The following is a 144,179-nucleotide window of genomic DNA, read 5'->3' as shown; positions in this document are numbered from 1 at the left end:
ACTCTCTCTCTCTTCCTACAGTTTCTAAAATCTCTGATTTCTAATTCCTGCTTTGTGCTTAGGGAAGTACCTGGGGGGAAGGTTAGAATAATCTGCATTTTGGTGAGGCTTAGATCCAGGCTAACTGGGCTCTTCCAAAGGATCCAGAAGTTTTGGGAAATGTGGCTCCTTTTATGAAGAGGGAATTGCCCTGGCTTGTACCAGCTTAATTCCTATTGTGTGTTGCAGGACATCACAGGCCCTTCCACATTGCTTCTTCTTCCTCTACAGCCACATTTGCCTTTACACCTCTTGCCCTTCCGCCTCACTGAACTGTTTTTAGTTCCTCCAAATCATAGGTCTTGAATCCACCACTCCCTCTGCCATAAAACGTCATGCTCCCCACACTGCCCACTGGTATTCCTCACTCTAAAACACTCACCCAAAATATCACTTTTTGATAATCCCCAGTCTGGCATTGGGCACTCCTATGTGGAGAGCTCTCTGGATGTGCCCTGTTGTAACAGTGTGTGTACTGTGCTTCACTTGGTTGCCTTGTCAGCCTCCCCTGCTAGTCTTGAGGGTTGTATCTCCAGGGCTCAGCACAGTATCTGCCACAAGGTAGCCACTCAGTAAATGCTTGCTAAATGAATTATGATCTGTTTCCCCAGCCTTCTTAGTGGAGGAAGCCCACCTAACTTAATGATAATGACAGCATCAAATCTTTCTGTAGTTTAGAGACAAATTGATGGCCATTACTTTTTGGTACAGATATGTCATATGCCTGTTAAAGTGGATTCTCAATCAGCCAGTGCTGGTAGAGGCATTAACTATGGACAATAACAGAAATAGAGCAAGTCTGGGCTGGAGAGAAACATAAAGATCATTAGTTCAGCCCTTTGCTTTTACAGATGAATAAACTGGGGTGCAGAGATTAAACATCTTGGTGAAGATCATTCAGACTCTACTGTGATTTTTTTTTACTCAAAACCCAGTGCTTTTTCCACTCTTTTGTACCATGTGACAGAAACAGATGCACACACACACACACTAGCTGCTGAGCATACACTGTGAGTACAGCAGAGGGTATGCCTTTTCAGACACCCAAAGTCACATTCCTTGCCCTCAAAGGCTTCACTGTCTAGTTGGAGAGGCAAGGCTTGCACAAATCTAGATAGGAGCAATGTAGGAATCTGAGAGGAGACACAAGGGGTCAGAAGACCTGGAGTGGCCCAGCCGGGAGTCTGTGAGAGACAGCACAAAGGGAATGATGTTGTGGAGCAGCAAGAGAGGGAACTGTCACTTCTGGGGGGATAGGACTGAGTATATGATGGCTGAGAAAAGAAGGCCATTTCAGAAAGGGCAGGAAGGCAGGATGAGCTGGGATGATGTATGGTTTTATCCTGTGATTTTACTGTGAACCACTTCAAATAGTGTTTTGGAAAATGGTGGAGCAGCTAGATATATTGAGAGAGAGAGAGTTAGAGATGAAAATGGAGAAGGAAATGCAGGAAGGGATAGAGATTGCAATGGAGAGTAAGATAGAGTTGAAGATGGAGATGGAGATAGATATACAGACAGAGATGGAAATAGGGAGAGAGAGAGAGACAGAAATAGGAATAAGAGAGAGAGAAATAGGAACAAGGATGGGGATTATTTCACAATTCAGTTACAGCAAGGATTCTTCAAGCGCATGAGGAAAGGAGGTGTAAGTTTCTACTATGTCTTGCATGTGAGATGTCTTTTTCAGTAGTAGCTGCACTTGTACTGACAAGAAGACCTCCTGTTGAATATACCACATGCAGTAAGTGCAGAGGACTCTTTAAGACTAATTACTGTGAAGGAACTTGCCTTTCTCCACTATGTAAAGTATCCAGGGCCTGCATTTCCACTGCTTTGGAAGATCTGATGAACAGAAGAAAATCTATCTTGCTGCACAGTGTAGACTCTCAGTGTTTGCAGCATAGCTTTTGATGGCAGGTTTGAAAGAGGAAGGGGTGAGGCTTAGCTACAGGCTTCAAATATGTAACCTAACTGTAGTATGCAACATGATAGAGCAGGTCTTCTCAAACTTTTATGTACTTGCTAATCACTTGGGGATTTTAGTAAAATGCAGATTCTGATTCATTTGGTCTAGCATGGGGCCTGAGGTTTTGCATTCATTACAAACTTCCAAGGAATGTTGACCCTAGACATACAAGCAAGATCCTAAAGCATGTCTTTTTATTGACAGGCAATAGTCGTACATATCATGGAGTACAAAGTAATATTTTGATACAAGTATACAATTTGTAATGATCAAATCAGCGTAATTAGTATATCTGTCACCTCAAACATTCATCATTTCTGTGTGTTGGGAACATTCAAAATCCTCTTCTCTAGCTATTTACAGATACACAATAAATTTTGTTAGTTATAGTCACTATACAGTGCTATAGAGCGCTAGAATGTATTCCTTCTATCTAGCTATAATTTTGTATCCATTAACCAACCTCTTCTTATTCTCCTCTCCCACCCTTCTCAGGCCCTAGCAACCACAGTTCTACTCTCTACTTCTATGGATTCAATGTTTTTAGCTCCCACATATGAGTGAGAACAGCCAATTAATTCCCCGTTGTCTAGACTAGTGAGCTGCATCCCTGGCTATATACCTGGGGAGCTTTTAAAAAAAACATCTATGCCAGGTCTCATCTTAGTCTTTCTGTCTTATTTGCTGTGAAATGGTTAAAAAAAATCAAAGATCAAAGTGTGTGCACCATTCTTTATTCTCCCACTTAATATTTACTCCTTCAAATATCATGTAATTTAAAAAAATCATCAGTGTCCTGCATATTGTGGACTTGCAATGCACAGTTGAAAAATGAGTGAAAATGGTATACAGATGTTAAGTGCATACACAATTGCACAGTTGGCATTCAAAGTCATTGTGTCAGGTATAATGCCATATTCAAGTAAAATTGTTTACTTATGATAAAATCGAATTGCCTCAACTATGCATTTTGAAGCAATTAATTCTAGCTTTCTGCTCACTTACAATAAGGTGGTTACTATGGTTTGAATGTGTCCCTTCAAAATGTAGGTGCTGCCAATGTGATAGTATTAAGATGCAGGGCCTTCAAAGAGGTAATTAGGCCATGAGGGCTCCTCCCTGGTGATTGGGGGTAGGTGCCCTTACAAAGGGGCTTGATGGAGGGAGTAGCTTGCTCTCTTGCCCTTCTGCCTTCTGCCCTTTGAGAGTGTAGAGAGAAGGCCCTCGCCAGACAGCAAATGCCAGCACCTTGATCTCAGCCTTCCCCTCCAGAACTATGAAACATACATGTCTATTCTTTATAAATTACCCAGTCTCAGATATTCCATTATAGCAGCACCAAACAAACTAGACAGGGGCTTTCCCACGTCAAATAGTTTATACTGGCGGGTCTTAGAGATAACTGAAGTGGCTTGTTCCTGTTCCCACCAACTATCAGTGTTTCTTTTGGGGGCCTGATTTAGTCTCTGAGGACCAAGTGAAGCTTCATAACGTTAGGACAAGGACTAAAATTAGCATATTGGAGATTTTTCAGGGACACAGCATGCTGATCTGTGTGTCTCTAAAAGGGCACACACATCTGTTTCCAAGACAACAAAAGAACATCCACTCTGGTGAAGATATCGACATCAGCCTATCCAGGAAAGAGAGCATGTGGGTGCCGGGGCATCATCTGAGAGTTGGTTGGGCTCCAAATCTGTTTTGTTGCTGGCAGCCTTGATGATCCAAAGAGGGATAAAGGAAGTTTGGCCTAATTATGTGATGCTTTAGTCCCTTATTGGAAACATCTTTAAGGAAACAGTCAAATTGTGGAAAATGAGCGTCACTTCTCCCTCTCTGAAGGCACCAGGGTGAGCACAGGCCACCATGGGTATTTTATAGGACGTTTAGGAAACAATAAAACCTTCCACAATTTGTCCTTGTCCAGCCCACTCCCTGGCCTTCTCTCGCAGCCTTCTCTTTATATAGATTAACTTACTTGGAGATTGGCACCAAGGTGCTGGCAGAATGGGTGTGGGATGTTCTTTTAGATAGGAAAAAATAAGCCCAAAAACAAAGTTGGAGGTTTTTTTTCTTCTTCTTCTCACTTACACAACTCAACACAACACTTCTGACACCAAATGTGTGGGGGTTTTTCCCCACACACCAAGCAGTACCTCAGTGAACACCAGCTGGATGTACTATAATTCATTCCAGCCCTGGCACTGTCTACCTGGAGATAGCATCAGGTCACACAGGTTGAGTGCTCAGTCCCACAAGACTGTCCCACTTCACATGCCAATCATAAGCCCCGGGTGGTTGGCCTGTGCTTCTGACCAGCCAGCCATACATTGGGATTCCCACAACTCCCTCCTCAGGTTCCAATAATTTGCTAGAGCAGTTCACAGAAACCCGGGGAAACATTCTACTGTTTGCCCATGTATTAGAAAGGAGACTAGAGAGGACACAGGTGAACAGCCAGATGAAGAGATGCATAGGCTGAGGTATGTGGGGTGAGGCACCGAGCTTCCGTGTCCTCTCGGGGAGCCCCACTCCAGGAACCTCCGCATGCTTAGCTATCCAGAAGCTCTCCTACCCCGTCTTTCTGGGTTTTTATGGTGGCTTCATTATGTAAGCAGGATTGATTACATCATTGGCCATTGAGGATCAAGGCAAACTTCAGTCTTCTATCCTCCCCAAAGGTTGGGGGGTGGGGGACAATAGTCCCAACCCTCTAACCTTGCCTCAGTCTTTCTGGTGACCAGCCCCCATCCTGAAGCTATCTGGGAAATCCCAGCCACCAGTCTTTCATTAGCATACAAAAGATTTTCTTATTACTCTGCTGATTTCAATGGTTTTAGAAGCCATATGCCAGGAAACTTACCAAATAAATATATAGATTTCACTATATCACAAGTGTGTGCCAGGCAGCCTGAAGGATGTTTGAGATCATAGTGCCTACCTAGACATGAGAACGGACTGAACACATTTAGAAATATCTCCATTTTTAAATAAGAAAAAGACACTTAAGAAGAAGGAAACATTAGTGGAATCATTTGGGTGACAGAGAAAATCTCCTGATGGCATTTTCAGGATTTTTAGAGTGGAAAGAAGAAAATGAAATTGCTGCAGCTAAGCTGGAAATGTTCTGGGGACAGTGTGATTCTGAATCACTGTACTTCTCCCTAAGCCCCAAGGGCTGATTATAAACAGAGCCATATTCATACCTGAGACCAGGCCTTCACTCGGGATATGATGTCAAAAGCAGCCAGGGAGTTCAACTTTAGGAAAAAAGTGGAAGGAAATGACTGCTTGTGTGCATAGGACTGGATTTATGTATTCACTAGGTAAATGTGTCCCCTTTGGCAAAATATGCCACGAGCTGAAAAATGTATCACTAGCCACCATCTTCTCTGAGAGAAAGCTGTGGTAAACAAATTTCATGAAAGAACAAGATTTTCAGAGACTAAAAAATGTTGGCATTTAAGTTTCATCCAAACTGCAGCTGTGACCAAAAATAATCAAGCAGAACTGTGGTTAATTGTGCAGCAACCTACACCCTCCATACTCTGCTAAATCCCTAGGTGATTGTTTTGGGGTTTTCTTTTTTTCTTTCTTTCTCATCACTGCTGATTCGAAGACAGGTACAATTTTAGCTTAGTACGAGTTTTCCAAAGACAAGACAAAGCAACATAGTTTGGCTATGTCGTCTAAATGTTGTAATCACAATTTTCCTATGAGAGCAACATTTTGGATATGAAGTGTACTTTACAATGTAATAGGCTTTAACTACCAAGATATACACCTTTCTAAGTAAGTCCTATTAAAACAATTTAGTAGCGTGTCAACAAGTACAAACAGAATTGTGCGGTTTGTTTTCATGCAGTGAGCTAGTTTAGCTGGGGTCTGTCAAGTGCTATTGAAGCTCACTTTGAACTAACAGGATTACATGATTGGAATTGTATTCATGGAAGGTCTTTATTCTTAGTGCTGACAGATGAAACGCATGATAAGTTATGGGGGTTACACTAAAGAAGTATTGAGTATTTTTGTGCATGTGCAAAACGTGTAGGTTCACATACATTTCCATGCTTAACAGACGTATTGATATTTTAGTGGCAAAGCACATACATTTTAAAAAGAGGAGAAAATAGAAACATGTTCTCTCTTAAGTCAGCCTGGTTAGTTGCAGATGAAACTAAATTCGCATATTTTGACTCTTTAACGTTCTATTGAATGGAGTTTTGCTAAATCAGAATTTACAACAGGCATGCCCAATTCAATTGTGGGCAAAAAAAAAAAAAAAAAAAAAATCAGCACTGACAGCCTTCTTAGAGGCAAATTATTCAATGAATCCAAATAGCCTGAAATATTCTACAGATTGTAAGATAGGGCTAGCTTCCTATACATGTTTGCTCCGAAACAAAACTGTGGAACACTCCCTAACTGTGGAGAAGAGACTTAACATTCCATCCCTAAGCAGGCACAGAGTGATAGTGGGGTGCTGAATCATCCTTTCCTCACACTCACATATTCTGGATGATTTGGAGCATATGAAACCCAACAGAAATGAAAAAGAAAAATGTAAACTTACTTGAGGGTACAAAACACAATATTTATATGTAATATACACCCACCTGTGTATTTGTGTGTAAGTAGATACTGTATGTCTTTTTATGGGCCTGTTTTCATATGTCAGTATAATATTGATGATATAAAATAAATACAGCAGGTCCTCAGATAACATCATTTTGCTATGATGTTGAGAAAAAAACATCTATGCCAGCCAGGGCCACTGTCTGTGTGGAGCTGGCACATTCTCTCCATGTCTGCATGGGCTTCCTCCTGGTGCTCCGATTTCCTCTCACATCCTAAAGATGTGCATGTTAGCTGAAATGGCAGGTTTAAAGTGTCCCAGTCTGACTGAGCATGGGTGTGTGTGAGTGTGCCCTGAGATGGGATGGCATCCTCTCCAGGGTTGGTTCCCATCTTGCACCCTGACCTGCCAGGGTAGACTCTGGCCACCTGCAACCCTGAGCTGGAATAACTGGGTTGGAGAGTGAATGAATGAATGAATGAATGAAAATTTGTAAAGTAGATGGTAATCATACAAATGCACTTAGGGAGCCTGCCCTATTTGTAATTGCTTGTTTTTGAACTGTGTGATGGTAGGAGGTGCTCCTGACAACTTTCACTTCACAAACATTTATTCCTTGATGCAACCCAGCACCTCTACAGCAGCCAGCACTCACTGATTTACCAAAAATTGAGTAAATAATTTTTAACCCGACGTTTTTATGACTTGTTTTGATTAATCATTCTTAAATGTGTGTATAGCTCACGTTTATTTCAGTATTTAGTATTAGAAGGTTTTGAGTCTTTAATTAGAAGTTCGGTGATGTTTTTGTGACCAGAAATATCCCACAGGAACTTAACTCTTGTTTATATCAATTAGCTTATGGTAAAACTACTTTTTTAATATGTGGTTTTACTTAAAGTTGCAGTTTCCAAGAAAATATTGACAACAGCACATGAAGACCAACTGTATATGTAGTACGTCTATATTTGTATTTATATGTGAATACATATGTATGCCTGTGTGCATAGGACTGGATTTACATATTAGGCCACTTTCAATGGGCCTATTTTAATATGCCCATTTATATTAATTTAATATGTAATATTGAAGTCATGACCATAAAGAACCCATTTAAGGTCCTTCCTGCAGCTCTGCGTCTGTTTATAATGGCATAAGGAAGAGAACAGCTATGGGAGAGTTTAGGAATAAAGCATTGTGTACAGGGCTTTACACGTCACATAAACAGAAGCATTGAGCCAGATAGACAGATGAAGAGACACATCTCAGATACGTATCTGTGGAAAAAATGTACTAAAAATAAATGTCTGACACAAATGTCACCGAGTCATTCAAAACTGAACTACACAAGCCACTGGGACATTATCAGCTAACATAACAGACATCTAACACCAATCAAAGTGGCCTGCACAGGAAGGGGCTTCCCTCAGAGACCTTCACAAAAATAAAAGAAGAAGAAAAAAAAAGTACGAGCCACAAGTCATCAAAAGACAGTGCTACATAGCCAGGTATTGTGGCGTGTGCCTGTAGTCACGGCTACTTAGCAGGCTGAAGCCAGAGGATCGCTTGAGCCCAGGAGTTAAAGGCTGAAGTGCACTATGATCACACCTGCGACTAGTCACTGTACTCCAGCCTGGACTACAGAGCAAGACCCTGTCTAGAAAGAGAGGGGAGGAGAGAGAGGCAGAGAGGGAGAGAGAAAGAGAAAGAAAAGAATGCAAGTTTTGTGCAAATGGTTGCAGGACCAACAGATGGCGGTTCACTTTCATAATAGAAGCCAAATGCCTACAACTTTTCAAAGATACTGCTATACAATAGCTCCTGGAGGCAGTTTCCAAAATGAAAAGTGAGGGCTAATAGTGTACTCTTAAAACTTCTCAACCAGCTTAGAGTCTTCACTGAAGAAATGTTGTATGAAGAAGTATGGGTTGCACTGAAAGTATTTCTTGTGAACATAGCTGCTTACTATCCCAAGGGAATAAAACAGATTTTGGAAGCTAGATTATTGGCCCCACATGCCCTGTTCTCAGCTACCACCACCTCAGCATAGACAACATTTACTGAGCGCCTGGATGTGCCAGTGATATGCTGAGTGCTCACAGGCATCATCAGATCTTATCCTCCCAGCAATCCTGGGAAGAAGGTTCTAGTATTGGGTTAACTGACTTGTGCAAGGTTACATTGCTAGTTCAGTGCAGGATTCAGTAGACCCATGTTTGTAATTCTCTAAAAACCTAGTCCATACAAGCTGGACTGGACACTACCTCATCTAACAGTCCATACACCAGGCTGTAGATGAAGATGTCAGCATCACCTGGGGAGGGGCCTGTTATGCAAAAAGCATGGCAACCTCTCTGTCCAAGAGACCACTATAACTATGTGGGAACTCACAGCTGAGTGACTTTTGCTGAATTTACATTTAAAGATATGCCACCTGGCACTTTAAAGATGCTCTATATAAATACTAACATTACATATGCATATAGCAAAAAAATTCTAGGCATAGCTGACACCAAGCTCAGTAATGAATTGCTGATTTCCCTGTCAATAGATTGAGGTACAATGAATTTATATAGTGATTGGCAGCACAGGAAGCTTTCATTTCAAATCTCACGTTTATTAACTCACTTTTTTCTTCACAAGAACATTGTGATATAGGAGAAACAGTTATTCTAGTTCCCCTACAGAGAATAGGAAAATGCAGATTAAAGAGATGATGCAATTCACGAAAACAACAATGCTAAGTACCACACTGACCTGGGGCAAAAGCCCAGGGTGGTATTGCTTTCTCTGCTGAATCTCAAGTCTGCTCAATTCATACTACCCCACTGAGAAACAGGAAAATTACACTCAAATTTCCCGACATGGTATAAGAAGAAACTTAAAAATTATCTGGAAGTCAGTGCTGATCACACTGCGTCATTGATTCATTAGACCAGTCAGTGTTTGCACCTGTTCTCTCTTTACTGCTTGCCAGTGAGGGTGCTGGTGATTGTCTATGTGCTGTTTCTTTGCTTCTGGGCACATTCATAATTTTCAGACAGAGCTTTACCTTAATGACATGAGTGGCAAAGGTCTGTTTTCCTTTTCTTTTACTGAATCCTATGAGCTACCAAAAAATTCCTAAATTTGGCCTGGGCATGATGGCTCATACCTGTAATCCCAGCACTTTGGGAGGCTGAGGCATGGGGGTCGCTGGAGGCCAGGAATTTGAGACCAGCCTGAGCAACAGAGCAAGATCCCATCTTTAAAAAATAAATTAGCCGGGCGTAGTGACATGTGTCTGTCATCCCTGCTACTTAGGAGGCTGAAGTGGGAGGATCACTTGAGCCCAGGAATTGGAGGCTGCAGTGAGCTATGATCATACCGCTGCACCCCCAGCCTGGGCAACAGAGCAACACTCTGCCTCTAAAAAAAAGCTAGTAAAGTTCTGTTAGTACAGGCAACATAAATCCTGTCCTCAAAGAGCTCCTATCAGTGGAAAATAGCCTGATTCCTAATCCATTCATAGCTGATCTTATTGGGACCTTAAAACCAGAGTTAACCCATCCTTGCTTGTGAATCTTTTTTTTTTTTTTTTAACTTAAATCATTTGAAATTCATTGAGAATTTTTTTTTATTATACTTTAGGTTTTAGGGTACATGTGCACAATGTGCAGGTTTGTTACATATGTATCCATGTGCCGTGTTGGTTTGCTGCACCCATTAACTCGTCATTTAGCATTAGGTATATCTCCTAATGCTGTCCCTCCCCCCTCCCCCCAACCCACAACAGTCCCCGGAGTGTGATGTTCCCCTTCCTGTGTCCATGAGTTCTCATTGTTCAATTCCCACCTATGAGTGAGAACATGCGGTGTTTGGTTTTTTGTCCTTGCGATAGTTTACTGAGAATGATGTTTTCTTAATGCATAAAGAGTGTTCTAGAATGAGGCAACCACCAGGTTCTTCACATACCCTGCCCCTGTTTTCAATCCTGGTTTATTATCAGGGGATGTTCTAGGTCAGACCTGATTCAGCTACATCTGATATTCTGTTCATGTCCCATTCTAGATTTGACAACCTTTGTGATGTTCATCTCAGCAATTTTGCACCTTTTGTGCCCTGCACATTTTCTGATATACTGTTGAGAGTAACATTTCCAATTGTTTCCATTTAAGACTCTTTGCTTTGGTATCTGGTCTCCAGGACACCTGTGTGATCCTTCCTTCAGCCCAGATGTACCAGTCACTCCTTTGTGCTTTACAACAACCACATCTTTCCCCTGCCTGGATATATCTTGGATGATCAGAAGTCTATGTGTCCTTCAAAAATGGCCTGCTTAAAAAAGGAATGTTTCTCTGATTTCCCAAGTCAGTGGTGATCTCATCCTACTCTTAGTATTCATAAGCTTATTTTCTGAATCATTTTTTGCCATACGTAATATACTGTTCTACCTTTACTGGGAAATTATAACTCCTGGTGGTCAGGAAATATTTCTTACACTTGGAATTCCCTGCTGTCTTTAAAGTACTTTGCATGTAGAAGCTTCATTCAAGTAATGTGGAGTGAATGAGTGCTTCTCATATATAGAAATATGAGAGACAAACAGGAGAAAAAACCCAAAATCTATTATTTTCAAGAGATATTCCCACCTGGTCTTTGTGTGGTTTTCTGTTTATAGGGAACTAGTACCTTAAGGGTTAAGATCAGCTTTACCAACAACAGCAGCTGTTCCTGGAGGAGCTCAAGGACATTATGAGATTAGCAGGAATAGGACTTTGAAGTCTGTGCTAGTCTCTGGAATTCCCCAGACCCCCTCCTCACCCCGCCTGCCCGCTCCGCTCCCCTTCTTCAAAACCCCACCCGTCTCCAATTTCCCGAGAGTGTTAAAAATGTAACTATGGAATGATGTAGCTAGATAATGTTGAGTGTTTTTGCATCATATATAAACAGAAAAGCCTTGGGGGCATTACTTAGTCCGTTTCAAGTGTAGACTGCTTTCCCTTGGCACTCGCCATTGCCCAGTGAGATGTACAGACTTTACATGTGGCTTGTGCCCAGCCTGTCTCTAAAGAAAGCAAGGTCCAAAGGAAGATTCAAGGACTGGCTTGGTGCTATAATTGGCTCACTGATGTTTCTCTTATTTAAGGAAATGATCCTTTTTGTCTCTGCTTTGCTTCAGAGTTAGATAGACACTCATAAAGCTGTTCCTATCAGTGAGTGGAAGTATTTTTGAGGAGCTCTCAATCCAGCTACAATAAAGCTAGGGTTAAATCAAATCATTTTTCAGTGACAGCAACCAAGATGATATAAATTTTGAAACATACAAGAGCCTAGCACTCCTCGTACCTGAGCTTATGGTGCCAAGAACTTAAGAATGTTGATGGACTTACTCTCCATGCATACTTATCACTCCCAGTTCTCCTTGGCTAGGAAAGGGTATGATAAAAATAGTTCTGTCTTCTTAGCAGATAAACATGCCCATACACCTGGCAAGGTATAATTGAGAGAAGATAAGTTTGCAAGGAAAATGCGAGATAATGAGAAATTTTCTTAAATCAAGGCTGAATCACTCTTTACATAGAAAAACTTCAAATAGAACTTTAACCTGAAGCTATTCGCATGTAAGCATGCTTAATGTGTGATGGAATCTGCACATAAAAAGAAACTTGACTCTGCAGGAAATAATAGAGACTCTTCAAATATGCAATGAAAATAAAAATCACAAAAAGCAGAGAAAATCGACTGCTGGTGCTCATTCCCTAGTACTCACGCATTCTTCTCAAACCCAGAGAAAATGCCAACTCTTTCATAGCAAGACCTGTAGAGAACAGAGCTGATGCCTCTAGTGTTTCCTTCATTTGTTGAATGTTCTTTTGATTGACTTGCTCCTTTCTGCCTAGGCAGAGCTTAGTGGTTCTCTAGGAGCCACTTAGAGACCCAGAGCCATTGCAAAGCTTTGCCTAAACAATTGCCCAATACTTACTATCTTTGTGATTCAGTGAGGTGCTTTTAAAATAATTATTTAACATGGATTACTAATATTTCATATGTCTTGCCCATGCAACAATAATATACTTCTTAGTAGTAAAAACATATCTTATATTTCTCTTGTATGCCACATAGTAAACAGCCACCCAGAGGGCATATATGTACACAGAAGGCATGCTTGTCATATCCACAAATAAACGAATGGAAAATTAATCAAGGATTAAAGGCCCTTGCCGTCATTCATTTCAGAATCAATGCAATGCCTCATTAGTATATTCAGCACAAATCTAATGAGACTTACATTGTTCCTGGCACTGTGCTCGGCTCTGGGAATTCAGTGGTGAGCAAAATGACGATAATCCCTGGCCTTGGGGATTTATAGTGATATAAAATCTTATCTTCCATGTTGGTGTGATTATAAATCTTCTACAAGGGTCCCACAAAATTAGTGTTGTCTTCACCTAAAATGAAGAAGAAAGAAGGGATGATGATCATTTTTCCACCCTGAACTGCAGGGTTCTTCCTCTTTTAGTTTAATTCAGTGGTGCTAGATCACCATTTATACCACTTTTTAACCAGTTTTGTAATTACAGTTGACCCTTGAACAATCAATGCGGGGCTTAGGTCTGCCAACTCCCTGGAGCAGTCAAAAATCCATGTATAAATTGACTTTCCCAAAACTTAATTACCAATATCCTATTGTGACCAGAAACGTTAGTGATAACACAAATAGTTGATTAGCACATATTTTGTATGTTATCTGTATTCTATAGTGTATTCTTATAATAAAGTAAGCTGGAGAAAAGAAAATGTTATTTAAAAAATTATAGAGGAGAGACTATATATATACCATTCAGTAAGTGGAAGTGGATCATCATTGATATAGTTTGGATATTTGTCCCCACCCAAATCTCATGTTGAATTGTAATTCCCAATGTTGGCGGTTGGGCCTGGTGGGAGGTGATTGGATCGTGAGGCCGGATTTCTCAGGAATGGCTTGGGCCATCTCATTGGTGATAAGTGAGCTCTCACTCTGAATTCCCAGGGGACCTGGTCATTTAAAACTGTGTGGCTCCTCCCCCGACTGCCTTTCTCTCTTGCTCCTGCTTTTGTCACATTAACATGCCTGCTTCTGCTTCATCTTCTGTCAGAATGGTTAAGCTTATTGAGGTTTCTTCAGAAGCTGAGCAGATGTTGGCACCATGCTTCCTGTAGAAACTGCAGAACCATATGCCAATTATACCTGTTTTCTTTATCAGTTACTCAGTCTCACATATTCCTTTATAGCAATGCAAGAATGGCCTAATACAATCATAAACATCTTCGTCCTCATCATCTTCTCACTGGGTAGGCTAAGGAGGAGGAGGAAGAAGATGAGAGGTTTGTCTAACTGTCTCATGGTGGCAGGAGCAGAACAATAAGTGGACCCATTCAGTTCAAACCCGTGTTGTTCAAAGGCCAACCGTATATGATACATCTTTACTCTTTCCCTCCATACCTTTCTTGATCTCTTACTGAAGAAGATGAAGTGAATTTTCTTGAATGGTTTCTACATCTTGCAATTGAATGGATCCGAACCTAGCTGCACATCTAAATAAACTGGGATGCTTTTAAATACATTACAGATGTCTTGGCCTTCCCCATAGGCATTCTGATTAAGTGGCCTGGGCCAGCTTTGGACATTTATATGTACATTTTTAACTTCCCAGGGATTTTGATGTGAAACCAGGGTTGAGGACTATTGTCATAATTTCTCTCTCCATAATTATATTCTTAAATCTCTCTGAATAGAAAGCCAGTAACAACAAGAAAATAATATGTATGTGTGTATTCTTGCTATAAACACTTACAAATATCTTAAATAAGACCACAAGAAGTCCAAGAAAATCAATATCTTGTTTTAAGCGAGCATTGCACCTTATTTTAAATGTTGCAGTTACATTCACTTCCTTCAAAGAAGGTGAATTATAAGTTCATCATTAATATTTAGAAAACACGTGGGAAGAGCAAAGGTCTTAGAATTACGCAAACAAAACCTTGCAAATCATTAATATGTTCTCGAAGCTCTCTATTAAAAAGCATCTCTACACCTTAGCTTTTTCATCTGTAAGCTAGGGATGCTAAAATGAAAACTCAAATACAGTTCATCCTCATTATTCACGGATTCAGTAGTCGTGAATTCATCTACTTGCCAAAATGTATTTATAATTTCAAAATCAATGTTTGTAGCACTTGTGCAGTCATTTCTGGATATGCACAAAGTGGTGAAAAATGTGAGTTGCCTCATGCATTCATTACCAGCTGAGGTTGAGCAAGGTGATGCTCTGCCTTTTTATTTCAGCTCTAATACTGTAAACACATGTCCTTTTCACAGTTTATTTAATGCCACCTTTTCACATTTTGCTGCTTTAAATGGCTCCCAACCATAGTGCTGACATACTGTCTAATGTTCCTAAACACAAGAAGGCCGTGATGTGCATTATGGAGAAAATATGTGTGTTAGATAAGCTTTGTTCACAGTTGAGTTATAGTGCTGTTGGCTGTGTGTTTAACACTAATGAACCAACAGTATATACTAAATAAGGTGCCTTTAAATAGAAACACATATCAAACAAGGCTATGTATTGATCTGTTGACAAAAATATGACCAGAGGCTCACAGGAATCTAACCCTGTAGCTCCCCTAAGAACAATGATTCAGTATTTGCTAATGCAGTGTTTGTGGTGACTTTATAGAACATACCTACCATGAATAATGAATATTTACTGTGTAAAGTGTCCAGCGTGGTACCTGGCATATAATTCTTAGCTAGAAAATGTGGTTTCTGTGCCCTTCTAATACAATATTAGGATTTTCACCTTAAAATTATTTTAAAAATAAGTTCAAATAGCAATAAACACACTTACTTTATATGTATTTAACAATGTATTGTTTCTTTGTCTGTAAGGATAACTCCAGAATTGAGCCTCTGGAATGGCCAGGCTTCTAGGAAGCCTTCAAACTCATAAATAGTTCTGTTAGGTTTTTTTTTGTTTTTGTTGTTTGCTTGCTTTTAAAGCTAGAAACTTTTTAGTGGTAAAGCGTTATCTTAGCATCAAATGCAGTTGATATAAGCTGCATGCACATGAGACCCCTTTGCCCTGTGGAAGGGAAGAGCCCCTTGATGAGAAATACTAAGCTTGCCTTTTGCAAATGGCTACAAAACATGCACAAGAGAGGATGGTGATCAGCATGGTGGCATCAGTTAGAAGCAGAGAGAGGAGTGGAAACCAGTATACACTTGGATAGTGGAAAATAGTGAGTGACAAAAGTGACAGAAAGAGAACAGCTACATACTATTAAGAGGCAGAGAATGCCCTGTGTAATGTGTATAATCCCTGAAAGCATCAGGCTGTGTTGTTGAAATTGTATCAAATGCCAGATTCACCTGAAATATGCTACTCTGTATAATGGGATGTATGCAATCTCTGCAGTGGATCAGAGCACTGAAGAAATTGTACAATTTGATTCGTTTTCCTTTAGTGAAAAGCAAAAAGCAGAAATTAAAAAGTTATGCTAACATTTATAGAAAAAAGTGATTGAGCACAGACAGATGATAATGAGTGAACTGAGTAGTAAGTTTTTAAGTCCTACTGTTAAAATTAAGAAGAGAAAGCTGTTAAATATTTGTAGGTTCTGAGTGCCTTAATACTTAAGCGTTCTGTATAAAGAAACAATATGATTCTCCATGTGTATATGCTTTATGTATTTGAGCAGAATTTCATGATTTTCTTCAACTCATTTCTACTCATTTTTAGCTTTTTCCTACGTTTTTAATGTTATTAATTTTGTCATGAACAGATTTTTCTTCCATTTTAACTTTGAACTAGGGATTACAGGTATATAATGAAGTTACTAATTTTTGCATTTCCTAATTTTCTTATTACATGTATTTTACAATTTAATTCAGAAAGAAAGAGAATATATCTAAAAATTATAGTGCATGTTCTCCTTTTTCTCAACATGTATACCTTTTTTAATCATAGGATCAAAACTTTTTTATCTAAATGTAGGCTAGGATTCATACAAAAATTTACTCCATTTAGTGACACAGGGCTTCATTTTTTTTTTTTTTTTTTTTTGTGAAGGAGTCTCGCTCTGTCACCCAGGCTGGAGTGCAGTGGCGGATCTCGGCTCACTGCAAGCTCCACCTCCCAGGTTCACACCATTCTTCTGCCTCAGCCTCCCGAGTAGCTGGGACTACAGGCATCTGCCACCACACCTGGCTAATTTTTTGTATTTGTAGTAGAGACAGGGTTTCACCGTGTTAGCCAGGATGGTCTCGATCTCCTGACCTTGTGATCCACCCACCTCGGCCTCCCAAAGTGCCGGGATTACAGGCGTGAGCCACCGCACTCGGCAGGGCTTCATTTCTTTACCCTTACTTTAATGTAATATTTGTAATGTCTTATTATAAGAATAATAGTGGCAGTTGGTTTGAGATATTTTTATGATGCAAATGAAGTTTTATTCTTTATATATCATGTTATTGACTTATAAAAATAGTAAGATGTTAAATTTTATCCAAAATTTTCAATACCTCTTAATAATTTCTTACATTTTATCCTTTGAACAACAGAATTAACTGATCATATTAGTAAATAGACTAAACTATTCTTGCTTTCCTGGGATTAGAGGTAGAAAACTATATGATTATAATATAATATTTTTCTCAACCCCTGCATGCCATCAAGTATTATGGTAAGGGATTTTTCAGCAGGAAAAAGAAACATTACTACAAAAGATATATAGATGGACTATAAGATGCTTCTCAATTTCAAAAATATTAAAATGTGAAAAAATATGTAGCTTAGACTTAAAGAAGTGATATAAGACCCCTGAATTTAAGTTTCAAGCATTTATTTTGAATTTTAGCAACAATATTCATAAACAATACTGGACAAAGCTACTTGTGCCCAATTTTGGTGTTGAACTGTGCAATCCTTCCCCCCTCAACTAACATCTAAACATTCGGTCTGTCATTTTCTAGTGTCTGTTATAATATCTTACATAGCAATTGTTCATCACATTAGTTAGTCACAATAATCCACATAAGAGTAACAATTTGTATTAAAAGAAGAGCTTACATTATATTAAGCAAATCATATTTAACAAGGCATAGGAGACTGTCATTTAACTTCCCTAGGTCCACAAACACACACACATATATGCACACAAACACACATACCCCCACACGCAACAGTTTAGAAAATACAAAAGAAGAAAAGATATCCTTTTAAATAACAACAAAAATAGTAAAGAATATGCTTAACAAGAAAGCTTCATGATTTTTACGAAGAAAACTTTAGTATTCTATTGAGGACTAAAAAGGGCATACTTTATCAGTATTGTAAATAGGTCGGTTTTCAAATTAGTGAATTTATGGAATCCAAATTAAAATACCAATGTAATATTTTAAATTAGAGAAACAAAATCTAAAGTTGTCATGAAAAAACTAACACATATGAATAGTCAGAGCATTTCCAAAAAATACAAATAATGTGATACATCACTCAATTAGTATAAAAATGTATTTCTACATTAAACAATTTGATTTTAGCACATTATATACAAATGGGTCAATAAAATAGGATAGAGTCCATTTAATAGATCCAAGTCTATTGAGAATATTTAGTATATGATAAATATTATATTAAAATCAATGAAGGAACAGGAATTGATCAATACAATTGTATTAGGAAAACTAGCCAGTCATCTGCAAAAAAAGTAAAAAATAAAATACCTATGTCTGTGACTAAATACAGATAGATATATGAATCAAATGTTAAAAACATTAAAATCTTATAAGAATAGATAGGATCATAATTTTTACAATGTTTTTATTTTTGTAATTTACAAACTTGGAGCGGAGTTCTTTGTAAACAGGAAAATGATGACTGATAAATTTGTTTATAAAAATCAAAAGTTTTCATGTGTCAAAAATATTTCTAAAAGAACAAATTACAGATTTATATTTGCAGCCCATGACAAAGGGATGATTCTCCTTTACATATACAACGTTCTTAAAATTCATGAAAGGAAAGAACAAAGGTCATGAATACACAGGTTACTGAAAAAATATGAATGGCTTCTAAATAGATGAAAGATGTTTAACCTCACAATTTAAAATGTGCAAGTTAAAATAAATTTTTATACCCACAAATTAGAAAAGTTTGATTGTACATATTGGTAAGAGTATTTGAAAACAGATAACCTCATTGTAATTTGATGTCCCTTTTTGAAGAGTAATTTAAGTGATACATATTAAGTTTGATCATTACCAAAAGGGATTGTCATTGTCAATCTTGCTATAACCAATCATTGTTTAATCTCATAGGACTCCATTTTTTTTTGTATTATAGACTCCACTTACCTGAACATGTTGTGTGGCCACCAAGACAAAGTAAGAATATTAACACTTAAAAAGGAGGAAATAGTTGCTGAATGGGCAATCAAAAGTGTCTGCCTTAGATATGTACTACTGTTATCCCCAGTCAACAAATTAAAAAAAAAAAAAAACCCTGAGAAATACATGAAGTCACTTTGTATGTGGTCATACTTCTTGGAAGGGACCGTAAGATATTTCTTGAAAAGTTACAGTAAATGCCTGGGAATAATCTGAATGTGTATGAATAGAGGAGGCCTAATTTAATAAATTACAGACCTCCACACAATTGATAACTTGCGGTTACTTTTTTAAACATGCAGATCTATATATAACTATATACAAAAACCTATAGTATGTATCTAAGGTTAAAAAATAAGAGTAGCAAGGTACAGGAAAGCATATATGGAATGTGGACAAACAGACAGACCCAGGCAGATGCAAAGGCTTGTATGGGATCTATTTGCCTATTTCTGGATAAACAAGTAACTATTAACAGAAATTGCTCCAGGAAGTGACTAGGGTCTTGGGAAATCTTACTTTCTGATGGACAGTCTTTTATAATATTTGATTTTTTACTATATGCATACATTACTTTATCAATTAAAACATCTAGTTTATTTTAAAACTTTTTGATATTAGAAGTGATATTTTTCTGAATCTAGAGTGATTCATAAATTTGCTGAAGATCTTGAAAAGTTGATTTTTCATTTTATTTCTTTACACTTGTTTGGACAGCATAAGGGAGCACGTGTTTTCAAATGAAAATTTGAAATGAAATGAAAATAATTTGAAAAGCAAGCAAAGTCTGCTGCTTTCATTTCTTAATAAAGTTAGGTTTTGGATAAAGAAACACAGTCGCATTTGCCTAATGTCTTCTTTGAGCAAAATGGAGCAGGTCAGTTTTGAACTCTCTGACACAGTTATCAGTTTGTTTCCATATTCACTTAATTTTCCAAGAAAAGCAACTAAAGGAAAAGTGGAACTTCTTTCTTGGGCAACTTTAGATACCACTTTGTTTCTTGCACATTTGTTTAAGGAAGATTTACCTGACAGGCCTCTTCCCTTCCTGCTCAGTGACAGCTCCAATATGCAATTCCCTGGGGAAACTGTTCCCTAAGAAATGTATACAAAAATTGCACTTGACTCTATTTGGTTTTGAGGTAGCCTGTTGTAAATGCCTCCTTTTACATACTTTCACATCCTTCTTTTTTACGACTTGAACAAAAACAAAACAAAAGTTGGTGATGATGCAAATAACTGATGATGTAATCTCTGCCTATGTCAGAGTTAAGATTTCTGTAATGTATTTTAGAATGAAGATTTCTAAAATACATTTTGGCTTTGACACCTTGGCACTGCCCTGCTAAATCTACAATCCTTAAGATTTTCTGGGTGAGGGGTGAAGCTATGGAAACTGCATGAAGAGCTGGCTTCTCCCATTCTCTCCTGAAGGGAGGAACTCAGAGAGAAAAACAGTATTAGTGAAAAGCTCATTCCAGGAAGTGAACAGAGGAACTGAAGCTTTGGCTCTGTGGGAAAATGGAGACTTTGAAGGTAAGAATGTTTGTGCGTCCAAGAAGAATAATGACCAGCTTGTGTCCTGAGAAGGTGATGCTAGAGTCCTTTTGTGCAAAGCAAAACCGTGTTGCCTAGTTACTGAGAGATTTTTGCTCTAAATGTCAAAAGTGCAGTCAGGAGTAGAATTAGAACCCATGTCTCTAAAAGGAAGCAAATGTTTTAAAAAGCAATGCTAACACAAGTATTTGAGTTATTCAAACACTCTTATTGTCCCAATTGGAGAATCAGCCTAGATATCTTGCACAGATCACTGTTGAAACTGCTCAGTTGCTTCTTCATTTCATTTCTGGCATTCCTAACAGCAGCAATTAATGGAGGCTCCTTCCCAGCCAGTTGTTACAGTCTTCAGATGTGGTCTGCAAATCCCAGCTATGCATCTGACTTGCCTGACTGGAAGCAAAAATGGAGTGAGTGAAGCTGTATGTTAGAGTGTATCAGCGGGTGTCTGCGGTGTCTGGGAAAGCAAACATGGAGGGCAGTAGGTTGCAGTAGTTCCAATAGGCTCTGCATACAGAGATGCAATGTTGGAGCAGGTTTACTGCCACCATCACTGCCCCATCCCCTCACCCCCCACCTCAACAAACACACACATTGGCAGTCAGAATACTGGGCATGTGGCTGTGTTGTTTCCTCATAGTCTTTGAGTGACACCTCCAAGAGCAGGGCTAGAAGCGGCAGAATGACAATGGCAAATCCATTTCTGTGATTTTTGCCATCTTCTTTGAGTGCACCACTGAAACTTCAAAATAACCATGTCTCTATGCTACTCCATAAGCATTCGTCTCAGTTTTATCTTCTAGTGACAGTGTTGTACAATCAGGAAGGCCAGAAAATCCTGTTATTAGTTCACAAATTTTTGTGTATCTTTCTTAGAATTTATATTCCTCTGTCTCTGAAGGGAGCCCTAAATGTGTCCAAATACATTCCAACAATAACCTGCCTCATTAGGCATTCTCCACTTATACATATTTACATCATTTGTTAGGAGTTTATTTCTTCTAAACTTACACTTTAAAGAATACATGACTTCGGTTCAACTCAATGCATATATTTTGGATACCACTCTTTGCAAACTTTGAGTTGAGTAGAGCACAAAAGACTGTTTTAAGCAGATGGCATTTCACCTAGATTGAGGGAGTAGGTTGTGGGAGAGAAAAAGGAGATAGAAGTAAGCAGTCACTATTCACACGTGTATGAGCACGCACACACACACATACACATACACACACACACACACACACCATGAATCATATGGAGTAGTAAAAGTTAGAGAAATGGCAAATCAAGGATGTGTATTTTGGGCATAACAAATAGTTTAGCCAGGATGAAATAGGCTATCCTACATGTTGGCAAGAAGTAGGCTCAAAAGGTAAATTGAAACCATATGCCAGAAGGCATCGAAGATCAGAGTAAAGTACTCATAATTAAATTTCAAAGCAATTTTAATGATCAACATGAGATAATATATTTTAAAACATTTATAAGGCATCTAACAGTGTATGTTACAGTGCAGGTACCCAATAAACGTCAACTCCCTTAATTCAGTGGGCAGTGGGAGTCCTTAAAGATTACACAGATGCTAACAAATTCCAGGAGGAATGTTCCAAGAACATTGCTCACTGTGAAAAAGGCTAAGTGTGTTCAGTAATGGAAAATTACTTTGTTCCAGCTAGTAAGATGCTTGAAATGTGTAATTCCTTTTGGCCAGTAAACTGTTTATCCTGACTCAATTCAGTGTCACTAGAACCAAATTACCTTATTTCCTGATCTTGAATTAATCTTGGATTGATCTCTGAAGTAACAAAATTAGGATTTTGCTTTGTTTTGTTTCTGCAATAGTAATAGGGTTGGGAGCTTTGAAAAGAGGCATTTACTTGTAAACTATTGCTAGTCCTAATGGTGCCCAGAAATGAAAAAAATATACAACTTAGCATCATAGAATATTAGAACTAGAGGGGAGTATAGGGAATACAGTGATCATAGTTCTTCACCAGAATTCTGGAAACGACACCCCTCAAAAGATCCCAATGTTTTGTGAATTCGAGGCACCTGTGAATGTAATTCGAAAACGGAGTTGCTGGAAATTCCAAGATATGCTAAGAGTTTGGATAGGAGAAGAGAAAGAAAGCTAGAAAATGTCACTCTGTTTCAGAAAATCCAGGCACATGGATGTGGTGATTAAATTCATCTAACCCAGCTCTTTTGTTTGGAGATGCAGAAGTTCAGCCCTAGAAATGTAAAGTGGTTGCTCGTGGACACTCAAACTACTAGGAGCGCTTGTGGGATCAGAACCTGAATCTTCTGACTTTTGGATCTATTCTTGTTTTACTACCAGACTTCATCGAACTTTTTCATTTTGAAAAAGTTATTCTTTATTCTCGTTATTCTTCTTATGAATAAAAAATCCAGAAATCAGTGTTAGAACAAATCTGAAGATAAACGGCATTGAATATATTAACAGAGCCTCAAAGCAAAACAATTTTCATCCCATGGTATTATATCTACTGCAGATACCATTATTTATTTATAGCTCTTTCTGCTCAACTATCATACATTTATATATACACATACACATCAAATGATGACACTTGTCTTCTTTTTTAAGGTGCCTATCTTATGCTTTACAAATACAGGCACAACAGAGGAATTTGCTCTGATTGGATTATTTTGGAAGATTCCTCACCTGTATAATAACTGAGCTCTGTTTATAGAATATTTAATGAGCTCTTACCACATGTGCCAGGAAACATTCTAGGTAATGATGATTCCACTTAAGAAATCTTCTTAACTTAAAAAGACCATAAAATAATTATTTAGACCAGAAACCACACTGCACTGTGAACTGAACCATTTGTCATGTATCACAGCTCTACAGTATTCAAAAAGCATGCAAATGTCACTATAATGTGTATCACAGAACTGACCATCCCTCCTCACTGGAGTGTGACGTAGGTGGATCACTGAGCATGCCTGTGAGGGGAACTTCTCCAGAAGGAATGAGACCCTCCCTTGGTCCTACTTTCTGCCTTCCTTTTCCTTCCTGCCCCGTGTGTACCTCTCCTGTCCTCTTCACTTGAAACATGCCAATCTGCGGTGATGAACCACTTCCCAAGATTAGGACTGAGCATCTGATTGCAAAGTTTTCAAGCTTTCTCTTTGCAGTTGTTCAAAGCTCATCTTGAGAATTGAGTTCCCCCAATCAACTCTGCATGCAGTTCATAGTCTCTGCATTAATGAGGCAGGTAGGCAAATGCTGGGCAGCCCCAGTGAATAACCTCAGCAAGCATGGCTGCTACAAAACTCCCACTGCAGTTTTCGTGGGAGGACTGTATTTACCTTCCCCGCTTTAATGGAGGTGGGGACGTGGGTAACAATTCCAAGGCTCAGTATTACCGAGAAGGTCCTCTTTTATATTTCAGAAGCTCGTTATTCTTCCTATTTTAATGTCTTCCTCTGTCAAACATACCTATAGTGGTAGCATGTACCTGTTGAGTTGCTGGGGTTTCTTATTTGACTTCTTTCTTTAAGTCATGGTAGGAATAATTCTTGCTTGATACTATCAGCCCTTGAGTAGGAAGAAAGCAGGGACAAAGAAAATCCATTCTCTTTTTTTTTTCTTTGCAGCTTTAGATCATTTCCTCTACATTTAATTGTTCTAAACAATTGCTTTCCATTTACCTTTTCATTCTTCTTGCCTTTTCTTCCCTTTCCTATCTTTATTTATGCTTTTGTCTTTTGTTTTCTGCATTTCCCTTCCAGTCTTTCTTTATCCTGTAAGCTCTTCAGGAAGCCAGAACAGCAACTAATCAAATAATAAGGTCATGGTTAGAGAAAGGGCATGGGCAGACTTGGGCTGGACAAAATACATTCAGTCCCTATTTAAGAAATGTTTATCCAGGTGCGGTGGCTCACACCTGTAATCCCAGCACTTTGGGAGGCTGAAGTGGGCAGATAACCTGAGGTCAGGAGTGTGAGACCATCCTGGCCAACATGATGAAATCCCGTCTCTACTAAAAATACAAAAATTAGCTGGGCATGGTGACATGTGCCTGTAATCCTAGCTACTCAGGAGGCTGAGGCAGGAGAATCGCTTGAACCCGGGAGGTGGAGGTTGCAGTGAGCCAAGATCATGCCACTGCACTCCAGCCCGGGCGACAGAGCAAGACTCTGTTTCCAAAAAAAAAACAATAAATAATAGTTTACTCATAGTGACTGGCCTAAAATAACTAGTGAGCATTAGATCACCAGTAACACTCCCATTTTTGCAGATGAAGAAACAACCTCAGGAGACTGCATTTGGCAATAATACAGACAAGAGTATTAGGAATAAACTAGGAGTTCCAGGTTTTTTGTGTTGTTAGACACGTGTCCCAATTCTTCGACTGCAAAACATTGCTATCCTAAAGTTAGATGCTTGCCAATAATATATGGATATCCCCAGCAGCATAAGAGTTCAGATATCCTGAACATTTCTGGTGAAATTTTTAGCCAGCTGTTAAAGGAAATTTTGTATGACATATCAACCTACAAAAATGTTTTGCGTACAAACTTCTATTCAGATTTCCTGCTCAGATAGTGTTTACATCTTCACTGTGCTGTAAGAGGCTGTGAAAAGAAACAAGAAATTAAACTGCCTTCCTGTTTCAGGAAGCTGGGCCCAGACACGTCTCTATATGTAATGGCAAGGCTAGTGCCCTAAGAAAACCCCTATTTTGCCCCTGTTGAGTAATTGTGCTAGGAATTATATTTAGGACCAGCCTGGCTGAGGGCAAAATTGTGACATTGAAGGGATAATCTCCTGCTTAGTCACCAACTCCTTGATTTTTATTTAGGAGGAGAATTGGGGAGACTGCAACTAAGAGAATGCTTTCAAACAAAGCAAGCCTTACTGGTTTGATGGCATCTTTCTGAAACAAGAGCTGGGTAGGGGTAGCAAGACAGACAATAACCATGAGTATATATACCACTAAGTGGGTACACTACAGTGCCAAATTTCTGTATTCTTACAGTATTTTTTTCTTAGAGTTATCAAAGTACAGCTAAATTGCTCTCACTAGGATCCACATATAAGAATTCCCTCCTTGTTTTGTTCTTTCTCCCTATTTTTTTACATCTAGGGAATGTATGTTCCTCACATAAACAGCAAATGAAGCTACTCAATGTAAATGTGTTTTAAGTGTTTGAAAGAAAAGTGCTTTCCAAATTATCATCCCATGGCCTTCACATGGCTCTTACATGACCCTCAATAAGTTACCATGTAGGATGTCCAACTACCCTGAGGCCACCATGCTGGGAGAGTTCCCAAGCCACATGGAGAGGCCACTCATAGTTAATCCAATCAATAGTCCTGACTGGACTCAGCCTTGGAGTCACACGAGCCCACACATCCAGCATAAGAGTCCAGAAGCCTCCAGAAGATTCCAGCACTGAGCCATCCCATCACCTTCAGCCTCCACATCCTCCCTACTGAAGCACCAGGAACTGCAGAGCACAACCAAGCCCCTTCTGCCATGGCCTTTCCAAATTCCTGACCTACAGAATCCGTGGGCATAAGAAAACAGTTATTTTACACCATTAAATTCTGGAATGGTTTGTTATAAAGCAAGAATAACTGGAACCATCACCATCGTCAACAAGTTTTGATTTTCTGAAACACTAAGTAATTGTACATAACACTAGGGGTAAGTACAAACACCATTCAAACACAAAGTCACGTAGATTTCTGTAGAGCTACACGTTCTCAAGCATGTGAGGTCTGAGGCTTCCTAGAGGGCTGCCTGAAGAGGGCAGCCGACTTGGGCTGGAGAGAATACATTCTGATAAGAGGTACTGAGAACACACTATCCCCTCTGCGGTATTCCCAACAAATAATCCTTCTGACAGTGTTTTAGTCTGATCGGGCTGCTCTAACAAAATATCATGAACTGAGTAGCTTATAAACAATAGAAATTTATTTCTCACAGTTGTGGAGGCTGAGAAGTGCAGGAACAAGGAAGACTTGATGTCCGGTGACAGCGCACTTCCTGGCTGATAGACGACCATCTTCTTGCTGTGTCCTCACATGGCAGGAGGGCTGAGGGAGCCCAGCACTGTCTCTTTTATAACAGCACTCACCTCCCAAAGGCCTCACCTCCAAATACCAGCCCATTAAGGATCAGATTTCGACATATGAATCTGTGGGGTTGTAAACATTCAGTCTATAATATTTAGGGTGAACCCTGTGAGAACCCAGCTAGCTTCGTAAACGGGGGCACTGACGCAGGTTCCCAGGATCCTAGAGCTGCACTGGGGCAGATGCCAAGAACAGGAAAGTTTTTGCTTCTCTATTTATTCCTATATCTTTATTCTCCGTTCATTCTCTGAATGAATATATACTATTATTACATGAAAATATTTGAATTCTTTAAAGTTTTCTGAAACAAATACAATTAGTTAAAATTTTCTTGAAAATTGCCTTGGAAAAATGAATGCCTTAGAGTACAACTGTGGGGTATTTCTTTATCTCTAAGATTACTTAAAAGTATCACTTAGACTGAACTTCACTGACTTTATTTCCCCTTTCACGTACCTGGTGGCCTGGAATTAACTCTGTTAAAATAATAATCTAAAATAATGCACACTGTCAATGGCTTTCAAATAACTTGGGTCAGCTTGTTCTTTCTTGTACTATAAACAGCCAGTAGATCTAACACTGGAAAACATTAAGACAAAAAACAGTCTGACCTATTCCAGCCTGGTCATGGCCATCTAATTTCCATTCCACTGTTTATAATGTATACACTATTCCAACATCTTGGGTATAAAGAGCTGCGTAATATATGGGCTCTATTCTGCCCCTAGCTGCTTACCCTGGTTTCATACATCCCAGAAATTACAAAATCAATGAGACAAATGCCACCCTAGCTTCCATTCCCACTTCTCTGCTGCATGTTTCACTTCAAGAAGCCAAAGGCATGCCTGAACCTACAGAGTGAGACCCTTTGAAGACTGGAAAGGAAGAGTCCCTTCCAACACCTTGATATCATAGTTCCCTGACCTAGCGAATGGTCCTCTTCCTACCCGTGTCTGGACCCTCTCTGCCTCTTCAGCCTCATCACTCCCCATCCTCCCCCTTGTACCTGGGGTTCTAAGCATTCTGAATGTGGATGCCTGCAGTTCCCACCCAGGTTGACTGTTGCCTCCGGGCCATCGTCACTGCTCTTGGGGCAGTATCCATCTTCCAGCCCCACCTCCACCCTCAGCCCTTGTGTACTGGCAGGAAATAAATTACCGCAGTGCAATTCTCATGTTAAGGTCCATCTTTTTGTTTCCTTTCCTTTTTTAGTTATAAACAAAATCAAACTTATAGAAAAGTTGAAAAATATTATAATGGACGCCCATATAGATTCACTAATGGTTATCTTGCTACATTTGGCATTGTCTCTATTTTTCTACCTCTCTTTTTTTTCCCATTTGGCTAATGATTTGAAGGGAAGTTGGGCAGAGCCATCAGGCCATTTCATCCCTATATGGGCAAGTAGGTCCTCAGAATAAGGACATTTTTATAGTGCCACTTCTTGAAGGCCTTCCTGGCATCCTTTTCCTCCACATAAATGAATTCCTTAACACTTATTTTAAAATTCCCTCTCCGCATTTTTCGCATATACATCTTTATCTCAGCACTTGTAACCCTTGCACGGAGTTGTTTATAAGTCTGTAACTTCTTCATCAGCTGTAAACTCCTAGAGGCAGGGCTTCTTTTATTTTTCTCTGGATCATCAATGTTTGGCATAATGCCTGGCATATGGTGTGTGTTTAACTGTTAGCTAAATGAATGGCTGAATGATGATAGCCCTCCCTTGCTTTCCCATCCCAAAACTCCAAAGCCCCTGCTCCCCTTGGCCATCTGTTATGGCTGCCTTGACAATCCATAGAGACTTCCTTTATTATTCTCCATGGCTACTATTCAAAACTCTTATCCTTCTCTTACCCCAGCCTTTTCCATTTCACTTTCAAAAGATGACCCCACCAATCTCCTTATGCATAAATATAAATTCCTCTGTCCATCTCCTTCTCCTCCATACCTGTATCTGCCCTTTCCTTCTCAACACTTTCAGAGAAAGAAATGTTCTTCTTCCTCAGCTGAGCTATACTTCCACCTGTGCTCGATCACATCCCTTCTTATGTGGTCTACAACAAACCACCTTGAAGTCTGACCTGGACTTGAAGCTGAAGTCTAACACTTAGCAGCTGTTACCAACCCATCTTCTTCCAGACGAAGGGAATTGTATTGTTCTAGGAAATTGTGAGGTTTTGATAACTTTTGTAAAACAACTACTGACATCCAGTCCCTGTCCTTGTTCAGTTCCCCAGAGCACATCAAGTTCTTTCTGTCATTCCTCACCTATGGACACACTGTCCTCTGCCTTTGTTCTTCTCCAACTGGAGAAATTCTGTGCGTCCTTCAAGACCTTGTTCAAATGGCATACTGGCTGTGAAGCATTTCTGGAGCATCACTCCCTCCTCTTGGCCACCCTGGCGCAAAATAGAATTAGTGAGTCCCTTCTCTGTGCTCCCTTAACTTCCCATAAATACTCTTAGGAAATATTCATTGTGTTCCATTGTGAACACTGGTTGAGGGTCTGTCCTACACACCACACTATGAATAGCAATGTGTTCTTCATGGCTGTCTTACACACACAGATGCTAACTTCACCACAGAGAACATGGTACCTTATCTGAGAAGTAATTAACCCTTAAGAAATTTCTTAAGTAAGAGGGTATGGTTTCATGATTTCGGTGTGTCTGTCCTTGCCTGCTTAGTGCTGTACCTGATCACAGAACCAAGGTCAGGAGTCTTGGCTAATGCATAGCGGGAAGCAAGCAAAACATGGGGTAGAATGCACGTGGGGAAGGCATTGCCTTAATGATTTCTTCCCAGCAGTGTAGACTCTCAATGAGGCTTAGTAGGTTTTCTGTTCCTGTGATGAGCACAAGAAAAATCTTCAAGGGATTAAAGTAGTTAAGGGATTGAGTTTGAGGAACAAAAGGAATTTCCAGTGCCTTTTTCCCATACAAACACTTCCACACTTATAAACCCTCTCACCTCCCTCTTTCCTGACTCCTCATTTTTAAAGGGCTGCTATTAAATTCCCAAGTCCAGTGGGAATTTTACTAGTGGATATCTGGTCTTTTCTACTACTCTGTCAATTTCTAAGCATTAGGCAATCTTTTTGTTGCAAGAAATATTATGCAGTAATGCTTTGTAGGGATTTTGGTTTCCATTTAATTACTTTCTATAAGTATATTTCCTAAACCAAGTTTATATTCTTAAGAAAAAAAGTGATATTTTGAGATGATAGCTTTGGATTTAGATATTTTGGTAATAGAATACAGAAAAAAAATGTGTTTTTATTCCATTTTCAAAGAAATCGGTGGTGGGTTTTTTCATTCTAATTTAAACATTTCCCTGCAGTGTTGATAACTCAAAGCAAATCTCATTACACATAGCACATAAGAACCAGAAAATGATGCTGAATTGAGTTGGAAAAGGAAACTGAGTAGTTTCAGCTAGATATGATAGTTGTTTAAAATTTTTTAAAATACCTACCATTTTGTTTATCACTATGCTGGGCAACATAGGGTTTCCAAGAGAGCTGTCAAAAGTGATCCAGATCCTTAAAAGTATATACAAAATGTGGACATAATGTAAAATATAAAGTGATGCAATCTAGTATTTGTTCCTATCGGCAAGTATATAAAAGGTATAGGAAAGACCTATAAGAATCAACATAATGAGAAAAGCCTAAGGGCTAGGAGGAGAAACTTAAGGAGGAAAACAGGTAGGATTCAAATAGTTGGACAAACATCAGACAAAGGAAAAGCGATCATGACCACTGGGAATAAATCAGCCTGGCTGGAGCACTGGATAATGGAACGTATTCGGGGACTACAAATGGAAAGCTTCAGTTGATAAAGAATCTGGACAATGGATTCAAGTAGTCAGTGAGCAGGAAAAAAAATCATGTTTTTTAATAACACAAAGGATGGATTGAAATGGGAAAAGTTTGAAGGCAGGAATAGCAGTTTGAAGGCTATCATGATATTTTAAGTTTGAAAACCTGGTGGTGGTAGCAATAAAACGGAATCAAAGAGATGTGAAAGAAGCAGCGATAAGGCTTGGAAACAAGATCAATATAAGGGCAAGCAAGAGAGAAATATTGTGAATGGCAGGGAGTAGAATAGGAAGTAAGGACATTCTGCTTTGTGGACTTGCGTGGGTGAGGATGTTTATAAAAATAACAAATACTACTATTTATTGAGCATTTACAGCATGCCAAATAGTCTGCTAATAATATTACAAACATTTTATATTGTGAGCATTGTGTACCAAACATTGTTCTAAAACTATTACCTCTATGAATTCATGGAAGACTTCTAACATCCCTCTATGTTATTATTATCACATATAATTCTTAAATTTCCCTTTGTGATATATTTATCTCCATTTTACACATGGGGGATCCAAGACACAGAGATGTTAAGCGACTTGCCAAAGGGCTCACGCAGAGCCAGTATTCAAAACCAGGAAGCCTGGCGTCAGAGCCTGAACTCATACCACCGTGCTTTCCTGCTAAGCATTTTGTGTCTGACGTTGTCATACCACTGCAAAACCCAACCACAGTGAGAAATGGCTTTCCTGATCATCCCCATATTACATATCAGAAACAGATTCATAGAAAGTGAGGTATTTGCCAGAATATCCAATATTCTGTTGACTATAGACCACAAAAGCTTATAAGGGAAGAAAAAGCCAAAGTTATACATAAAAGTCAATAACATGGTAACTTAAACTCTAAATAGTGTAAATAGGAAGGTAGGATTACATCCTCAATTTTAAGAAAAATATTATATATGCCAATAGTATTTTAATTAACTTGAAATAATTATATTACTGGTATAATTTATTCTATCACTAGGTTGTATTAAAATTTTTATCAGCAATCTTGAGTATGTGTATTAATGATATCAATAAAAACATTTGGACTAGGCTTTCTTTTCCTAATTGCATTCGGCTTCTCTTTCTGGTTCAATAATGGTAATTATATAGCATCAATATGAAAATTTCACTCAACTTGAGGTGCTCTTTTTTATTTTTCTAGTCCAGGCAATGTATTAATAATTAGCGTAATAATTCAGTGTAACATAATAAATATAACCTAATAATATTTAATCATATTAATAATGTAAGTGGCAAAACTTAAATGATATTTGGAAATGTTCCTAAAATTTTTACAAATTGGTTGGGTTACCCAAAAGGCAAGGAATTTTTTCAAATGGGATTTTTATTGCAAGCCAACCCCTTTAGCTTCTGGTGCCTACGGCAGAAAGATCCTTCATTTCCCTAGTTGCTGTCTAAAACACAGGAGGACCACTTTGGTGGGTTTCATCAGGTCACGAATGACATATGCCCCTAGCTTGGTGACTCTTCTCACCCCGAGAAAATCCCCCAAAGGCCAGCTATCCACTTGAGCCACGTCCCTACAATTACTCCTTGCAAAGGGAAAAAAGAACTAAATTATTTGCAAGAGTAAAATCTGTACCCAATCATAAGAAGCCTGAGGCTAAAAATCTGTTGTATACTTTTCTTCTTTCTGAAATAATATTAAGCTCAGGCATATATAATTATACAGGAACCACCAGGCTGTGAAGGATGAGAAAATATAACACAATTATCTCTTCACAAACCTCAGCTGAAATCTGACAGAATCAACATGAGCTGAAACACTCCTCCCCCTCCTCCTTCCCCTCTCCAACTTAACCCCTGCCTTCAAATGGCTGTCTCCCAGAATCCACGTCTGGGAATGCTGCCTACATGCTGCCTGTCACAGAATGACCGGGCGGGTCCAGAAGACATTCAGTGGAAGATGTCACGTTCCATCCAGGGATAAGGTTTGCAGGGGAACCTTGTTTTGATGCAGTGGGCACACTGTAAGCTTCATAATCAGCTGAAAAACAACCCAGTCTATGGGGCAAGACCAGCCCTGCTCAGGAACTTGCAGCAGGAAGGAAAAGGAGGGAGCTGTCACGTGGCAGGGCAGGGGGGGAGAATTAGCCCCAGAATAACTGGAAGAAAGATTATGAAGAGAGACCAGGGAATTAAGTCTGCAAACTAGCCTGATGCCTGCAGAAGTGCCCTCCTACCCCCAGGAAAGCTTACAGGCATATCACTGTAGAAAGGGCTCTGCAGGAGGAGTAACGCTATGCTTCCATTCCTTAGGCTATGTCCTCAGGCTGTGCCCTCTGTGCAGTGCTTTCGCAAGCTAGTATTTCTATGTCTTGACACCTCTGCTTCTTATGTCATTGTCTCCTATCTAATTCAATCTTTGCATCCAATCTTTTTGGCGGGTTTGTCTCATGTTGTCCCCAGACACTCTCTGTCGATCTCTCTTCACGCTCTGCAGCCCATGGGACAGCCGTGTCTCAACACAAAACCAGCACTGGCTCCTGGGACCACATCTCAGATCAAGTGCCCCAGACCCCCTTGGGTCTGAGCCCAATTAAAATGAAATAGAGAGAATATGCTGTTGGCAACAGAATGTTTCCAAATAAGAACTGAGTGTCTACCTCAGAAATCAGTTTTAGGGTAATTTTCACATCTGAAATGTCAAGCCTGGCTTTCTTTCACAGAAAGGTGAGTGTCAAGGCAGGTTGGAAGGAAAGACGATGTAGCCTGTGGGAAAAGCGACTGATTCCTCAGACACCATTATTGTCATCAGAAGTCACTGGGGCCATTTTAAACCCTTGTAATTCAACCTGACTAAAGCATGGTCTTTGAGAAAGCTTGATCCGTGTTGAAAACATTGTCAATAAACTATTCTTTGATTAAGAGGATAACTTGAAATTTCCACCCACGGGGTCACATTTGCCTCCTTTAGTGACATTCTGACTGCCTCTGCTTTCTCTTATTCTATGTGCAGCCATTGTGCTTGGAAGGGTGAGGGTTCTGCGTATCACCACTCAGGATCACTCATTAGACCTTGCCTTTTAAACCGAAAGGCTAAATTACATCTTCAGAAGCAGTGCTGTGTAGCCAAAAGCAAGCTTTGGGGAAAGGGCTGGCAGCTGGAGGAGGATGGCGCTTTTGTAGTCTCAGAAAGAATTGTGTACATGAGGATTAAGGTGCAGCTAATTATAGGAACAGACTATGGAACTGACACCATTTTGCAGCTGCCCCTTTATTGAGGATTCACTGCGCATCCGAATCCCTTCCCCAGCAGAAGTGGGAATTCCTGTTAGTTGAGGGGTTAGCCAATAATTAGCACCTGCCAAATTCTAGGTCTCTTAGAAGACTCAGTGATCTAAGTGAAAACGAATGGTGAGCCTCCGCATGAGCAAATAAAACAGGCTAAGTTACATAACAGCATATCAGCATTGTAAGACACAGAGGTGTTCGATCCAGGAGTGACCTTGGTGTCATAAAGCCACATAAAAATGTTTCTGAGATTATTGGCCGTTTGGCATTATCAACACTATTATTTTCTGGTTGGTATACATCATTTAGGATGACTTAACTCTCCAACTTTCTGATTCTTTTCCTTGGCCCTCGTGGGGTGAAATTTTGTCTCCCTCGAATTTGTATGTTGAAGCCCTATTCCCTAGGACCTCAGAATGTGACCATATTAGGAGAGAGAGCCTTTAAAGAGGTAATTAAGTTAAAATGAGGCAATTAGGGTGGGCCCTAATTCAATCAGACTGGAGTCCTTGCAAGAAGAGGAAACTTGGACCCACAGAGAGACCAGCAGGGCACACACAGAGAAAAGGCCATGTGAGGGGCACGGCAGGAAAGTAGTCATCTGCAAGACAAGGAGAGGGACCTCAGGGAAAACTAGCCTGCTGACACCTTGATCTGGGACTTCCAGCCTCCAGAATTGTGAGAAAATACATTTCTGTTGTTTAAACCACCCAGTCTGTGGTATTTTGCTATGGTAGACTTGGCACACTAATATACTCCCCTCCCTAAGAGGCATTGATATCAATTAGTATTGTTTTTTTCTGTATATAAGAAAAAAATCGCTAAATGACGAGTTAATGGGTGCAGGAAATCAACATGGCACATGGATACATATGTAACAAACCTGCACATTGTGCACATGTACCCTAAAACCCTAAAGTATAATTAAAAAAAAAAAAAAGAAAAGAAAAAAATCAGAATAAATGACAGCTTGCAGAAAACCAGCATTTATTTTGTATGGCAATTCCATGATCATCAGAGCTCAGCTTCCTTCTGTCTTTCTGTTTCACCATCCCGGCACTGGCTTCTGTGGTGGTTCTGGGCTTATTTGCCCTCAGAGGCATCCCTACCCCTTTCCCTGATGTGCCCTGTACTGCAGGGAAGCTGGCCCCTGTAGCTTGTATTGCCCTGATTCTTGAGATTATTGGCTTCCTGCTGAGTTTTGCCAGTGGGAGGCATTGGCCAGAGTTTGGTGGACAGGGGGAAGGGAGAAGCCTTTCTGCCTTGGGCTGCCCCTGGCAGTGGCTGTGTCTGTTTGGGGCTCTGGCTCCTACAGGCTAGGCCCACTGTGTTTCAGCTTCTGTTGGGTGACTCTGCAGTCGGCTCCAGCAAGACTGTCTCTCTCCTTTGCCTCCCATCTGGCATTGGTAGTGGCTAATCTCTTGCTAATCTCTAGGTTTTCTCACCATTTTGTTTGGCTTCTCAGCTCCTCCAGGATCTGTGTAACCACTTCCCCCCTTTAAATTCAATCAACGTTAAATGTGAAGTATGATTTTGCTTTCCTGGTTAGACCCTGCCTGATGCAACTTCTATACTGGAGATCGCCTCATTATCCAAGCTAGCTGCTAAAACTGCACCCATCATGTCTAGTTCTAGGACAGAAGGAGAGAGAAAGTAAAGTAGAATAAAAAGGTCTTGCTTCTTGGCTAACTCAGCTCCTTTAAGCAATCTTTTGGAAAAATCGCACACATTTCTGCTTATACCTCATTGGTCAACAGTTAGTGCCATGACTACCCCTAGAAGCAAAGGAGGCAAGTTTTCCATATAAGCAAAAGATGGGAAGTTACAATTTCTGCAATTTTAAGAATTCTGACATTAAATTGTTCCTCCAGTCAAACTCAAATTAATGGCTCTCACTTGCAACAATTGAGATACCCTGCTAATCCCAAATAGTTTACCAGCAGGAAACAGTGTGAACCCGAGAGCCAATGCAGGCTAGGGTACTGTTCAAGTTACCTATTGCTGCAAAACAAACAACCCCAACACATAGATCTTGAAACAGGTATTCATTATCTCTCATGGTTCTGTGGGTAGGCTGGACTCAGAGAGTTCTCTCCTGAATGTTTCATGGGGTCATAGATGGTGGTTGGGGCTTCAGTCTCCTAAAGCAGCAGTCTCCAACCTTTTTGGCACCAGGAACCAGTTTTGAGGAAGACAGTTTTTTCATGTGGGGTGGGTGGGTGGTTCCAGGATGAAACTGTTCCACCTCAGATCATCAGGCATTAGATTCTCATAAGGAGAGTACAACCTAGATCCCTTGGAGGCACAGTTCACAATAGGGTTTGCACTCCTCTGAGAATCTAATGCTGCTGATCTGACAGGAGGCAGAGCTCAGGTGATAATGCTCACTCACCCACCACTCACCTCCTCCTTTGTGGCCAGGTTCCTAACAGGCCACAGACTGGTACCAGTCTGCGACCTGGGGGTTGGGGACCCCTGTTGTAAAGGTTGAGCTGAGGTGGATGTCCAGGAAAGCTTCACTTCTTGACTAAGAGTAGGTGCTGGTTATAGGCTGGGAGCTCAGCTGGGGCTGTTGACTGTATTGCCTGTATATGGCCTCTCCATGTGGCTAGAGTTTCCCATAGCATTGGGGCTGGGTTCCAAGAGGCATCCCAAGAGACCCAGGGAGAAGCTGCTAAGATCCCTCATGACCTAGCCTTTCAATTTTCCAATGTCACTTTTGCCACATTCTATTAGTCAAGCAGATTCAAGGAGAACAGAATTAGCCTCCATCTTGTAATGGAAGAGTGGCAAAAAGCACATTACAGAGAAGCATGTGGAATGGGAGACAGTGTTACAAGTATCTTTGAAAAAGGCAATTTGCCATAGTTACTGCTTATCAAGAGATCTGAAGTCCATTCCTGTTTGACCTTGGTTTAGATGCTTTCCCTCTCTGAGCCCCAGGCTCTCCTATTGTTAAATGATGGAATTGAATGAGACACTTTTTACAGTCATTCACATTTAAAAATTCAGTGTTTGGCTCATTGTGAACACCAGTATCTGTATCTACCTAGCCATAGGTCTTGAAAACCAAAAAGTCATATGAAAGGAAAAGCTTAAATTGCTAGCAATTCTCATGATGCCGCTTTTAGACAGAGAATGTAAGAAATTAGATGATTAAAGACTTTTCACAAAAGCACACCCATGTCTGAAAGTTGTAGAGCAGCAAAAAAGCATTATAATTCAACTAAATTAAAAACTTCAATAGAAAAAAAGGGAGTGTGAAAATGGGAAGTATCCTTTCTCAACAAGAACCACCCTGTGAACGTTAATTTTCTCCTGCAAATCTCAGAGCATTTGACACATTCACTAGCCTAAGGTTTTACTATTTTCTTTTTATTGGAGAGGCACCACTGGCAGAGAGAACATAATTTTATCATAGAAAATTAGAGTTGAAGGGGACCTCAAGGTCATCTCATCCAATGCAGTGACTCTGGGCAGAAGAGTACAAATTATATACACCCACTGAGATAGTCATCTAGAGATTAAATTATTTCCCCAGCATCAAACAATGAGTCAGCAGCTGAGCTGTGGCAAAAAGGTAAAGTTCTTGACTTTTCAGCCACAGACAAGCAGAAGTCCCCAGTCACTGACAGTCAAAAAATGCTTTATGGTTTTCAATTGTTTTCATAGCTTCCCTTCCTCCCATCCTTCCTTTCTTTCACAATATTTTGTTATGGATATATTATATATCAGAAAATGCTGTCCAGGTTATTTTGTTTGATCCTTACACCAACACTAGGATACTTCTAAAGACTATTGCTTGCATTTCACAGCTGAGGAAAATGGAGCCCATTCGAGTTGAGAGACTTCCCAAAGGGCACATAGCTAGTAAGCAGCAAAGTGCCATGGATGGGAGTGGCGAAGTACTGATTTCTTATCCTAACCTTTTTGTTTTTTTTTAGCACACTTTCTATTTCCCTTTAGCCATAATATTTGTTCTAATGGCTAAGATTTATTTAGTCCTTTCTGTGTGTTGGGCTCTGTGTGAGGTACTTTATAATATTTTCTATGTATGTATTTATGTTATTTAATATTTATATATTGTATTTGTATCATATTTTATTTGATTTTCACATAGTGTTATTGTGGGGTGTTTGCTATTATTGGCCCCATTTTCAGATGGATAAACTGAGGTAGAGAGAGGCTAAATTAAGATGTTAAAATGGGAATAAAAGCCAGGATATCTGACTCCAAATCATAAGATATTTTCTATCCTTACGAATGCTGGTCCTCTGAGAAGGTGACATTTCATACTTACATTTAGACTCTTCAAAATTTGATATTAAAATATGTCCGATGTTGTACACCGTGTATTCATGCACATAGAATTAATATTTGCTGCTGCTGCAAATAAGTGCCTAGACTAACATTTATACTACAGATATGTATTTTGTTTTGCTATAAATTCAGTTGACATGAGATTAAAACATTGGATTGAGAATCAGAAGACCCAGACCTGGGACTGAGCTCTGCCGCTTAGGGCTGTTTGACTGTGAGGGAGTTAATTGCCCTCTTTGGTCAATTAGGCAATTGCCTTATGGATAAAATAAAAGGATTGGACAAAGTAGTGATAATTACTCTGAAATCCAACAACATGATATGGTTTTCTAGACATATTTTCTGGCTGAGAAATTAAAAAAAGTACTTCTTTGGCCTTGGTTCTTTTATTCTTCCAAGTGGGTCTCTTCCATTTTCACCAGGAGAAAAGAAAACGCCTGGTTTCCCAGGAGCTTCACTCTGGCCTCTTGGCAGCCCTGGATCCCTTGTCCTGCTGATTTTTAGCCTTGCAGAGAGGGAACACCCTTTTGTTTGTTTGTTTGTTTGTTTTGTTTTGTTTTGTTTTGTTTTGTTTTGCTTTACAATTTCGCTGTTCCCCAAAGTGCTTCACAGTGTATATTTTATTTTTTAACTTGATAAAAATTGAAATAAATTTCTCCATGGGAAATTTTGCAGTGTTGAGACATCTGAAGGAAAAATAAGCACAATGCCCATCAGTAATGTGGCTGTAACATTCTGCAGACATGAAAGCATTTTTGCAATCTTTGGCTGTTTGGTCCCCATGCCAATCCTGGTTTCCACAGAAGGGAAAACTAGAGATCCGGTTGCTTTAGGTGATTTGCCTGAGTGGCCACCCAGATTGTCTCATGTCTCCGAGCTGTTAAATGACAAAAGTGGGCCTCAAAGCATCACAGAATTTGGATTTCCATGCCAAGGGTTAAGGGTCATAGAATTGCCCCACTTACCTGCATGAGGACCCCAAGAAGCCCCATTACAAAGTGGCTCCCACATAAATCTGATTAGAGTGTAAATAGGCCCCTGTGCTATCCGGGGTAAGATTAGGGAAACCAGTTTACTCTTATCAGGACAAAATGACAAAAATTTTCCTTTGTTGCCCTTTTCATTGCCTGCCTGTAGCAGCTCCTAGCATATCACATGTTCCTAATCTTCATATTATTCTTCCTACTGTTTTTTTATAATTCAGAGGCCCTCACTGAAATCCATCCCCATATCCCACAGCCTGTCTTCCTAGGTATACTTTATGCTTAACTGGCTTGATACACTTCACTCACCAGATTTCTCATCTTTGGGGTCACTTTGTTTATGAATGCTGCTCTGAGCCAAATAACAGGATGGAAACTTGATTAATGAATTTATTGTTATACAAGAACATAGGTACTAACTGGTTAGCATATTGCCCTTTTCTGGTAATATACATGCATTGAAAAGACTTTTTACCCTTACCCCTCAAAAAATGAGGTTGATGACATAAATGTGGAGACATGGACACATCAGAAAATCAGATCATTATTGACAACATAGAGCTTTGTCTATTGCTCAAATGACTCAATCTAAACAATTACTAGATGGTGTAATACAAAAAATATATGTGTAAACCATATATCTGAAAAGGGATTAGTATCCAAAATATATAAGGAACTTATACAACTCAATAGCAAAAAATAAATAACCTGTTTTTAAAATGGGCAAAGGACTTGAATAGACATTTCACCAAAGAAGACATACAAATGACCAACAGGTCTATAGAAAGATTCTCAACATCACTAATAATTGGGGAAATGCTAACCAAAATCACAATGAGGTATCACCTCACATGTTAGGACAAGCCATTATCAAAACAACAGACAATAACAAGTATTTAGAGGATTTAGGGAAATTGAAACTCCTCTGAACTGTTGGGAATGTAAAATATTGTTGCCACTATGGAAAACAGTATAGAGATTACTCAGCAAACTAAAAGTAGAACTACTGTATGATCCAGCAATCCCACTTCTGGGTATTTATGCAAAGGAATTGAAATCGGTATGTCAAAGAGATATTTGCACTCCAATGTCCACTGCAGCATGAGTCACAATAGCCAAGACGTAGAAACACTGTAAATGCATATGAAAATATGAATAGATGGATTTATGAATGGGTAGAGAAAATAGTATATACATGCATTGAGATATTATTCAGCCTACAAGGAAGGAAATCCTGTCATATCCTGCCATATGGATGAACCTTGAGAAGATTAAGCTACGTGAAATAAGCCAGTCACGGAAGGACAAATACTGTATGATTCCATTCATCTGAGGTATCTAAAGTAGCCAAACGCATAGAAGCAGAAAGTAGAATGGTGGTTTCCAGGGACTGGGAGGAGGAGAAAATGGAGAGTTGCTGTTTAATGAGTAAAGAGTCTCAGTGATGCAAGATGAAAAATTTCTAGAGCTGTACTGTACAACATTGTATTTAGAGATAGCAATACTGTACTATACACTTTAACATGTTAAGAGGATAGATCTCATGTGCTATTTAGCACAATAAAAAATAGAATGAATGAATAAATGGATAAACGAATGTCTGCTTCAGACCAACCTTTATTAGTCAATCACTATATGACATTGGACATAATAATTAACCTCTCCAGTCCTCAAATAGCAATATATTCTTTACAATGGTGATATGAGGTTGAATTGAAATGATGATTAATTGTAAAACATTGTGAAATAAACAGTAGATGTATTGTTGTTATCATAAATTGTATAACTGCTTCTCCACCTGAAGAAGAGATCATCATGGGGATATAGTTGATGTTGGCAAAATTTCTCAAGTGTAATCAGTAATAAAAATATTTGATCATAAAAATTACTCTCTAAGAAAAAGCTTTTAGGTTCGATGGTCTAGTTGTTTCAAATAATATTCAATTTTTATAAAAGCCAAGTTTTAGCTCCGTAACATTAATCTTCCAAAATGTCACTGAGTAAGGCATGATTTAGGGGATGTATGTAAACCCCTAAAGGGTAAATTTAGCCCCGAGATCTTTTCTCAACCAGTTACTATGTGAGGAGACAATGGTGCACAGCCTGATCCAAACAGTGCCACGGTTTTTTTTTTTTTTTTTTTTTTTTTGAGACAAAGTCTCACTCTTTTGCCCATGCCAAACTGCAGTGGCTCTATCTCGGCTCACTGCAAGCTCCGCCTCCCGGGTTCACGCCATTCTCCTGCCTCAGTCTCCCGAGTAGCTGGGACTACAGGCACCCGCCACTGTACCTGGCTAATTTTTTGTATTTTTAGTAGAGACGGGGTTTCACCATGTTAGCCAGGATGGTCTCGATCTCCTGACCTCGTGATCCGCCCGCCTCGGCCTCCCAAAGTGCTGGGATTACAGGTGTGAGCCACCGCGCCCGGCCAACAGTGCCACTTTTGTGTCAGTTATCTTTGCAATGCTCATATCATTCTGACGTATATCTTCAAATCACAAATGAAAATATGTAAAGAATTGGTAACCTCAGTGACCAGCTTCCCTCTTTATTGCCCCATTTACAGGGCTTGGTTTACCCACCCTGCATACCAAATCTTGGATGATGCTTTTCCAGGATGGCTTTGCCATCTTATCCCAAATGAGTAAAAGACCAATTAAACTACTGCAAATCATTTGGTACCATTGCTCTAAGAATAGCACAGCTCTGCCAAGTAATAATATTCTAGTTAAACTGACTACTCATTTTTTTGAAATGAGTTCATTTACCCGCAGTACGTAAAACCCTCCTCACAAATGTCCACTGATAGAGCTGAAGATGGAAACCCTGGATACCACACAAACACCATTTGAGAGAAGAGGGACAGATTTCCCCAGCAAAACTGCATGCTCATCACTGATGCTAAGCACATAAGTGCTGTTGATTGGTTTCCTGAATACAGTGAGCACGTTCAGGTTTAATTCTCATGGCTGCATTGAGACTCTAAAGAGCAGACCATGAGTAGAAATGATTAGTCTGTGCACATATTTTTTATATTTTTTATAGATTTGGGGGTACATATGAAGGTTTGCTACATAGATAAATTGCATAGTTGTGAGGTTTGGGCTTAGAGTGTATCCATCACTTGAAGAGTGAACATTATACCCAGATGGTAATTTTTCAGTCCTCGCCTCTCACCCACCCTTCCCTTCTTGGAGCCCCCAGTGTCCATTATTTCCCTCGGTATGTCCATGTGTACCCACCCATTGCTTAGCTCCCACTTCCATTTGAGAGCATGCAGTATTTGATTTTCTGTTTCTGAGTTATTTCACTTAGAATAATGGCCTCCAGCTCCATCAGTGTTGCTGCAAAGGACTGGATTTCATTCTTTTTTATGTCTGCACATATTTTTATGTCAAGATTTTTACTGAAAAGTGCTAATGTCCAAGTTCTGGAGATAGAAAAGCTAGTAGTTTATGAAAAATCTCAACATCCTTAAATTTGCATCATATTATAAACTCTGTACTTGGAAAACTCAATGCTTTTATGTTTTGTATCTACTGTTTTAACTGAATGTGATATATTTGGTTATATATCTTGTCTGCATTTTTTTAGAAAAAAATCAGCCTTGCACACTTTACTTAATTTGTATTGATATTTACCCTGTTTTCACAAGCAGACATCATATATAACACACACAAAAGAGTTATTTAAGTATTACTAGTATTGGTATGGCTTTACCAGCACATGAATGATTCATATTCCCTGGGAATCCAGGCATTGAGGCCATGGCTGAGTGAAATATTGACTGCACAATGGGAAGGCATTGTGTCTTCACTGAGTTCAGGCCTTATAATGTATAACTAGTGTTACTTTTTTTTTCTATCAACATGCATTTAGTGACCCTCCTCAAGTTTAATACCTAGTGATAGCAAAATCCAAGAGCTGCTGAAGATAGATAATAAAGAAGCAGGATTCTTTAAAGGGATGGATTATGTTTTATATCAATTGATACGGAGTCATCTTCAAGATGGCAGACACAAAGGTCTTCACGTCTCAGCAGATTTGGCAGAAAGAACGGCATTATAAGCCCCATTTGCCTCTCCCTGAAAGATGCTGATGCCTTCCTAAGGCTATATCAAACACTGCCTACACTAAAATGGGTGTTCGTGTTTGCGTTATCTTCATGCGGATTATGCAGTTTTATGGAATATGCCCCAGTCTGCTTAATGATGACAATAATAAAAAAAATTAACAACAATAATAAAAAAATTAACAACAATAATAACACCTGCTAACATTCATTAAGTACTTACTACATGCTTGATACTATCTTTAAAACTGGAAAATTATACCTATATATTAATTATGTAAATCAAGATATATATATTCTTCAAGATTATATTTAGTTATCGCTGTATCAGGTATCCTCATTTTATCTTTTAAAAAGGTTGAGATAGGAACTATACTCATTTACAATTCATATTAAAGCACAGAGACATGATATAGAATGTAAGCTCCATAATAGCAGGAAGGTTTGAGTATTTAGTTCACTGTTGTGTTTCCTGGAGTTTATAATAATGCGCAGTACATACCAGGAGCTCAATGACATTTGCTGAATAAATGAATGAATGAACATAGGTTACTCTAAGGTTACTGTGCTAGCAGTTGCCCTGTAATAATTTAAAGTTAAATACTTAGAAAATTGTAAGAACTTTTAAAATGGTAATTCTCTTTTTTAAAAATGTGTGTGAATTGGAAGATTTATCACAATTAGCATCAGTTTCAGTTATTCAATCTTTATTAATTTTGATAGAAAAAAATGAAAGGTACTCCATTCATTCATTCATGAATTGATTTGGAAATATTCACTGGCTGTATTCTATATGCCAGGCTCAATGCCAAATACCAGAGACATGGGGAAACTTACCATGGAAACCAAGGCAGGGAACATAAATGACAAAGTGAAGTAATGATTATATCACAAAAGAAAAAAGAAGAGAAGGAAGAGGAGGAAAGAGTGGACTAAATTTCAACATTAAATATAGTATTGAAAAACTCAGAACATATTCTAGTCCTCTTCAAATGTTTCCACTGAAGAATCCCTAAGAGTAGATGAGATCAAACCTGTCTTTCCAAGGGGTCTGTTTCTCTTGAAGAGCCCACTGTGAGCATTAAGTATCTTTGAAGAGTCATATTTTATCCTGAAATTCATGAAACTTTTGTGCAATACCATCCAATAGATTTTCCCAGAATCCCTAGAAAACAGTGCCTGAGGCAAATGCTTTCACACTGACACTTTGCTGAGTAGCACAATCCCAGAGAGGCAGGAGGGAGAGAGAAGGGGGATGAGGCAGATTAGGTGGAATGCAGATATGAGGGACATCACCAAGTTAGCTTTCCCTTTGTAGCAAACAGAGTTGATGGCCTGGTCTGCTGGATGTCTCCTCAAAGGCCATATGGAGACTCTGTCATTGAAGGGGTGAGGAAGGAGATGGGAGGGAATTTGTGCACTGGGTCCATTTCATATTTATCAAACTTTGCCCAGTGGGGAGTTAACACTTCTGCATTCTGGGTTAGGGCCACATGACCCCTTCAAGACACCACAGAGCAAGCCACATCACCCATATGGGAGGGACTTCTTTGAGTCTAGAATGGTAGGAGCATCCTGAGATCCCTAGTGGGAGTCTCAAACCAACACAGCTATGGTAGAACATGTGAACAAGGATCCTGGAGACAGGTTGAATCCCAGGTATCTAGAGCTGACCATATGAGGAATCTAATACAACCTGTGAGCAAGATTGACCCCAGAAACTTGTGCCATATTCCTGTTATGGCTTTGTAACACCTCCAGATTCAGTACCCCTGGGAGAACTCAAAACCAGAGGGAAACATTGCCTGATTAAAAGATGCATATCTGAGATTTAAAATAGGGGATAGATGTGATTTCTGACACAGAGAGTCCACTGGAGAGCAGGTGGGTGTGGATTTGCAGAGAGGAATAGAAATTAAAATATTGCAGACATTCAGCTACTATCAGGTGGGGAAAAAAATGAGTAGTACTCTCAGCTACTATCCAGGTGGAAAAAAATGGATGATGCATTCCTGTGCAGTGGCAACATATATTAAGAGGACTTCAAGTCATTTATTTACTTATACTCTACCTGTTCCCAGTAAGATGTCATATTATAGAATCATTTGCAATGGTTCACAAGTAAAATAAGAACTAAGTCATGAATTAAGGCAAAAAGAAAAAAAACTTTAAATATTTAGATGTCTCAGAAGAATTACTTATAACCCTCTGAAACTTTCTTTAAGTGCTTCCATGACAGTTTCAGTCCTACATGTGAAGACTTACCTATCTAACCAACTTCAATTTTTTTTTTTTTTTTTTTGAGACGGAGTCTCGCTCTGTTGCCCAGGCTGGAGTGCAGTGGCGCAATCTCAGCTCACTGCAAGCTCCGCCTCCTGGGTTCACGCCATTCTCCTGCCTCAGCCTCTCCGAGTAGCTATTTTGACAAACCTCAAAAAATGTTCAGAGGAAAAATACATATGATTACATGGTATGAGTTTCTGCAAGAAAAGCCATTTCAAAGAGATTTAGAAAATTCTCCATCATCGTGCAAATGCACAATACCTAAGTTGCTAACACTATGGATAAACAAAAGATAGCACACAAATTTACTCTTACCAAACTTGATGAGAGCCTCGGGATAGTTCCAGTGTCATTTTCTCCTTCTTCCTGGTCACCCACCCTCCCAGGCCCTCCAACACTCCAATCATGCATATTTCTTAGCACATGATCTCATCAGCACTTCAACGTGTGTCAAATTCCTTGAATGAACACACAAGAGATAGAATTATCAAAATTGTAGATGAGTTAAAATTGTAGATAACTTAAACCAGTCATGGTGGCTCACACCTGTAGTCCCAGCACTTTGGGGGACTGAGGAGGAAGGATCACTTGAGGATGGGAGTTCAAGACCAGTCTGGGCAACATAGCAAGACCCCATCTCTACAAAAAATGAAAAAATCAGCTAAGAGGGGTGGCTTGTACCTGTAGTCCTAGCTACTCAGGAGGCTGAGGCAGGAAGATCGCTTGAGCCCAGGATTTTGAGGCTTTAGGGAGCTATGATTGTACCACTGTATTTCAGCCTGGGTGACAGAGCAAGACCCTGTATCCAAAAAAAAAAAAAAAAAGTATTATTAATTATGACATACAGAATTCCCAAAAAGAACATGGAAAACTTTGACTATATCTAGAAATATGAAGGTTTTGTAGAGATAAAATGAAAGCTCCTGGACTTTCTTCTTTCCATGAATAATTTTGAGCCTCTGTGATAATGCCTCCCACCGTACCAGGCACTGTGGATACAGTGGTGGGCAAGACAGATGCTTCCATGCCCTAGAAGCACTTAGAATGTGACAAGGAAGGCAGATCTTTAAGCCAGCAAAATTAAAATGTGTGGCCAAGTGTTATGATAGTAGAAATAGTGTTGGGGTCCCTAACTTATCTGGGTAATGTCTTCCATGCCCCCAAGAAGCAACATTTAGGCTGGAATCTAAAAAAAGAAAGAGAGGAGATTTGGAATTAGCTAAGTGAAGCAGAGAGATAGATATTCAAGGAGGTGGAAAACGTAGCAAAATCAAGATCATGAAAGGCCCCCTTAAGCCATATTAAACGATTAGATCTTATTATAAAAGCAACGGAAGCCCACTGAGCAGTTCAAGCGGGAAAGTAACATGATCAAATATGAGCTCTAGAAGTATCAATCTGGAAGCATGTGGAGAATAAGCGTGTTCAGGAGGGATCCCTGCAACAGAGGCTGACAGCCGGTAACAGAGAGAAAAGTAGCAGAGAGATTTGTGGAGTAGAAGCAACCAGATGTGATAAGTTTTTGGATTTGAGATGTGAAGGATGGGGAAGACGTTGATGATACTTACATTGAGATTTCTGACTTGAGTATCTCATTATAGGATGGTACTGTTTAGGGAGAAGAAAATATTGGAGGAACAGCAGTTTAAAAAGAGAAAATAAGGGCTAAAATTTAGGACATGTAGAATTTTGATAGCTCATGTTCCTGTGCGCTATCCAACTACAGATGACCAAGATACAGTTGAACGTAAGAACTTGGAGCTCACAAATGAGGTCCAAACTAACTTAATGAGGTATATATTTGAGAATCAACATATACATAGTAACTAAAACCATGGGAATAAATGAGACAAGAGAATTAGAGATAGAATATTAGAAATGAGTTTGAATTTACACTAAGTTCATAGAGTCCACAGTGTGACAGTGTGATGATAGTATGTGTTAACCCAGAATGTATTTGGCTCTAAAATAAGGTAGGGACAGTCATGTTCTCCTTGAAGCTGATCAGGTCATGCTGAGCATCATACTGACTGTTGGGTACCATACTAGAAGCAGCTTCAGAAGAGAGTCCTGGTGATGAGGAGGCTGAAAACCAAGATAAAACCTAGAAACTATTGAATCAAGCATGAATGTTCAGTCTAAATACAAGAAAATTCTTCAAATATTAAAAGGACAATCATAATAGAAGCTGGAATAAAATTATTATGTCTTCATTCATTCAACAATTATTATTGAAGGCATTGTCATGGGAGTATTTAAGCATAGGCTAGGGGAAGAGCTGTTAAGGGTTTTGTAGAGTATGAGAAGATCAGATAAATGAGTAGGTTAACAAACCTTTAAGGTACTTTCCAACCTTGAGACTGATTCGCATTGACTAGAGATGGGAGGGACATTGATGAGGCAACATAATTTCAGCAGACTACTTGGACGAGGACTTATTTTCAAGTTTTGAGTCTACCATTTCATAGTGTAACCTGGCAACTTCACCAAACTGTACTTCAGTTTCTTCACTGACAGAGGAGGGATTGACAAAATCTTTGGTAAGGTCCCTAATGAGAGTTTCTACACACATTACCAATATATCTCAGTTATGTAAATTTTTCACATGCATATTTTGGTTGGATGAAAGGACTGTTTAAAAAATGAAGGCTTCCAGGGAGGCAAAGGAAATGACTCATAGGCCATCATGCAAGTTGGCAAAGACAGTGTAAACCAATTTTGAATCATGGATAAACAATTTTGAATCATTACAAATATAATGGATTTAATATTCCTCAAAGATCCACCCAGGAAAAGGAGGGTCTGGGACGCAGTGGCAGAAATATGGATCATACAGTAATGCCCTTCTCATACCTGGAAACAGATATGAGCTTAGACTTTACATGGCATAATTTATCAGTAATATCTGTTCACATTCACTATGCTCAACAATACGCTCATATTCAGGTTCTTAAAATATATCCTTCTTGTTTCAGTCACCCCTTTGAATTTCATTTTTATATGGATAACTGGAATATCTCTAGGTTTGATAACCTGTTCAGAAAATGCTGAAATCTTAGAAGATGCTGTAAGAAGGCAGTCTTAGACAGCATGTAACTGAATTCAGTAGTAAAAGCTGATTGGCTTTTTCATAAATAAACACATATAAAATTATACCAATGAGATGGCAATATACAGATAACTTTGTCATGCTTAGCCAATTGGCTATGTCTTAGAATAGGAATCCTGGGCTTATAAATCAGCTTCTATCTCAGTGAGATGATAGGAAAAAAGAAAATAAGCACATCTCTGCATTGCTTTCTTCAGGTCTTGCCTTGGACACTGGGTAAAATGAGGAAGGGCCTCTACTTCCTTCAGAGCCTTTAACAAAGAGCCCAGACAACCTAAAGGCTCTAACAAGGAGAGAGACTGGTCTTCAGGAATCCTAATTTTCTCCAGCCATGCCACCACCTTCAGATGCCCTGCCAACACACTGAGAGATGAGGACTTTCTGTTTCAGAGCAAAGTTCTTACTCCATTCCCTCCCCTTCTCCTGGGCATGTGTCTCCGCAGAGGACTGACTTCCATGACAGTCTGATGAAATGAGCTTGCCAGGGCACACAGCTTTTTGGTATGCATAAATTTGCTCATCATCATCTCTTTCCTATTCACAGCTCCTCAGGGGTTTCCTGGACAGCAAGAGATTTGCTACGGGTGGGGAAAGCAGGGATTTAGAGCAAAATGTTTCCTGGGCAGGCCAGTTCTGCTGTTAAAAACCCCCTCCATGGCCAGCCGCCTTCCTTTCTCTATGCAGGGGAGTGTTCCTGTCACAGGGACAGAGGCTCTGGCTGCTCCAGCAATTACACCTTGCGCTGCCCATCTGCAGACATGGTGTTTAGCCCATTGATGAAGTTACAGGCAATAGGAAACAAGTTGCATCTACTGAAAAAGTCAAAAGCCTCAAAACATAAGTGATTCCCTCTTAAGGCCTTAGGTCATTGTACCCAGAGGCTAGCTCCTAATTAAATTATTCTGAGATTTTTCCTGGTCTATTTCAGGTAAAGGAATAAAGACGGGAAAGGAATAGCATTTGACTTAGTCTTTAATGATAGATGGAAAAAAAACACAAATATTAAGAGATAATTATAGTTGTAAAATACACAATTAGCATCCACTTCCTTTCTTGATTTCAGACTTTGTCCACTATTCTCCACAAAGAACTCATTTTCCCAATAATGCATTTAGAAATGAGAGGTCCAAAAATTGTCTGTTTCCCTTCAAATGTGCACAGATGTTCTCATTTGAAAAATGATTTCAAAATCATTTTTTTCTTGATTCCTACTCTAAGAGACCAAATAATAACAAAGCATCACCACCTTGTACCTTCAGAATCTGCTAAACAACTTCTGGCACTACAAGGTGGTTCCCAGTGTCAAAAATGTATACAGAGTCCCCAACTTACATGCAAGCTTGTGCTAAACTCCCTTTGGTAAGCTATTGTTTTAGTTTTTAGTTTTTAGAAATTGGAATAGTCTTTTATAGAAACCATGCTATTTTTTAACACTTCCTTTTGTAGCAATTTTAAACCTTAAAAAGGTATAAAAATATATAGAGAGTCCCATGATACCCTTTGCCCAACTCACCCTCATGTTAAGATTGTATATAACGATAGGATAATTTAGTTTCATGTCGCCTTAGTCTCCTTTCATCTGGGACTATTCCTCATGACCATCATACTTTTGAAGAGTACTGGCTAGTTATTTTTTTAGAATATGCCTGTTTGGGGTTGTCTGTGTTGTCTCATGATTAAAATGTGTTTATGTATTTTTGCCAAGGATACCAAAGAAGCAATATTCAGTTCATCTCAAAGCATCCCATCAAGAAGTACTTGATATCAATGTTTTAATATTGATGATGTTGACTTTGATCACTTGGTTAAAGCAGAGTCTTCCATGTTGCTCCACTGTAAAGTTACTATTTTTCCCTTTGAAACCATGATTTTTCAAAGCTAGAGTTTCAGGGTGATACCTGAAGGCCTGTGTAACCCAGGATAGTAATCGCTTTGCCCCTCTGGGCTTGAAAAGAAGGGAGGGCCAGGAAGCCAAATCATGCTGTTTCTCCTTTGGATCTACATTTACTAGAGGTGATAGGCAGTATAAATACTTCCTCCATCTTTGTCACTGTAGTCAAAGAGGACTACAGAGACTCAAAGGACAATTGTTAGTCTCATGATGAAATGAGAATAATATGGGTTAGATTGTCCAAGGTTTGAATCATAGGTCTGCAGTGTTGGACAAGTCTTTAACCTTCTCTTTAACAAAATAGTGATAATAGTTTCTATCTTGCATGATTGATTTGAATATTAGAGATTATAAATATAAGGTTTCCATGTAAGGCCAGATCAGTAGTGGGTACTTAATTAAAAGTATTAGCCATGTCTTTTGGGTGATGGGATAGATGTCTCTGTTCTGGTGTAACACAGGTCATATTCATGAACTCTTTGCTAGCCTAGTTCATTCGTTTATTCAAAAAAACCCTATATTGAGTGCCCACCATATGCCAGGTGCTGGTTTTATAGTCCCAGCCCTCATGGAAAGTATACCTTCATGGAAGAAAAGACAGTAAAAAAAAAAATGGAAAATACACAAAATGTGAAATGCTTTATAAAAGAAAAATGGGAGAGGGAACATATTTAGATGGAGTCATAGAAGAAAACTTCATTCAAGAGGCAACATTTACAATGAAGCACAAAGGATGGCAAAAACTGCTCTATGCAAAGAGCAAGAGGAAAAGCATTTCTAGCAAGAAGAATAGTGAAGACAAAGACCCTGACATGGGAAAAGAGCCTAGGATGTTTGAGAAAATGGAAGAGAGCCAGAGTGGCCAGAGCACAATGAATAATTTAAGAGCTACGGGTACTTAATAGCCAAAACTATTTAGGAGGCTTATATGCATATTTGTTCCTTAGCTAATGACCATCTAGACTTCTGCCCAGTTTTAGACATTTCTGTAAGTCATTGGTGGTAGAAATGTACTTTCCTCCTGACTCCAGCCCATACCTTAATTCCGCTTGTAGTTGAAAGTGTTATTTATTCCACAGAGGTTTCCTTCCTCTACTGTGAACATACCAGAATATTAAATGTGCACCCACTTACTTTCTTTGGTTTCCTGCATCTCCCATACCAGCTCTGTTCTGCCAACCTGGTAACAGTCTTGCTAAGGTCCACTTGCTGATTGCACAATTTGCTCTGCTTAAAAAAATCCCTAAGCATGCTGCCAACATAGCATCCCTTCAGCCCAGAGAGTGAAGCTGTAAAAACAAGGTTGTCTAGTACCTTAAATATTGTCATGTTACATTAAAAACATATTATACCTGATCCTCCAATGCTCAAAGCAAAGCAGACTCATGTAAACCTGCTGGAGAATTCTTGGCTGGCTAGACTGGCTGAAGTTTTCTTGGGGTCTGTTTGCAGACGTGGCTGACGGTGTCTCCTGGATGGGCTTATCGCAACAGGTGCCAGTGACCTTCGCTTTTCTAGTTGTGTAGCAATGACCCTGGGGCCTCATTCTAGTATCTAGCAGCTCTGCTTCAAAAGCATCATATGAAAAGTTCAGAATCTATAATGATAGGCTGAAAAGACAATGTTTACAAAAGACTGACTTTCTGTTAATATGATTAGGAAAGGCTCCGATTTTAATGGGAAATCTTGCAAAAAGGAGTAGAGAGTATCCCTCTCCCAGCCTCAAATATTTTCAGCTTTAGAGCAGAATTAGTGTTATGAGTTGAATTGTACCCCTATTCCTCCAAAACTTACAGGCTTTAGTTCTAACTCTCAGTACTTCAGAGTGTGACCGTATTTGGAGATAAGGTCCCTACAGAGGTAATCAAGTTAAAATGAGGTCGTTACGATGGTCCCTAATCCAGTATGACTGTTGTCCGTATAAAAGAAGGAAATGTATACACAGAGACACACACAGGAAAAGGCAATGTGAAGAGACATAGGGAGGAAACCACCATCTACAAGCCCAAGGGAGAGCCCTGGAACAGACTCTTCCCTCAAAGCTCTCAGAGGGAACCAAGCTTGCCAACACCGTGATTTTGGACTTCTGGCCCCTAGAACTGTGAAACAATAAGTTTCTGTAGTTTGTTACACCAGCCCTAGCAAACTAACATAATTGTTTATAACCTTAGGTGGAAGGAACAATTAGGTGGCTAAATATATGAAAGTGAAAAGGATCACCTATCCCCCTCCATTCCCCTATCATACTATCACTGTGACAGTCCCTAAGCCCTAAGACAGTGATTCTCAGTCCTGCCTGCATATTATTAGAATCACCTGGAAAGTTTTGAAAAATTTCAAATGCTTGGGGACCCCAGATCAATTAAACTCAAATTTCTGTGGGCCAGATGCCGTGGTTCACACTTGTAATCCCAACACTTTGGGAGGGCAAGGAGGAAGAATTGCTTGAGGTCAGGAGTTGGAGACCAACCTGGGCAACATAGTGAGACCCCATCTCTACAAAAACATTAAAAACTTAGCTGGGTGTGGTGGCTCATTCATACCTGTTGTCCCAGCTGCTTGGGAGGCTGAGTTAGGAGGATCGATCACTTGAGCCCAAGAGTTCGATGTTACAGTGAGCTGTGGTCGCACCACGACACTCCAGCCTGGCAACAGAGCAAAACCCTTACTCTAGAAAAAACAAAAAAATCTGAGAGCAGAGACTAGCACTTGATTTTCTCAGAGCTCTCCAAGAGATTCTAACGTACAGATAGATTTGGAAACCCTTGCATTAGTTTAAAGGAGTGGTCCTCAAAGTGTGGCTCCCAAACTAGCTGCATTAGAGTCAACTGGAAACTTGTTAGAAATGCAAAATCTTTGGCCCCACAAACAGAGCTACTGAAACAGAAACTCTTGGGGCAGAGTCTAAGAATCAATGTTTTAACAAGCCCTCAAAACAATGCTGAGAAATGCTCACATTTGAAAAACAATCTAATGCATCAATAGTTTACATGTTAGAAGGTCAAGAGAATCTGAAAAATTATGGGACCTTCCCACACACATACACAAAGTATATGTGCAAAAAGTATATATTTAATATAGAAATTCATTGGTCTACCTCAGTCAGGTCCATGACATCTCAATGTCTTTAAGGACCCCAATTTGAGAACTTAAGACTCCTTGCCTTCACCTCCAACCCACCAAACCATACATTTAGAAAAAAAGCTTATTCTTTCTTATTACAAAATAAACCTCCAAAGGAAAAGTCTTTCTTCCTGTGCCCCTCTTCAACTAATTCAGGGCCTGCTTGGGAGAAACATATGCCTCCTGCTTGTGGCCATCAATCTGCATGCTGAGGTTTACAGGCCTGTGGCTTAGCTGTGTATTCATTCACCTGATACAAATAGCAATATTTTTCCTAGGCTCACATGAATACAAACAACCCAGCTGTGAAAAGATCAAGGCATGTGTCTGTTGTGACCAGTCAACTGCAAGTTATTTTTTGCAGCATGGCACGGGAAGAATACGGCAGCTTTTCTCAAATCAGATCATTTTTCTATGATAGTGACAAAGATGAAAAGTCATGGCAGGGAAGGTTGGTAATTAAAATACATCTGTGTCCAATTAGAGTATGTGTTACAGTTATTGAGATGGTAGTGATATATGCTGGTACCAGGGAGAGGATCCGAAGCCCTGAACACCATAGGCTTGGGAGCAGGGCATTGCCTTAGGCAAAAATTAAAGTCAATATGGATGGAGATTATTTATTTATTGAACGGCAACACTGTGCCTGGCATATGCCCCCAGGGCTTAAGACCTAAGTTACATAGACAGGCAGATTGCCTAGCCACTAGGTGGTCCATGCTTGTTGGTGGGCACACTTAATGAAGTTCCTCATCTGTGCCCAAATATAAATCAAACTTCTGTGGACTCAAGCTGATTTATAATATCAATGCCAAAACTGAATTCTCGTTTTTCAAAGGCAGAAAAGAAAAAAGATAATGTGTCCCTGTTCACCTTTAAGAATCTTGCTAGAATAGCCGTGCAAATTAATATTCTTTTCAATGAAGCTCTGTATTGTTTCCTAATAGGTTATAGGGACAGTTTGAGCATCTTCCTTCCTTTGCAAAGTGCCAGTAATCATCTCAGCCAACACCAGCTGGAAGAGATTTGGTGCTCCTAGCTTAGCTTTGTTAATCTGAATTATGGAAGCCCTGATAACTTCTACATAGGAAAGAGGGAAGTGTGACACACACACACAGACACACACACGAACACATGCACACACACACACAAATTTATAGGCTAGGTCTTGTTAAATGAAGTTCTTAATTTATATTATCATCTGATGTCTGCCCTTTGACTATCAAAATATCCAAAGAAATAGAAGAATAATATTTGTTATTTGTTATCTAACAAAACACAAAATGTATTTTAGTCCCCAAAACTAGTATAGGAAGGGAAAATGAAGAGTCACGTGACTGAAAGTACAATTGGTGTGATATTTGAATGCCTGGATGTGACAGCAAGTTGATTTATATTGGATTTTATATATTCTGGAGCATGTAATGAGTTATTGATTTGTGATAAACCAAGCTGACATTTTTGTAACCAGTAAACCATCAGTATATCCAGTAAGCATGGGTTTCACTAATGTATTGTTATAACCTGGTCATTGGTAGTTTTAGTACACATTTAAAACAGTTTTTGCAAGAAGGAACATAAACATATTTGCAGATGTGCATGTATGTTTATGCTATTTAATTCTCTCCTTTATCTACTAGGAAATCTATTGTTTCCTTAGCACAAACAAAGGTCTTCCCTTCACTCACCCTTAACGCACTTCCTTGACCTAAATTGATGATGGATTACCAGGGTGATCTGAACTCCACTTTTCCAAGATTTTGTTAGGGACTGAAAAACTTGTTTTCAATTCAAAATTTCATTAGATGACTCAGTCTTCAAATCCATTTATAGTATCTACTCCAAGTGTAGTTGGACATTCAGCATTCTCTACCTCTCCCCACAAGCCAAAGTTGTCTCACACTGCAATTCTGTAAGTCTCCTGAGCAATGGGGTTTCTTGCTAAGTTCACGCAGAACAAGGGACGTCCAAGAGTATCTTTCAGTGTGAACAACACACTTTAGACATTGTCTTCAGGGACTGCAAGTCTCAGCAGTTATTTTTAGAAATAGGGGCTGTGGGGAAGGAGAGACAGGGTCTCTCCGTGGTGGTATCTCCACTTGGCAAAAGCCCCTAGTGACTTGTCTTGCTGCCAAAGATGAAAAGAAAGGATGCAGGGAGTGGTAAGGACCTGACATCTGCTGTGCAGCTTCTTGGCAGCCAAGTACTATGACAGGCCCTTCACCCAAATCCTGCCATGGGGACGGGGGCGTGGGGATTGTTACTTTAATTTTGTAGGTGAGAAACTGAGGCTCCAACAATTCAGTCCTTTCCCCTAAATCACACAGGCAGTGATAGAGCTGAGCATTTGGAATTCTGCATTAGGGACTGGCTGTACAGTTCATAGATGTAGGTATAATACTGGTGATAGTAATATCTGTCTCATAGATTTGAAGTTATGTCTCATAGTTATGAAGATTAACATTTATAAATATCTAACTGAATATTTGACACAATAAGGACTCAATACATGGGAACTTCTATTATTGTCATCATTCTTGTGGTTGTTGTCGTCTTCATTATAATCATCATCATCTTTTAAGTCCTACCTAGGCCTCCACTGCAATGGGATCAGATGGTTGGCACTTCATAGGGGTCCAATAAATTTTTACGAAATTGTTGAATAAGGGAAAAAATGTATTTACTGCTCCTCACCTTCCTTCTTGGCACCAGATTTTAAAGAACTTAGTAGAACAAGTCAGTTGCATTTCCCTTCAGTAGGAAGGGTAAGGGCAATGCACATCTGGCAACTTGCAGGAAACAAGGGAGCAGGATGGAGGGCCTTGAATATCTCTCCTCACTGCCAGAGCAGAGAACCGCAGGAAGGATATGTCTGTTCATAGGTATTCATATCTTGATAGGAATTCTGGCGTTTAATAGTTATCCTGCTCTCCCAAACCGCAAGCCCTGCCTTGATTTCCTCTCTGAACTCCCACAAGAACTTCTCAGGACACTGGAAGTATCCACAATAATGGTTTGTTGCCCTAATTTACCTCTTGACTCCTCTCCTCTCCCACTAAGAAAAGCTGTAGCAATTTTGCCTATTGGTTGAATATTGACTAATACTTATTGAATTCTAAGATTCATCCTATTTTTACTTCTAAATTCTAATTATTTTTAGGTAATAATTTAATAAACTGGATTTGTTAGAAATCAAACTCCAAAACCCTTTTAGCCCATTGTTTGATATTTTTAATTGTCCTTTAGTCTCTTTCAAAATCTCTCTTTCTATATAGGGAAGGTCTGGTGAATTTGAAGTTAATTCTAATTAATCTAATTCCATCACTGATTAAAGCTTTCTGATGTTTCCATCTCAACCTGCGCCCCCACCTCCCCCGCCTTAGGAGAAGGGCTTATAGCATCCTCAGCACGTACACCACCATCTCATGTCTGACACAGTTCTTTTGAAGGTTGGAAAATACTGATAGCCATGAAACTTAGATTCAATACCAACCCAATGCTTCCCTAACTTGCTAAGGCCAAAAGATTGCCAGCTGCTCTGGGTCACAGTTTTCCCATTAGTAAAATAGAAGACTTGGCCATAGATGATCTTTTAGAATCCATTCAATTTTTTTATTCTGTCAAAAGTCCCCTAATCTTTAACATATGCTTGTAGCATAATTCACTTTTTCATTTCTCCTCAAAATGGTTATTTCCCATTATTAAAATATGAGTTTAGGGAGATCCCTTTGAGATTACATATTTTTTCATTATCCAAAAATAACACTTAAATATTTCTCATGGTGAAGTGAGGAATGGTCAATAAACAATGAAATGCAAGCTGTTTTAGATGTTCTGCCACTCTGTGGAAGTAAGTAACCAATAAAAGAGATGAGAAAAAAAGGGCCAGTATAAGCTTAGGTATTATTTAACAGACAAAATGATCAAATTTTCCAGTGGCGAGAGCAAAATTTTATAAATGCTTTATGCTGCTACTGCAAAACCTCTGGCAATAAAAATAAAACTCTCTGAAGACTTCATCAAGGCATGGCTTCCAGGCTACTAAAATCTTCCTACCAGGGAAATCTTCTCAAGAGGTAAATGAAAAATGTGTTGATATAGATGGGACCTAAAAATGTGAATCCACTAAATGAGAAACATTTATAAACTTGATTATTCCCTTCCTGCCTGGAAATCACCTGTTACTTTTTCCCTTCTTCCATCTTTTCCTCTGATGTAGCTAATTCACATATATGAAGTAGAAATACATGGCACACAGGTATCTAGTCTGTCTTGCTAAACCCAGGAACTAATTAATGATAATACTCTTTTCCCATGAGTTCTGCTGCAGCCACAGCATCTTTGTCAATGCAACATTCCATGCAGTCACTATCAGAGTTGCCCCAATATACTATACTTGCTACTTACTTGCCTCCCATGAACTAGAGACAAACTAGATCCCTAGACAGTATGATTTTCCAGCCACTGTCATAACCTACCACCACCACTCCAAGGAGTAGCTATAACATTCTCCATTGTATGATTCAATAAAGTTAAATTTAAAATGGCTGTGAGAGCAGAGGCAGGCAAAGGGAAGTGACTGATTTTAAAAGAAGGAGAATATGAAAGAAGAATAATCCCTAAGTTGCTTTTTTATATTAATTATCTGTACAATTTATTGAGCACCTACTCTATACCCAGTCTAGTAAGGACAAGAAGAGTGAGCCTATGCCAGCTTTTTAAAGGCCTTTATTTTACTTTTCCTTTTATTCAATACTATTCAATGGGAACCTATATTTTACCTCAAATTAACCTTCACACAATCATAGGATTTAGGTCAAAGAGCAAGACAACTAATTTATTACAAGCCTACTGTGTGCCAAGCACTGTGCAAAGTACTTTGCCCTTGCTATTTCATTTGTCTTTTACAATCCTATGAAGACTGGTATTATCCCTATTTTATATATGAGGAAATTAAAACTCATCAAATTAAAGTGACTTTTCTGAGGTCAAACAGCTATTAAGGAGTGAAGTTTGGCTTTACTTGTCTCTGTGCAGTGCGTTTTCACCACATCAAATCACCTCTAAAAAAGACCTTAGACATTTGTCATTCTGTTTAATTAACAGATAGCAAAGCAAATCTTGAAAACATAAGCTACCAGCAACAGACAGAGGATAGTGGCTGTCCCTCCATGTCGTGCCTAGGCATATACCTAAACTGTCCTCCTGCATTTCACATCAATTCCATTGCAAAGGAAGGGGAATATTTGTGGGAGAAAAGAAAACAAAAGAAAAGCAAGCAAATTCAAGACATTTCACTTTCCCCATGAAGACCAAGACAGGACAAGGATGGCGCTTCTCGCTACTGCTTTTTGACACATACTGGAAATATTAGCTAATACAATGAAAACAATAATATGAAATAAAACTGCCTTTGCAGATGACATGATCATTAATGCAGAAAATCTGAAAGAATTGATGAAAAAGCACCTCCTAAAACCAATAAGCAATTATAACAAGGTTGCAGGATGCAAGATTAATATGCAAAAGCCAATTGCCTTCCTATATATCAGCAATAAGAAAGTGGAATTTGAAATTTAAAACACAATACAATTTACATTAGCATCCTGCAAAATGAAATACTTAGATATAAATATGTGCAACATAGGTACAAGATTTATTTGAGGAAAACTACACAACTTTATTGAAATAAATCAAAAAGGAACTAAATAAATGAAAGGATATTCAATGCTCATGGATAGGAAGACAATATTGTTAAGATGTCAGTTCTTGCCAAATTGATCTATAGTTTCAATGCAATCCCAATCAAAATCCTACCAAGCTATTTTGTAAACATCAACAAACTGATTCTTGGGAGGCCAAGGTGGGAGGATCACTTGAGGCCAGGAGTTTGAGACCAGCCTAGACAATGTAGGGAGACCTTGTCTCTACAAAATATTTTTTAAAAAACAAAAATTCGCCACGCATGATGGCACACACCTGTAGTGCTAGTTACTCAGGAGGTTGAGGTGGGAGGACTGCTTGAGCCTAGGAGTTCAAGGTTACAGTGACCTATGATGAAACCACTGCACTCTAGCCTGGGTGATAAAGTAAGATCCTTTCTCTAGTGAATAAATAAATAATAAGTAAATAAATAATTTTAAAAAATTGATTTCAAAGTTTATATTGAAAGGCAAAAGACTCAGAATAGCCTATTGAAGGAGAAAGTATAGACTAGGTGCAGTGGCGTGCACCTGTAGTCCTTGTTATTCGGGAGGCTGAGACAGGAGAATCGCTTGAGCCCAGGGGTTCGAGGCCAGCCTGGGCAACATAGCAAGCTCATATATCGTTTTTTAAAGTATAGTATTGGCAAAAGAACAGACAAATAGGTCAATGTAATGGAATGGAGAGCCCAGATGGTTGACAAAGAAGCAAATGTAATACAATGGAGAAGAGATAGCTATTTCAACAAATTTTACTATAACAACTGGATACCCACATGGAAAAAACATTAATCTATAGAGACCTTATACCCTTATACCCAAAAAGTCACAGACCTAAATGTAAAACTGTAAAATTTCTATTAGATAATATAGGAAAAATTCTAGATGACCTTGGGTTTGGGTGACATTTTAGATACAGCACCAAAGGCAAAGTCTATGAAAGAAGGAAGTGATAAGCTGGAATTCATTAAAATCAAAAACTTTTGCTCTGTGAACAGCACAGTCAAGGGAATGAAAAGATAAACCAAGTATTGGGAAAATATATTCCCAAATGACATATCTGACAAAGGACTGTTGTCCAAAATATATAAAGAACACTTAAAATTCAATAATAAGAAAACAAACAACCCAATTAAAAAATAGGCCAAATATTTCATCTGTATGTGAAATCTAAAAATGTTGAACTCATAGAAGTAGAGAGTAGAATGGTGGTTACCAGGAGCCGAGGGGAGGGGGATTGGGGAGATGTTGGCCAGAGGATACAAAATTTCAGTTAGATAGGAGGAATAAGTTCACGATATTTATTGTACAACATGGTGACTATAGTTAATAACAATGAATTCTATTCTTGCAAATTGCTAAAAAAGTAGATTTTAAATTTTCTCACCACCAAAAAATGGTAATTACATGAGATAACCCATATATTAGTAAGCTCAATTTAACCATCTGCAATGTATACAGACTTTAAAACATGTTGTACAGAATAAATATTCACAATTTGTATTCATCCACTTATAAATAAATAAAGTTAAAATTAAAAAGACTTTTGGTCCAGAAAGAAGGTGAAAGTAGAAATATGTAATGTAGCATAGCAAAAATTTCCTCATATGGTATTACAGAAGCTGCTTTAGTGATAATATATCCCCTTCCATGGCTAATGGTATGAAATGCAGGAAGCCTTGCTCTGGCATCCCCTCACCTGGTTCTTCAGGCACAGTACTGCTTTTAACAGTGAAGTTCAGACACACCTCTCTGAAGAATGATGGAAACCTAGGGAAGCTGTACCCTTTCACCCATCCTTATTGTGAGCACATCCTCTGAACTGCTAGTTTGCTGGTTCTACAGTAGACAGAAAAAGTGGCCCACTGCAGTCAAAACTAGTCAAAAGTGTTTCCTATACTCAACATTTTTCTTCTTTTTAGCCAAATTTTTATTCAGAAATTTATATTAGCTTTAATTTTTCTTGCCTATAGAAACACATTTTCCCAATGATTTTTACCTACAGCCAGACACTGATGGTCATACTTGGCTAATGGATGCCTCTGACACAGCATTAAGGTCTCTTCCCCATTCCTTGCCCCTCAAAAAAAAAGGGCCAAAACCTTCAGAAACACCTCACCAAAGAAGATATACAAATGGCAAATAAACATATGAAAAGATGCTCTACATCATATGTCATCAAAGAAATGCAAATTAAGCAGCAGGATACTGCCACACACCTATTAGAATGACCAAAATTCAGAACACTGACAACAAGAAATGCTGGAAAGGACGTGAAGCAACAGGAACTTTCATGCATTGCTGATGGGAATGCAAAATGGTACAGCCACTTTGGAAAACAGTTTGGTGTTTTCTTACAAAACTAAACATATGCTTACCATACAATCCAACAATCGCACATTTTAGTATTTACCGAGAGGAGCTGAAAACTTATGTCCACGCAGAAACTTGTGTATGGATATTTATACAGCTTTGTTCATAATGGCCAAAACCTGGAAGCAACCAGAATGTCCTTCAGTAGGTGAATGGATAAAGTATAATACATGCGGACCATGGAATATTATTCAATATTTGAATGAAATGAGCTATCAATCTATGAAAAGACATATGGGGAAATTCAATATATATTAAGTGAAAGAAGCCAATATAAACAGGCTATGTACTGTATGACTCCAACTATGACATTCTGGAAAAGGCAAAACCAGGGACACAGTGAAAAGATCAGGGGTTGAGAGGGGAAAAAAGGAGGGATGAGTAATCAGAACATAGAAGATTTTTTTAGGGCAGTGAAACTGCTCTGTATAATACCGTAATAGTGGATACATGTCATTATGCATTCATCCAGACTCCTAGAATGTACAGCACAAATAGTGAATTATAATGTAAATGCAGTGTGTGTTTATAGAAAAAAATAGATGGAAAGATTTTGTACATAGCTGTATGTGAAAATGAATTTATTTATTAAGAGCAAAAATATGCTTATTTCAAATTTCCACGTACAACTTTTTCAAAAAGACACGATCCATTGAAATAACCCTCCAAAAGAATTTCTATAATCTATAGCAGGTGTACATGTTGTTAATCAAGTGCTTAATGTTTACTCAAGCTAGCCCATTAATTTTAGATCACTGCAATATATGGCATGGGTGAAATTATATTTTTATAGGCTATACATTCATTTTATTGTACTTTGGGGCCTTTTGTAAAATCAATAAAAACATTTTCATGCTTTTTTTCTAAGACATGAAATACAAGTTTGCTATTTAAATGTAAAGGTGCACATTTGCATAGTTAAATTTATGACATAGGCTCTAACTGTGATTTATGCCACAGTATCAATAATAACGTATTTTGGTCCAATATGCAAACTTTCATGTGCATCACTATTCCTGTGGAAAAAAAAATGAAAGGAACCCACTACGCAGCAACCCAATTTGTGACAATTTCCAGAAACTCCTGCAGAGAAAAATGATGACTGTGAAAAACAGTTCCTATTCTTTGAATTTGCACTTACATAAAGGAGAGTAGAAAATTAATATTATTATATAGATAATTCTGGCAAAAGAAACCACAGAAAAACCCTGCAATATCCAAATCAATAATGGAGATTAAAAAGTATAGTTAGGTCCAATACTAAACAATGGCCCAGTTCTCTCTCTTTTTCAGGGCAAGGGGAGATGGGGAGGTTTAACTGTGTGTGTATTTACCATCTGATGTTGGAATATTTTGAAAAGTTTTACAACGCTTCAGATTTTCTTAATAAAGATTAAGTTGTCTGCTAATAAAATTAATTATTCTTAATGAAAGGAAAACCTTTTCATAGTACATGGGGGTGTGTAAAAGAAAGAAAATTATCTGTTGCAAAAACCCAGGGATTTTTAATGTTTTGATATATAGCTTTACACAGACACACATACATATGCGCTCATATACGCAGTCCTCATTTTGCTTTTGTTTTTCAAAAATGGAAGCACATGAAATAAGCTCTTCTATAGCATATTTTTATCTCTCAGTATATAGTGGATGTCTTTCTTTCTTTTTCTTTCTTTCTCTCTCTCTCTCTTTCTTTCTTTCTTTTTTAAATTTTTTGTAGAGACAAGGTCTTAGTAAGTTGCCCAGGCTGGCCTCAAACTCTTCAGCTCAAGCAATCCTCCCTCCTCAGCCTCCCAAAGTACTGGGATTACAGTCGTGAGCCACCATGTCCAGCCTACAGTGGATGTCTTTCTATGCATTAAGTGTTAATATATACCACCACTTTATATTTTTAAAATATTTTGTATAGTTTTAATGTATGCCATCACTGTAAATAGTGAGTTTTTGCTGCCAATCTCAGAATATACATGATAATTCAAATTTTGGGGCCAGGAACAGCAGCTCACGCCTGTAATCCCAGCACTTTGGGAGGCCCAAATGGGCAGATCACTTGAGCCCAGGAGTTTGAAACCAGCCTGGGCAACATGGCCAAACCCCATCTCTACAAAAAATTACCTGGATGTGGTGGCATGTGCCTGTAGTCCCAGCTACCCAGGAGGCTCATGTGGGAGGACTGATTGAGCCCAGGAGCTCAAGGCTGCAGTGAGCCATGGAGCCATGATCATGCCACTGCACTCCAGCCTGGGCAACAGAGCCAGACCCTGTCTCAAAAAAAAAAAATATTGTCTTACTGCATTGGTTAACACCTTCAAAATAATGGTAAATAACAGTAGCAATTGATGATTGATATCCAGGGCTCTTATTTTCTTTAAAAAAAAAGGATTCTTGTATTTTACCAGTAAGAACTGTTGGATTTTGAAATGAGAGGTTTACATTTTGAACATGGCAAAAAATTGTCCTATTCTAGTTTTGTATAAGAGCTATAATCAAGATGTACTTAAAGTTTTTTTTTAAAAAAGATTCTATAACAGTAAAAATACATTCACTTTTCTCGTAAGCATCTTTGTGTTACCACTCAAGCCATCCATTCAATAAATATATATTTAGCTAAACATTGTCCTAAGCACTCAGGATAAATATAAGGCCCACACTTTCTAGCACACCTGAAGGCAATTACTTTTACTCTGAAGCACCTATGGGACACAGCACAACAATGGGTCAGGAGAGCAATGGTACCAAACGGAGAGAGGGGGACACTAGAGGGGCTTATTGTAATGGAGAAGGAAGGGAGGCAGATCAAAGCACCCCCAAGTGATTCTGATATGGCCACCAAATTGGGCACTGGACTTGTAAAATAATTGAATAAATGTAATACATGACTTAATAATTTTCATAATTTTTGTTAGTGGGATCTAGAACTCATTCTTCCCTGATTTTTTACCCAATCTCTCTCATTTCCTCCTTCAACCAGAGAAGCACCTCTTAATCACAACAGGCCTTTCCAACCAGTGTTTTTCCCAATTCTTCTGAAGTACAGGAATACGTAAGACCAGTTCCCCAGGATATTTCCGGGTTCTTGATGCGCATTGACTTATGCTATCAAGAGGTAAGAGAGGAAGTGCAGGGCCAAAGTCTGTGCTGCACTATGAAGCATTTTGGCTTTCTATCAAGCCCTCAAGGCTTAAGGCCATTACCAGGGAGCCAGAACCTTCAGTGGATAGCCACACTCCTATGGCTTCCAATCAAGGGCAGCCTGCTCCTTCTCCAGAATGAAGACTGCTTCAGTCCCAGAGCCCTTGTCCTAATCTACCTCAGTTACAGGGCACATGTGAGAGACTGTTTGGGCAAAGGATGTTGTATTTTTCTGCCTCTTTGCAACTTAAGGAATATGAGAGGAAGAAAAGTGGTAGAGGGAACTCAGGAGGCCAGATCAGAAATTCAGTCTCTGCTGAAAACTGCCCCAGATCTCACTGCTAAAGTGGGATCTTGAGAGCTCCCTGGCACATTAAATATTCATCAAAAGCCAAACACTATTTTTTCAACATTTGACTGAATAAAAGTATAAATTTGTCCCATCTCTACTCTTGGATTGCTCAGTTATACACAGCACTAAATTACAGTTTTAATGAAGTCAGTTTAAAAGATGAGGAAAAAATCCTTTGTAGTTTATTCCTGCCTTTCATTTTCTCTTAATTTCATCATAAACTGAAGAGATTCATAAATGTTTATGGAGAGTAATAAAGTGATATTTTTAATACAAAGGTTGCTTATGTAATTAAGCATACATTCTATGACATTCTATGTAAGTTGAAATGGTTTGCCTGAAATTAACAAATACTTATATCTATTTTATTTCTCTCTGCATTAATGACAAATCATAAACAAAAAGAAAAGAAAAGTAAGTTCCTGGCAATGTAAGTACCTACAGTTCGCAAATTGAAACTGCAGATGCTGCTAAAGACTTTATCTTTTTCTTGGAAATGTTCCATTAAATTTAATTAGATTTTTCATTTGCTTTCCTTTTCACTCTGTCTCTCGACCTCTCTCTCTCTCTCTCTTTCTATTTTTCTCTCTCCCTCTCCTCTAGATATTAGGAGAACACTATATAAGTTGTTTTAAAATGACCCACATAATATGAATGAAGAAACAAATCACCGTAAGAAAAGAAAGTGCCCATTTTGTAATCCTATAACTATTACATGATAAATTGTCTTGAACGTACTGCTACCTCAAAGCACCCTAACCATTAAATAATACCATGATGCTCATGATATCCATACTCACTTTTCATAAGCTTTCCTTTTCAAAATAAAATGGAAAACTCTGCTTAAAGAATTAAAATTATATCCTATATATTTCAGAGGTTTTTTTGTAAAGAGAATTGGAAGTGATCTAATCTTTTATTGTTATAGCATTTTATCATCTGGCTGTCAAGATGTGATTCTTTTTCCTCTGAAATGATCCACTCTCTTATGTTTCACGTTAGCATTTCAAATCAAGTAAAATGACGTGTTCATGTTGTCCAAGAAAATTGAGAGAAGCTACTGAACTGTGTTTCCCTAAGTTCATTTACACTTTAGCAGCAAATCTTGATGATCAGAGCCTAAGGATGCCTAAGTTTACATGCAGTGGTAATGGTTAAGTAAATTGATTTCGGTAATTTTTCAACCTCATCTACACCACACTAAGACCAAACTTCTCTTAAAATTTCTGAAATAATGATTTTTATATAGTTTCATTAAAAGTTTTAAAAGTGTCTGTCAGCATTTTCTGTAAAAGTGTCAGGCTGAAAAGATATCACTAAACAGTCAGCTCAAAAAAAATAGTAGATAAAATATGATGAATTGCCACGTCTGCATTTCCTATGCTTGCAAGCCACCAGTAAGACTGCATAATTTCCAAGTTGGAGGACAGAGCCTAGGAATGTGAAGGATGAAGGGTTTCTTGTGCACGTTCTCCTGAGCACGTATGCCTTCAGAAGGTAGATAGGCTAACCTGCATCACTGGATAAAAACTGGATTTCCTCTTACTTTTTTGTATGTATGTGGCTCATGTAGATTTTGGTATTTTTCTGGAAAATATGTTCTCCCTGTCTACTGAAGTAACTGTGTAATAATTTCCAATTTTCTGCTGGGCATCACCTCATGGACGCCATGCCCGCCCTTTAAACTCCATTTACCCAAAACCATACTCAATTATCCCCCCATTAATCTTTTCCACCTCATGTTTCTTTTATCAAAATTCAACTTTTCTTAAATTTGGCCAGACTAAGAAACTTGGAAAAATCTCCCACATCCCCTTCCCTGACATTCAAACATCTACCAACTCTGCTGTGTGTTCTGGTGTATGTTCCCACTTTTCTATTGATTCTACCTCCATTAAAGTCATCTTCTGTCCTGACCCCTACACTAGCATTCTTACATCTGAAACCTCTTGCTTCTCCAAGCTATATATCCTCTGGCTTGAGACAGCTTGAGAGCTGTCTCTCACTCAAAAGCATTACAATCATCTTTTCCTAAAAAATCTGTCTTCTAAACACATGAGGAAAACATTCAAACTCTAGCACGTGCCAATTAAGGAACTCGGTACAATGATCTCATCCTGTCTTTTCCGTCACATTTCCTGTTACTTGCCTCCAAGAATACTAATCGTGGCCCCAGTATACCATGCCCTATCACCCTCCCTTGATTCTGCTGCCCTCTCTGCCCAAAGTACCTCTGTTAGAGTTTCTACCTGTAGACATTTATCTTCCAGTGTGACTCAGCTTATAGGCCCCACGTCATGAAGCTTTTATAACCTGCAGTATTATGCATTTCCTCTTGTCCTATACATCCAAAGTACATTTTCTCTACATCTGGGTTTAGTATTTACAGGATTCTGCTACATGTGATGTTAACTCTTTGCACATCTGTCTCTTCAGTCAGGTTGCGTGCTCTCTCACTTATTATTCCATCCATCAAAAGTCTCCTGGGTTCCTATCTCAGCCTCTAATTCTAGACAGTAAGGATACAAAGACCTAGTTCCCTGTCTCAGGGAGCTCTGTCTAGTAAGTAATAAAACATGTTCATAAAGTTACATGGTGAGATAAGTGTAATAAGGAAGTCCAAAGGGCAGAGAATAGGGAGACAGTGTGATAAGCACCAGACTTAGATTCAGAAGACGCAGGTTCAAGGTCTGGCTCTGCTATGTAACTGGGTTATCTTTATAATAAGCAAATTTCCCAGTTGCAGCTTTCTCATTTGCAAAAGGAGCACCCCTACCACATAGTGGCCTATAAGGACCAAAATAAAATTAAATAGTAAATTTCCATTTGTACCACCAGATCTACTCTTAATCCTTTTTTCCCTACTCCCTGGAGATTGACCATTAAGGGCTGCATCAATGGGCCTTCTTGTCCTTTGTCTTCAAGTGAGGTTGAACCAATGAAGAGCACCTGCAGGGGATCAGAAAGAGGGAAGAGAGTGGGTGGTGATATTTATTTCCCCATCCCTTTCCTACATGTCACCCCAGGATGAGAGAGTCCCTTGACTGAAGGACACAGCTGCTGCAAGTGGGTCCTCTCTACAGTCTTCATATCTCCAGGTTCTGCTGGAGCAATTACCTCCCTCATCTGGCTCCTTAGGACCTAGAGGTAGTAAAGGCTCCAGAGTAACTGGCCCCTATGGTCTCCCTGTACTCTACCCACACCTTAATAAACAGTCCCTTTATTAAAGGCTCCTTAAATTACCAAAGTCAAGTGTGCCATCTGTTCCCTACCACGACTCTAAATGATAAAACTGCTTTTGAAATTTTAAGTTGCTGTCTAAATGCAAGGTATTTCTCGTTTATCTCTGTGTAGCGCTTTACACAAAGCAGATTGCTGCTATTAATAATAAATGGTGAAATGAATATATGCAAGAATGAATGAGTGAATGATCCTGCCTCCTTCCACTTTAGTTACAGTCTTATTCTGGGGATATATCCTTGTCACCTTGATTAGATTTTGTAATGCCCTGGTTTGATTTGGGAGGTCCCCTTTTCCCTTGGAACTCACTGTCTCTTAGACTATCTGCAGAAATGTCAGCCCTTGTATATTTCTAGTGGTTTAACTTGAAAGGGCCAACTTTGTTTCCAATTTCTAGAAATATCCCCCTTCTCTAGGCTGCACATTTACTTGATATCAAAAATATGTTACTTATTTGTTTATTCATATTTTTTCTTCTTCAACATAAAAACTGGCAAAAAAAAAGTCAAAAGCAAGCAAATTGATTGTTCCTTTACTACATGAGAACCAAGATCATATTTAAGGAGTCAGTAGCCCAGACTGGGGTAGTTTTCTCAAAGCACAATAAATAAACATCAGGCAAATAAGTTCCTCTACTGCCCCCTTTTACAAGCAAAAGCCTAGCCAATGACTGGGCAATTGGATAGCCTAACCAAAAGATCTAAACAAAATAAATCACAGAATCCAGTAGCTTGATATTTATGAGGAACTAAAATACTGGCTGATGGATTAGCTTTTTATATTAAATTATTTCCATCAATTATAAATTATCCTTGTCTCCTGAATGCTCACCTATCTCAATGATATAAGAGACAAGCATTTCTTCTTATTTTAATATGACAGTTACTGAGGTTGATGGCTTACAAATGAGAAACCGACCCCTGGAAACTGTCTTCAGAAAACAAATTTTTGAGTAAACATATTTAATAGTATGCCTTGGAACTGAGTGGGTATTATTCATTAGCAAATAATTGCATAACGGGAATTCTTAATTAAAATTTGTGAGAGAAATGAATCTGTTTATTTTATAATTATGACCCAGAAATTCAGAACATATCGTGGTAGTTTATGAACATAATTCCAAAGATTTTATTATAGCAAAAGAATTCATAAAGCCTTAAACAGAAACTCTTGGAGGAAAAATACACACACACGCACACACACAAACACACACACAATGTGTGCAATGATACAGTGGCAATAAGATTTGAAAAGCCAGCCATCGAATACAACTATAACCAAAATATTCAAATTTAATGGGTGTGTGATATTGTTAAAAACGTCTAACCAGTCCTTCTGGACCTTTTTGGATTTTCCAGAAAAGCTCTCAGCCAAAGAGGTTTTCATTTTAGCTGTGTAAGTGAAACACAAAGGCAGACGACACAAATTCTGTGAGGCTCCTGTTTTAAGCTTTCCTTAAAAATATCAATTTGAAGTGATCTTTTCAGCATATATCACAATTCAAGCTTCTAGAAGACAGCCACCAAGGAACATACCCTAGCAATTGTCAAATGAATCAGATAATGTTTAAATCTAACTTGGTTGCTGGGGCCAACCTACTAATAAGAAAGTTTGTTGTAAAAATGTATAGGCCTGAACTATTTACTCGCTGACTGGCAATTGATTAGGTTCGAAGGCCAGAGTAGATGGGAACCAGAACTTGAGCAGTACACTTTGTGGAACCAAACAAAAGTTAAACAAACTAAGTTTCTCTTGAGCCTCCTTCTAGGACATAAATGAACCCCCCGTAACTGGGACTGGTGGAGGGAGCACTTCTTGCCACTTCACCACAGCTTAAGAGGGCATTTTGGACTTTAGACAACCCCTATTATTAAAGCCAAACTCTAACAGTGTTTGCTTTTGATTTTTATCCCAGAACATCAGCTGCTTCGTGTCCCTCAAAACACACACCACCCTTCACTCCCTTGCATATTAGCAGTGTAATTTTAATAACTTCAATATATTCAACGTTAATAAAATGTCCATAATAGTAAACATCCTATCTGAGAAGGCAAACAGGAAAGAAAAGATTGTTTTCATTTAGTGCCTCTTATTTGGAAAGATGGAAATTACCCAGAATTCTATTCTCTTTTCCTTAACCAGTAGGTGGCACTAGTGGTTTCTGGCAATGAATCAGCTCTCTGTACCTATAATGTAGGGGGTTTTGTGTGTAAAACATTCAATGATTAAGATTTGGGGGAAGATGAGGAGGATGTGAACATATGGCCCTAAACATTAATTGAAACATTTATGGCTTAACCAAAGAGGTTTATTTTAATATAAACCTGCATGGTGTGAAATAGGTCTTATTATTATTTACAAGTGATTCAGAGCAGTTATATGAATAATAGAATGTATATAATATACAGAGGTTTAAACTATGCTATGAATCCTGTCGCAGATGTCCTTACACTGGATTTTATGTGACAAGCAAAAATTATTAAAAATTTTGACATTGAAGCACACATTTACTTGTAGTCTAGCTTTGAATATCTAATTGTGGGGTTTTTTTATTTATTTATTTATTTATTTATTTATTTATTTATTTATTTCATGTGTTATCCAAGACATAGTTTTTAAAACTTGTGCTTATATCATTTTTCATAGAATGGTATACTAGCAAAAAAAATAAGGATTGAGGGGCAAACAAACCTGGATTAGAATCTAGGCTACCACCTACTAGGGCAGAAAACCCTAATAAGGTAGTTATTTTAACCAAGCCTAGGTTTCTTTGTTCATAAAATGATGTCTGTCTCAAAGAGCTGTGGTGAGAATTAATACTATTGTACCTGGCCATGATCTGGGATGAAACAGGTATCCAGTCAGTTCCTTCTCCCTTTGTCGGTTTCAGTTTTAAGGCTGGCAGAAGCAAATAATAATAATAAGATTAGGTGGGGAGGTTTGTTTTTAAAAAACAAGTTTTAAGTATATATTTTTAAAAGTAAACTTTTAATTTCTACCACTTTTAATTAGTTTCATTATCTTTCTCCTTGGTTAAGACATTCTAACATTTAATAGGTATTATTCAGCTCCAATTCTTCAAGGTCAGAGGCTTGGCTACTGTAAATTTGTAGAGAGAAGTCTGTCAGGAATTTGGAGTCTCAGCTTCCTTTTTGTTGGGATGTAAGCTGGCATTCCAGTATCCTAAGTATTCCTTTTCAAAGTACAGATAAGCACAATTTAGTGACTGACTGAGTTGCCAGCTTTTTGTATGACCCACCCTTCAAAAAGTTCGTTTTGCTTCTGTTTGTTCAAAAGATCTTTGATAAAATGATAGTCTTCATATCTCTTGTCTGTTTGCAAAAGAGCTAGTTGTTATTAAAGGCTGTTTGCTGTTCCTCTTTCTTATGGAAATAACAATATTTTTTTAAAGCCTGATTCTTATTTGGCTTGGGCACTCAGTGTCCTTCCACACAGTGACACCTACAGAGCCATTAGGAAAATTAGATAAGTAACTGATATATTAGTTCCATAAATGCACAGTGTATTCCCTTTCCTCAGAGTGTAGAGCAAAAATTATTCATGCTGAGGTAGAATAATCAAAATGACTTTAAAAAGCACATTTTTATCATTCTAAACATAAGCATTGCTGTGGTGGTATACTATCATAGTACATAATAATAGAAATGAATTATGTCAGTAAAATCTTGAGGCTTAAGATTTACTGTGATAAATATTTTTCATTAAAGTGAAATATCTTGGCAGAGTCACTTTCATATGCAGACTGTTGACACAAGGAGGCTAGCTGTGCCTATGCAGATGCCGAGATTTGGGTCTATATTATTAATTATTTATCATGTCATGGAGAGCTTAGATTAGTTTTGAAAGCAATCCCTTGCCACAAAAGCACTTTCTATAATGTGTGAACGCAAGGAATACTATATGTGCATTCCAAATTAAAGTAATCACAGAAGCCACAGCAACCTTTGAAATTTCAATACCTCTTTTTATTTTGAAACATGAAATTCTACATCCTAAATTTTATTATTCATTAAAATTCATACAAAATGTTATCTCATATCAACTGGATAGTGAGTGGTGTGTGTATCAGAATTAATGGACATATACACATAGATAAGAAAATGAAGGAGATGGAATGGAACAAAAATTTATTGCAAATCTATTGTGTAGCACGGACTTTTGCCCTTAATCTCACATTTAATGTGAGGTTGGATTAAGTTTCGAATTCAATTCTGCAGGATTCCAAGATTCTGCTGCCTTCAGAGAATCTATAAAAATATTGTTTAATATTTATTCAATGCTTGCTTTGTTCCAGGTCAGATGCTAAACACTTTACATGCATTACCACATTCCGTTTTTATAAAATCAATTTGAATATTATTATCATCATCCCTGTTTTCCAGATGAGAAGACTGAAGCATATGTGGCTAAATAAATTATCTCAAGTCACAAGTCTAGTGAGAGAAGGATTTCAATCCAGACTAATATTCCAAAGACTTCATTATCATCTGTTGCTATTAACTATGACCTCACTATTAACTACTATTACAACTAAGTAAGGGGTAGAATTCAACTCCTACTTGCTTACTACTCTGTGACATCAGGCAATTCACTTAAACTCTCTAAGCTTCAGTTTTCTCATCTATAAAAATGATAAATAATAATAATAGTACTTACCTTGTAGCATTGTTGCAAGTTAATATTTGTAAAATGCTTAGAACAGAGTTTGGGTGCATATTAAGTACTGATGTTTTGTTTAATAACTAACAGTTAAGAAGTTGTACTTTCTGATGACTGATGAACTTTTATTAACAATTACACACACAGATTTTCTATAATTTTCAGATGACCGTTACGCTTCAGACTAGACTGTAAACAAAATGACTGCTTTCCACTGATGGGAAATGTATGTAGATAATGTTTAAGCATAATCACTAACCATGTAAAGCATTGAGCCCTTTACAGTTTCTTCTGGTGAAAACACTCAATTATCTCCATTCATCTATACCTTCCTTCTTTTACTCATTTAACAAACATTCTCATGCCAGTACTTTGCTGAGTCCTGGGGACACAGGATGAATAAATGGAGAAGCATCCAATCTAGAGCTGACTGTATTCTCTGGTTTAGCACATAAGGGAGTGCAAGAAAGTCGTAGGTTCCATTGTTAGATCTGCTTAACAAGTATTTATTGGGCGTCCATTAAATGCCAAGCACTGTAGTAGGCACTGGGACTGTCTAGGTAAATAGAGATTTCTGCTGTTAAGGAGTGTGAGTGGGGAAGACATGCTAAATCAGTAATTTCCCTTCAATTTACTTAATTACATAGTGAACTGGTTAGGGGAGCACAGAAGAGAAGCACTTATGCCCATTGTAGGGGCTAGTGGGATGAGGCAAGTTTTGACATTTAAACAAATTGTTGGCTAGAAGTCAAGAAAAGCAGAAATTAAACTACATACCAATATGGGGATGGAGTACCCAGAAAGCAGAGACACCATGAAACAGTGTGGCACAGTGGTGAACCGCAAGTTTCTGGGTAATGCTAGCATCTAAAGCATAAGGTAGGGAGAGGGGGGAGTCGGGCTGGAGAAGTAGCAAAGTTAAAAGGTTAAAAGTGTGGAAAACCAACTGATGAGACCAAAAGCTAATAAACCACAACAATGGTAGCTGCATAAAGAGTTAGCAGTTTTCCTTAGACTTCTTTCCACTAAAATCCAAATAAAAGGAGTGTTGTTTTCCTATCAAGATTCTTGGAACCAGGGAAATGATAAATGCTTAAAAGTAATATTTTGGTCTTGACCAAAAGGTAAAGGATACCATTCTTACTATGCCACAGTGAAGAGCCTACTTCCCTACCTCTCATCCCCAGCAGGCCAAATATAGGGATTGACTCTGAGGTCTTCACTGATAATGCAGACTGAAAACATGTCTAATCCATGGCTTGAAATGACCTACCAGCATATCCTTCTGCAATCTAAAAGTTTCTTTTTTCCTGGATTTAGGAACTCAGTCTAGGGCAAATGGCACTCTTCAGGTGGCACTCTGGAAAGCTGGCGATTGTAGAATTTTAGCAAGGAATTTAGGAATCTCCAGAATTGAATTTTTTTTCCACTTTGCTGCTACTGCAGATGCAGGACAACTCAAGAGCTTTCTGTCTCCAAGTGGGTGGCGATTTGACTCCTCATCAAGCCAATGGCCACCCCCTTGCAATCTTTATGCAATGCACAGTATCCTCTGCCTGCAGCGGGGGCTTGCTCCCTTGATGGAGAAAATACAGAATAACTGCACGCCAGGAAACAGGCACAGCTTTCTGGGTCAGAAGTTGGCTGGGGAAGGGCCCTGACTGCCAAGTAACTTGCAATGATGTCAGAGCCCAGCACAACCAGAAAACACCAACTAGCCAGCCAACAAAAGACCTAATAACAACAGGAAAAATATCACAGAGCTGTATTGCCAAAGGTGTTCTTTCCGCCCCCTACTCTTTTCTTCTAATTGGAAGAACAGCAGGAAAGAATCTATATTTTAAAAGACTCCTCATCCTTCTCTCCCCTTCTTTCCTTGGGTTACACAGTGTTAACTAGGGAGGAAATAGTTGTCCGGATGAGTCCTGCAGCAGTTGCTTGGGGTGTCTTTTTTGAGTTCCTTTTCAAGGCTGTCCTTGGAAGTTTCAGAAACAACGAGGACCAGGGTATTTTTCCTAAATGTAAACATGTAACTGTGTTTGGGAGAAAGCAGGAACCATTGAGGAAAGGAAGCCCTTTCTGCGCCCCTCTCTTCTCTCTTTCACGGTAATTAACCATACTCAAATGAAAATTAAAAGTTTGGCGGAAAAAGCTCTCTTCTTTCTTTTTCTTTAAACAGGGGCATCATGGTTCATTCTAGCCATTTAGAGCCCTCAGTGATCCATAATTCAACTGGAAATTAATAAAACACAGCCCGTTCTTGGAAATGAAGTTTGAATTAAAATCCTCTTGTTTTGGAATATGTGACTTTTTTTTTCTTTTCATTTGTGACAGTCAATTTTAAATGATGTCACTTCAAGGACATTTTCATTTCTCCCACAACATATTACACGAAACACTTGCCTGTAAAACCGGCTCATTAGCCTGCAAAATTATACTGTACAGAATGGCTTTCATTCAAAGTAGAAATGGGATTTTTAGTAGGCAATTTCTGTATTTTATAAAGATAAAGCAATGTTTGATTGCTTTCTTCCCAGCTGTTTTGCTTAGTGGTTATAAAGAGAAATGGGGGGCGGGGGGTAATGTGGGGGCGGGTTTGTAAAGATGTGCTTAAAACATAAATCTTACACTGGAAAACTAAGGCAGAACTTCACGGAACAACTGCGTCCGCAGCTCTTCTGGGCTGCAGTGATTTGTCCTCTGGGTGTCTGGAGGAAAGCTCTGAAAGAAGTGAGCGAGAGGGAAAAAGAGGGAAAGAGGGAGGGAATCGAAAAGGTTGCTTCGCAGGCTGCAGCACCCACCGCGAGCTGGATGACTGAGGCACTGGGAGTTGCTAGAAGGAGAAGCTCCTCAGAGGTGGGGAGAGGGAGGGTGCGCAGTAGAGCGCCGGAGAGGAGGGACGCGGAGGCCACCGAGGGGTCAGCAGGGCCGCGGCGCCAGGGTGGGGGCCTCCAGGCGGCGCTGGCCACGGTTCACCCGCGAGGGCGAGCGCGCCCGGCCGGCCGCGCCTCCTGCCGTCCGTGCCCGGGGGTGGGACCCGCGCCGGGAGCTGCCGAGTGCGTGGAGGGAGCCAGGCTCCGGCTCGCCTGATGGATTGACTTGGAGATGGATCGAATTACACCATTTGCCGTCCATCGGTTTGTTTTGCTTCTGCTCTGTCCCGCTGCTGCTGCTGCTGCTGCTGCTGCTACAAGGGGTGGTGGCGACTTTCAGGATTCTATCAAGGAAGCCAAGACCTAGGGAGACAGAGGGATATCTATTTTTACAATATTTTTCTTTATTTTCTTTCATCCTTGCGCGTGGCAAGCTTTTTTTTTTTTCTTTTTCTTTTTTTCTTACCAGCCTCCCCCCAATGAGGTAAGACCGTTTTCAACAATTTGCTAATGCTCTTGTGGCGCTCGGTGGGGGTCGGAACCTGAGATCCCGTATCGCTGTGTGTGTGTGTGTGTGTGTGTGTGTGTGTGTGTGTTGCCACTGGACAGTTGATTTATTTTCCAAGCTGCTCTCTCTGCCTGCCGTGCAAGGGACGCGCAAAGGGCTGGAGAGGTTTGGCGGACGCGTCAAAACTGGCAAAGCTGGCGGCTTAGGGGGAGGGGCAAGTGGACTTGGAGGCCCTCCTCCACTGTGCACCCCCTTGGAAAAAAAGCGGAGGGGGCACCAAGTAAAAGTTTCTTGCCAGGCAGAGCCAGCTCGGCGTCCCTCGCACATAGCTGGGGGGAGCAGGGGTTGCTTCTGTGCCGGGCACAGCGTCTCCAGGAGCCAGCCTGAGAGAGCTGAGCCAAGGCCGAAGGAGCCGCCTGCGGGCTTAGCCGCCCCCTCCCGCCCGTTGGCCCCAGAGCGGACGCTGGGACGCCCGGGGTCTGGCAGCTCTGGGCCCGGCTAGGAGCTGGCGGGCGAGCATTCGTCTGCGTCCTGGAGAAGGGGCGCAGCGCCGCAGTTGAGGCCGGAGCAGCCCCTCGCGGGCGTAGGATACCTGTCAGCCCCCGGATTGCACGGCTCCCGGATAGTGCCTGCCGGCGAGGGGCGGGAGCTCGGGTGACTTGGCCATCCCCATCCCCGGCCCCCCGGGCCCGGGCACCGGCTCAGGCCCGGAGGGCGGCCACTTCCCACCGTCCCTCTTCTCTTACTGGCAGAGCGCGCTGCGGGCGGACTCCCGGGCCCGGAGCAGCCCACCGCCCACCCGGCGCCCGGTGTCTCCTCCCGGCCGCTCTACCCAGCAACTTTCCGTGCTTTGTTCCCCGGCTGGAAATGCTCTACGGAAGCGTCTTGGACAGGGTCTCCGCCAGGCGGCAAGAGCTCGGTGCTGAGATGTGTTACGTTCTCATCTCCACATCAATTATGGATGGAAACAAATAAGGAAGAGTCAATTTTGCATGAGCCCCTTCTCTGGCAGCGAGAGGCGTCCTGCAGCCGGGAGGGAGCCGCCGCTCGCGCCGGCAGTCGCTGGCAGGGACATGATGAGGAGGAAGGTAGGGAAACTTTTATTTCCCGTCTTGACAGCGGCGGTGTTTTCCCTGGTCTGCAGAAACTGATACAGCAGCCGCCTGCCTTGGGTAATTTAGGAGGGCTCGAAGCTGCTTCTGTCATGCGTAATTCTTGGATTGAAATGAAAGGTCATAAAGGACTTGGAAGTGTGGACGAGAACTGGGTTTGAAAAATTTGTGCTCCATCCACTCTTGGGACCATTGCTGTCAGGTGATTTTTTAAATCCTGAACTTGTTAAAAGGCGAAATGTCAGGAAGCTGGCAGGGCTGGGGGTGTGGAAGGGGATTGAAGTCCCGGTATGAATCGCAGCGTTTGAAGAACTTAGGGCAGTACTCCCTGTTCTGGGGGGACCATTGGGTAACTGATGTTCCAACATCCGGAGCCCTCAGCGCCGTCAGCTGGATGATCTCAAACGGAAGGCGCCGCACATCGTTACTATAGATATATAGACTTCGTCAACAGTCATTGGACCTTGTGTCTGCCACTACAGCAGGGGCTTTCCTTTAAAAATAACTGTAGTGTTTCCTGTTACTTGGGGTGAAAGGGCAATGAGTAGGACGATTTTTCCCCAAAACTTCTGGCCACTAAGAATTTTAAGTCTGTAGTAAAAATTATGGGTGCTTTTTAAGTTTGCCCTTCCCCCTACTTGATATTTGGGGCCATTAAGTGGATTATTTTGTTTATTCCAAAGCTGAAGTCCCAGGGAAAGGTCTAACAGTTTTCTAAACTGGTTTGATTTCTGTCCCTTAGAATAGGAAAAATACTTGTTTGAAGAAAATGTTCAAGGTTTCTTCCTTGTAGTATTAAGAAATCTCATCTCAGACCGCTCAAGGGAAGGATTTTACTCTCTTTTGGTGGCTTAAAACAATAGGTTTTGATACTGGCTTACTCATGCTGTTAAAAAATAAATCCTCTTACCCTCTTAGGTGTCTAACTCAGGAAATTAAGTTGTGTATAGTCCTGTTTAATGTAGTGAGTGACAGGCATATTCTGTCAAGCTGGCAGATATTACACAAACATTTACTCTGGCTTAGATAAATAGAAAATGCCAGATAAGCTCCGAGATTTGGGTCTATATTACCATGAACCTAAACATCTAGAGATAAATAAACCATAGCTCAGCCATAGCTGAGTTTTGTTTTTTATAGTTACTGTCTGTGCTTTGTTTGGTTTAGGTCTCTTAGAATGTACTTCCAGAAAGACAGTTAAATAGATAACCCTAAAGCTTCCAAAATGTGTTGTTGAGCAGACTGTTTTTTTTTCACTGGCACATTTTGTTAGATTAACAACTAGCAACTATTTCTTACTGCATCCTACAGAATATTCCTACCTGGCCTTATTCCTAGTAGGGATGCTATATCGATAACTTCCCTTTTCTTTTTTTTTTTTTTTTTAGAATATTTCTGTGACTCAGGAGAGTATGCCAGAAATATTGTGACTTCTTCATCACCAACAGCTGGTTAACTTGAGTTTGATTTAGATTTGTGGGCATTTTGCCATCTTCCTCTTCTTTGTCTCTTTTTTTCTTTTGGTGCCCTCTAATAGCACCATCTGGTCATGTCTCCCCTGGTTTGATGGGTTGATGGAATTGAAAGATGGCTGTGATGTAAATGCGTTAGTCCTTAGAGTGAGGGCAACTTAGAAATCCAGAAGACTTCGGTTCTCTTGCTTGCTGCATGCACAGAAAGGCTCTGTCGAGTAACTGTGATTGGGGTAAGCCGGCCCCTACATCAATGTCGTGGTTTCTATCGCTTGAAAGGCCACAAGCGAGTAAACAGGAATCAGAGCCGTGATTCACAAAGATGGCCATAATTGCTAAAGACTTATTGAAACTGGAGAAGTTCTTCACTTCTTGCTGCTCCATCATAATAAACCTTAGTAATTAGCTTAGTCATTGTTCTTGCATGTGAGTTTCACTAAGATACAAAGAGTGAAAAATGCATCTGAAATAGGGTCATTTTTCACCCTTTTGATGCATTTTATGCAGAGTTAAGAGCCTGGCTGAATGCCTAACCATTAGTAGTGTAACCATAGGAGGTGAACTCTTTCCTTGGCATATTGCACGATAAAATATTGTCTTTTATTTTAATTAATAGACTTTAAGCCTACATATTCTAGATGCCTTTCTAGAGGAAGCAAGAAGCAGTTGGGGTATGCCAACTAGGCAGTATTTATTGAATATTTATCATTTGCAAGGAGCTGTGCTAGCCAGTGTTCCAACACCAAGTGAGCCAGATATGTTTCTCTGTATTTTCAATAGAGCAAAAATAAAAGGAAATAAAGGATGGGAAAACAAACCTTTTGACAAGAAATGTAGATATGCTCCTTTCTTTAGAAGTGTATTATTTTATTCTAGAGATTTTAAAGCAAGATTATCCATACCAGATATTTGCAGTGGTGCAGCCTACCTGCCTTTAACACTAGTGAATGATTCAATGTACTGTTAAGTGTAATTCACGCATTGAATCTGTCCTTAGAGTGAGAGATCTCACTTTCTGTGGCTCATGTGAATGGAGACTTAGTGTTAATATCTACCAAAGCTAGTGTCTTGGGTTGCTGCTGATTTTGTGAACAGCTGCCAACTTCCAATTGGGAAAAAAAAGAAAAGTGTTCTGATTTATTCCCATGACACACAGAGAGAATAAAAATCACATAACTATTTTAAACATACCATAACACTTTCTAGTTGAGGTGGCTATTGTCAGGTGGAGTTTTCCTCCTCACACCCTGACAACACTGGCAGTGCCACTGATAATTGAAGCTGCTTGCATTTCTCCCAACAGGAAAACTACTAGACGTTCTTACTTTGAAAAACAACCATTTATGTAACCAAGGGAGATCAAATCAGTGGTCCACACAGATACCACATGAGGTGTACTTATTTCTCAAACTTTCCTTTTCTATTAAGCTTTTGTTAACTCACCCAGATTAGCATTTTAACAACCCTGAAGTGAACTTCTGCCATTCTCTCTGCTTGGACACAGTATGTAGATCATCCATCATCCTGTCCTTGACTACAACAGGCTGCTGGCTCTATCACCATTTGGAGCTACATGGAATCCATCCGACTGTGAACAGCACAGCTGGCTACAGCAATTTTTTCTTCCACACCACTGGCAGTATTGTCTGGCTGTGGTAACTAAAGTTAACACCCAGAACGGGAAGTTTCCATTGTTTGGCAACCTGTCCCAGGCCCCTCATCCAGTTCTGGGGTCACACCTGCTGAAAGGCCTTGCCACCTTGCAATCGTGTGTTCCATTTAAAAGGAGGCTTGCCCCAACTATACCACCACAGGAAAAATTCTTGAAGCTTGTAAGATCAAACCACCAGAATCACAGAATTAGAAGGAGCCATTCAGCCACCACTCATCTTACACCTTCAGAACTTAAGCCTACTTTAAAAGGGGAAGAAAGGAATGAAGTCGCCTTCATCCTGTGATCCCAAATGACTGAAGACAGAAAAAGACCTTTTTTGGTGAACTGAGCATGTTATTGCTACATCCCTTTTCACAAAGAACACGCGATGTACCTAAATATGGGGTCCGTGTCTACTAGTGCCCAATACCTTCTGTCGCATTTTTTTGTTTTGTTTTCTTCTTTTTACTCAATAAGATATCTGTTATAGTAGCCATTGCTTGTTAAAGCAAGAATAACATGAATTAGCTGGCTACATCTGTAGGTTATGTTGCCAAGCTTTTTTTGTTTGGATGTTTAAACTTTCATAATTAGGAATCCAGTTTTTGGAAATTGATGTGTCAAGGGGAGACTGCCTCATGTTTGGGTGTGAGTTAGCATGTAGTCTTTCTTCTCTCCATAACATTTACTAGTGAAATCAGCCACAAAACATCTGAAGGATGATGGTGATGATGATGGAGGCAGAGGAAGAAGAGGAAAAAACAGCAGCAACCACAATACTTAACACTTAATATTAGCTTACTAAATTCTAGGCACAACCCTAAGGTCTTTATGTTGATTATATCTTGTAACCCTCAGACAGCTCTGTAAGGTGAATTCTGTTATTATCGCTGCTTTATTGGTAAACAGTGAGGTGCTGAGAAGCTGTCATTTTCCTGAGGTTACACAATGGAAAGGTGGTAGGGGCAGGATTTGAACTCAGGCTTCCCGACATCTCAGCCCACTTTTTCACCACTGCACCGGATTGCTTCCAAGAACACAGACCACCCTGCAGTTTTCTGACTTCCTAATATTTCTGACATTTGCTTTTCAATGAAAAAGTCATGTTTGGGGGGAAAATTGCATACTGAGTGAAATGATATGTACAGGGTGGATATGCTCTTAAATCACCATCTTTTTTCTAATCTAAATCACATTGTTATACTTTACTTTCATTTTTTATTTCCGTTGGCCGTATAATTATTACACGCCCTTCTTTTCAAGCATCCTAGAACGGTATCTTCTCCCACCATTTTTCTCCATGTTAGGCTTTCCTGTCCAAGATTACAGTGGCATAGGACAAATGGCAATATTCATCACTCTCCACCAAAAAGTGCTTCTGCGTCCGGGTGCGATTGACATTCATTTCCCCGATCTTGGCAGGTGAAGATCCATTACGTATCTTTGTCCCATTTCCCAGGAGTATTTATGGGCCCCATCAGCAAAGACAGTGAGAGCTGCAGCTGTTCAAGCATTAGTGGCACCAGTATGGAAAGTGTATTACTGAAGTTAAAGTCTCTATTAGATTGTACTATACATTTTTCTTAGTTATGACAGAGGGAAAATCTTTCAATCAGATACATTGTTGAGAAATTCTCTCTCATGCATCAGCATTTTTTTTGTTCTTTTTTTTATTCAGGATCTCTATGAGAGGAAACAAAAAGGGAAATACGCATGACCACTACACATAATACTGAAATGTAAGGTTCTCAACATATATTTACAGGAAGGAATATGGGTTTTTAAAGCCCAATATGTTGGTGCATATATAATAAGGCCTCAGGAAGATCTGTAGTTACTTAGCCTATTATTGGAGTCTGTACTTAAAAATAACGTCAGGAGTTTCTACTCAGCTGAGGAACTGGCACATAAGAACCAGAGCAGACGAAGCTCTTTGAGAAAATAACACTTCCACACCCCAGGAGCAGGCTGTCAGCAAAGCAGGGACCGAGATTCCCCTCTCCATTGGCCTACGCCTCACTTGTTAGTATAAGGGTCTTTGCAAGCTTTTTTTGGTCTACAGAGTTGTCTTTATTTATCAGTAAGTCTTCAGGCCTCCTCTGGGTAATTGGTGGATCAAATAAAGATATTTTTAAAAGCTACAGAGGGAGAAGAGGAGGCAGAAGAAGGAATAAAGAATGTTGCAGTTGTTCTTGCCATTGCTGGCACTAACATTTGTTCATTCAGCTAACTCTTACCCTGGGTCTACTCTGTACAAGTGGGTACAGGGCAGGAGAGGGCTCAAAGAGGAGCATCACACAATTCCAGAGGTCAGGGATCTTACTGAGTGCTGTAGGAAAAACAAGGTGTACAAATAGCTGAAACGCTGTGTCTTTTAGGTTCCAGAAAAGATATACACAGACTTAGGGAAATTGAGAAGAGTGAGAGGTTATTTCTGGCTAGGGTGGTCAGGGAAGGCTCTGTGGAGTCACTGATATTTGAGCTGGTTCTTGAACTAGGTAGGATTTGGACAGGTGGACAGTGAGGGGTGGTGGGGGAGGTGTTGAGAGGGAGGGAATTCCAGGCATAGAGAACAGCTTAGGCAAAAGCCCAGGGGTGGGGTGGGGGTGAGGGTCTAGATCAGTTGTCCATATTTATGCCCTTACCTACGACAGACTTGTAATTCAGGTGTGAAGAGGCAGTTTGCCATGCCATCCACAAATATTTATTGAGCATCTCTGGTCTACTATACTTAGCCATTCAGCAGATGGCCCTACAGCTTAAGCCATCAGAATGAATAGGATCAATCTTGTGGCAATTCACTAGATTGCTCCGTGATCAGGACTAAAACCCGCACATCAGCTGCCAACTGGTTCAGTGATACACATGAACGTTGCAAGGAGTAAGATGATTTGCCTCAAATTACCCAGCACCGAGTTCCTCTCATAGAGTTGTTTAGCAGAACCAAACTGGAAGGCTGTGGCTTCACTGGCTTCATCTTTTTTCTTAAGCTTGAAAAGGCTGTAGACGTAGATTCTAAAATAAAGAATACGTCGCATATGTATATGAGGATTTTTGGAGGGGAGAGAAGAGAATGTGAAGATAGGAAGTGGAAGAGAGGATAGACATACTGAAACCATGCTCTTATGAGTTGGACTCTAGGTGCTGCTTACACTGCAGGTTCTTTGAGGATATATTGCATGCTCATCACTGTAAGTTAGCAGAGGGAGTGACACGTAGTAGATACGCAGCAAGTGTTTTAGTAAATGCACTAATTGAGTTTAACTTTTATTACATTGCGGATATAGCTTATCATGGCTGGTAAACTGAAAGAAATGAGGTTGGAGCTATGACAACCTTTTCCTAATAGAGAAAAGGGAAATGACTTGGAATGTTTTTAATACTTCCTTTTGGAAAATCTCATTTTAAGGTTCCCAGGGGGAATCAGCACCCCTTTCGGGGCCTGAGTCTTCCAGATAAACTTATCTGCCACTAACAGTCCCCAATCCCCCACTTTCCCACCTCCCTCACCTTCCCCCTTCGACCTGCCATACTCAACCCCCTAACCCAAGATAACCTGTTTAGACATTAGAGTTTCCAAGCCATCATTAACCCTTTGATTAACATAAAGTATAATCAATCCATGGTTAAGTTTAATAGTGGAGGTAATAAGCTTCATGAGAGGAAAGACCAGAAGTTCTGTGTAGTATAAGTATGCTTATTAAAACACATAATAAAGGAAAAATAAAAGGAAAACAGTTACATTAGGGAATGATCAAGTCAATTGCTTTGCCAAGAATTGCTCCAGTGGTTCAATTTTCCATGGTATATTTAAGTCTATTACAAGTTAATAGTTATGTGACAGATAGTCTTAGAGACGAATCTTAAGTCTGAAGAATCACTGCCAATTAAAGATCAATGAGAAATTATAAAATAGGTCAATAGGGAAAAAGGATTAAGCATATACAAATTCAATATTGGGAACTTTTCAGGAATATTCGAGTGACATAAAGCAGAGAACCTGTTTAATTTAGTAATTGGTCTGGCTCCCACCCAGTTGCTTGTCGAAGTGAAGGGCAAGCTGCCTCCCCCTGCACAGAGCACACTTGCCTACAGACGGGATCTAAAATAAACTGGCCTGGTTCAACTAGACTAATAATAACAGCTAGCACTTACTGTGTGCTTACCATGTGCCATGGCACAGTGCCTAGCACTTCAAATATGTTATCTAATTTAATCCTCACTCTACCTCTGGGAGTATAGGACTAATAGCTAACTAAGAGCCAACATATATTGAGTGCTTACTATGTGCCTGATACACTTTTAAGAACATGTATTAAATCATTTGATCAGCATTCTTTGACATGAGTAATATTATTAAGAATATTCTCATTTTGTACAGGAGGAAACTGAGTCATGGATGATGAAGTCATTTTCCTAGGGTCAAACAGCTGGTGACTAGTGGAACCAGGGAACTTGGACCCATGATAGGCAGTGTGAGTAAGAACATGAACTCTTGGAGTCAACTTGGTGGGGGCTGTGTCTTGGAGTGTGACTGATAAGCTGTGTAATCTTGAACAAATTACTTCACCTCTCTGAGACTCATTTTCACCTTATAAAAGGTGGATGATGATGGTAGTACCCACCTCCTAGGGGTGTTGTGAGACACAGATGAATTAATATTTGAACAGCACTTATAATAGTGCTTGGCATGTAGTGAGTGCTATAAATATATCAGTGTCTGTTAAATAAAAATAAATGCAGGCTGGCTCCAAAGCCTATGCTTTTAGCCCTTGTACTATGCTGTCTTTTCACATGTGATTTTATCCTATTTCTTTAACTGATATATGAACCTTGAGGCCAGTTCCACAACAGCTACCCTGCACTCCCACTCAGTATACTTGCCACACATTCAGCCAAACTGCAAAGGGGAATTTAGAAGGAGAGGTTCAGTGGGCTGGAGATTTACCCTAGACCTTGGCACCTTTTTGAAGATCCCTAACCCCGATGTCAGCTGTTTCAGAATTGTGGTGTCAAAAATCTGGCTTCTACTGTCAGTACTGTTGAAGGACAAAACATCGATAATTAGCACATGTTCTATGCTGGTGGCCCCGGGGCTATTAAAAATCTGAATAATGTCATAAAAAGTTAAGCACACTCCAGGCCATCTCTGTCATCACCCACATCTTCAGTCTCCACCAGTGGTCTTCAAACTTTAAATTTCATCACAATCATGTAGGGTTAAAATGCAGATTCCCAGAGCTCCAACATCAATGGGTCTGTTTTGCTGCGTCTTGAATGAAGCCCGGTAGTCTGTGTTTTTAAGGAACACTTCAGGTAGCTTGTGCCCATTGTCCCTTCACCACATTTTGAGAAATGGTGCTCTAATGTAGCCAGAGCTCCTCAAACATCAATGTGCCTACAGATTGCCTGGCGTCTTGCTAAAATGCAGATTCCCATCCAAGCAAGGTGCTAGATCTCAGGGCTACTGTTGGCAGGCCACTCAGTAGGAGATCTAAGACCTCTTGCCTGTGGCGCAAAGAGAATGATTATGAGCCAAAGACATCCCAGCTAGCTCATGAAAGACTAAAGAAAGTAATAAAATCTGCTCAGAGCTAAAGTGGCCTCCCCCTCAACCCCCCCAAGTTTGCAAAGGATCTTTATAGTGAGCAGAAATTATGAAAGAAAAAGGACACTCACTTATTTCTGCTGACTGGCCTATATCATTTCATAAATGAAGTCCTGGGCCAGTATTCCTAGCAACAGTTTTTGATTTAATGATAAACTGAGATAAGGGTAATCAAACTTCATGCTTCAGGGCATAAGGTGATTGCCTGCCGCGGTCAGGATGGAATTTTTTCCCTTGTGCTTTGCACAATTGACTAGATGCATTAGAGAGAGTGCTCAAGCCGTGCTTGGAAGAGCTGGAGGCCCAGCAGAAAGCTCCGCTGGCTGAGATCTTATGGGAAATGGTTTGGGTTGCAATGAGCAACCCCCATCATCATTTGGCTTTATCATTTTTGTTTCATATTAAGATTCTGTGTACCGTATGTGTGTATTTCTATAAGTCACACAATGAAGCTGGGAGCATACTGCATTTGGAAGCAGATGCCCTGTACTCCAGCCCTGGCCAACAGAATGAGCTTCTGAGTTACCTAAGGAAAGCACTCCCCACTTGGAGACTCAGTTTCCTCACCTGTGGATCCCTTACTCACTCTGCACAATTAGAATAAGCATTAAATAAGACAGTATGGATAAAAGTGCTTCATAAAAACCAGATAGGTGCTGCTCTAGTGAAAAGTATTATTATGATACAATGAAATATACTTTGTGGAATCACTTTATTATTATCAGCCATATATAAATTCATACTCTGTGTGGTGACATCATAAACATAATGACAGCAAACATTTATTGAGTTCTTAATCTGTGCCAAGCACTGAAGTTTTGTTTACATTCTCTCATCTAATGCTCATATCAGCCTTTTGGGGCACATACTTTTACCTCCCATTTTATAGATGAGGACACAGATGCTCAAGGAGCATCACTTAGTTTCCGATCGCTGTTGTAACGAATTTCCACAAACGCATTGGCCTAAAGCCACACAGATGTATTATTTTAGTTCTGGAGGTCAGAAGTCTGAAACGGGTTTCCCTGAGCTAAAATCCAGATAGCGGCTCCAGGAGAGAATGTGTCCTTGCCTTTTCCAGCTTCTTAAGCTGTCTTCATTTCTTCACACATGACCCTTTTCCTCCATCTTCAAAGCCAGCAATCCTATGACTGAGACTTCTTCCATAGTCACTTCTCCCTCTCCGACTCTTCTGCCTCTCTCTTCCATCTTCAAAGGACCCTTGTGGTTAGCTTGGGACCACTCAGATAATCCAGGATAATCTCCCTATTTTAATATCCATTACTTAATTATAATGCAGAGTCCCTCTCGCCATGTAAGGCAGCATATTTACCCATTCCAGGGATTACGGCATGGACATCTTTGAGGGGTGTGGACATTATTCTGCCTCCCACAGTGAAGTACCTTGCTAGGAGTGTGCAGCCAGAGTCAGAATTCACACCCAAGGCTGTCACTTCAAAGTCCACCATCTCAATTACTCACTATAAACCCTTCAATTTAATCAGTGAAGGAAACAATAAAATCATAGAATGTGAGTGGTAAGAAAAGCCCTGTTGCTTTTAGAATAATCCATTGGGGACTTTTAAATATAATCATCATAGTAGTAAAAACACAAACGTTGACCTCCTGATCTTCAAGTCCTGTTTTATACTAAGCATACTACACAGAGTCGTTCATTTATTTCTTCTCAGGGTGTATATTATTTATCCGATTAACTAGATTTACAGAGATCCCTGAATCCATTTGTCTTTCACTGGATAACTGAAGGAACAAGGAGCATTTTGGGGGCCAAGGGACCACTTTGGAGGTCTATAGGAATGTGTTTTAATGGAACTACTAGTTCAGCAAAGGGTAGTTGAAGAAGGATGGCAGGGGCAGTTGGGCCATCATTTTCTGGCTCTGGCACTGCCCCTTGGCAGATTGGATGGGGTTTGTCAGGTAAGACCACCCCACTCCATCCACTGATAGCCAAGTTCATTTCCAGCCTGTGAGGACTGATACCCACAGAGGCCAATCAGAAAATCAGGAGCCTGTATTCTGCTAGATTTCCAAAGAACTATGGAAAGCTATCAGAGATCCCTCCCTCACTCTCTTACCCATCTCTCCCACTCTTCTCTTCACCACACACTTAGCTAATCTCTAAGGTTTAATGTAATTTTAAAGTTCAAAATGTGTGCTCATTACTGAAAAGGCTGCCAGAGCAATTTGAAAAAGGAGTAGGAACACAGAGCTGAGAGTCTGGAAGAACACAGCCTAGCTGAACTGTTAGACAACCAGATTATCTGTGGAGAAGGACTGGCCTTGCTAGCCTTAGTTTTCTCCTTAGAACAAAGAGAGGTGGTGATGGGCGAGAGAGAGTCTATATGACCTCCAGAGTTCTTTCTAGTAGTAAGATCCCTTAATGCTATGTTTATCTTCCTATTTTAATTACCTAAGCAGTACAATCAAATACCATGCTGATTTTAGAAAATACGAATCTGCTTCATGAACGTGCATGTAGCTACCTGTAAAAAGAGACAGACACATAGATAGTCCAACTTCTCAAATTTATTATTGCCATTTACATTTTTCAACACTTTGCCCTTTTCTTTTGGGATCACTTAAACTTCATTGCTGCTAATATGGTTTTGAGACTCAATTTTCAGAAATACATAGATAATATTTTCAGTTAGCAGTAATTGCACCTCATTCAGCTCTCAGGGGTTGATGCCTTACCATTGCACAATTTCCCAGTAATTTTCAGTTACATCCCCAAAGGGCCACCCCCGCCCCCCGCCCCTGGTTGAACACATAGAACTGAGAGGGCAAATGAGTTTCAAAGTAGAGAGCCAAACCTGACTTACTGGTAGTGGCTGTTGCAGCTTGTGCTTCAGAAATTTGTAGGCCTGCATCCAAGGTCAAAGAGAAAGAGAATGCCTTCACAGATTGGCAAAGTGTTCTATGAAAAAGGGAGCGTGTATGGTAGCCCTCATTGAGCATGGTCTTTGTACAGGTTGATAAGTGTCTAATGCAGATGTCATCTGAAGTGATGTCCCAGCTAGCTGCAAGAACAGAGCTTGAATTATCTCTGATCCATGGGAAGGCAGATAAGTAACTTCCAATGCATAAAAAAATTTGGTAATTATTACTTTACCCAGTTCTTGCCATTTGATTTATTTTGTTGCCTTTTTCCGCAATTATTCCTGCTGTCTTTAACACTCCATCAAAGATTCAAAATATATGATAAATGATTATGCTACCATAGATATTGCCTTCACTACACGTGTATGTATATGTAAGTATGTACATATGTCCATGCTATACATAGGTGTATGTAAATGTAGACATATATAAAAATATAATACACCACACATAGACATGTGCCCCTATAGAGATTTTAAATGATAGCCTTCAACATCAGACAGACATAGGTTGGAAACCCATCCTGTTTGCTTAACAGATTTGAGAAATTGGGTATATCACTAGACCTCTGAGTCTAGTTTCCTTTTCTGTAAAATGGAGAAAATATTCTTAAAGAGTTGTGAAATCAGTTAAATATAATGCATGGAAATTGACCATCACAGTTCCTAGAACACAATAAGGTGCTCAGTCATGTTGGGTTTTCCATCGTTAGTATGCTTTGGACTACAAGTAAGAGGAAACCTCATTTAAAATTGCTTAAACAATTAGGATTTTATTAAGTCACACAATAAGAAGTCCTGAAATGTGGTTGCTCCAAGGTTGGTTAATTCTTTGGCTAAACAAAGTAATCAAAGACTCAGGTGTTTTCCATGTTTCTTCTCTGCCATTCTCAACCTGTTAACCTTCTCCTTTGCTAGCTCCTTTCATGTTCCTAGTAGGACTGGTACATTCCAGGTGAGAATCCAACAGATCAAGAGACAAACTCTCCCAGGAAACCTTTCCCAGTAACAGATTTCCCCGGGCTCTCATTGGATAACATCATGTCACCTGCTCATGTATGAAGCCTAAAGCAGCCTTGGGCAGGGGCATGGGACCACCTCAGTTGACCCAAATGGGAGAGATTGGCTTACCAGTGGATACATAAACAAAATCACCATTTTGTTATAGAGAATTATACATTGTTATTTATACATATTACCTACACATAGTGTACATTAAGCACATTTGTGAATGTGCTCAAACTATTCAAAGTTTGGTGTTTGGCCAGCAATATTTTTCTGCATGATTTGAAAATTTTGCATACTTGGAACAGAATTTGCATTTGATTAGGCAATTAAAAAAATAAAAGATATGACATTGCAAGAAAATGCTACAAACATGTAGGCAGGATTCATAAAATGACTTCGCTTTCACTATACTTCCATATTTTTTTTCCTGTAGCTTCTTTTAAATGAGAAATAAGATACCCCTGCCAGATTAACACTTTGAAACATCATAGTAAACACGAGCCGTAATTATGAAGGCACTTTTATCTCTTGAGAGGTGGAGACACAGACGCTAACTCGATTCTCTTCAACTCTGTAAGACATTTCATGATTATAAATTCACATTTTCTCATGGTTCCTACTTCAAAAAGCTCATTAACCCTTAAAGCTCTAAAGTTAAAGTTTCGTAGTGTTTCTGTTACATGTGATAAATTCTGTATCTACTGAGGACAGGTACCCACTCACTTTTTTTTAATCTTTCTTATCACTTAATGAAATACACTGCAGACTACCTGAGTGGAACTCTTGGCCTGGCTCCGAGTCCTCCTTCACCCTGTCCTGTTTAACCTCTTTTCCTGGTACAATAATACAATAAATCAGTCCCAAGACATCATAAAATACGGGTGAGGAGGCTCCTCCTTTACCTCTCTTTGTACAGCTGATGTTCCTTTGCAAGAAGCTGTAAAAATTAACCACCTAGATTTTCAATATTTGACATTTCTACTGTCAGTGTTTTCTAGTTGCATTTTTGTTCACCAAGGTAAAACTTCACTCAGGCTTTATTGAATACGAGTCTTGTTCCTTAAGGGAAAGCAATAACCCTTGCTTCTCTACTCTCTCTATATTCAGCCTGCAATTTTCCTTCCCAACTGTGCATCCTTGTGAGTCCAGAGAGTCCGGGGTTCAAATTCTGAGTCTGCCACTTAACCCCTCAGAGCCTGGTTTTCCTCACTGGAAAGTTAGGATAATATTTCTACCAAATAGGGATGTTACTAGGTCTTCAGGAGGACATACATGCAAGGCACTTAGCATGGTATCTGACATAAACTCAGTAAGTTATAGTAGTTTTGGTTTTTATATTTACTGTTTTCAAATCAAGGATGTTTGGCAATATATGAAATATTCATATAGGAAAGGCTTATGGATTTTATACATGGATTGGTTCCTCCCCCAAAAAAAGTATTTAGATGGCTACTTCTAAAAGCACAAAGAGACAGAGAAAATATAAGAACAATTCTGCATGTGGCGTTTCTTGAGCCCATCAGAACACAGAAGCAGCACCACATGTACACATGGCCACTCATTGTTGAATCTGATTCTGGAGACTTGTTTGTGATGGGGTGGGAAGGTTTATCATGTTGTGAAGTATTTTCAGATGATGAATTTTGGAACATAAATGATGGACTAAGTACTCATAGTAACTTTCTAGATTAGCTCAACCTGACTCTCAGTCTTAGTAGTAATTTTTAAGATGCCTCTAGGTATAGAAGCATCTTACTCACTCACTTATTCATTCATTCATTTATCCATGCAACAGATAATTTTAGAGCATCTTCAGTGTTCACAGAGCTTTTCTTCCCCTTTGCCTTCAAAGCATCAAAGTCTAGTAAATCATGGAACAACTGCATGTAGCATCAGTTTCCTGGGTATGTGACCTGCAGCTGCACTTGGTCCCATGCTTGGAATGTTCTGCTGTCGTCATCTTGAAATCCTCAATTTTTTTCGAACAAGGAGAACCACACTTTTATTTACACAGGGGCCTGCAAATCACATAGCTGATCCTGACTTCTCCTTTTCACCAATGACATTTACTCTGTATTGATCTGAGTAAGCAGACATGAGTTGAAAAGAGCCACAGACTTTGGGTCTTGAGTTTCCACTGTGACACATACTCAGGAAGCTACCTAATTTCTGGTCCTTGGTTTTTCAACTGTAAACTAAGGCAGACTACACATGGTCTCCAAGAACATGGCTGGTAATCTTGATACCTCAGGAGAATAAGACATAGGTAAAATAATGCCAGGCCTGGGTTTGAATTGTATGTGTGGTGACTCTACTTTGAAAACTAGAAATTATGGGGATTATGGGAATTATGGGACCAAAATAAAAATTGAAATTAGCACTCTTCTAGAGAAAGTTGAGCTGTGTAGTTGAAATCTTTGACTTCTAGCCAAGGCCTACATGCAGTTTGGTGGTTTTTAAAATATAAAATCAAATTGATTGAGCACTGGTATTATTCTGCTCATTTCATTTGGATCTGTCCTTTTTTTCTATAGATTTTATGCTAATTTCCCAGAAGAGACTTAACTCACTCCTGTACTTTTGCCACACTTAAAAAAAAATCTATAGCCAAGACCTTAAAACTCTAATATACAAATATTGACATCCCTGAGGATTTTCTGATTTTCAGCCCAAGAAGTTTTGTGTATTGGGAGATTATAATAAAAATATGTTGCCAGCCCTCTGGCATGGGCACTAACCAATCAAAACAGACCCCACAATGTGGTACCAAGTGATTGGCAGCCCTACGGTCTTACATGTCAACAATAACTTTTAGAGAAGGCACTACGGTATAGTCATCATGGCCCAAATATCTGTTCTCCAGTGACCCAGACTCTCCAACATGCAAGAAAGAGGTACCACTAAACACAGTGAGTCTGTGTTTATTCAGTGTGGGAACCAAGATCTCTCCTAGTTCAGTCAGCTTGCACCTCTGCAAGCATTGCTACAAAGTCTGTATTAAAAGTTATAGCTGTTTAATGGCAGACACAGACTTTAGAGACACTTGTTTTTCATCCACTTAAGGTCACTGACAAATGGAAATGATAAAAGACATTTCAGAGAAAACAAACAACTCCAAATTAACTGAGATTCTGCAATCATCATTTTTAGATACAACTTCAGTTCTGCTTGAAGCCATCATTTACTTGAGCGAATTTGAGATCACAAGAGAATGTGATGCTCAGAGTGTCCCTAATCACCCGCCTAAACGTTTGCATCATTAATTTGGTCTCTCCACTTTACAAGCCTGCTGTCGGCCTGAAGAGATGGGGAGCTTTTCCATAATGGTGAAAGCCCACAAACAACTCCAGTGTAAGTCACAGTATCAAGCCAATTAAGATCAAACCTATGATGCTTAGTTCTACACATTTCATCACTTAACTATTAAGCAATTTTTACTTTGACACTAATCAGGAGGTGTTAATGCAGATTCTTTTAAACAACTCAAGTGATTTAGGGTGTGTGTAAGAGACAGAAGGAGAGAAAAGGAATGATTGTCTTTTCTGCTTTCCAGAGCTATCTTTGGGCCTCTTAAAATTTGTTATCCAGTTTGTGGGGTTTGTTTATTTATTGACTTAGCTTAATTTAATTGTATTCAATTTATTTTTATTTTATTTTGGTGGAGAACATTCTGACTTGAGTCTGTTGGTCTGTTTTATTGTGTAGCAGTAGGCTGTTTAGCTTAGAAGCCTACTAAGAAATGAGGGAGTTTACATTTTAGCTCCCAAGCCCCTAATGGTTGGCTAACTAATGTGTTTACATTTGTATTAGCATTGAGTGGGCTAATTTGAAAAGAGCCACAGAGATAAGTCTGACTCCTTGTTGCCCTGACAGAGGCAGAATTGCAGAATCACCCTTATCTGCTACGATTATCTTATGACTGAGAAAAATGCTCAATGTGACCAAATTTTGAAATAGATTCAGTGTTCCAAGCAGCCATGTATCTTCAAAGTAAAATATAAACAAGTCATCTGTAGAAATTTGTTTATGAAAACACAGATTTACTGTTTTGCTACATATTCAGATAGGAATTTACTTAATGCTTAGTTTGTCGCTTATTTGGATTGTGGTGATGTAGGGTGATTACTCCAGCAAAGAGCAAGAAGGCTGGCACAGAAAATGTCCTTACTTCCTGCTGTCATACACATAGGACTTTAAGCAGGATTTTGGAATTTAAATAAGCCAGATCTTCCTTCTCCATTTCCCTGTGCATGTTTTAGAGTTGAGGAAGATCTTAAATGCCAGTATTTAAACAACTGGGGTACACATGTTTTTGGCTTTAAATATTCAAGTACACAATTGCAATCAGTTTTTCGTTTGCTTTTACTGGTGTAGATTTGACCACTGAGAAGTTTAAGCCAGGTTTTCTTTCTCCTGTGTGACTGTAATTCTTAACTTTTAATACAAAAGACAATCCCTGTAATACCAGCACCAAGAGAACAGCAGTGATTTTAAATTGGCATGGATCTTTGTGAAAATCAGATTAAAGTTCACTCTAAAAATAGAAATTGCTGTTGCTAATTTTATTTTAGCACTTTATATTTCAGAAGCTTAGGAAGGAAAAAGTAGGAGGTAGAAAGGAAAAAGTAGGAGGTAAGAAGGAAAAAGGGAGCAAAAAATTATAATATGCTAATTTAGCTGAAATCTCTTAATTACCTTCGTGATTTCTTAGGGTACATCCACAGTACAGATAAAACAAAACATAATCAAGGACTTGTTCTCTAGGAAGTTATCCTCTAGAATAAATTACATATTTCAAAAATCATATCCCATAGGACTCCAGTACTAGTTCTTGGTTTTATTCAACAGACAGACAATAACTGTCTTCACCAAGAAAATGAGCTGTTTATTTGGATGGAAGGTAACTTAATGTTTTTTAGTGAAGCATCTTCCCATCCTCCCTTTGTTAAATGTTAAAAAAATTATAAAGTATTACTTTTAAAGGGGAAAAATCTAAAATAACTTAAATTTTTAAAAATCTGTTTCCTTCTAGTATTTGTCTATATGCATCTCCGGTTTTATAAAGTTGTGATCAGTGAACATACAACCTTATATTCTGATTTTTTTTTCCTTCTTAGTATTGCATCATAAGCTGAGGATTACTGGTTTTCATTATTATTATCTGAATGATTGCATCATATTTCATGAGGCTAGCGTAATATACTTTTAACTACTTCCCTGTGTTTACAATTCTAAGCTATTTCCAGTTTGTTCACCATTATAAAATAAGTTTCATTTTTTTCCTTCCTACTTTAGACTATTTGCTAAGGATAAATCACCAGAAGTAAAATTACTAAGTCAAAGGTTAGTTTAATAAGTGTGTGTTGTGTATATAGGAGCATGTGTGTTACACATTGCCAAATTATTTTCTAAAATAGTTGTACTAATTTACCCTGCCATGTGCAATATATTGATTTCATCCCAACTTTACCAGTATTCTGTAAAAAAACGGAAGCTAATTTCACCAGTGTAAAATTGTGTCTCCTTTGTAACAATTTGCATTTCTAGTATTGCTATCAAGAAGCCTGATAAACTTTAAAAAAAAAAAAGGGTTACATATGCAGAACGTGCAGGTTTGTTCCATAGTTATGCACGTGCCATGGTGTTTTGCTGCACCTCTTGGCCTGTCCTCTAAGTTCCCTCCCCTCAACCCCTACCCCAAACAGGCCCTGGTGTGTGATGTTCCCCTCTCTGTGTCTATGTGTTCTCAATGTTCAACTCCCACTAATGAGTGAGAACATGCGGTGTTTGGTTTTCTGTTCCTGTGTTAGTTTGCTGAGGATGATGGCTTCCAGCTTCATCCATGTCCCTGCAAAGGACATGATCTCATTCCTTTGTATGGCTGCATAGTATTCCATGGTGTATATGTACCACGTTTTCTTTATCCAGTGTACCATTGATGGGCATTTGGGTTCGTTCCATGTCTTTGCTATTGCAAATAGTGCTAAGAAGCCTGATTTTTTAAAGAGACTGGGACAAGACATTTTAGGGACAAGTTTCTACTGTTTGACACATAGAAAAGCAATCTGAAGACTATTACTAGGGAATTGTCATAACATCTGTATTCTGACCAAAGACTCTCTGTTTCTCTGGAATATTTCCAGCTCTGACAGCTAAATCTTCAGCTGGACTGACAGGAAAGAGCAGAGGAAGCAGGATTTTAGGATAAAGAGAGTGCTGAGGGGATCCAGGGAAGGGTTCATTTACCCAGCCGCCTAAGACACCATCCCACAACCTAGTGCTTAAAACTACCACGATCATTTGTTTAGCCCCTGAATCTACAATGTGGGCAGAGCTCAGCAAAGACTCATCACGACTCTATGTAGTGTCAACCAGGGTGGCTCTAGTAGGTGAGGGGGGCTGCAGTTCTAAGGTGCTCATTCTCATGGAAGGCCAGTGGGTGCTGCCTGTCAGCTCAGGGCTCAGCTAGGGCTGAGAGCCATAGCCTTAGTTCCTCTCCCTATGGGCCACTTCATGAGGATGTCTTCACAAGCAGCTTAGGCTATTTCAAACTTCAGTAGCTGGGTTCCAAAAAGTGTCCAAGAAATAGGAAGTGGAAGCTGCCTATGTATTAAGTCCTGGGCCCCAAACTGGCACAGCATCACATCACCACATTCTATTATTCAAACACTCGTAGCCCAGATTCACAGGGAGGATATATACACCCACTTCTGAATGGAAACAGTATAAAAAACACTTAGAGATTGTGTTTGTAAACTGCCATACAGAATTTTCAGCCCTTCGGGAAGCTGAAAAACTAGATAGTTGGAGCACAGTGGACTAGTAGATATTATAGCACCAACCACCACCTCTGCTTTCCAGAGTAGTCCAGGGATGGGTTCTCCATTAACCTAGTCTACTTTTTCTACAACAAAGAATTCGGCCAGGTGCCTCTTGGACTGACTTTTGCACTATGGGGAATCTGTAGTATTCCACCACCCCCCGCCCACACAAGCAGTCAAGTCTCAGGGCTTTTAACCATCTGTGTAGTTGCTCTTTCCTATTAAGATAGATTTTAGAGGTGGGTCTGAGCATGTGATACATCTCAAGAAGAATAATGACATTAGGCATATTTGGTCCATGTACACTGGCAAGATGCTTAACTTCTAATGTGTTGACAGCCATATGTATGAGAATCCCACCTCATGGCTGAGTGGTTGATTTAGGTGTCTCTATTACCAGGAAAAGAAGTTTAAGTTTTCCGTATATTAAGTCTACAACCCTGGAAACAACCATGTTAGATAGGTCCAATTATTTTCTACTTTTAATAGATGTGAAGTGAAGTAGCTTTTCCAAGATCACACAGCTAGTGGGTGGTAAAGCCAAAATATTCATAAAGTAGAGCCTGCTTTCCCATTGGTTTATATGAGGGTACTTATCCTCCGGTGTGGTGAGAGGATGGCCATCATCCAGCAACTCCTGAGGGTTTCATGCATTGCCACTCCTTTTTCAGCCATTTTGTCGGGTTGGGTTACAGTATTTTTGTTGATAGTTGAAAATAGAAAGTAAAAAATGTGGCCAGGCGTGGTGGCTCATGCCTGTAATCCCAGCACTTTGGGAGGCTGAGGCGGGCAGATCACCAGGTCAAGAGATTGAGACCATCCTGACCAACATGGTGAAACCCCATCTCTACTAAAAACACAAAAAATTAACTGGGCATGGTGGTGGGCGCCTGTAGTCCCAGCTACTCAGGAGGGTGAGGCAGTAGGATCACTTGAACCCGGGAGGTGGAGGTTGCAGTGAGCCAAGATTGCGCCACTGCACTCCAGCCTGGTGACACAGCAAGACTCCATGTCAAAAAACGAAACAAACAAAAAAACATAGACAAGCCTTCCAGAGATAGAGACTTGACTTCTGATGTACTTTTCCCTCATATCCACTCTGCCTGGTCAGCCAGATACTTAAAAGAAAGGTTTCAAAGGGAGCCTCTCTTTAACTTTGAAGGGCCCAGGAGCCAGAGGAGTGAGCCGTGAGCCCTCAGTTTATTTCCAAGCAAGAGCACCTGAGCAGGGAGGTACTCAATATACTCTTTTCCCTGACCTTGGGGTAGGTCCCTGCTGCACCACTGCCCTGTCATGCCTGGAAACAAAGGCTTGATGTTAGGTCTAGGATGATAGGGAAGAGGCCTCTGACCACTGGTGACCCTTAACTTCAAAGATAGGCAGGAGAAAGAGGTGGAAACCGATACTTAAGATTTAGGGAGGCAGGATCCTTGCTAGCTCCCTGCATGAATCTTCTCAATTACTTGACTTTCTCATAGAAACCTTTACTTACTTATTTTTCTGACACAGTTACCTGCTAGACTATTAGACTAGAAGGGGGAAATAGTGATGTTCATGTCTTAAAATAACAATCATAAAATCAAGCTAAAAAACTATGACAGTATCCTTATCTTAATAAATTCTTAAGTTCCTCTTTCTCCTCTCTGTTCCTTTTCTTCTGTGTTACCTTTTTCTGCTGCAGGGATTAAGACTACAGACATTGGAGTCAAACTGATTTAAGCCCCGTTATTTAGTTTTGTGACCAAAGGCAGATTACTTCTTTATTTCCTCATCTGCAAAATAGCACCAACCTCCTAGGGGGTGCTTAGCATAATGCCTGGTGCTTTGTTAGCATGCAACCCTGGCTTGTTATAATCAGCTCTAATTTTCCAGTCTGTGACGTCTACATATTACACCTAATTCCAGGTGTGTCCCATGAAAACAAAATAAGAAGGCCGGGCACGGTGGCTCACGCCTGTAATCCCAACACTTTGGGAGGCCGAGGCGGGCAGATCACCTGAGGTTGGCAGTTCAAGACCAGCCTGACCGACATGGAGAAACCCCGTCTCTACTAAAAATACAAAATTAGCCGGGCATGATGGCACATGCCTGTAATCCCAGCTACTCAAGGCTGAGGCAGGAGTGCTTGAACCCAGGAAGTGAAGGTTGCAGTGAGCCGAGATCGTGCCATCGCACTCCAGCCTGGGCAACAAGAACAAAACTCCGTCCAAAAAAAAAAGAAAAAAGAAAACGAAACAAATTAAGAAGGTTAGCAAGCATACTCTCTTCTCTTAGTAGAGCAGGCATGTGAAATATTTTCTATTTGGGCCTGGGAAGTTATTTCTACTAATAAGCCATAGATCCTGCCTTCGATTAGCTCACAGTCTAAAGAGCAAGACAGGAGGTAGATGAGCAATTCTACCCACTGTGGCAAATCCACAGTAGAAATGGATAGAGTGTCCTGCGAGGAGAGCAGAGAGAGGGATGGAGAGGGTCTCAGACTGGCGCTGGGTCCTAAGGATGACTAGGAGTTTGCCAGTCGGAGGAGCTGCAGAAGGTGTTCCAGATTCAGAGAACGACAGGAGCCAAGGGCAGGAGGCCTCAGCTGAGCTGGCCACTCACAGAGGAACTGCGGCCGTGGAAATAAGCGTGTGAATACTGATTTGAGCAAAAGTGTAAGCGATGTCAGTATACCAGGGTGATGCAAACTGCGACTAAATAAAGCAGTGATAATAATGCTACTTCTTCACACTTGTATAGCACCTTTACAATTTTTAAGGTATTTTTACTCACATTTTCTCACTTGTCCCTTTAAAAAAAACCATGGTGAAAGAGGGAGTCAGCAGAGATGCATCCTTCCCTCATCTCAGAAGAGGTGAGGTAAGGAGGGAGGTGGGAGCAGTCAGCAGTGCCTTGCTGCACGGGAGGGATCCCTCCTGTCCTTCACACTGGCCTCCATTCCCTCTTCTCCCTTGGGCAGCTTGGATACTGCTGAAAGACAGCAAGCAGAAGGAATAACCGACCCACTTGAGACAGAGCCTAGGGCCTGGGGACTGGTGATTAGAGCACCTCATAAACCAGGCCAGGCCTGTTGGGCTGGGGTTGTGTTTGTGTTAATGGCTGCTTCTACTTGTTGAATGTCCACTGATCTGAAGGGTGTCTGGGACTTTCGGCACATATGACATGAAAGAGGTGGCTCTGCCTCTCTACCCAGCTTGGAATAAATGCAGCCCCTCAGGAAGAAACCCACAAGTCCCTCCAGTTCTTTCCCCCAGTCCTGCTAGAACGCCTTTCTTACTCTGGTTGTAATCCTGCCTTGTCCCTGTATCCTTCATACAAAGGACCCCACACCCTCTGTGTTTCCTGGTTTCATAATCCTTTCTTTTTTGTCAAAGAGCTGCAAGTCTCTATAGTGAGAATAGGTGGGGAAAAGGAAAACCAGTCACACTTTTTCCTCCAAAGATAATTAGGCTAATTTCTCTCAATCTTTTCACCAATGTTTAGCCTGTTTGCATGTCTAAAGAAAGTAACATTCTTTTTTCTTTATACCTCCCCAGGATGCCTCCTGTGATTAGAATAGAATTTGGGGCCCTAGGTCCAAGGCATTGGTCAATTTAGGAAATGGGCCAGACAATATCACTGGCACACTGCTAAGTCCTATATGTCCTTCCCAACAATTTCAAAATCAAGGGAAGCCCAGATCTCACTATGGTCACATCTGCAGCTGTAAGGGCAAATGCCTACCAGAAATACTGCTGCATAATTTAATGCTTAATTTAATAATTTAATGCATAATTTAATATGTTGGTGTGTGTGTGTGTTCATTACTGGTGATCGTGGATGACCTGTTATTAGCAGTTCACCATCAGTGGGTAAAGGGCTCTGTGGAGATTTTTCAACTGTTTTTTTTTTCTTGAGAAGGCACAGGGTCGCACACAGAAATTCATTCAACAAGAACTATTAAAACCCTGTGGACTAACCACTTTTTTGGGAGTTTATTTATGGACATAAAAGACAGTTCCTGAACTCAAAAAAACCTACAGTGCGGGGGAGTAAGTTATGAAAAAAAGGAAACAGACTATCACGTGATATGTGCTCTGATGAAAGTGAGCCCAGATTTTCATGGCCGGAGAAGGAAAAGAAGGAAAATCCCGGTGGGAAATGATTTCTCATGAGGAATCAGTCATGAAGAGGAAGGGACAAGAAGAGCATTCCAGGTAGTGATGGGGACAGCACATCCAAAGGCAGAAAGGTAGGAGAAGCTGAGTTTGCACTGGAATGAGGGGGTGCTTTACCATGCCCGAAATATAGGGGGTTCAGAGAAGTGGCATCCAAATGCTGTCCTCTGGTCCCTCTTGGCCCCATAGCTGTAAGACCAATGCTGAATGTCACTGTGGAACCTAGTTTTGATTTTTGTCAATGCAAATCCGTTTTGAGCCTCTCTGAGATTAGCCATGGAGGTCATAGAACAATGGACCTGGAGACACATGACCCAGAAGCCTCTTATCAGCAGTATGACCTCCGGCAGTTCTTTAACTCCTTGTTAAAGAACTGAACTTGAAAAGCATCTGTTTACTAATTCAGCAAATATTTACCAAGTAGATAGTGAGTTCCAGATGCTATGGTGGGTAATAAAGATAAAGTAGGGAACAGACAGACATGACTTCTGTTCTCCTGAAGCTGACACGAAGTTCAGTGGAGAAAATAACTTCTGCCCTAAGCCTCTAAGGGCAGCTTTAAGGACTAGAGTAGATAGACATATTTGCTTTGAAGAGCATAAAACACTGTAAGTGAAAAGCTCTTTCCCCAAACCCTGGTCTAGGCTGAATCTCGATGAGAGCTAGGCACCCCAATCCCCACCCACACACAGAAGTTTATTAAATATCAGCTGCAAAGTACATTGGGAATGCAGAGAGAGGCTAAGAAACCTAGACAGAGGTCCTGAGTGTATGTGAACTGCACATCGTACAATTTAAAAAAGAAATTGGACATGATCTGCTAGCCTGTGGGAGCACCTCACCCCTGGGTCCAAGAAAGCTCGAAGAGACACTTAAAGGCTGTATTTCCCAAGGCCACATGGTTGTGGGGGGAAAAATGCACCCTCTGCCGTTTCATCTGGGACGCCATCAGAATGCCAAGTCCACATCCGTAAGTGCCAGTGGAGGCTCGGTCCCTGTTCAAGGCATCAGTCAGTTTGTAGTACAAAGCTCATTTGTCGTTCAGCGTCACACATCAGAGGCAGCAATCGCAGCGCTCTCCTGTCTCAGGGTACAGAGGGAGCACATGCACTTTGTATCCTAGGCAACGGCAATGCTACAACAAAAAACTTAGAAGTGTGAATTGGGAGGAATTTTACTTTGAGTAAGGAACCTTTTTCAACCCAGGCACCAAACTCAAAATCATAAAATGTCACAACTTGGAAGGGGCCTTGGAGATCACCTGCGTTCTCATTGTATAGATTGGGAAACCGAGGCTGGAAGAGGCAAGTTGGCTTTCTCGTGGTCTGTCAGATCCTTAGAGGCTGAGTTAAGAGTAGAATCCAGATTTTTTACCTCCCTATTATCTCCAGGTGTGTTTAATGTCTGGGATAAGATTAACATCCCCCAAGGTGATTCATAAGGAAGGTGAGAATAAATGTAGATAAGGGTAATATAATAGTGTTTGAAGCGTAATTATCTCTGGCATTAGAACCACACACCCTTCCTCAAGGTTGTACCTTTAGCCTTGAACAGGCTTCCTGGTACTCACCTGGTCTAATAGTGATTTTTATGGTGCTTACCGTGTGCCAGGATCTCTGGTAAACTCTTTGAAGAACTCCTTCAGTCCTCAGCAGCTCTATGAGGTAGCTGCTAGTGTGATCCTATCCGCAATGTACAGGGTAATGGAGGGACCAAGTGGTGAACTAGCTCGCCCAAGGTCAGATCACTGGTTGCGCAGCAAAGCTGGGGCACCTACCTGGGCAGCCTGACTCCAGAGCCATGTTCTCTACCCTGTACTCCACTGCTCAACGCTTGTCAGGCTCCGTCCCTGAGAGCAGCAAGGGCTGAGTTTGCTTAATACCCTCTTGGTCTTGCATCAATTTAGTAAAAATTAGGAACTGAGATTTTAAGAACTTGCATGGATTGACCTAAACTCCCATTTTGCCTCTGTGGACCCAGAGGTTTCAGAATTTCATAGTCCGTCAGATACAGAGCCTAGACAAAAGGCTGCAGGTAAGGCACAGGCGCACTGACTCAGGCTTAGCCTGGGCCCTCCCTGAGCTTCGCAGGACATAAAATTCACCTGGGCTGTTTATTATTCTCATTCTTGGTTACAGCTCCATTTTTAGTCCAGATCTATCAAATGGAACCTAACTTATCATGGGCCACATTTCCATCAGTAGGACAAAATACATTAAAAATAATTATTTTGAAATAATTATGAACTCACAAGAAGTTGTAATAATAGTACAGAGAGTTCTATGTCCCCTTCACCCGGGAAGTAGATTTTAAAAAACAAGTTAGGATTGACTAACAGAATCCTGATAAGGTTAATGCCCTAGATCCTTCTGAGCAATCAGTAATCTTTCTCTACATTTGTTAGAGACAGGCAACTGTTACTGTATTTTCAAATACAGAAGGCAAATATTAATACAAAGGCCTTATTTTTGGTGACCGAAAACCAAAGGACTTGGGACTAAAAATTCTTGGCTTTTAAAATTTCACTTCTCTTCCTCTGGGTCGTTAGAGTTTTAACCCTTCTGTAAACTCATCACCAACTGTTTTAAAGCATGACATCACCTGAGAACCTCTGATGAGGCACTTTGCAGAATATCAAGCCTGAAGACGTGAGCCTTTTAAAATAGAGTGAAATCCCATTGTTGTTGGCAGTGTTGCTAACGTAGATCACTGAATTCTGTTGTGACATCTGGGTTCTGCACTGGCTTCACCACTCCTGGATCATAAGTCCCTTAATTTATCTGCTTGACCTTCATCAGACAGGAATAGGAGCAGCAGCCCATCCTCAGTCCTTCTTTGCCAGGGTATTGTTCATTTCTTTGAAAGCCTGAAAAGGCTCCATGGAGTACATTGAAAGCTATGGCTACACGGTGGTAGCATCAGACAAGTCAGTAGCATCAGAACAAACATAATCTACTTCTGTCATCCCAGCCCAAAGGGCAGAACCAGGCATAGACCCAGGCCCCCATATCCTGAATAGAATGTCACATGCAGGCCATATGGCAGCCTCAGCAGGTCATCTGGTAGAATAAGCCAACGTTCCACAGACAGGCTGAGTCCTTTGGCATCTGGGTCATCCCTTGGAACCTTGAGCCCTTCCTTTGTCTAGAATGGCTCCTTTTCCTGGAGGCTGAAGGGGAGGAGCCCGGTCTGGCTGGGATATGCGTATGGAGGAGATAACCAAAAAAGAAGGCTTTTAATTTCTCTTGTCATTAGTTAGCCTTGAAAACCCTTCGGTTCCCCTGAAAAAAGGAGACACCATTGTTCATTTCTGCCACAACAGTCTCCTGCTGTAGAAGGTTCCTTGTGCATTATACTTTCACAAAGCAAGTTATTATATTGATGTCTTAAGAGGCAGATATATTTTGTCATCTTACCGGATAGCAGATTTTCTGCTTACATCTCAGGCTCATATTCTCATTAGTTTCTTGTATTATTTTCACTGCTAATGAGGATTATTTCTAGGACAATTTTGCTTTAAAATGAATGTTATTCAATTTGAGTTAGGGCAGAAAGGCAAAAACTTGTAGGCAAATTGTCACTAGAATTATGGTCCCCGAGCAGTGGTTCTGATCACGGGTCAGATCCTGGGATTCTTGTCCAGGTTTGCTTAGAATTGGCAAAGACAGGTTAGATCCTGTTTTCTGTCCCTTCCTGTCCAACTCTTTTTAATTTCAGTTCCTTTTTGAATTATTAATATGTAACCAAAGTATTACTGATTCAGATATTGGTGTGCTTTGCTTTAAGAAAATCCAGACTTAAAGTGAAAACCTTGCGTAAGAGGTTTTTAATTTTCAGAAAACTTAAGTCGACAGCTTTATCATGTACCTAAAATATAACTCAAATAAAATTGACCCAACTTTGAGGAAGACACTGATTTTAAGAGCAAGGCATTAATAAGGATCACCCAGACTTCCATAGCTCCAGCCTCCCCTTTCTTCTCTCCCATAGTATCTACTGCCACCTGCGCTTTTTTCTCTTCTGTCAGAATCCAGCATGTTCTGATACGCTGGGTAAGATCAGATCTTACAAATGTCTTCATACTGGTTTCTGGCTTATGGTATGTTCTATCATTACTTAATTTATAACTGGAAAAAAGGCCATTGGCCAAAGAAAAGAATTTCCCATTGCAGAATTTCAGGCATAACGCAGCCATTAGGCAAGCTGATTTTCATTTTATATTTGTTTGTTAGGTAGTGAAGAGTCACATAGGATTCTTCTCTGCCAGTCCCATATATCCACTCTCTAATCTCAGGAATAGCCCTGCTTTCCTTCCGTTTGTTCTGGGAAAGCTGCAAAGTAAGCAGGAATTTCAGTGGTGGAGGTAGGGAGGTTGACAGAAATCATTTAGTTATTTGGCCTGCGTTGCCCGTTTCTGGTGGGCAGTTTGTTAATGATGGGTAGGTGTGAAAAGAGGCATCTGTTGCCTTTTATAGAGAACCTCTTGGTTTTGCAGCACCTGAAGCTCATGAACTGGAGGCTAATGAGGATGTTGTGCCAACGTTGCAGGAGAATAGTGGTAGACTCAAGATTCACTGTCGGGTTGGTGGTGGAGAGCTGTTCATTTTGATGTGGCCTGTGTGCCACAATGGAGTCCTGTCAGTGTTCTACCTTCTTTCTTTATTTCTTCCTCCATTCATTAAGTATTTACTGAGGACCTGTCAGGTGCCAGGCCCTGTGCCTGATCCTGGCAGTAAAGAGGAAGATGATCCTTTGAGTAGCACAGCCGAATAGAGAAAATGTGAAAATCAGTAACATTGCTGTGGAGTGATAAGTTCTGCAATAGAAGTATTTATACAATATCATAGTATGACTAGCTGTCCTGAGCAGAGCAGGGTGGCTGAAGAGGGAAGAATGAGAAAGGGGAGAGGGCCAGGTAAGTTTTGAGCTGGTGAATAGACAGTTTTCAGGAAGGACATTTTAGAAAGAATAGCGTGTGCAGAAGACACTGCTTTGAGATCCAGGTGGGGAAGTATCATTAGATGAAATGGAGAAGCTAGCAAGAATGGAATTGTGAAGGATCTTGTAAATCTTGGAAATGAATTTAGACTTTACACATAGGCCTTCGGGAACCATTAAAGTGCTTTTAGACAGGGATGTAACATGATAGCATTTGTGTTTTAGAAAGATCATTCTGGTGGTGTTGTGGAGAATGTACTAGAAGTCTAGGAGAACAGAAATCAATGAAGAGTCAGTTCTAGACCAATGAAGAGATAGAAGCAATGGGATGTACTGACAGGAACAAAGGAGAGGATGGTGGAGAGGGGGCCGTCTAGGAAGACTCCTAGGCTTAAAACACAAGTGCCTGAGAAGGATATGAAAAATAGCAATAACAATAATAGTTGTAAATCTTTTTTTTCTTTTTTTTTTTTTTTTTTTTGAAGATAGAGTTTCATTCTTGTCACCCAGGCTGGAGTGCAGTGGCATAATCTCAGCTCACTGCAACCTCCACCTCCCGGGTTCAAGCAATTCTCCTGCCTCAGCCTCCCAAGTAGCTGGGATTACAGGCACACACCACCATGCCCAGATGATTTTTGTATTTTTAGTAGAACTATGGTTTCACCATGTTGGCCGGGCTGGTCTTGAACTCCTGACCTCAAGTGATCTGACCACCTCGGCCTCCCAGATTGCTGGGATTACAGACATGAGCCACCACGCCCGGCCTAATTACTGGATTCTTGTCGGGCACAAGGGGTTTGGCTACATGCTTTATATGGGTTATCTCATTCAATAATCGTAATAATATTAGTGCTATTATTATCCTCACTGCAGGGAGGAAAACAAGAAAGTTTGAAAGTTAAGTAACATGCCCAAAGTCACATGGCTTGTAAATGGTAGTGCTTACATTTGAAGCCAGGTACTCTGAGCTCTAAACCTATGCTCTGCAGGAAATTCAGCAGGAGGAGAAGTCAAGGCAAAGTATCTTAAGTTCAATTTTAGACTACTGAATTTAAAATGCCTATATTTTACCAAGGTCAAAATATCTAGCAGGGTGTTGGACAGCTAGATTGGAACTGGTGTGTGCTGGACGTGTGATCTGGGATTAGTGAATTGGTGGTAGTGAAGAAGGTAGGTGTCATGTGAGCACATCCCTAGAGACCCGGGATGGCACTAGGAAGAACCACATCCAACGGGCAAGCATGCTAAGACAAATTTGGGAAGACAATGAAAAGGAGCAGCTAGATAGGTGGAGAGAACTAGGGGAGTCACAGGTGGAGTTTGAAGATCTGATGGAATGACCAGTGAGATAAAATGCCTCAAGGAGATGAAGGAAGATTTAAAATGAGGATTGCCTTGGATTTGGCAATTAGGTGGTTGATGCATAGTCATTAAAGTTAGGCTAGAGTGGGCTACAAATATAATGAAAAGTGAGAAAATGGAGAATATGGACTCAGGCTTCTCTTCAAAGAAGCCTGGCTGAGAAAGGAAGTGGGAGAGAGAGTAAGGAGAGGCAGCCTCAAGGTCAGGGGAATGGCTGTTTATTTATGATGATAATGACTTGAAATGCTTGGATGTTGAGGAGAAAGAGCCTGGAGCGGTGGGAATTACACCAGGATGTTTATCCCACTAGATAGGGAAGTAGGAATCCCTCTAGCCATCAGGAGGAGAACATGGATTCTTAGAGAAAAAACAGGTTTCTACAGTTTTAATTTAGCAGCCCCCTTGTATTGCGTAAAATCAGTCCAGATTGGTGAAGTGACTTGTCTCTGGCCACCTAGCTAGCCAGTCTGTGACCCCAGATCTCCTGGTTCCTGGCCTCTTTCCTCTCTTGCTGCCAGTGTTGGTGGGAGAAGAATCATCCCTGATTTGTTCCTCATGGTGTGAGTCTCCACTGCTCCCATCAGGCCCTTGCTTGCTCCTTCAGAATGCACATTTCACAGATTCTGATGTGTCAACAGGGCTTCAGCTGCATGGAAGGTGAGTCACAGAGCTGCTTCGTCATTTCCTCCACATGGCATGGGGCAGAGTTTTAGATGGTTAATTATTAAGTGTCAGTAACATAACAGTGCTAGAAGCCTCTTCCTCTAACCTGGGAACCCACATTCCTAGAAGGAGGAAGGGTCTCAGAGTTGGGGCCTTTCAGCAATCTCCTCATGGCCCACAGTGAGAGAGGATGTATTTATTTGTTCAGATGTGGCACCTGCACACAGAACCTGCGTGCATGAGGTAGAGGGTGGGGTAGCAGTAGCGATTCCTTAAATGAAAAAGCCTCTGCTCCTTTAAAACACCACATCAGCCAAGAGTTACTTGGTGAGCCTGGAGGCAAGGAGCACCCATGCTTTTCAGAAGGGACCAGAGTAGCCTGCCCCAGCTCTACTTCAGGGTCTCCTGGAATCTGTATATATAGTGATGATTAATAATCTAGTCTTCATACCACACGTGGAAGGTGAAAGAAGGCCTGCAATTCAGTGGATATTACCTTATATTCCAAAGCTTGTGGCGTCAGCCAAGCTGTCATACCATTCTGATTAAATACGGTGATCATTAAGATCTAAAGCCCTGCCCAGAACGCACTGCCTAGAATCTAGGCACATGAATATAAACCTAAACCTAAACCTCCCTTTTATATATAAAACCTAAACCTCCCTTTTATAATTGATCTTCAATTACAACCCTCCTTGTCTTGATAGGCTCCAAGCTATAGCAATCAACTTGCTTCTCTTTGCTCTCTCTCAGCTTACCTAAACCCACGGCTCCTTTTTTGTTTAGTCTCTTGGGGCTCTCATGACCCATAGTTGGTAAATGGATAATTCCTGTGATGCCAGGTGCCATCGTTCTCATTGACTACAGTGTGAGCAGTGCCCCTGAAATGTCATAGACTACAGAGTGAATGGTGCTCTTTGTGCCACAGGTCTAGTTCCACCCCCTCTTCTTCCTTTAGTTATAGCATTCTCTGCTGAAAGAGTCCATGCTCTTGGGAAGTGGAAGCCCTGGAGGCCCATACCCCCTGGGTCTGCTGCCTTCTGTTGTTTGTTTAGTGGTATTAAATCAATCTAAATTAAACTGGAGTCCAAAATGCTAACCTGGCAGTCAGAGATTCAGCGGGGATGTGGTGATTCAGGACACGTGGTTCATTCTTCTGCTTATCCTTTATTCACAGTTGATTCACAGTTGTCATAGGGATTGACAGCTGTGAGATATACTTGACCCAAGGGACTGAAAAAAAAATCTTCCCTAGTTTCTGAAAAATTAGGGGGACTTAACTAGACCAAGGATGGGAGGCAGAAAGGGCCGTCATAGAGGGAAAGGAGAAGCAAGGCTTGGTGGGTGGCATGACATGACATATTCCAGGGCCGAAAACAGAGGCAGGGTGGTAGAAGCATAAGAAAAGAGGGATAGAGGCCCAAGGTGAGACAGGACTCCTTGTGAGAGGGGGGCAGGACTCAGAACCTGAAAAGCCTTGAAGGCCACATTTAAAGATTTGGGCTCCATCCTGGGGGAGTAATAGAAGGTTACTGGAGGATTATGAGATGCCGTGATTAGGTTTATATTCTGAAAAGATCATTCTTGTTGTATCTAGAAAACTAATGGGAGACAAACAGGCAGACAGAGAGGTGGGTAAACCATCAGAAGAATGTGGTATGAGGAAAAGCAAGGAAAGGCAGTGTTTGGAAAAGCTGTGAACTGTCAACTGAGTCTAAAGCTACTGAGCAGTCAAATAAAATAGGACTGGAAAATGTCCATTGCCTTTAAGTACTTGTAGGTCATCAGTCTCTACTGACAGAGGAACTAGAACACAGAAAGTAGAAGAATGAGCAGGAGGTGAGGAAATTATAGCAGTAGAGCAAAATTTGTTTCAGTGCCACTGAAGAGCAGTGAAGACCCAGGTGATAGTTTGAGTGGGATCAGGGCTACAGGAGGTATTTTCCTTTTGTGTGTGTGATGAAAGAGACATGGACAAATTTCAGTGCTGATGGACAGTACTTAAATGGTTAAGAGTTACAGAAAATACCAGAAAGAGAGAAATATAATCAATGTCTTTTTATTCCAGAAAGAAGTGAAGGGATTGGATTTAAAGCAATCCAATTGCTTTACATTGGGGCCGGGGACAGTGGCTCACGCCTGTAATCCCAGCATTTAGGGAGGCCGAGGTGGACAGATCACTTGAGGTCAGGAGTTTGAGACTAGCCTGACCAACATGATGAAACCCCACCTCTACTAAAAATATAAAAATTAGCTGGACGTGGTGGTGCACGCCTGTAATACCAGCTACTTTGGAGGCTGAGGCAGGAGAATTGCTTGAACCTGGGAGGCGGAGGTTGCAGTGAGCCAAGGTTGCACCACTGCACTCCACCCTGGGCAACAGAGCAAGACACTGTCAAAAAAAAAAAAAAAAAAAAAGCACATGGGACAGAGTTGATGTATTTGGCAGTGGGAAAGGAGAAAACTGAGGAAGCTCCCATGTTATGGCTTTCATATTCTATGTGAAGTAGCTATGGGGCAGGAGGGAGGAATGTAAGTAGCAGAGTGTGGAGACATGGCAGATCAGGGCCTTGAGGAAAGTGGGAAGTTTACATTTACATTTATGGATTTGGGGAGTGGTCTAATTTAATTGAGAAACATAGGATCTCCATGGAGGTTTTGATGCTATTTGTAGTTGATGACAAAGAATTCTGTTACACTACTAGCGAGTTGTCCTAGAGTGTGGTTGTCTCAACTAGTGCTCAGCTGCTCTGGAGAAGGTGCAGAAGGTGAGTGGCAGAGTTCATCCAAGGTTAAGACTTTGCAAGAAAAGCTGACAAGGACACAGAGGATGGGGGAGTCAGGAGCACAGGCAGAATAATGGACATGATTGACCATTGACAACCTAAGATGGATAAAGAGGTATGTCAAGATCAGAGAAGACTAATGACTAGCAGAAAAGAGAACAGTTAGTGGGCTAAAGGTCCTGATGAGAAAGTAGAGCAGTATGAGCAAGCTGGAAGAACAAGAGGTTAGCATCAGAGCACACAATGCTTTGCTTTATGATTTTGAGGCTGAAATCCTCATGTGGAATCATGGGCTGAGGCTAGTAAAGTCTTTGTAAAGCTAGAGAAAATGACTGGGACACTATCAGGTAAAAGAGAGGAGGAGGGGCAGGACTTCGACCAAAGACTTTTTGTAAAATCACGGAGGCCCAAGGTCTGGAAGAGTCATCGGGAAACTAAAAGGAACCAACTCCACATTCAGATTCTGAGGCAGGTGGAGTAGGAGAGTCTAAGCAGATACTCTTTGTATAGTGGCATCTTGGGATGAGAGCTAGAGGATAGCTTTCAAATCAATGTGGTATCTCTCTGGGTTCTTTGGGCTAGTGATAAAGTAAGTCTACCCCATTTCTACATTCTAATTTCCTTTGAACTATCTAGTTTTCAGGGAGACAAAGACTATATACCACTTTCTCTATCTGGGATTTATTAATTTCAAATTTGGCTACTATGCTATAACCATAACAAGAACTTGTGGCCAGATATGATGGCTCATGCCTGTAATCCCAGCACGTTGGGAGGCCCAGGTGAGAGAATCACTTGAAGCCAGAAGTTTGAGACCAGCCTAGGCGACATGGTGAGACCTCACTCTACTAAAAATACAAAATAAATTTTCTTTTAAAGTTTAAAAATTTGCATTAACCTTCCCTATAAATTCCCCTGCCTAAAGAACTCTCCTTTCAATATTTCTTTTAGTTTGCATCTGGAACAAATCTGAGTTTTTGTCTAAAACATCCTTATTTTGCCTTCATTTTTGAAGAATATTTTTACAGGTTGTAGAATTCTAGGCTGGAAATTTATTTTCTTTCAGCAACTTAAAAATGTCATTCTATGGTCTGCTGGCTTCCATTGTTTCTACTGATAAGTCAGTTGTCTGTATTTTTCTTGCTTTTTGGAAGGTAATATATCTTAGTGTGTAATATTTTTAAAAATTTTCCTTGTTTCAGCATTTTTACTATGATGTGTCTAACTTTATTTCCTTGTATTTAGAACTTCTTAGAATTTCTTGAATGTGTGGCTTATAATCATATCAGTTTTGAAAATGTGTGCAGCCATTATCTTGTCAAATATTGCTTTTGTCCATTTCTCTCTCTGCAGTCTCAGGGACTCCAGTATGTTAATTCTTTCACAAAATTCTGTGTCTCTTTCTCTCTTGTCTGTTTCTTTCAAACTTTTTGCTCTCCATATTTCTGTCTGATAATTTCTATTTGTTTGTCTTCTTACTCACTAATCTCTTTACCTCTAACAATTATGTTGCTAAACACATCTATTAAGAAGATGTGTTATTTATTGTGCTTTTGTTGTTGTTGTTGTTGTTTTCTTTGAGATGGAGTCTCGCTTTGTTGCCTAGGCTGGAGTTCAGTGGTGCAATCTTGGCTCACTGCAATCTCTGCCTCCCAGGTTCAAGCGATTCTCCTGCCTCAGCCTCCTGAGTAGCTGGGATTACAGGTGTGCACCACCATGCCCGCCTAATTGTTGTATTTTTAGTAGAGACAGGGTTTCACCATGTTGGTCAGGCTGGTCTCCAACTCCTGACCTCATGATCCCCCCACCTCAGCCTCCCAAAGTATTACAGGCATGAGCCACCGCGCCCAGCCTTGTTGTTGAATTTTTATTTAATTCTTTTTTATAGATTCCAGTTCTCTGGTGAAATTCTCCATCTTGTCATCTTTTTTTCTTGCACAAAAAAAGCACAGTTATTTTCAAAACATATGTTTGGTAACTCTAATATCTGGGTTACCTGTGGGCCTATTTCTATTGTGTTTTTTTTTCTCTCTCTTAGCTGCAGTTTTTGGAATTTCTGATAATTTCTACTTGAATGTTGGGCAATGTATGTAAATAATTGTAGTCTCTGGATGATGTTATCTTTTTCTAAAGAAGTGTAATCTTATCTTTTCTGACAAGCAGCTAGAGTGGGAAATTATATCCATTCAGTGTGGGACTTAGCTTATTGGATTGGATTGGAATTTTTGTAAAACATGGTTTACCTCACATTTTTCTGCTCTTCTAGAGTGTAGCTTGTCAGAGGTCCAAATGAGAGCCTTCGGTTATTTACTGGTACTCTTCCTTCTTGGTGGGACCTAAACTTGTGACTGCCAGAAGTTTGACTTTTCTTTATAGCTATACTCTCATTTTTATAGAGCCTTAAGCTCTATGAAATTAGCAAATATAAAATTATAAAAATATAACAATATATTATAATATAAATATAACAACATATTATGTATAATAATATATATAAGTATAAATATTATATAAAATCATCAAGTCTCCATAAGGTAAAATCAAATGCTGAGTGTGGGGCTAAGCTCCATGTACCTCCCTTCTCCCAAGTATCTTGTCACTCATGCCTTGGTTGTTCTGGGAGCTCTGAACTCCCGTTAAGAGCTTTCCTCATCATATTTAGTATTTAACATTAGGAATGTATGGGAGAAGTTCATATAAAATACCAAAAACTGAATAAACATAGCTAGTCAGGCATCCTTGCTCTCTGACTGTGTCACAAACAGGAATAACTTCATGTAGGAATGTTCTTTACCCTAAGCTTGCATGTGAGGAAGATGATTTCCTCTTTTTTGGAGGCCTGTACATCTGTGAAGGTGTGCCTTATCCTCTAAGAATGCCCCTGTCATTGTTAGGACGGTATACATAAACAGTTTAGCAAATAGTTGTACAAGATGAAGGAATGAACATTGCTTTTTTTTTTCCGCCTTTTTGCCAGACAAGACGTAACCAGAATAGACACGATGATATTCGTTAAAATTTACTAAAGATTTACTGCGGAACAGGCTCCGTGTTAGATGCCTCATGCTGATTATCTCATTTAATCCTAAACAGAGCCTTTGAGGTAATAAAGATAATTATTCCCATTTTAAATTTGATGAAACTGAGGCTTAAAGAGATAAAGTTAATTTAAACAGGGCCCAAGAGCCAGGAAGTAAATGGCACAAGCAAGTTTGAACTCAGATTTTTCTAATCTCAAGATCCATGTTTTTTTCCAACATTTCATCCTGCTACTTGGCCTGCCCTTTTTCAGCATAACTAGTATCATGATTTCATTGACCCCTGGACTCCTGATATATCTTCTTATATAAAGTCAGAGCTAAGTAGTCTGAGGGGTTTACATGCAAAGACATCCCCTTCCTGGTACACTGCTTTCAGGTATTTCCAGATTCTTCCCTCCCCCACCCAGCCTTTGAAATATGTATCACATTAAATGCCTCCATTTATAACTACTATGGCAAGTCTGAATGTAATTTTTTTTTTTTTTTTTTTTTCAAAAATACAGCTTTATGCAGAGACAGGAAGCAGTTAGTGGTAGGGCTTTATTTTGGGAGGATTAGAGTGGTAGGGGGTGGGGCATCGGGAGAAATTGCTTTCTGCAGTGTCAGATGAATGAGTTATAGGAAATGATAGCTCAGCCAGCAGCTTGGTGCTTGCTGGTGAGTCAGCAGTGATTCCATCCTCAGCCCCAGTGCTGGGATCACAGCTGAGAGACACTCCTCCTGGTGAGGGCTCCTCCCCGCCCTGCTGTCTGGGACATGGATATTCTGCTTACCTGATGTGAACCATTCAGTTACCTGTCATGGAGGAGAAAGAGACACAGAACGATCTTTTTGTTTTAATGCAGATGTTTCTACACTTCTTTGGGATTAATTGGTATTTCTAATTATTTTTCCTGATATCCAGCAGAAAGATTTGGTGATTTTCTATCTAGAGGATGATGTTTGGGACTGGTGTCAAAGCAGAATCTAGTTCTTGGGGCAACATTTTATACTTTTACACTACTTCAACTTTAGAAGATCTTTATAAGTGATCAGAATAGTACGGAAAAGCAAGACAGGAAGACACTGCTTCAGAAGAAGGGGTAAACGAGAAACCATCTTGTCAGCACAACGGAAACCATGTAGATGTAGTGAAAAACTAGAACCAAGTCATTGTGGTTGTCGAGGTAGGATAGTGGGATTGTTGGCGATTGCTTTTTTGTTTTGTTATGTTACTTTATTTTCCAGGTCCAATACATAGGCACAAGTTGTAAAATTTATTCTATAAGTAGTCCTTTAGTGCTTTAAAGTAACTAGTTATGAAAAATAACTGGCCAAATAACCTTAATATTTTAGGATATCTTTTCCCCAGGCCCTGATGAGACTCTTAAAGTCAATCTGGTCATACACAGGATTCTCCAGTAGGAAATGGGTAGAGCTGCCTAACTTTTCTCAGAATTTCCTATGTGCCAGGTATTTGCTTCCTTTTCACTCTGAGAAGGTGCTATTATCCATATTTTACAGATAAAGAAACTAATGCTCAAAGAGATTGAAAGAACGTTCCCAGGCCAATTAGCTAATATGTGGTATAATTTCATCCATGACCAAGTCATACTGACTCCAAAGTCCATACTCTTTTAACTTTAGTACAAAATGATGCCACCACAGTTTCCATTCCACCTGCTTTTTGTAAGGCAGTTTAAACATGTGAACTTACTGCTGGATTGATCATCCACGAAAAAAACTGCTGCAATATATTATTCTCTTTTTGAAAAACTGGGACTTTAAAACTCACATATACTTGACTTGTACTTTAGTTGGAGAAATATTTAGAGCATTGGATAACATGCATATCTGTGTGCTTCACCTGAAGTCCATAAAAAAGGTACAGTAAACACCTGGTTTAGTGGTTGGACTCCCCTGGAATTTGCAGTGACTCTCATGATCGCTCCTAAAGTTCTTAGATATGTAAGACTGAGGATAAAGCTAAATGTTTTGTTGTTCAGAACCGTAGCTAGAAGTGACAGTTTTGGTTGAGGGAGGGATGTTATTGTTGCAAAGTAGAACACTTACAGCTTCACAAAAATATCCATCTCATTGACCCAACAGGGCCCTAATTTATCTTTTTAATAAGCCAATAACTAAAGATCTTTTAAATTTTTTACTGTTACTATAATGCAATTAATGCTGTGTTTTGATAGCTTTATTGAGGTATTGATATGTAATAAACTGCAGGTATTTAATGTACAATTTGATTAAATTTAACACCTATGAAACATCACTTCAATAAAAATGATGAATATATCCATTTCCCCAAAAGTTTTTTGTAATGCTGTATTTTTGAAGGAGAAAAATCCAGTCATTTATGTTCTCCTTTCCATTTGGTGAAAAGAGCCTGGACAGGGACCCAGATTATGTGAGTCTGGACTCCAATCTTGCCTTAACTAGCTCCACGCAATTCAGTGAGTCCTTTAATTTTTTGGCCCTTGGATTTTCATCTGAAAAATGAGGGGGTTGGACTAGATGGTCCCTAAGGACCCCCACAGCTCTGAAGTTCAATAAAGCTAAAAGGACCGGTGTACTTAGGCAATTGGTTTGTGTCCCAATGGTTTTATGTAAAAACGTAGACTTCCCTGGTGGCCTGGTGTCAGCTGTGCCACTTCATCCCTGCCTTGCTTTGCTTGATTGGTTATCATGAAATCATTGTATTTCTTTTAATTCCCTTTCACCCTGATTCAGGGTCATTCATGTCATTGTCTCCATGTTGGTCTTAGTAAGCATAGGGAAATACTCGACTTAAGAATTTAGGGCTAATGCTTGGGTAATGCTGGGAATTTGGCAACACCATAAGCAAAGAGCTAAGGAGAAATTATGACAGGATCATCAGCCCTCTGGCTATTTTTGAGGCAGCTTGAACATTTTATGTGGGGCAGAGACAAGCTGTATTAGGTATATTTCAGGACTGGGGGAAGGGAAGAGGATTGGAATTTAATTAAAATTCGGATCCCAACTTTGCCCATCTTCTGGCCAAGTCAGCAGCTAGCATTTCTGCTCATGGTTCTGGTGACTGCTGTGATGGCATACGATTACCTCCAAAATTCTTGTGAATTTGCTGAAAACTTCACTGTGCTCAACCAGATGCTTTAATCAGGCCTGGCATGCTGCCATCTTTTGCCTGTGTTTTTGGCAATACCTGATCTACCACTGCCAGCATTCCTGGTGGGAGAGGGGCTTTGGAGGGAGCTGATGGCGAAAACTGAGCTGATTACAAACGAGAAAACCACTTCATTGCAGCGTAGAGATCTTTCCAAACTGCTTCTGTTTTCCAGGTAGCTCAGTGACATTTCTGAGCAGGGGCTACCCTGACTTCACCTTGGCCCACCATGAGGGTCTTCCTGCTTTGTGCCTACATACTGCTGCTGATGGTTTCCCAGTTGAGGGCAGTCAGCTTTCCTGAAGATGATGAACCCCTTAATACTGTCGACTATCACCGTAAGTCGTCTCGAGAACAGTCTTCTATTCTGAGAAGGAAGCTTTTCTGTTTTTCATTCTCTAAGCATGTTCGTTTTCAGAAAGAGGCAGAGATTTTTTATGTCTTAACCTTGAATTTGCGTCTGAGTTTATCAGTAATCATTTCCTAGTGTTTGGAGAAAATGGGGCAGTTTTGTTGGGTGCTTTTCTACAGCAACCCGTATATAGGTTATATATTTTGAGTTAAAAGAAAAAGACCATTTGCTGACATTCGCTGCCTTTTATTCATTTATATTCAAGACCTTAAGAGAGGAATTTAGTTAAAACCCTTCTACAACAAGTATATACAGCTAATCAATGCTGTTTATTGATCCCTCAGCTCCGTAATCCTGAATGATGGTTTAGCCCATTTTTACTTGCAGATTCAAGGCAATATCCGGTTTTTAGAGGACGCCCTTCAGGCAATGAATCGCAGCACAGGCTGGACTTTCAGCTGATGTTGAAAATTCGAGACACACTTTATATTGCTGGCAGGTAATTTTCCTCTCATTGGTTTATTAGATTAAAATTCTTTTCTCTTGTGGTGCTTGCATTAATGTGTCTAGTTCATGAAAAACTAATATGTGATTGTGATCAAAAATTGCAAGTAGCCAGAAATATTCACTGAGAAGAGTCAGTGTTGTATACCAGGAACAAAATACAGAGCTCAGGCTTTCAGCAGTACTATTTTATTACTGCCATCAAGAAATCATGCACCATTCTTTTTTCCTAAAGCAACAGGGGGGAAAAAAACCTTTCTTTATGCGTTTTTAACTTAGAATTATTCAAGCAAATATTAGAAATATGTCTATGCTAATACCAAGTAGCAGTTTGACCCATGCCTGGAGAGAAGAGCTTTCTTTGCTCTCTGACTACAGTGATATATAAAAGCATTTCACTAATGAAAAAGTACTCTTTGTTGACTTTGTTTGAGACAGAGAAAATCCAGATGATCTCTAAAACACAATAAAGGCAGATCTGTAAAAATCAAATAAGCAGCTTAACATTTTTATGTATTCACATGATATGTTTTCTTGCCTTGTTTCCAACAGGGATCAAGTTTATACAGTAAACTTAAATGAAATGCCCAAAACAGAAGTAATACCAAGCAAGGTGAGCAACCGTATTTGGCAAATGTATTTACATTCCCTCTGAACCTGATTAATTTTCCCACTGCCTCCCCCAAAAATGTTCCCAGTTAAAAACTGAACTTTGGTTTTACTTGATTAATACAGAAACTGACATGGCGATCAAGACAACAGGATCGAGAAAACTGTGCTATGAAAGGCAAGCATAAAGTGAGTTAAACAGACAAATGTCTGCTAGACTTAGTCTTTCTGTGGGCTTGATACCACAGTGCCAGCATGTTTGAATGTCTGATATTAATGTAACTACTACTTTCTTTAGGATGAATGCCACAACTTTATCAAAGTATTTGTTCCAAGAAACGATGAGATGGTTTTTGTTTGTGGTACCAATGCATTCAATCCCATGTGTAGATACTACAGGGTAAGTATATTTTATGTGATATGCTTGTTTTGATCAACTTTTCTCCCTTCACTGGTATGCTGTTAGAGTTGAAACCTTTCTGCTTTCCAGTAATTTATCTCTAGTGCTATGAAAGAATAAAGACAGAATTCTTCAAATGGAATTTTAATACGAATAAAACAGTATTGCCTTCAAACAGGCACATTGAATAGATATGACACTGGCTATTTGTTTTTCTTTTGTAGTTGAGTACCTTAGAATATGATGGGGAAGAAATTAGTGGCCTGGCAAGATGCCCATTTGATGCCAGACAAACCAATGTTGCCCTCTTTGCTGGTAAGATCCTTCAGCGTAATGAATATAAATGATTAATGACATTGAAGGCGAAAAAGGAATTTAATGGAAGAGTAAAAGTTAATAACTTGGATACCCACCTTGATCTAAGTGTTCGAAAGGCTAAAATCTATGCACAAATTTTCAAAAAAAAAAGAAATTAAGGGCAAGGATATTTCAGTGCACACTATAAGTATCATGACACCCTGTTGTTAACTAGGCCAGTGACCCCAGATAAGTTGCTTGACTTTTTGATGCCTAGATCCCTCATCTGTAAAATTAGATAATATCATGGCTGACCTGTCACACGTTGATGGTGAGCATCAGGTATAGCCCTATTTGTATAGATAATGGTAATACCAGTGAGAGCACTCCAAAGGGCATAACACGCTACCAAAGCTAACACACTGCAGTATAATTATGGTTATCTTACCAAAATTATAACTTTGGTTTCAGATGGGAAGCTGTATTCTGCCACAGTGGCTGACTTCTTGGCCAGTGATGCCGTTATTTATCGAAGCATGGGTGATGGATCTGCCCTTCGCACAATAAAATATGATTCCAAATGGATAAAAGGTACCTTTGAATAGCAGTGTCGTGGGGTCACCAGGATAGTGGATGGCCCAAGTGGGGAGAGCAGCCATGGCCATCAAGAGGTTCAGCACATGACTTTATATTGTTTATTTAGAATAAGTACACACTGCTTTGATTGTGAACAGGAGCATTGACAGGGAATGAGGAGGCTAGTAACCATGTCAGGAGAGTAAGTTCATCCAGGTGTTCATCCTAGGTGACCTCAAAAAAAAAGGGGAGGGGGAGATTTCATCTCTGTGTATGCCAATTTATCTAACTTTCTAAATGCACATAGTACTACTTGCCATCTGCCCATCTTGGAAAGTTAACAGTGAGAATCGATTAGTCCATATGAGAGCCATTTTGTTCTTCAGAGTCTAGAAATCAAAATTTTTTATTTTCAGTGTAAGAGGTTTTCTTCCATAGTTAAATAGGTTAATGAATAAATCTGTTGAAACAAAGACCTTTGCTGTAGTTCAGTTCCCTGTAGGTCTTTTTACAGTCCATTAGCTGACTCTAGAGATGACGGGTTCCCTGAAGCTTGAACACACCCATATTGGGACTCCTCAAAGTCATTGGCAGATTGGAGTTCTTGTTGGCTTGAATGTAACTGTGCAACATCTGTCAGTCATGCTTTGCAGTCGGGGTCTTATGCTAATTGAATTATCCTTTAGGAACCAGTTTGTTTTTAATTTTTCTTTCAGAGCCACACTTTCTTCATGCCATAGAATACGGAAACTATGTCTATTTCTTCTTTCGAGAAATCGCTGTCGAACATAATAATTTAGGCAAGGCAAGTATATGCATTTGGCTTGAATTGTGGACTTGTACTGCATGAAATTGAGACCACTGTGATAGAGTTAAGGGTGCTCCCTTGGCATGTTTTCCAGCTCTCAATTCAGTATACATAGGGCCAACTGCAGAGAGGTGGGTTACTTGTCATGAGAATAATTGCTGGAAAACATCTGAACAATAACCTGAGTGGGAACAGCAGCCTTGAGTTTTGAGAAGGTTTCCTTTTTTTCCTGCAGCCACAGAGAGTGTTCTACAGGTACCCTTGAGCTACGGATGCTTTTTTCACTCTTTAGAAAACCATTGATAGTCTATTCTTTCTCAGTGTCAAAAGACAGGATAGAAAGTAGCGACCCCATTCAATTTTTAGTGTTTCAGTGAAAGCCCATGTGATTTTAAAGTATTGCAACCCCTTCTATGCCAAGTTGAAAGATGACACGTTTCATTAACAATACAGGAAGCAAAGTTGGAGACCAAGTGCAGGGATGGTTTTCATTCAGCAAGGCAGATAGACAACTCACTTCTTGGGGAGCATGTTTAGCAAAACAGGAAAGTGGCTCTTTTTTCCCCACAGGTGAATCTAGTTTACCTTCTTACTAAACAGACCCCCAGAGAGAAGACTGCTAGATTCTTTTGAACCAGATGTATTTTTAGCATTTTTTGTCCCTCCCTTAAACAGTATCATTTTGTTTCCATTCCTTTCCATGCTCATAACCCCATTGCTTTGCTTCTGTCCATTGGGCAGGCTGTGTATTCCCGCGTGGCCCGCATATGTAAAAACGACATGGGTGGCTCCCAGCGGGTCCTGGAGAAACACTGGACTTCATTTCTGAAGGCTCGGCTGAACTGTTCTGTCCCTGGAGATTCGTTTTTCTACTTTGATGTTCTGCAGTCTATTACAGACATAATACAAATCAATGGCATCCCCACTGTGGTCGGCGTGTTTACCACGCAGCTCAACAGGTGAGAGAGCAGAACCCCGGCACTGCAAAGATATTCTCTACGTGCCTGTCACAACCAAGACAGGCTCCATGTCGCCAGCCTCTTCCTGATGATTTTCTTCCTTTTCAGCATCCCTGGTTCTGCTGTCTGTGCATTTAGCATGGATGACATTGAAAAAGTATTCAAAGGACGGTTTAAGGAACAGAAAACTCCAGATTCTGTTTGGACAGCAGTTCCCGAAGACAAAGTCCCAAAGCCAAGGTAAATAAAAAAGTAGAAAAGGGTTTTGTCTTGAACAAAACCCTCCGGTCATTGGAAGCATCCCTCCTCAGGGAGCAGGTTGGCCAAGCTCCCACACCAGGAAGGGGTCCCTCTCTCTGCAGCATCTCAGACAGAGCCAGCAGACATAGCCTTGTGACCTGCAAGCCCATGAGTGTGAATGGAGAACCCATTGAATTCAGGGGCATAGCGTTGCTCCTTTAGTTTCACTCACTCTCCTTCCTCCCTTGACCTCTTCTCTGAGAATATACACTTATTCCTTAGATACAGTACATGGTGTGGCAGGGGCAGCCGAGAGCATAAATGAACGCTGTTTTCCTTTCAGGCCTGGCTGTTGTGCAAAACACGGCCTTGCTGAAGCTTATAAAACCTCCATCGATTTCCCGGATGAAACTCTGTCATTCATCAAATCTCATCCCCTGATGGACTCTGCCGTTCCACCCATTGCCGATGAGCCCTGGTTCACAAAGACTCGGGTCAGGTGAGATTGTGTGGGAAGCACTCCTTCCTATTCAACGTTTCCTCTGCCTGTTGGCCTTCCCTTCTGATCTGTGCCGCCTCCTCTCGTAGGTACAGACTGACAGCCATCGCAGTGGACCATTCAGCTGGACCCTACCAGAACTACACAGTCATCTTTGTTGGCTCTGAAGCTGGCGTGGTACTTAAAGTTCTGGCAAAGACTAGTCCTTTCTCTTTGAACGACAGCGTATTACTGGAAGAGATTGAAGCCTACAACCATGCAAAGTAGGTATATGTTACGAGAACGCCCTTCAGCACTGCTCAAAAATTTTCGGCGTGTATTTCATCTAGTCATGTCCTTTTGGCCCTCTAAATTAGCAGTGGTTTGGCATAATAGTGTTTTGTGTTTTTTTCTCATTGAAATAAATCTTGGGTTTGTTTTTTTCCTGAGCCTTCTAGGGCAAGGAGGGTGAACAGTTGATGAGTTTAAAAATAATTCAGCCCTTGTTTTTCACCTGTAGAATATGAGAACATTTCAACAGCACCTCTCTTATCTTGCAGATATATTCCAAGATGCTACATGCAGCAGACAGTTGTGAGCTTGCATACACACACACACAAATATACACACACATACACAGAATGTAGTACTAGTTAAGCGTTTCCTTCCTATCTTTAATATGTAAGAGAATATTTAGACCATTTAAAAAAAAAACAAACAAGAAACAGAAGAGAGAAATGGAGCAAAGGGGACTAAGGAGAGAACCAGAACCATCTAACACAGGAAAATTTATATGCATTAAAGCACGATCCTTTTTATTTCTATAGTCAAACGTGGCCTTCACAAATGCAATTCACTTCTATCATCATAACAGGAAAGCAATCTTTAAAAACCCTTTGTCCAGCCTGAAATTTAACCAACCAAGCAGAGAAGTAGAAGATGAATCACATAATTATTTCCCAAACTATGTACTTGCCTGGTTTGTTACCAAGAATATTCCTTACGATTTCCCAGCTCTCAGTAATTGCTAAAGCAAACCACACTTGACTGACTAAACATATGACTTCAAAATGTATCCCACAAAATAGGTGCAATGCTGAGAATGAGGAAGACAAAAAGGTCATCTCATTACAGTTGGATAAAGATCACCACGCTTTATATGTGGCGTTCTCTAGCTGCGTTATCCGCATCCCCCTCAGTCGCTGTGAGCGTTATGGATCATGTAAAAAGTAAGCTCGTGTTTCTCTACTTACCCTGGGTCTTGCAGCCTCGAAACCTTTGATGATGAGAAAATCCAAGTTACATTCTGTTTGGTTTTGTGCAGGTCTTGTATTGCATCTCGTGACCCATATTGTGGCTGGTTAAGCCAGGGATCCTGTGGTAGAGTGACCCCAGGGATGCTGTAAGTATACTTTGTCACATGAGCTAGGGTGAACTGTCTTCTCCAGGGTCTCTAAAGCTAGAAATTGTAGAAAACTTCCAATTATACTACTTTTCTTTTCTTTTTTTTTTTGTTATGGGAGAAACAGGAAAACGAAAACCAGGAGATGTGAGAAGGAAGGGAATAATAATACTTAAGGGAAATGGTAGACCTAATAATAAGACTTAAGGGAAATGGATGGAAAGAAAAAACCGATTCTCTTCTGTTCTCTTAAACATTCTAGTTCACCAGTTTTTAACAGAAATAGTCATTTTAGCAAGTTATGTTAAAATGTTGCTGTTTTTTTGTTCTCTCTGCCCATTCTTACTAATCAGTCTGTGTTCTTGGTTCTGCTCTGGTTGTCACTTGTGTTCCTATGAAGGCTGTTAACCGAAGACTTCTTTGCTTTCCATAACCACAGTGCTGAAGGATATGAGCAAGACACAGAATTCGGCAACACAGCTCATCTAGGGGACTGCCATGGTAAGACAGAATCTTCCATTCCCACCTGGAGGTTCTTTTTGACCACATTTGCACGTGGACATTATTTTACAATCAGTCTTTTTAATGACTCAGGACACATACCACCTAGCATTTAACTTAAACTTCGCAAAAGCTGAGCTGTTCGGTCATGGGGATACATTAGAAAAGAGGCTTACTTTTTTTTCCTTCACCATTTACAATTTTGTAGGAAATCTAGAGAAAGGTAGTCTAACCAGTAGGTTAATCTTTTTAATTTATAGTCTTTTTTTTTTACTTTTTTAGTTAATTGGAATTCATAAATTTTTGCTTTCTTTTGGTTACTTTTCACTGATTACTTGTTCCTTTAATTCTTTTAGAAATTTTGCCTACTTCAACTACACCAGATTACAAAATATTTGGCGGTCCAACATCTGGTTAGTTTTTTTTAATTTTTTTGAATTAACAACCTTTTCTTTCCTTCAGTTCAGCATTTTCAGCCCCTTCTCCCCTCCTTTTGCGCAGTTTGGCAGCCCTTCATTTTTCCGCTTTGACTCATATTCCCACTGATGGTACCAAAAGACTTTTCTTACTGAGCACTTCACCCTTGTATAGCATGTTAACACTTCATCATTGACCAAGCCACATCCTTTAAGAAAATTCAAATGGGCTAACATAGACTGCATTCCAGCTGCACGCACGCCCACCCAAGCTTTCTTCTTTCTCACCTCTTTGCATTGTGAATGTTTCTTCTGGTCATCTGTATTTAATGGATGGCGGAATTTCATTATTTTCCCCATCTCTCCTCACCTTTCCTATGACCTAGTAAACAAATACACATTTCCCATAAATGTGTATTTATAAGTTTTAGAGATCTTTGAATGGTTTGCGCTAATCCTGGGAATCTTTGAATGTTGTGGTCTCAGTGGTGTGAAAAAGGCTTCAGTGGAGTGAAGCTGATTTTTGATGTATTAAGATGTTCAGTGGGCTCTCCAAGCCTCTCTGTACCTGTTTGGAGCCTCCTTCTGTTAACTGTTGCACCAGTCAGAATTGTGGTCTCTGAGGTTTTAGCTTAAAAGCGTAGGCTTACATTTTGAGGGAAAATCTATTTGGAGGAAATCAGTACTAGATATGCTAAAAGGTTAAGTTACTCCCGGTCCTATTGCTGCTTCTAAAACTCACCAGCAATTCCTTTCCTCAGGGGGAGAAAAAGATGGTAGATCTTATGTATCAGAATATCCTCATTCAGTTTGTAAATGCCGTTGCCTTTGCATTAGGTTCTGCTAACTCTTCGGAAGAAACTCCCCAGCAGTTTTGGAGAGAGTACAAGCAAAGTCTGTCCCCTCCTTCGTTGTTTTACTTTGGGTGGCAGAGCCTCAGTATAGTGAATAATCTACAAATGGACAGGAGCCCCTGGTAACAGCCTCTTAGGCAGAGGTGGTTTATCACATCCAAAATCAAGTATTTTCATAGACTCAACCAGATATTTTCCAACAACGTTCCATCGTAGCTTCTTCCCCAGTAAAGCCTATAGATTTTCTAACCTTCTGTGAAAGTGCTTTTAAAAATGCATAAAAAGAAATGAAATGATGTCTCACAAGAGAAGGAAGAAACAGCAACTAATCTGCCCTGGGAATTATATTACCTTTTTCATGAGTGTCATTAGTAACCACAGGGGCTTTCCTAAGAGCCTTTCGAGTATCTTTAATTTTGAAATCTGCTTAATATATCTTTACTGTTAATTTTTAGTTTTCATTCTTCCTTTGAAAGGAAGGAATTTGATGTAGCTTCCTCAGGCGTGTTTTTACAAAATCCTAGAGCAAACTTTCTCATGAAATTTACTCAAACTTTATTTAAAAATGCAACAGACCAATCAAAAAAAATCTTGACACTATCCATATTAATAAAAATCTGTTTGCCACCACAGACATGGAGGTATCTTCATCTTCTGTTACCACAATGGCAAGTATCCCAGAAATCACACCTAAAGTGATTGATACGTGGAGACCTAAACTGACAAGCTCTCGGAAATTTGTAGTTCAAGATGATCCAAACACTTCTGATTTTACTGATCCTTTATCGGGTATCCCAAAGGGTAAGGCCTCAGCAGGGACCTCATCTCTAACTGCATGGAAACCTGATCCTTAATGTCACTGAGGAGTATGTGGTTCTCCAGAGGTGAGCCTCACTGGAGCTTCTGCGGTTGTACCTCCACCACCCCTTGCCACAGTCTCTCTGGCTTTCTGTGGTTATATCTGAGTGCATTCCTTAAAAGATAAAAGAGGTGGAAAGCTGTTGGAGAAAAGGCTGGTGAAACAGCCACTCAGACAATCTAATCTGTGTTGATTTCTGTTTGAAGAAGCAGAGAGCCTGCTGGATTTCAGGGAATTTCGAGGGTCACCGCAGCAACATCAAAAAACAAAACTCATTAATTGCAAATATCCTGATATCAGATGTTTTGTCTAGGAGCCTTTCCCAGACTCTTGTTTAGCTTCAATTCAAAATGCAATCTGAAAAGGATATGTGAGATGCTAAGTTGCTTGAATGCCGCAAGCAATAAAACATAACAGAGTGCTTGTCCATAACTATCATTTTCAGCCCGTAATAGGAGCAGTTATAAAATAGCTGCCTGTTGAGTTAGCTTATTAAATATATTACTCTAAGAAAAAAATCTATTCTTTAGTACTTACTAAACTATGGTATCAGGTTTCCAATCAGTTTTTATGGCAGCGCATTGTCATTTATGATTTATATCGGTTGATTTTCATTTTATATGTTTTCGTTGTAAACAATTTTATAATCATTCTTCTTTCTGCTTTACTTTCTTTAGTAATACCATTTTTTTCTACTTTTCTTTCTCAGTCTTTCACAGTGCCACTGAATTCCATAACATTAATTAAACATTAATTAAAAACAACTAATGTTCAAAGGCCTTAGTACTAACTTAAAGCAACAGAATCTTCAAAATCACTCTGACTTACCTTACTCTGGGATAGCTGTGTTTATAGCATGTAACAGACTTGAATACCTCTTAAACTAACTTTTTTAAATTAATTGTTAGATGTCTGTGGTTGCATTAAAAGGTTGAGTTTAATTTCAATAATTATAAACTAATTTGCCCTTCTTCTTCTAGGTCTAATTTAAATATTTTCAAATATCTTCAGATAATTTGACAGTTTACTTAACTAATACATAGTATGTTTCTTTAGACTGTCTGGATTTCTTACATAGTCGGTCATTCAGGAGTGCTTCACCCCAAGATGGAATGAAAAAAAAAATCCAAGCAAACATGAAAGTCTCTATTTATAGCTAACAGTGATCAAGCAGATATTTTTGGTTTGTGAACAAATTATATGTTCTTATTAAAGTTAGTATAATTGTATTGGAATAATTATTTTAGCATAATATATGTTTATGCTAATTATTACATTTTCCTATATCCTAGCAGCTACCTTTTAATCCTGAATTAAGAGAAAATTATGAGACAAAACCTATGAGTTTAAAGTTAGCTATTTAGAAAATATGTACTTCTAATTATTTTTTAGATAGAAACTCTTACATTTCTAACATATAACAACTTTATGAGGGATTGGAGGAAAAGAACAGAAGAATACAGATCAGTGGGAGATTAGAGTTATCCTGGCATTTGCAGCAATCCTGTATGTCTCTGGGGATCCTAGTTTGATTAAAGACAAAATATACAAGGAATTTTGGAGTCTACTTGACCCTCCAAGCTAAGCATATGAACCATGTGAAGGTCGTGTTGGCTCACTGAAAGCCATTTGCTGTTTATTATTATTTTTAAAAAGCACCTCATTCACACTGTCCCATGTGTCTATTGCAGGTGTACGATGGGAAGTCCAGTCTGGAGAGTCCAACCAGATGGTCCACATGAATGTCCTCATCACCTGTGTCTTTGCTGCTTTTGTTTTGGGGGCATTCATTGCAGGTGTGGCAGTATACTGCTATCGAGACATGTTTGTTCGGAAAAACAGAAAGATCCATAAAGATGCAGAGTCCGCCCAGTCATGCACAGACTCCAGTGGAAGTTTTGCCAAACTGAATGGTCTCTTTGACAGCCCTGTCAAGGAATACCAACAGAATATTGATTCTCCTAAACTGTATAGTAACCTGCTAACCAGTCGGAAAGAGCTACCACCCAATGGAGATACTAAATCCATGGTAATGGACCATCGAGGGCAACCGCCAGAGCTGGCTGCTCTTCCCACTCCTGAGTCTACACCCGTGCTTCACCAGAAGACCCTGCAGGCCATGAAGAGCCACTCAGAAAAGGCCCATGGCCATGGGGCTTCAAGGAAAGAAACTCCTCAGTTTTTTCCCTCTAGTCCGCCACCTCATTCCCCATTAAGTCATGGGCATATCCCCAGTGCCATTGTTCTTCCAAATGCTACCCATGACTACAACACGTCTTTCTCAAACTCCAATGCTCACAAAGCTGAAAAGAAGCTTCAAAACATTGATCACCCTCTCACAAAGTCATCCAGTAAGAGAGATCACCGGCGTTCTGTTGATTCCAGAAATACCCTCAATGATCTCCTGAAGCATCTGAATGACCCAAATAGTAACCCCAAAGCCATCATGGGAGACATCCAAATGGCACACCAGAACTTAATGCTGGATCCCATGGCATCGATGTCTGAGGTCCCACCTAAAGTCCCTAACCGGGAGGCATCGCTATACTCCCCTCCTTCAACTCTCCCCAGAAATAGCCCAACCAAGCGAGTGGATGTCCCCACCACTCCTGGAGTCCCAATGACTTCTCTGGAAAGACAAAGGGGTTATCACAAAAATTCCTCCCAGAGGCACTCTATATCTGCTATGCCTAAAAACTTAAACTCACCAAATGGTGTTTTGTTATCCAGACAGCCTAGTATGAACCGTGGAGGATATATGCCCACCCCCACTGGGGCGAAGGTGGACTATATTCAGGGAACACCAGTGAGTGTTCACCTGCAGCCTTCCCTCTCCAGACAGAGCAGCTACACCAGTAATGGCACTCTTCCTAGGACGGGACTAAAGAGGACACCGTCCTTAAAACCTGACGTGCCACCAAAGCCTTCCTTTGTTCCTCAAACCCCATCTGTCAGACCACTGAACAAATACACGTACTAGGCCTCAAGTGTGCTATTCCCATGTGGCTTTATCCTGTCCGTGTTGTTGAGAGGATGATGTTGTAAAGGTACCTTAAAACAAGAGACTCGCTTGTATTTTAAGAGAACCAAGTGGCCAAAGAAACTCTTTCTAACTTTGGCAACATCAGAACTTGCCACATGTAGCTACTGCAGCAAGGCTTCTGTGTACTTGCCTGAAAACAAAGGAAGGTGCTGGTCATTCCATTTCTTTTGTTTGAAGCTAAAGAGATGTGTAGCTCACAGGGGCTACCTTACCAGTATAAAGAGCTGATAACAGTACTCAGAAGAATCTGTGAACAAATACTTGAAAATGGGTTCAATGTAGACTGCCATTATGTGTGGTCTTCCCATTAAATGTGAACATTTTAATTTGTATGCATTCACCTTGCCTCTTGCACAAATGTCAAAAAAAAGATGGTAATGTCTCAAAGAAATGAACTTGTAGATTACCAAGCAGTTTGCTAAAAATTCAATCTTTGATCCAAGCTGTAGCATTTTTTTTCATGTGTGGCATTTTTTTCATGCCACCAACAAACTTGTTGCGTGCACGCACGCGCGCGCGCATGCGTGTGTGTGTGTGTGTGTGTGTTCTGTACCCACTAGGATTTGTTTAGGTGCCCATTGCATCTTTTCGTGCTATGGAGTTGTTTACATTAAGCATGACTGAACGAGAGACAATACTATTTCCCACAGGAGTCCATTGGGTTCAGCTTTGAAAGAGGAATAGAATTGAGGCTCCTTTCACCATCAACATGATGAACTTTACTTATGTGGTACCCAATGTCAGAATGTAAGAGTTGCAAGTGATTTTGTGCTGCTATTCATTAAAACATGTATTCCAGTCTTGCCAGCTTAAGGAGATCAAGATATTAAGAGGTATCCTTGATTTATTTTCCAGTATTCAGTAGTAAAATTTTCCTGTCCACTGTGAATCAAAGCCTGAGTCACTCTATTCAACCTTGGACACACTAACAAGGTTTTATTTTTATTGTGTTCGTTTTTCCCCCCATATAGTAAAATTTATCCTCTTTTAACTCTTCCTACCTCCCAAGGTAAGAAACAAAAAACAAAAAAATCAAACAAAAAAAAAATAGAAGACAAAAAAAGACATATGAAAGGAATTGTAATTGGCTTAACAGAAACCAAACAGTGGTGTCTGTAAAAACCTAACAGTGGTGCAATCATGTTGTCTGTGTTGTGTTATGTGAGAATTTTCTCCTAAGTCATGCAGGTAATGACAATATACTGTAAATACCACATGTGAGTTTACCTGAATCTGTGCATTTTGTGCCTTATTCATGAGAATGATAGAAGTACTAAAATCTGTCAAGTGTTTTCAGTATAGCACATTATTTACTGAGTGCCAGTTGTAAATGTTTTTCAACCAGCACCTGAAAAGACTCTTTTCAAAAAATCACAGAAACAACCTAGAACAATTATTTGTTACATAATCCAACTTCATAGCAGCATTACATTCTTTGCCATGATAAACATTCCACTCCTGCTTTCCTAAGGATGAAACAGTGATAATGTGAACTCAAATGAGGTTTCCTGGGTAATGTGACACCTGCAGAAACTATAGAGCGTCATTTATACGTAGTTTGGCAGAAACCACTTACGGCTGATGATGCGCAACCCTGCTGACTGTTTCAGTTAATATGCTGCACACCACATACTTGTTTAGTGAACCAAATCTAGAAAGTACCAAGGCAGAGGAATGCTCCTGCTGTAGTCAGGCAAATGAGTTCAACTGGATTTCTTTTGACAATACTGTTGGTACCTATTACTTGGGGGAGGACAGGTTGCAGAAGACCAGATCATTTTTATACAGAATGTGAAATACTGATACAGTTATTCTTTTTTTTTAAAGAACGTTGTTTTGTAAAGAACATGATTTCCAGTGATCTCTGGAAGCGCTAAAGCTAAAATTTCTGTTATTGAAACACTTCAGCTTTGCAACTAAAATATTACAGATTAATAATAAATTAAACCAACCAATGATAAACACTACTCAGTCCACCAACAACAAACGTGTATGAATTCACCTTACCAATATTAATCCCAGCGTGTGTAAAACAGAACAGTAACTCTATGTGACCCCAGATAACATTTTGTAACATTGTGCTTCCTTGTAGTTTGTAATGTGAGTTCAATCAGTATTTATGTTGAAATTTCTAACATTAAATCTAGTCTGTATCCTGTTAATTTAATTTTTAAGTGCTTTATCCATTTGTGCAAAGGTAAACGCAGATTGTATCTTTTTTAATGGTACGGCATAAAAAGTAACCCTCAAGTGAAGTGGCTCTATACTGTTTTATAGAGTACTTTAACATGTATAGATACCTTGTAAACTTGTATTGTGGATGTGTAAATAATATGTACTTTGGGTTTTTAACACCGCATGTAAAGTCAAAATAAAATATACAAATCATTATATCCTGCCTCTTGCTATTGAAGAGGTTTATAACGTATTATATTTTTAAAATATTTTTAAGTCAATCAACACCAGTAAGAGTTGCTTTTAAAATCTGCCAAAATATTCTTATCTGGAACAGTTGCTCTCCAGTCATGGTTACACTACCATTCTCTCCTTGGAAGGCTGATACTGAAGGTCAGAGCCCCTGAAAAAAATGAGAAACTGTTCAGAAAACCAGTTGAACTGTACTGTGTCAACAGTCAAATGCTTTAGGCAAACAGTAGTGGTTCACATTGTCCATAGATGTATCTAGTTCAACAGACATTTTTAAAATTCATGATTTGTTTTCCTGCATGAAATTTTTCACGTAATTTCAGTTCAAAATTATAACAGGCAAACAGGATTCCCGTGAACATTTCTTGCTATTTGGCATAAGGAGTTTCTCAGTTCCCTTGTTTTAAATGAATAGAATAAATTGGGAGCTCTCTTCCCTAAACATTGAAGTGGAAGGTAACAATATGATTCCATGGCTCTCTCTTAGCACGTAATGAGTTGGTGGCTGCTGTCATTGCTTCTCGTGGATGTTGACAGTGGCAAGCCACTTCTGAGAGAGACAACAGGGGTGGTTGTAGCAATCCCTGCCCTCGGTTCTAGCTGCTACTCCTGGCCAAAGCCCATCTGCAGCTCCCATGTCATGTTTTCTCAAGGAGCCTCAGCAGCATCTTTGCTGAACAGCAGAATGGCCATATTCCTGTCTCGAGTCTTATTCTCCTTGATAGTGTCATCTAATTAGGGGTGCTGCATTTCAGTGTCAATTTAGTGGTATCAGAAATCCTTGTTTATTCCTATCATGGCATGCAACACTCCAGAGACATGAAAAATTTGCAGGAATCTTTTTGTGAGAGAAGAAGACCAGTGGATGGCCTATTTGCCCCATTTCATAGCTCCCAGCACCACAGGTGGTGCCACCAGCCACAGAACTTGACCTTGGCCTTCCAAACTACCCTATCGTTGGGAGGAAGTCTGTGGAAGTGCACACCATTGTAGTGCTGGAGAAGAGGGTGGAAGGTGTCTCCCATCTCACTGACTTGCAGAAGTCAATTTGTAACTCAGATTTCGAACAAATGGATGAAAGAAGACACAAGGGAAATGCATCTTCAACCTTGTCTCGCTCTGTCACCCAGGCTGAAGTGCAGTGGCATGATCTCGGCTCCCTGCAACCTCCGTATCCCAGGTTCAAGTGATTCTCCTGCCTCAGCCTCCTGAGTGGCAGGGATTACAGGCACAGGCACTCACCACCATGCCCACCTAATTTTTGTATTTTTAGTAGAGAAAGGGTTTCACCATGTTGGCCAGGTTGGTCTCGAACTCCTAACCTCAGGTGGTCCACCCACCTCAGCCTTCCAAAGTGCTGGGATTATAGGCATGAGCCACCACACACAGCCTCTTCCTAGGCTTCTTTAGCATTGCATTATCATTCATTTGCATTGCCTGTTTCCATTAAATTGGTGTTTATTATACCTACTGCCTATTTACTAGTTTTTCTGAGTTCAGCGATTTTTTTCTCTTCTAAAAAATGCACCTTTCTTTTCTCCCTTATAGAAGTTCTTAGCCTTATTCTATCATAGACATTGTTGATAATTTAATAAATGCTGTGGACTGAAAGGCGCATTTCCCTTTCCTTTCCAGGACATTTACAGTCCCCTAAAATCACATCTATGAATCCTCAAGATAAATGCTCAGATCCCATTTGAGAGAAGTAGGGTAAGGGAACTTGGGATTTTTTTCAAAGGGAGCACATAAAACCAGAGAGTAGTGGGACAAATACAAGAAACTAACCAGGACAAGGCACTGTGCTCTGGTTCCAGAAATTCCATCGACTAAGCCCTTGGTTACCCTGGGAAGGGGCAATTTTGAAGCCAGATGGAACACTTGAAATGCTGATACAGGCTAAGAAGAAAGGGCATCTCTTCTTCTGCCAGGTAGTGGCATGATGGCCCAGGTGCTGGTCTGGCACCAGGAGGACTCACCTTCCTGTCATCAGAGAGAGTTCAACTTTCTCATCTTCTCCCAGCTGGTCTCTCTCATCTCCTTGTCAGAGGAGGGCAAAGAACAAAGTGTCCAAAGCAGCCCTAGGTCCAGGTCCAGGGAGCTGAGTTCTAATCCTCACTTTATCACTCATCTAGTGATTAAGGGGCACTCCACCTCTCCTGACTTTGGTAAAGAGATGATTTGACATCCATTTCTCTGACAGTTCTATGGTCTCTGTCAACTCCGCAATTTGATTATTTTATGAATTCTATGTTTAACTATTACAAGTTCAATAGCTTGGTTGGTAGTATGTTTATGGATGCATGAGGCCTGCTCCCTGTTAGATATAAGGTATATGTGAGATTAACAAGCAAGTTATGATAAACAGTGCACTTCAAGCCATTTACCTTGGATCTATTAACATACTTGATGCTTACACTTTTTGTATATATAACATGTGAAACACTTAAATCTCTGCCAGTGTTGCATTTTTTTTAATCAAATAGATGTGATATCATAAACAGGAATGGACCTATAATAAAATTAATCTTTAATTCTTGGGGATATGGAGGGTGCAAAGCTGGAGGGGGAGGTAATGTCTTGGTCATTCAAATGGTGAATCAACTAGAATTCATATATAAAGAAAAACAGCATATTTTTAGCCCGTCTCATAATATAATTCTTTTTAAAAATTAGGTATTGATTACTGGTTGATAAATCTCATTTTAACATGCACTTGAGTACACTTAGCCTCATATGCAGGGTTTGGGTAAAGGAAAGTATGAAAATACAGCATTATATATGCACTATTACTTGTGAGAGTTCTTCATTAGTGTGAGATGGACCTACCCAATGCCGCTGTAAAGATTGACTTCAGACTAGTTAGAGCAGTGGTAAGAAGGAAGATTTGTCAGTTTCAAGCAGCCCTATGCAGTGGAATGTTCCATGCTGATCCAGTTCTAAATCTGTGCTGTCCAACCTAGTAGCTTAGCATATGTGGTTACTGAGTCCTTGAAATGTGGCCAGTATTTGTGAGGACTTAACTATACTGGGCAAAGCCATCTACAAGGCCACCCCTGCTCTGGCACCACTGTAAGAGGGCAGGCTGTGGCTCTGAATACAGCCATTTCATGAGTTATTTAAATCTGATTAAAAGATAAGACACGCCGTGTACATTTTGTGTATCTACCCTCGGGCTTCACAGAGAGTTGAACTCACAATTGATCACCCGATCAATCATAGATCTAGTTTGAGGTCTGTTTTCTGATTTAGAAACTGTAATAAGCACATCCATTGACCGCTAAGAAAGCATCAGCGCTTGGCTTATGTGGACAGACTTCTCTTACATTTTCCTGGTGCTTTTGAGCCCTATTCAGTTAATCCCCAACATGCCTTTTTTTTTTCTTTTTGAAAGGGATAAGATTGTCATTCCCATTTTCAAGGTACAGAAATTAAGATTAGTGTGAGTGTGACAACTATGGACATATGAATGACAGTCAATTCAAAAATCAGGGCTAATTCACATATTCTCACACTCATGCCGGACGCACAAGCTAACACCCTCTGTGAGAGGATTGAAAAGGGAATATCAGTGTTCAGTCAGTAAGGATGGCCTCTCTCCAGCACTTCATGTATGATGAGGAGAAACAAAAAAAGGTAGAATAATTACAGTATCCAGGAATACGTGCCAAACTTCCAATGAAAAATGGAACATTCAGTGACATCAGTCACATGCTGAGCCTTCATAATGAACATGCCAAATCAATTATTTGAAAAAAGAATCCATGGCTGAATTGACAAGGTGTAGGCTGAAAGCAACCAAAAGGATGCATTCAGAGATATTACAAGGAACTAACCTGATGTGTCCAAATTTTACCCATCTAAGTTTCTGGGCATCTTGCCAGATCTACACCTGTGGACTGGCAGAAAGTCTCTGGGGAGAATGTGTTTATTTTTTACTTTGGAATTTCTTCATATTGAGCTGTGGTTGTGTATCGGGAGTTAAACACAGTTACGATTTTTCCACTGCTCCCTATGGTTGGGAGATCTTTAGGAGTCGGACTATCTTAAAGATAGACTATCTTAAAGTTTTCTGATCATTTGAGCTGCCTAGCCTTCTGTGAGGCATTAGAGTAAGCACACAAAAAAATCTGTTGAAGAAACAAATTTGGTGATTGCCCCAGCATCTTATCCTAAGTCAGCTGGCAGGGCCTTACCAGACATTTACAACTGTTAATGCTAATAAGCATAGTAAAAGCATATATACCTTCTTAGCATTTGCAAATCAGGTTTTCAGATAAGAGGATTATAGCATTCTTTAACCATTCTCAAAGGAGTATTCCATGGGTTTGGGAGACAGCTTTGGAAAGTATAAGAAAGAAATGGAACCCTTGGGGTACATTTGCAAATGTGAAAGTTTAGAGAGTTTTAGAGAGCATTTGGGATATGAATTAGGTTTCAGAGTTCAATGACATCTCAGGTTCAGAGACAGAGTCAGGCAATTTGGAGTTTTGTTGGTCTGTATGTTACTGGAGTGACTCATAAAATTGAGATCAATTCTTAAGATTCGATCTGATTTGATGATAGCCTCTTCTGGCTGCCCAGTTAAGACTTCACCCTGAAAAATTCCATCAGCTTTTCAGGACTTACTAAGCTATTATTTCCAACTACCTATGGAACCCACACTTCATAGAGGTAGAAATGATTGACATCATGTGGTTTGCTTAATTTACATGAATATCATAAATGAGAGAAAAGAGCAAAACACTAAAATGGAAGAAAGCAATAGAGTTCAAACTATTTTAAATATATATACGTATATATGAGTCTAGAAAAAAGTACAAAAATATTAAAAACTGCTTAGAATCATTAAAACTGACATGTTTTGAAACATGCTTCATTCAAACATACATTTTTGAAAATTCTCTGTACATTTCTATTCTGAGTTTGTTTTAAAAAGGAAAAAAAATCCTGGAAACAGCCCCTGACTTTGTTTAGTTATCTAGTCTCAAGAAAAGATGAAATCTTTATTTACCACTGAAAACAAACTCCCAGAATGTTGGATTTCACTGCAAGGAAGGTATCTATGATTATGATGGACCTTGATGTTCTTTGGTTCCTAGAGTGTTTAAATAAAATGTTTCTTTTTTTTTTTTTTTTTTTTTTTGCTGGAGATACTGGGAATAAACTGATGAAATGTGGAAATTATAAAAATACCAAAAGACAGAACTCGGGACAGAACTAGGACCCAGGCAGAATAGCCAGGCAATGGCAGAGCACGGTGTGAGTACATGGCTAGCGTCCAGAGCAGGAACTCAGAATGGAGATGCTGTGGCAGCCTGGGCCTTCTCTGTGTCTCAAAGGGCAACCACACAAAAAGCTGGAAAACCCCATTTTCTCCTTTGTCTTTTCTTTCCTAGATTCAAGAATAACAGAAAGCAAGGAAGAAGATGAATAGAGAGCAGGTAGCTTTGAGGACAATGACATTATTATGGTAATGACAACTTGGGAAAATATGAAATAATTAGTAGAGCAAAACCCTCTCATCTGTGACAGCCTGCCAGTTAAGGATGTCAGGAAAACCACACCCCTTTTGCAAAGTTCCCTGCCATTCCTCCCCTCCCCCTACTTTTTAAAAAGTAAATTTTCTCAATTTAACAAGTTCTCTTTTAGGAGAAGTAATTCTGCTCCTCCTTCTATTGTAGCTATGGACTACCTTAAGGAGAGGGAAGATGTTTTGGGGTAATCTCAACCAGGCTAGCCAGCCAAAATGGAATTGGCATTTAATGGCCTGGTTGTATGTCACACTATTTCATTAGGGTTTCCACGGTTCCAACTTACATCAAGAATGTCAATACCAAGACCATTCAATAGGAAGATCTTGTTTCCTTAAAATGAGCCTAGGAATCAAAAGGCATAAAGCCGCCATAGAGAAAATTACCCCCATTGTTGAAAAAAATTAAGTTATTGCATAACTGGACATGTCAGAGGCGTTCGAGCCACAGCGACCCCATTTTGAGTGAGGGCTAGGAAAATGAGGCTGGGACTTGCTGAGCTGCATTCCCAGAAAGTTAGGCATTCCTAGCCTCTAGATGTTTACAGTTAAGGGAACACATTGATAATGTTTACTAAACAGACTCAGACTTGGGATTGTCCTAAAATCCTGTTATCTTGAGAACAAAAGCATTCCTAATTTTGCTTGAAAGATAATAATATTGATTCTTAAGAAAATTAACCCCTTATCACAAACCTTTGTAGCAGAGCACATCTCCCCATAATCTTTTTTCATCATATATCTATCTATCTATCTATATATATATATACACACACACACACATACACACACAAGCATTGTACCTAGGGTGGTTGTGTTTCTCCTACTTTTGGAAGCACCCTACTCTGTCTATGGAGTAGCTGTTCTTTCACAACTTTACTTTCTTAATAAACTTGCTTTTGCTTTGCACTGTGGATTTGCCCTGAATTCTTTCTTGCAAGAGATCCAAGAACCCTGTCTTGGGGTCTGTATCAGGACCCTTTTCCTGTAACAGACGTGTATCTCTTGATTTTAGATTAGTCACCCACTGCCAGGGAATTAGGAGATAGCTCTGGAGTTAGAATGCTTTTACTGTACATATGAAATCTCCCGAGTTGAACAATTTCTAAATCTCCAGTATCTACAATGTGTACCCTGGGAACACTGAAAACACATTGGTTACATTTTGAGACCCCTGCTACACTGGGCCTTATACACATTTGGTGAAAATCATGTCAGGCTCTAGCCTAACAAAGTTACTGCCCTGTGCCAGAATTGATGGTGGCCAAGAGCTACAATATTTTGCAGTTTTTCCCTTTGAATCTTTTATGTCTTTGCCAGTGATCTTATCTTTTGCTTCTTTTCCTCTCATGTTTATTTGAACACCAGTATATTTACGCAGTTATTTAGAAGACATACAAGAAAGATTCAGTTTGACTATGTTTGACAGAAATCTATAAGATAATCCCTGTATAAACGTGTCTAACAACTATTTGGTTTTGTTCACATCTGATTAAAACATAACAGGAAAAGTCACAGTTCGTAAAAACAACACAACTAAAATTCTTGGCAAAATGGTTGAGTTTTAGAGCTTTGTGAAAAAACTCCCTTCAGTGTCAGAATAAACACTGAAAAGGAAGGCAGGGAGTCTAGAAAGAATGAATTCCCCTTCAGCCCTATAATTAAGATCCTTCCACCGTGTGAGTGGCAAAAGGCATGGGGAATGTGGCATGTTTGGAAATGTAAAATATCACTCTGAGGTCTTATATTTCCCGCAGGAGAGAAGGTAGCTTCCAGAAGCTTAGGAGGGACAGATTAATTACAGGCTTTCACTGGGAAAGCAGAAAGAGAATGAAAGATCTTAGAAATTAAACGGGAGTGTCAGAAGACCCTGAAAACTTCTCTAAGAGCAAGCAACTAGTTGAAAGACAGAAAGGAACGTAGAGAACATTCTGCTTCATAACTACGTTACCCTGACATCCCAAACAACAAAGTATGAGGGAGACTAGGAAGCTCTGTACTCATGCTTAGCTGGACTCTTTGATAAAAGTTGAAGGAGATAGAAAGGAAAGTTGAATAGGAAGGAAAAGTGGGAGGAGCTGGGGAGCAGTGATAACATTTAAAGACTAGTAAGCTAGGTACCTAAGTGTTTCTACATACTTAAAAGGATTGTCATAATATACTGCATAATATTATTTTGGTAAATAAATAATGACACACTTCCATTCTATAAGTATATGTATATTCTATGATTTATATAAGCATTGAGGAAATTATTAAGGGATAAACACCAAGTGTTAACATATGTTACTGAATAAAGTGCGGGAAGTCAAAATGGTAATAACAACAATAACAGAATGTGACAGGGAGGATGACCATAGTAAAGAGCATTTATGATATAATCCCATTCCTGAGTACATATCCATATCTATATCTATATAGACACACAAATACTGTGTCTTTATATCAGGATAAAGAGATGTGTGGAGGATCAGCGTATTTGGCTGTCTACCTACTAACCATCCACCCACCTACACCTACTTCTAACTTGCTGGGTGTGGTCACCTCCACCTACAGAGCCTGAAAATGCAAAATACTTCCTTTTCCAGTCTCTCCTTCAGTGAGAGCATAGACACGTGACTCAATTCTGGCCAGTAGAATCTGAGCAAAAGTGTGGGAGGGCTTTGAGGAAGGTTGTCTTTTCTAAGAAAAAGGGAATACATGAAGAAAAGTCTTCTTTCCGGTAGTGGAAGCAATAGATGGTGCATGGATCAGCAGCTGCCGTCTTGGTACCATGAAAGCAGGCTGGGGGAAAGGTTCACATGCTGAAGATGGCATAGTAAAGAGATTGAGAGACCTCAAGTCCTTAATGGCTGTGTAGAGCTGCTAACCTAACCAACTTTGAAGACCCTCAGGTTTGGATTTCCTGTTACAGGAGACATGAATGTTTTTATTTTGTTTTGTTTTGTTTTGTTTTGAGACGGAGTCTCGCTCTTTTGCCCAGGCTGCAGTGAAGTGGTGCAGTCTCGACTCACTGCGACCTCCATCTCCCGGGTTCAAGCGATTCTCCTGCCTCTGCCTCCCAAGTAGCTGGGATTACAGGCTCCTGCCACCATGCCCAGCTAATTTTTGTATTTTTAATAGAGATGGGATTTCACCATGTTGGCCAGGCTGGTCTCGAATTCCTGGCCTCAGGTGATCCACAGTCCTCAGCCTCCCAAAGTACTGGGATTACAGGCATGAACCACCGCGCCTGGCAAATGTACTTCTTGTCCCATTGTTGGTCAGGTATTGCTTCTTCTAGTCAAAAGCACCCAACAGATAGAGTAACCAACAGGTTCGAGATGGTCATCTCACAGTGGATGGATTAGGAGGGAAGATGGGGTGAAAATCTCCCCCTCTCTCTTATCTATTTATCTGTCCTATATAATTTGTTTATATTGGTGCTTTTCAAGCCTGGCTGTACATTAGAATCATCTGGAGAGGTTTTTAAAACCACCAAGGCCTGGACTACACCCCAGAATAATTAAACAATTAAATTAGCATCTCTAGGGTGGGCCCAGGCATTGGTATTTTAAAAGTGGTCTCGAAAAGATTTTGATTTAGAGAGTTGAAATCTTCTGCTCCATGCTATGTCTTTTCTATGTATTGTAAAAATCTTCATGTGTGTATTTGTCATCGATTGTTATGAAATAAACTCTTGTTTTTGTTTCATATTGCTACATAATGCATTAGCACAAACTTGGAGACTTATAACACTCATTTATTAGTTCACAGTTCTGTAGGTCAGAAACGGGGGCCAGCTGGACAGGGTTCCCCACTCAGGGTTGCACGAATCTATAATCAAGGTGTTAACTGAACTGTGCTCTTATCTGGAGGCTCTGGAGAAGAATCTGCTCACACCTGTCTCAGACTGTTGGTAGAATTCAGTTTCCTATGGCTGTAGGACTGAGGTCCCAGTTTTCTTGCTGGCAGTCAGCAGGGGCTGCTCTTATCATCTAGAGGTTGTTTTACTTCTTGTCATATGGCCCTCTACATCTTTAAGACAGTAAGGCCATATCAAATCCTTCTTTATTTTTGAGAAGGAGTCTCACTCTGTCGCCCAGGCTGGAGTGCAGAGGCGCGATCTCTGTAATCTCTGCTCACTGCAACCTCCGTCCCCCGGGTTCAAGCAGTTCTCGTGCTCCAGCCTTCTGAGTAGCTGGGATTACAGGCATGTGCTATCTCACCCAGCTAATTTTTTGTATTTTTAGTAGAAACTGGGTTTCACCATGTTGGCCAGGCTGGTCTTGAACTCCTGACCTCAAGTGATCCACCCATCTCGGCCTCCCAAAGTGCTAGGATTACAGGCATGAGCCACCATGCCCGGCCTCAAATCCTTCTTATTCTTCATATCCCTATGTGTTTTTATTCTGCTACCAGCCAGAGAAAACTTGCTGCTCTTAAGTGCTCATTTAAATATCTTATAAGATCACATAAGGATCATATTGGAAGGTCAACGGACTTGGGGCTTTAATTATATTTGAAAAATCCCTTCACAGCCGTACCTAGATTAGTATTTGATTGAGTAACCAGGCAATGGGAATCTTAGAATGGCCATCTTTAGGATTCTGTCTACCACAATACCTTCACATTTGATGGCTGACAACAATAACCATTTATTTCCTTACAGTTCTGTAAGACAGTTTGGCAGGGCTCATTTGGGAGATCCTACCTCTCTTCCACAGAGTGTCGACTAGGCTTACTTATGCATTCGTAGTCAGTCAGTTAGTAGATTTGTCTGTGAGGTTGGTTGTCCCCAATAGCCTCATATACCTTGGGTCTTGGCTAGGACATCTGGGACAGACAGATCTCTATTGTCAAATGGTCTCTTTCACTGTCTCCCTGTGATCTCTTAACCTCAAAGAGGCTGCCTAGACTTCTTTCAAAATGCAGTATTCTAAGAGAATGAGAGAGGATGCTCCCAGGCCTCATTAACAAGAGGCTTGGAAATCGCACAAAATCACATCTGCCACGTCTTTTTGGTCAAAGCAAGTCACAAAGCCAGTCCAGATCAGAAAGTAGGGGAAATAGACTCCAATGCTTGATAGAGGAGCTGTAAAAAATGTATAGCTGTATATCACAGTGAGTAATCAATATTTATGATGATATATTAACAAAGAGGTGTTTGAATGGTTTTACAGGTGCAAAAAATCATGGGTAGATGGATTTGAGTTATTCTCTTCTACAGCCCAACATATTTCAGTTGGCTCTGACTAAGAAAATCCCAAGTGGTTAACTAAAATAGCATGTGTGACCATTAGATGCCAGCTATTCAGATGGCCAAAAACAAACAAAACAATCTGCTTCTACAAGTTTAACTTTTCAAACCTTAGAGTGGCTACAAAAAGCTTACAATTTTAGGTCCAGCACTTTAAAGAGCATTGTTTCTTTGTCAGAGGGATGTCTAATAAATGAGAATGGGAACATTTCTCTTTCCTAGTTTGAAGATAGTCTTGTTTTTTGCGATTAAGAACATGGAAGATCTTTGAGACTTCGTACTTTACAGAAATGACAAATAATTGAGCACATTTAACTTATACTAGTCTCATGAGGACATGTTGTCTTCTAAAACTGTACAACACCTTTAGACTATGTAAGCTGGGTAAAGTACATTTGTTCCCATCAGTAAGCAATAGAATTAAGGCAACCATACCTATGTTTGAACTTAAAGCCCTTTGTTCATTGAAGTTTTCATTGTTACTTTTTGAAAACAACAAAAGCTTAGACATACATCAGATTTATCACCACAGCAATCCATCTTCTACATAACCATCAGAATAATCTTTCTAAAACAGCCTTGACCACTAAATCATTCACTGATTACTCAAAATGCTTCAGTCATCCCCTATAGCAAAAAGAATAAATAATAAAATGCACCATCCTTAGTCTTCTATACAAGGCCCTTCCCAACATGGCTTTCATGTTGAGAAGGGGCTTGCTATTTCCCATCATTTCCCTAAATCGGCTTAGAAGACAGGATTGTTTATTCAGTGATTTAGTTATTTATTCCTTCAAACAAGTATGCATTGAGGGCCTATTATGGACCATATATAGTCTTCTAGTAGCTGGAAACTTAAAAATAATCAAAGTATTGTTTCTCTCCACAATGGGGTCAAGGCTTACTGGAAAGACAAAGATAAAATAATGAATGGCAACTCGAGTACATTTTGCATCATAATTATCATGATTCTTTAACCCAGATACCCTTTTGCAACTATTCATTTATTCAATGTGCATTTATTGAGTGTGTACTGTTGAGCCTCATGAGAGCACTTAGAGAAATCTGTGGAAATGCATTGAGCTTAAGTTTTCCACTTTAACTGGGCTTTGATGATGAATAAAGAAACAAAAACCAAAAACACAGCATAGGCCAGGAGAGTTTATGTATCTTTTCTTAAGTAGGGCCAGTGCATGCAGAGGAAGGGCCTCTAGTCTGGGTAATTGTACAGCATGCTGGAAAGTACTGCTGCTCTGTCACCAATGAGAAAGCACCTGGCTCGAGAACAAGCCAGGTTGTGTACATCGGTGGGGCTGTGAAATGAATCAGTTGTTCCCTGAAACTGGTGGTGGCAGACATGGCCTCTCATCTTAGAAGGACAAACTCACGTTCTCTAAAATCTGTCTCTCTTCTGCTTTCTCATGTTTTCTGCCCCTGGTTCTTGGGAAATGGAGAGAGAAGCAGTAGAACTGGGTTAAACGGATAAAGTAAATAAGCTTTGCTCTGGGATCACATTGTTTATTTTTTTCTCATCATTTCCCATCATGTCAAGTGATCCCTGGGATAAGACTGAGTGAGAGCTTGGGAAATCTAGGT

General features: G+C 39.8%; 1 protein-coding gene across 8 annotated transcripts; it reads left to right on the top strand.

Annotated features, from left to right (window-relative positions):
• The first annotated feature begins 76,092 nt into the window (after window positions 1–76,092).
• Window positions 76,093–131,780, top strand: SEMA6D (semaphorin 6D). Of its 8 annotated transcripts, XM_030814131.1 has the most exons (20): window positions 76,370–76,410; window positions 77,187–77,522; window positions 117,265–117,427; window positions 117,829–117,940; window positions 118,498–118,558; window positions 118,681–118,743; window positions 118,853–118,954; window positions 119,179–119,269; window positions 119,723–119,842; window positions 120,544–120,632; window positions 121,377–121,594; window positions 121,703–121,834; window positions 122,178–122,333; window positions 122,423–122,596; window positions 123,401–123,541; window positions 123,637–123,714; window positions 124,115–124,215; window positions 124,572–124,628; window positions 126,119–126,286; window positions 128,036–131,780. In XM_030814131.1, the coding sequence occupies exons 3-20, from the start codon at window positions 117,319–117,321 to the stop codon at window positions 129,322–129,324; spliced, it is 3,261 nt and encodes a 1,086-aa protein (XP_030669991.1). In that variant the 5' UTR covers window positions 76,370–76,410; window positions 77,187–77,522; window positions 117,265–117,318; the 3' UTR covers window positions 129,325–131,780. The 8 variants fall into 8 exon arrangements, with proteins under 8 accessions (XP_030669992.1, XP_030669990.1, XP_030669993.1 ...); XM_030814132.1 differs by lacking the exon at window positions 77,187–77,522 and having other exon boundaries at window positions 76,093–76,410; window positions 124,154–124,215; XM_030814130.1 differs by lacking the exon at window positions 77,187–77,522 and having other exon boundaries at window positions 76,109–76,410.
• The last annotated feature ends 12,399 nt before the right edge of the window (window positions 131,781–144,179 follow it).

Source organism: Nomascus leucogenys, chromosome 6 (assembly GCF_006542625.1).
Source record: "Nomascus leucogenys isolate Asia chromosome 6, Asia_NLE_v1, whole genome shotgun sequence".
NCBI classification, from domain to species: Eukaryota; Metazoa; Chordata; class Mammalia; order Primates; family Hylobatidae; genus Nomascus; species Nomascus leucogenys.
Note: the sequence above shows the minus strand (reverse complement) of the source record. Positions and strands in the feature narration are given on the sequence as shown.

Coding starts and splice junctions, on each gene's coding strand:
- SEMA6D (XM_030814130.1), top strand. CDS start 117,319: ATGAGGGTCTTCCTGCTTTGTGCCTACATACTGCTGCTGATGGTTTCC. Junction 118,559..118,680: donor CAGAAGTAATACCAAGCAAG/GTGAGCAACCGT, acceptor TGATTAATACAG/AAACTGACATGGCGATCAAG. Junction 118,744..118,852: donor CTATGAAAGGCAAGCATAAA/GTGAGTTAAACA, acceptor TACTTTCTTTAG/GATGAATGCCACAACTTTAT.